Source organism: Microtus oregoni, unplaced genomic scaffold, assembly GCF_018167655.1.
Source record: "Microtus oregoni isolate MIOR12 unplaced genomic scaffold, Mior012 000013F_ref0000133, whole genome shotgun sequence".
Taxonomy (NCBI): Eukaryota; Metazoa; Chordata; class Mammalia; order Rodentia; family Cricetidae; genus Microtus; species Microtus oregoni.
The window spans coordinates 8,632,743-8,754,995 of record NW_024543072.1 but is presented as its reverse complement, the minus strand read 5'-3'; the positions used below and the strand labels follow the sequence as shown (position 1 = coordinate 8,754,995).

The 122,253-nt window shown below is 45.8% G+C and overlaps 2 protein-coding genes across 3 annotated transcripts; one reads left to right on the top strand and one right to left on the bottom strand.

Moving 5' to 3' along the window:
- The first annotated feature begins 14,600 nt into the window (after window positions 1-14,600).
- On the top strand, window positions 14,601-38,274 carry Plac9 (placenta associated 9). The gene is made up of 4 exons (XM_041662608.1): window positions 14,601-14,801; window positions 34,335-34,432; window positions 36,985-37,108; window positions 37,461-38,274. Exons 1-4 carry the CDS (start codon window positions 14,747-14,749, stop codon window positions 37,469-37,471), a joined length of 288 nt encoding a protein of 95 aa, XP_041518542.1. The 5' UTR covers window positions 14,601-14,746; the 3' UTR covers window positions 37,472-38,274.
- An 807-nt stretch (window positions 38,275-39,081) lies between these two features.
- On the bottom strand, window positions 39,082-82,827 carry Anxa11 (annexin A11). 2 transcript variants are annotated; one of them, XM_041662607.1, is made up of 16 exons: window positions 82,677-82,812; window positions 63,939-64,042; window positions 55,360-55,422; window positions 54,245-54,360; window positions 51,671-52,057; window positions 50,514-50,601; window positions 50,230-50,324; window positions 49,636-49,749; window positions 47,898-47,988; window positions 47,413-47,492; window positions 47,210-47,266; window positions 45,512-45,605; window positions 42,382-42,477; window positions 41,423-41,481; window positions 41,172-41,294; window positions 39,082-39,847 (listed from the first exon to the last, which is right to left on the bottom strand). In XM_041662607.1, the coding sequence occupies exons 3-16, from the start codon at window positions 55,412-55,414 to the stop codon at window positions 39,788-39,790; spliced, it is 1,515 nt and encodes a 504-aa protein (XP_041518541.1). In that variant the 5' UTR covers window positions 55,415-55,422; window positions 63,939-64,042; window positions 82,677-82,812; the 3' UTR covers window positions 39,082-39,787. The 2 variants fall into 2 exon arrangements, with proteins under 2 accessions (XP_041518541.1, XP_041518540.1); XM_041662606.1 differs by lacking the exon at window positions 63,939-64,042 and having other exon boundaries at window positions 82,677-82,827.
- Between the last annotated feature and the right edge of the window lie 39,426 nt (window positions 82,828-122,253).

The window sequence follows — 122,253 nt, the reverse complement described above, 5'->3', positions numbered from 1 at the left end:
AACACAACCAAAATCCATTAGGTTCATGTATGAAATTGTCAAATATTTTAAGAATATCTTTACTGATTCTTTGATAATTTCATACAATGTATCTTGAATACTTTCTTTCCCTTCCCCCAATTCTTCCTATAACCACCACCTTCACCCTCCCATTCTTTCCCACTCAACTTTGAATTTTCTAATCCTCTAACCCCCATCAACCCCATTATTTTTGCCCAGCTTGTCTTGGCCTGCCCCAATGTGTGGTTGACCTGCCAGGGGTCACCCAGTAAAGGAAACTGCCTCTCCCTCTCCCTGAAGCTATCAAATGCCAACAGCTTCCTCGGCCACTGGTAGGATTTTGTGCCCACATCCTGTGCTGAGATTCTGCCCAGCTTGAGTTTGTGCAGGTCTCATGCATGCTGTGACAGTCACTGTGCGGTCACGTGTGCAAATGCCCTTCCGTAACCAGGAAAGAGTCTCCTTGCTGCTTCCCACCACCTCTGCCTCTGGCAATCTCGTCCACACCACCCCGCTCTACAAGATCCCTAAGCCTGTGTGGAAGGGCATATGATATGAACATCCAGTTTAAAGCTTAACACTCCATGGTCTCTTATTTGATCTATGGTGACCATTTCAGGGGTCTCGAAGATATTTTTAGATTGTTTTGTTTTTGTTTTTGAGATATGGTTTCCTTGGCTGTTCTGGAAATAACCTCTGAAGACCAGGCTGTAGACTGTCCTTGAACTCGCAGAGATCCACCTGCCTCTGCCTCCTGAGTGCTGGGATTAAAGGCATGCGCCACCACCATCCGGCTGTTTTTTTTGTTTTTTTTGTTTTGTTTTGTTTTATTTTTTGAGACAGGGTTTTTCTGTGTGACCCTGACTGTCATGGAACTTTCTCTAGAGACGAGGTGGGCCTCTAACTACAGAAATCCACCTGCCTCTGCTTCCCAAGTGCTGGGACCAAAAGTGAGTGCCACCACTGCCCTGCTCTAAGAGTATTTTAAAAGAACCATATCTTCAAGAACTTCCTGCTTCAACTCCTGAGAATTCGTTACTGGTTCATTGAGCTGGGATTATTTACCCAGGACAATCATGATTCATTTCCTTTCCCTTTGATGTTACTGGGAATGAAATGAGTCAATCAAGAAGAAGTAGAGCTCCTCAAAAGGGAAGACAAATGCATGAATTTGTTCTTTCCAAGGAAAAAGTGACCACAGTAGCAGTAACCTCTGAGAGTGGGTGGTGAACAGAACACTGCTTTCTTTCCGTTTGCAGGTTAGCATGCAAAGCAATGGCTTTCATACACAGGTGTCTTTATACAGTAAGGTCCTGCTCAGTCTTTTTTAATTTATTTATTTATTTATTTATTTTTGAGATGGAGTTTCTCTGTAGCTTTGGAGCCTGTCTTGGAACCTGGTCTGCAGACCAGGCTGGCTTCGAACTCACAGAGATCCCCCTGCCTCTGCCACACCTCCCGAACGCTGGGATAAAGGTGTGCATGCACCGCCACCGCCAGCACCCTGCTCAGTCTTTGATTGCTGCCCTTGTTTGCTCTTGAGAGCACCAGGCCATGAGCAGGGGTTTGCTCCTTTGAGTGACAGCTCTGTTCAGCTCAGCTCCACTTAACAGCTCTGTCTCCAGAGAGCATGACATCATCTCTTTAAGTCTTCTCTTGCTTGTTTTCCTTTTATCCCCATTCCTCGCTGTCCTCAGTCCCAGGCAACAATTCCTATGCGTTAAATATGCATGTCATATAAACATACATTATTATTGTGTGCATATTTTTAATTTAAATAAAGAGTAATATATTTGTAACAGAAAGGCCCTATTGTGTTGCCACATGTCAGCCGCCATTTAACACTGGCATCTCCAAAAGCACTCTAAGTACCTGTCTGGTTTTCATTTAATACTTGACAGTTTGCCAAGAAGACCTAAGCTGTTCACATTCCGTGCTGCTCCCTTAGAGGGGGAACAATCTATCTTGAAGACAGTATGGAAGAGCCAACTGATAGCCACTTGTGAAGGGCAAGTAAGAAAAAAAAAGCCATAGCTGGGCGTGGTGGCGCACACCTTTAATCCCAACACTTGGAGACAGAGGTAAGTGGAATTCTGAGTTCACGGCCAGCATGGTCTACAAAGTGAGTTCCAGGACAGCTGGAGCTACATAGAGAAACCCTGTCTTGAAGAAGAAAAAAAGAAGGAAGGAAGGAAGAAAGAAAGGCTGAACTGAGCTGGCTAACACAGTTCATTGTAGACACCTCCAAATTCTATTTTGATCAATTTAGCTAGGATGGATTTGAAGTATACAGTACAGGGGTTGGTGAAATGGCTCAGCATGTAAGGTGCTTACCCCCAAGCCTAATGGCCTGAGTTTGATCCCAGCACACACACACACACACACGTGCGCGCGCGCGCCATGGCACATGTACCTCTCAACTTTTCCCCAAGCTGCCTGTCAGGAGTGTGGAATGACCCACCCAAAGTCATGTTCTCAGTGGTGTGCCTCATGCCCCAAATATTTTGCAAAAGTTTTCCAGGAGTATACATAATAAATAAATAAATAAGTTTTCCAGGAATAATACATTCAGAGAGAATGGTCCCTGTCGCTAGCTGCCTTAAATCCCACATCCTGTCCATATTACTGGCGCCTGCCTTTGTGCTGTATCCATAGCAATGCATAAATAATATAAGCCCTCTGCAGACCTGGGGTTTCTTAACCAGCCCAGGGTGATCGCAACAGCATTTAGGAAGCTTTAACGTCTGCACAGCCAGGGTTCCCAGGCTTATGGTCAGAGTATTAGCCTGTTTCCTAGGAAACGGAAATAGAAACATGAAGTTTCAGTGATTGATGTGTTACAACTGTTACCCTGGCACCTTGTCAGTTAGTGAGACATCCCTCCCCAGAGGAGGGTCCTTAGGCAGTATCATCACGTCCTTGGAATCAGCAGGATCCCACAGAATGGCTTCCATGTTAATAAAATGAAATGATCACTCACTGCATGGCAGGTATTGTGCTAATAGCCATGTTTGCCTTTCATGCAATACTCCTTTAACCCCTGCACACCCAGATCCCTGATGTCCTTATATTTTCACCAAGCTACCTCGGTGGATACTTTGCAAATATTAGCCAAGTAATATTGCTGCTAGCCCAATTTTTGCAACTTAGAAAATGCCAGCATCGGCCTGGAGGGATGGCTCAGCCGTTAAAGGCTAGGCTCACAACCAAAAATATAAGAAAATGCCAGCATTTGGGAGTTAGAAACAAGAGGTTCATGAAATCATGTTACACGGTGAGTTCTGATGAGCCGGGTAGTTTGACACCCTTTCTCAAGAAATCAGAAGCAAGGAAGACAGCGGGAGCTGAATGAATAAGTAGCTTCTTTACAATCAGGACTAGCAAATGAGGAAATGAAGGATCACACCTAGACGCCCATGGCTCCAAAGTCTGTAATGTGTTCAGGACTAATTGCCAGGCACAAAACTAAGCGTAGCACAGTCTTTCCCCAATAGCCGAATATTCACAGTGAAAAGCATTTCCTGTGAAATTCATATCTGAAATAGAGTTCCTTTTATGGGAATTATTCCATGTCTTTGAACAAAGGACCACTTGAGATGCCTCTTTGAAGTGACACCCAGTAGGGAAGTACCAATTTGAGTATTGAGTGACCACTGCACGGTGTCCCTGTGACCTTGTAAATGAATGATTCCAATGATGCTCCTGATTTTTTACCTTAGGAAGAAGGCCTAGGTCAGATATGCAGGGTGACTAGGCTGATGAGATTCCTAGGCACTAGTCCAAGTTCACTTTAGTAACTCTGAGGACTCCTGGGGTAAAAGGGAGATAGCCAGGCCTCTCCCCTGCATATCCATGTAATGTTCTGAACCCCCAGTCCTCACTGTGAGGGGAATGACCCCTAGCAATTCAGCTGTAACTAGCCACCAGGTGCCTTCTGCTGTGAAAGTATTCATACTTGAAGGGACAGACCAGTCACTGCACATTGGCCTCTAGGGACTGTCAACCAAAGACTAGCCATCCTCAATCTGGGTCAAAGTGCACATCAGGAGTCCACTTGGCAGGCCAGGGGGAGCTGGCTGGCTGCGGGGAAATGACTCAGCGTGAAGATCATGTATGAGGACCCAAGTGTGGCTACCAGCACTCAAATCAGGTGTCTTGCAACCACCTTAACTCCAGCCCTGGGGAGATTCATTGCCTCAGGCTTCTGTGGGCATTTACTATACATGTTGCTCTCGCATGCGCTCTCTCTCTCTCTCTCTCTCTCTCTGTGTGTGTGTGTGTGTGTGTGTGTGTGTGTGTGAGAGAGAGAGAGACAGAGACAGAGAGAGACAGAGAGAGAGATAAAGAGAGAGAGATGCACATAATTAAAAGTGATAAAAACTTTTTTTTTTTTAGAAAACTCACTGGAACCCAAATGAAACAGTTGTTGGTTGGAGTATAGGCAGTGCACATGGGTCCTTGACTATCTGGCTTCTTCTGTAGCCATGGGGCACAGCAACTATAACATGGACACATGGTTTGTTTTTTTTGTTTTTTTTGTTTTTGGTTTTTTTTTTTTTTTGGTTTTTCAAGACAGGGTTTCTCTGTGGCTTTGGAGCCTGTCCTGGAACTAGCTCTGTAGACCAGGCTGGTCTCGAACTCACAGAGATCCACCTGCCTCTGCCTCCCGAGTGCTGGGATTGGACACATGGTTTTTTTGAGACAGGGTTTCTCTGTGTAACAGCCCTGGCTATACTGGAACTCACTTTGTAGAGCAAATTGGCCTCAAACTCACAGAAATTCACCTGCTTCTGCCTCCTAAGTGCTAGGATTAAAAGTGTGTGCCACCACCTCCTAGCATTTTACAGATCTCTTAAGCACAATAATTTAAACATAAAACATAACTTTAGCCCTCGCATAGTAACCCTAACTAGTACACACTCTAAACACTAAGGACAGGAAAAAATATTTTTGCAGATGACAATAATAGCTATTTACTACATTTGAAAGCAAAATGAAACTTTTGTGTTTGTTTTTGTTTTCAAGAAAGGGTTTCTCTGTGTAACAGCCCTGGCTGTCCTGGAACTTGCTCTGTGGACCAGGCTGCCCTCAAACTCACTGAGCTTCACCTGCCTCTGCCTCCCAAGTGCTAGATTAAAGGCGTGTGCCTCTACCACCTGGTGCAAAATGAAATTTTTAGGTGACTAATGATTTACTTGAAGGTAGCAACAGTCAACGAACTGAAACAAAAGCATCTCTGCAAGATTATGGAATTAATTCTGACCTCAAAGGCTTTGAAATCAGTATAAAAAAAAAGGTCAGTTTGTGCCAGATGGTGGTGGCAGTGGTGGCATAGGCCTTTAATCCCAGCACTTAGGAGGCAGAAGCAGGCAAATATCTAAGTTCTAGGCTGATCTGATCTACAGAACAAGTTCCAGGACAACTAGGAACGCATAGAAAAACCCTGTCTAAAATAAAAAGAACAAATAAAATTTTATTTGCTTTGGTTTATAGTATTTGAGCTTGGACTATTTTAAATATTAAAATTTTAATTTTTACATTGTGCTATTCTTTTCATTTAGGAAGGCTTATGCAGTTTACTTACAATGTAGAATATATAATGCACTTAAACTGCTCAAGCTCCCACTGACATCAGACCGAATATGGATCATCTATTGATATAAGCAACATTGTGCATGAAAAGACAAGCAAAGAAACTTTTGGAAGAAGAGCGTGTTGTTCAATTTCCATGAGATATAAAGTCAAACAAAACTAGTTCATACTATTAAATGGGAATGGTGGGTGGTGAGAAAAATGGTGGCTCCTTGGATACTGTTGTTGGTCTGTCCTTTGGTCTGGGTACTGTTTACATGAGTGTCTTCAGCTCCTAAAATGTATGCACACTGTAGTTCCAAACTTAAAAAAAAAAAAATGACCTCCTGACTCCAAACCTCTTGTCGCTTTCACTCAGTTGTGGCCATCACGCCTTCAGCAGGAGAGACAAGGTCTAGCCTCTAACTAACCCCACCTCTCTCCTCTAGAGCTACACATTGTAAACATTTGAGGCTACCCTTCCAGGTTCGTGACTCTTCACCCAACCCTAGGGAGGAGGAATTATTTTAGTCTCTCACAACTGGGAGGATGTAGAAGAGAGGCTGGCCTACTCTCAAGGCTCCCCTGTCCACTAGGGAAGGTATTACAGAGCTATTGAACGCTAACATCACCTAGTGACCATTCAGATGCTGCCTTACAGGGATTGCCAACCACGTAAGGCAGAGAATTAAATGTTTCTGATTGGAGATCCTCTTGCTAATAATATATTAGCTCTCATCTCATGCATTGGTGAAAGATTTTTATTTTCTTTTTGAGAGTTTAGCCATACAGCCCGGGCTGGCCACAAATTTGTGGTCGTTTGGTTTCTGCTTCTGGGAGCTGGTGAGGCAGGCGAGCATAGGAAACAGTTCAGTACTCTTGGACACCAATTAAGATGATCCTCCAGTGTATACCAAGATCCAGGCTCTTAAAAAAAAGGTGTTTGTGTATAATCATCCTACTTCATAGTTTCAAGTCAGTAGAAAACATGGACTTAAAATTAAGTAAACGCTTTTAAAAAATTCTTAGAAACCTGGAAAAGCCTGGTGTGGTATGGTAACATCTATAGCCCCAGCTATAAGGAAGGCTGAGACAGAGTGTTCTCTTGAGACCATAAGCGTGCATATATGTGTTGTCTTAAATGCTATGTGCAGACAAGAATCACTTTGAACTCTTCCAGTGTGCAGAGATTAGAGGCACATGCCACTGTCCCAGTGAGTCTAGTATTTTAAGGCCAGCTTTGATGGCACAGTAAGTCCTCATCTCAAACAAAATAACAATTTAGATGAGGGAGTTTGCACTGGATATAAATGGCCAACACCTATAGTCCCAGGACTGAGGCGGTGGAGGCATGAGGATCAAGGTTATACTGGTTTCAGAGCAAGTCCAAGGCTAGCCTTGGCTGAAAGAGATCCTACCTCAAAACAAAATCAAACAAAAGCAAAGGTATGGAAGAGAAATGATAAATATTTGCTTAGGTCACCTTGATTTGAACATTCCACAACATCTGTGCACGTACTAATGCCGGTAAATATGGCAGTTATGTGTTGACTTTGTGTGCAGAGTACATAAAACTATGTACTCTTTTTGCCGGAAGAAAAAGAATGAGATTTTGTTGTGACTGTGTCGCCGGCTCAGTTAAACCCTGCCAGGCCTCCACTATTATCAATTTTCCTTGAACGTCCTGAAGATCTGGCATCGCTCACACCTTTCTCCCCCGAGGAAAGTTGGAATCAGCAAGGCCCTGACTGAACAGCTTTAGGCTCAGAAAAACTTGGGAGAGCAATTCAGAGATGGGTAGAGTTGTACTGTGTTGCCCAGGCTGGCCTTGAACTGCCAACCCTCCCATCTCTTCCTCTAAAGGACTGAGAATACAGGCAAGTGCCCACACACTGCTTTACTTGAGATGTTTTTATGACTCCATTTTCTAGTGTGGGCTAAAGATGGGGGTGGGGGTGCTGCCTAAGGCTACAACCAGTAAAGATAACCAGGATTTGAACCAACTCCATAACCAGCAGAAACTAACTCAGATTCTTCAAGTGGTCATCCACACATTGTCTGCAGACAGCTAACATTTTTATGGTGACATAAATGAGATCATCTCTGCAGAGAGTGCTGCAGAGAACATTCCCTCAGGGTTAGGGGTGGGGGATGCCAGCTGCCACCAGTCTCTACAGGAGATCCTAGAACATCTGGGAAAAGCCATGTTTGTGGTGTTAACTGAACTCAGCACTGTGAAGGCACTGTGTGGAGCACCCCATGTGTGAGCACCCCATGTGTGAACATCCCTTGAGAGCACCCCAGAGCTGAGCTGGCAGGTAACACACCACTGTTAGCATTCATCTCATCCCTCACCCCTGCATTTCTGTCTCCCTGCACTAAGGAGATTGCCTCATCTTCCTATACCTCCTCCCTCCTGGGAGTGTTTGGGACAGAGGAACAGCTGGGCTCAATAAGTAGAGTGCTTGCTTAGCATTTACAAAGTCCTGGATTCAGTACCCAACACCTCGTAGACCAGGCGTGGTAGAGCACTTCCGTAATCCCAGAACTGAAGGCAGAGGATCAGAAGTTCAAGGTCATTCTCAGCTACATAGTGAGTTCAATGCTAGCTCGAGCTACGCAAGACCCTGTCTCAAAATAAAATAAATAACTATTTTTAAAACCACTGAATGTCAACATTCTAAGTCTTCTACCTCCTTTTCTTAACCCAATGGAGGCGCCCGTGCCAAACTAGTGACACATTTTCTGACTGTTGATTCTGTGAGCCTTGGACCATCAACTGCCCTCCTTTTGTGCACAGAAAAGCTGGCCTTTTTCAATGCTTCAAGGGGGGCTTTCCTAGTTCAGTCTTCCCTGTGGCTTTGGAAATCTTTGTTTGGTGCCAAAAACAGAGGACAAGAAGGCGTTGTGCATTCCAAACCGCCCCCCCCCCCCAGCCACTGAGGCTCTTCCAGTTGGATAGACCCTCTTGTCCAATCTCTATGCCCAGAAGTCTAGCCAGCCTCTATTTCCTGCTTCCCTTGGCTTCGTGCCTTTGGCCACGAGCAAGAAGAACAAGTCCCTGCCAGATTTCCTGACATGTGTCCCCCAGCAGCCCAGGCTGAGGAATTCCCAAAATAGATTGTAGCATGCATGCACGGCCTGAAGCAACACTGGAGCAAACTGCTTGGGTCCCTAGAATGGCATACCTTGGCCACCTCCTATTCCACTGTATGTGGGTTTCTGTGCAACCTGGCAGGGAAATAGGAACTTTTCGGGATGGGGTAGCTCTTCTGGAAAGAGCACTTCCCTCTGTGGGTGGCCTTGAGACCCAGACTGCACAAGGCTCACCACTGCCAGACACCAAATAACCCCACTTGCTTGTCGCCTCCTACACATCCCTGGCTGCTGACTTTCCTGGGGCCTGAGAGTTCAGAGGACGAGGCAGGCTGCACAGATCTCTGTCTCCAACATGCGATCACTTAATCCCTTTTGTATCTGAAACATAATCGCTGATTGCCTCACTGGTGCTAAGAACAGTGCAGCCTCAGCTGAGCTCCGTGCTCAAAGAAGACAGTGAGAAAATGACAGAATAACAGCGTACAATGGCACTTACTGCCACCACCCAGCCAGCTTGCCCATGTGCTCCACTGCCTGGCAGCGGCCTGGCATATCCCACTAGTTCTATCCGTTGATGCCCACCTCCATTTTCAACGTCAGTGCTCATTTCTAGAGAATGCTGAAGGTGGACCTTGGAGAATAGGTGTGTACTGCCATCCTGTTAGTGTTCCTGCATGTGTTTCGGCTGGCTTCTGTAGGTGAGCACATAAATTTCTTTCCAAACGCTGCAGTTCTGCCAATGTATGGGGTGATTCATGTCCTTCTCGTTCTGGTGGATTTTGTATGGAAACAAGCAAACCTTCTACCACTAGCAATATTTGTCTCTTTCACCTCTTCTTGGGGAGCTGGGGAGGTGGCTCAGTGGTTAAAAGCACTGGCTGCTCTTCTAGAGGTCCTGAGTTCAATTCTTAGCAACCACATGGTGGTCACAACCATCTGTACTGAGATCTGGTGCCCTCTTCTGGTGTGCAGGTATACATGCAGGCAGAACACTATATACATAAGTAAGTAAATCTTTTAAAAAAGAAAAGAAAGGAAGGAAGGAAAGAAGGAAGGAAGGAAGGAAGGAAGGAAGGTAGGAAGGACTTGCTGCTCTTGCGAGGACCTAGGATCAGTTCCTAGCATCCATATCTAGTTCCAGGGCATTCGATACCCTCTTCTGTCCTGCATGGGCATTGCACATACAAATCCCTGCACCACATCAGGCAACTACAATCGTCTGCAACCCCAGCTCCAGCGGATCTGACAGGTCTGCCTCTGGAGGAAACTGCAGTCATGTGCATATACCCACACACAGACACATAGTTAAAAATAACTTCAAAAGTTAAAAAATTTTAGCTGGGCGGTAATGGTGCATGCCTTTAATCCCAGCACTTGGGAGGCAGAGGCAGGCAAGTCTTAGTGAGTTCCAGGTCGGCTTGGGCTATGTAGACAAATCCTGTCTCAAAAAATCAAAAAACAAACAACAACAAAAATCTTTCCTCTCAGACATAGCATACCTATGGAATGTGTTCATAACACACATACACACTGGGGATGGGCTGGGGGTTCGAGGCTTCCCTAGTTCTTTGGCGCCATTGCCACCTCTATCTTGTAAGACTCCAATAGGAGAAGGAAGCAAGAAGGAAAATGTATGGCTGTCAGGCCTCAGACAAAGCCTGCATTTCCAACTACAGAAAAGTACCCCGGAAGCAAATGAATATAAAACAACTGGAAAGAGCGCGCCCTCTAGTGGAGCGTGGAAAAAACCCTCTTCATTGCTAGCTAGCCTGGACCGCTGGTAAATAAACATTAAAATATTGATTGGTAAATTCCCCTTCAGCATCTGGTACTGAAGTTGGATATTGATCAAGTCATTGGCTGGAGAGGTGACTCGGTGGACAAGAGCACCTGCTGCTCTCCCAGAGGGCTTGAGCTCTATTCTCAGCACCCACGTGAGGTAGCTCACAACTGACTAACCCCAGCTTGGTGAGGTGAGGAATCCAATTCCCTCTTCCGACTTCTGCCATCAACCTCACACATGCAGCATACACTCATAACACACACACATTGTGTGTATATATATTATATATATATATTTTTTTCTTTTCACTTTTTTGGGTGGGGGTGTTTAAGTAACAGGGTTTCTCCTGACTCTCCAGGTTGACTTCAAACTCACAGAGATCCACCTGCCTTTGCTTCCCAAGTGCTAGGATTAAAGGCGTGTGCCATCACCGTTTTGGCAATATTTTTAAAACTAGTATTTCATATTGTGGAAAGCCCATGACTACACGTCTATTAGTAAAGGATACCAGATTGTAACAGCGTAAACGAATGCAGACAGATTGTAAAAATATATATATATATATAGCTTTAATGGCGAAATAGACTTACAGAACGGCCGTTCCTGCGGAGACCAGGAAAGCAGAAGCTAAGGCTGGGAGTATGCTCGCCAAATTTATAGGCAAACATTAGCCCGAGGCAAACACGCCCCCCAAGGGGCTGGACCTATCCCTACACCAGAAAAACAGTGGCACCCACTGGGATCACTTGTGATGCTTTCCTTTTCACTTTATTGGTTTATTTTTAATGATTTTAGTTTTATTTTCTGTGTACAGGTGTTTTGCCTGCATGTATGTGTATGCACCTGGTACACACTATCCCTGGAAGCCAGAAGAAGGTATCCCTTAGGACTGGAGTTGCAGACTGTTGTAAGCTGCCATGTGTGCTAGGAATGCAGACCGTCTGAAAGAGCAAACAACACATGTGCCTAATCACTAATCCATATCTCTTTTTGCTGCTCTCAGAAGGAATTAAATGGGTGTTATTTTGTTCATTTCTATGAACTTTCTCAAGTCTTCAATGACCTTCCAAGATCTAATGATATGATGGAGGTAAATATAAATGTAAAAGCAAAATATCCTTTTCATCCCATGTCTAAATATATATTGAATAAGTACAGAATTTGTGGATGAAGAGGAAGAGGCCACCAAGCTGAGGGGACTGGGCAAAGGTAGGAGCAGCTAGTAACAGTGCTTTCAATGTTTTTACATTATATATTTCATTACTTTGGGGTTTTTTGTTTTCATGGTTTTTTTCTTTGTTCATTCTTTTTTTTCTTTTCATTCTTTTTTTTTTTTATTTCGAGACAGGCTTTCTCTGTGTATCTCTGGTCTCTGGCTATCCTGGAACTCACTTTGTAGAACAAGCCGGCCTCAAACTCACAGAGATCCACCTGCCTCTGCCTCCCTAAGTGCTGGGATTAAAGGCGTGCACCACCACTGCCCGGCATTACTTTGCTTCTTTAATTAATTCTTTTGAAACTAGATTTCATTATGTAGCCCTAGCTGTCTTGGAACTTGCTGTGTAGATTAGGCTCACATCAAACTCACAGAAATCCTCCTGCCTCTGCCTTCTGAGTGCCGGCATTAAAAGCTGTGTGTCATCATACTCACCAAATTAATTGATTTTTTTAATTTAATTACTTTTATTCCTCTGTGTGTGAGTGTGTGTGTGAGTGAGTGTGCGTGTGTGAGTGTGTGTGTGTGTGAGTATGTGCATGAGTGAGTGTGTATGTGTACAAACCACACACTGCTTATGAAGGTCAGGGTCTTCCCCAGTGTGGATACAAACCTAGGTGAGCAGGCGTCTTTACCCACTGAGTTGTTACATGGGCCCATACTTTGTAATTTAACAATGAAGTACCTAATTCATGTTATTCATTTATTTAGAGTATGGATCTCACGATGTAATTCAGTTTAACCTTGACCAGCTACCCTCCTGCCTAAGTCATCTAAGTTCTGGATTACAGACATGTGTCCCCATGCCAGGCTTTGTGTTTTCTTATCTTAAATTCAAAAAATTAGGTGGCCCACTGGCTCTAAGATGAAAAAAAAATCCTTATGGGTTTAGGTTTTTTGTATTACAATTTCATGCCCGTCTAAGCTAAACTAAAGCGGAATGCCCTATACAAATATAGACATTCTTGGCATTATTTTTTTTGTTTGTTTTTTGTTTTTTGTTTTTCGAGACAGGGTTTCTCTGTGGTTTTGGAGCCTGTCCTGGAACTAGCTCTTGTAGACCAGGCTGGTCTCGAACTCACAGAGATCCGCCTGCCTCTGCCTCCCGAGTGCTGGGATTAAAGGTGTGTGCCACCACCGCCCAGCCAATTCTTGGCATTATTGAGACAAATCCTTCCCCTTAAACCTGCTCATCTGGGCATTCTAATCCTAGAGGGGGGCAAGTAAGGTAAGAATTAGATCCAAGTCTTGATGACAGACCTGACAACTCCAAGTGTGTCCTGGAGCGGGGAGATGAGCAGGAAGAGCTCCTGATGAACACAGGAACCGTGATATGCAGCAGCTACACGGCCGATTCACACCTGAGGGCGCAGTGACAGAGAGAACACTCACTGCACTTGCAGAGCGCCCAGATTTGTTCTCTAGCACCCACATCAGGGGGCTCACGGCTGCCTGTAACTCTAGCTCTAGGGCATCTAACACCCTCATCGGGCCTCTGTACTCACTGTACACACCCACATGGAGACACAAACACATACTTTGACAGCCATGACCCTCAGACGCTCTCTTGACTCTCAATGGGTGAAGCCATTCTCCTGCAAAGGTGCTACCTGCAGCTAGGAGCTCTGTGCTTGGACTCTGCAGATTTTTTTAGAATCAGTGTTCTCGTTTTATGGTTTTGTTGTCATTTTGGTTTTGCACTTGTTGGATGGGTGTGTTCCACAAGTGAAGCATCAACCATTCACGTTCTAAACTGCAGGAGGTTTGAGATGGTTTCAAGCTCACTGAAAACAAAAACAAAAAACAAAACAAAAAAACCCACCCAGCTCTTGATTGAAGATATGCACCCTCCCTCCTTCCATCCTACCCTTCACCCAGCAGCTTGCTCAGCATAGAAACAGACCTAAGGGTAGCGGTAGTTATCTAAAACATTGGTTGCAGGCAGAGGCAGCAAAGCTAAATTTGAAGCCTGATTCCACATCGCCCAACTGTGTGGCCATCAGCAAGTTTCTTACCCTCTCTGAATATCAGGTTTTTTTTTAATCTTCGGAATGGCTATATGATAACAGGTCCCTAGTGAGGTTACACTGAGGATGAGAGATGGTATGGCCGAAGAGAACACCAGGGTTTAGCTCCAGTTTATACTGTCTCTGACAATAGACAGTCTAGAAGTCTCTGACTCTGGCTGTGCTCGCCCTTTTATCCACAATAAACTTTCTCCTCCACCGTACTAGGAACAGTCATGTCCTTCCTTTTTATTTCTTTTATTTTTTTTTCCTCCATTCACCAAATACTACCTAGTGCACGGTTAACACATTTGCTAACTGCTATGGCTTCAGTTCTATTTCATCTCTGGGACATCCTTTGCTCGAAAACTGCATTGCGAGTTGTAACTTGTAAGTGATAAAGGTGCAACATAACTCTCTAGATTTGTAAATTCCACCTGAGATGAGTTCACCTGCTGCTGGTTCCGTCACTTACTGTGTGATAGGCCAGGCGCCCTCACCGGCACAGACAGGTCGATACCCCGGGTCTGAGTAGTTGTTTGGACACCTTGTAGTATCTCATTCCTTTACTCTTTAGTCCCTTTAGTAAGGAGTTAAATGGTCTTTATCAGTGAGTTTCTGTGGACGGCAGTGCTAGGTCTTCAGTTTCCTCTGTCCAATACCCTGAGCCTTCATTTTCTGGTTCAGAGATAGTGCTTTCAGATCCTGCGCGATCCTGGGAGGGACACAGAGGAAAATCCTCATTTCTGGCCTCAGTCTGGTTGTCTGTGGAATAGGCTTATTCAGAGTAGTGGCCCCAGAAGCTGCCTCCTCCCCCACTTCTCTGTGGGGGTCCAAGGCTGGAGGTGGGGTCAGGGGCTGGAAGGTCTGCCCGGGAGGAGAGGTGGCCTTGGGATGGGATCCCGGGCCGGGCCTTCTCGGTGGGGCTTCTGGAGGGGGCGGGTTCTTTGGAGCCAGAAACCCGGAGCCGCCCAGGAATTTTGGCTGGAACTGCATTTCCTTGGGCCGGGCGGGCGTGATCCCGGGGAGGCGGCTACGGACACACAAGCTGTGCTCGGTTGGCTCCTCATCATGCAACCGCTACTCTGCGCCCTGGCCGGGCTCGCTCTGCTCAGCGTCGAGGCCGGTGAGTGGGATCAGGGACCCAGGGACACCCCAGGACGACGAGGTAGGAATGAGAGAGGAACCGGTGACAGAGATACCGGTAGAAGGGGAGGGAAGGAAAGGTGATGGTGACAGAAGATAGAAACACTGTACAGAAAAGGGAAGAGATCGAGTAAAGAGGTAAGAGAGGGGGGACTGAGAGCCGAAGAGGCTTTGAGAATAACGCGTCTGGACGAGAACTAGAGCAGGGAGTTTGAGAAAAACACAAACAAGAAGGAAAGAAATGGGAATGCAGGAAGAAACGGGGAAAGAAAGATTGGGGCAAATGTAACAACCGGATGCCTAGGAGGGCACGGGCAGCCTGGGCAGAGGTCCGGTTGCAGGGTGTGGCTGCCCTCGGGCCAGAGCATCCAGGGAAGGACCTCAAAGGGCATCGTGAAGGAAGAGGAGTCAAAAGGGTCAGTGATCCAAGTAGGGTCAGCACCACCATTGAGGAGACAAATGGAATAAAGGTACCGTCTCACCTTCCAGGAGGCTGGAGGGGTCTATAGTGAGGTGAGGGGCTATCTTCCAGTTTCCCAGAACGATCCAAGGGCTGTGGCTTATCTAGTCGTCTAGGCAAGGAGTGGGCTCGGGCCTTATAGTGCCAGGGCAGACCCAGCACCAAACCTCAGGCCTCTGGCTCTCTTGGGTTCTTTCTCCAGTCAGGCAGAAATGCCTGGCACTAAGAGTGAAGCTCTGACTGTTTTTTCGACGCCCACACAGAGAAGGGAGACTAACTCCCTTCCATAGGAAGTAATTCCTATGGGGCCAATCGCTTTACATGTCACGGCATGGCTTCCGGGAGTGTAAGAAACACCGTGCCCACCACCAGGGAACAAACACTAATTCTCTCAGATCATCAACCCCTCTAGCCTCGGTTTCCCCATCTGTTAAGGAGTGACTGGCATTCTGTGTAACTCAGAGTCTACTCACAAGGCACAAGCTCCTTTCTCCTCCCCTCTCTTAGACTTCTTCTGTCAGCTCTGCATGGGTGGTAAAGATGGGGAGCAGGACTTAGCTGGTGCCTCCCAGAGAAAGGAGCTGTCCCTGCTATGAATCGCTTTTCTTGCCCCTTTGAGCCAGGACCGTTTTAAACATTGCTTTCCTTTCTGATATGCATGTTCATTCCAACAGATTAAGAAGAAAGGATAGATGTACCAATGGAGTTTCCCAAGAAACTCTCTCAATCTTCAGACACTATCCCAGCACTTAACTTTCTGAAGATATTTCCAATACTTTCCTTGTACATACTGTAGGGTACAGTTTTTCCATGACTTTTGACTATGAAAATGATTTGGATACAAAAAATAGAGTTTAAAATGACATAAAAATGGATTACTAAAATGTAATTATACTATAAGTATTAATTAAGCAACCTCACCTCTGCTGTCATCCTTGGGTTATTTTAAAGGAAAGTCCAAGCACTGTGTTTATTTTTTAAGTTTATGTGTTTGACAATTTCATGCATGTGATGAATTTTGTCGTTCTCACACCCCTCCCCTAATCCGTTCCCTCACTGAAACTTTCTTCTGGGCAAGTCCCTCCACCACTTGCGTACTTTCTTTTTTATGAGCTTAGTTAGTTCCTCTTTTTAAAATGTTTACTTTTTATGTGTGCACGTCTAAGATTATGTACGTGCACCACATCTGTGTGCAAGCCTGTGGAACTCAGAGAGGGCACTGGATCCCCACGAACTCGAGTTACAGATGATTGTGAACCACCACATGGGTGCTGGGGAATGAACTCAGGTACTCTGCAAGAACAGTAAGCACTAGTTAGTTAGCTAGTTAGTTAGTTAGCTAGTTAATTAATTAGTTAGTTAGTTAGATAGCTAGCTAGTTAGTTTTTCTTCAAGACAGGCTTTCTCTGTGAAACAGTCCTGGCTATCCTGGCACTTGTTCTGTAGACCAGACTGGCCTAGAACTCACAGAAATCCACCTACCTCTGCCTCCAAAGGCGTTGCTGGGATTGCATGCACCACCACCACCAGGTCAACAGTAAGTACTCTTTTTTTGCTGTTTTGTTTATGTTTTCTTCCCCTTGTCTGCACGGCCAGCCTTCCCCCTGCACTGAACCACAGCAAGGGTGGAACCTCCTGACAGATTTTTTGTTTTTTTTGTTTTTTTTTTTTTGAGTTATACATTTTTCCCACTCCCCTTTCTTCCTCCTTTCTCCCTCTCCACCCTTTCCCCCACTCCCAATTTACTCAAGAGATCTTGTCTTTTTCTCCTTCCTAGGTGGATTCATTTAAGTCTTTCTTAGGGTCCTCTTTGTTGCTTAGGTTCTCTGGAGTTGTGGACTATAGACTGATTAGCCTTTCCTTTATGTCTAATATCTGCTTTATGAGTGAATACATACTGTATTTTTCTTTCTGGGTCTGGGTTAACTCACTCAGTATGGTTTTTTTTTCTCGTTTTGTCTATTTACCTACAAGTTTCAAGATGTCATTATTTGTTACTACTGAGTAGTACTCCATTGTGCAAATGTACCACATTTTCTTTATCCATTCTTCGGTTGAGGGGCATCGGTTATTTCCAGGTTCTGGCTATTATGAATAATGTTGCTATGAACATAGTTGAGCACATGTCCTTGTAGCACGACTGAGCATCCTTTGGGCATATACCCAAAAGTGATATTGCTGGGTCTTGAGGTAGATTGATTACTAGTTTTCTGAGAACCGGCATACTGATTTCCAAAGTGGCTGTACAAGTTTACACTCCCACCAGCAATGGAGGAGTGTTCACCTTACTCCACATCCTCTCCATCATAGACTGTCATCAGTGTTTTTGATCTTACCTGTTCTGATAGGTATAAGATAGTATCTCAGAGTTGTTTTGATTTGCCTTTCTCTGATGTCTAAAGAAACTGAGCATTTCCTTAAGTGTCTTTCAGTCATTTGAGATTCCTCTGTTGAAAGTTCTCTGTTTAGGTCTGTACCCATTTTTTATTGGATTATTTGTTCTTTTGAAGTCTCGTTTCTTGAGTTCTTTGTATATTTTGGAGACCAGTCCTCTGTCAGATGTGGGATTGGTGAAGATCTTTTCCCATTCTGTAGGCTGTTGTTTTGTTTTATGCTTTACAGAAACTTCTCAGTTTCAGAAGGTCCCATTTATTAATTGTTTCTCTCAGTGTCTGAGAGTTATATTTAGGAAGTAGTCTCCTGTGTCAATGCAATCAAGGCTACTTCCCACTTTCTCTTCTATGAGGTTCAATGTGGCTGGTTTTATGTTGAGGTCGTTGATCCATTTGAACTTGAATTTTCTGCATGGTGATAGATATGGATCTATTTGCATTCTTCTACATGTTGACATCTAGTTATTCCAGCACCATTTATTGAAGATGCTTTTTTTTTCCTTTGTATGAATTCCTCATCAGCTAAGTTCTTTAGGGAAGTACAACCTTCCTGGTGTCTAGTATCACTACCTCTCCAGATTCCCCAATCTATTTGTTCAGGATTCAAAGCCTTATCTGATGTTCAAAGATGAACCTGAAATTCAAGATGCTCTCCCTTCTGATAGAGGGGCTCAGTCACATAGCTTATTCTGTAACTTTTCAACTCTAAGATAAACTAAAAAGCTCCCAAGAAGCAGGCACTAGCTGTGAGCTAAGGGAGACAAGGACCTGTGCATGCATGCATGCATGCGTGCGTGGATGCCTGTGAGCATGGAGTCTAAGGGAGACACAAACAGGGAGATAGAGAGAGAGACTCACTATGCCGCCCTGGCTTGTCTGGAATCCACTATGTACACTAGGCTGGCCTTGAACTCATAGAGATCAGCACGCCTCTGCCTTTTGAATGCTGGAATTGAAGGTGTGTGCTATCATCACTGAATTCTAAATGCTCTGGAAATTAAACATAATTATTTATTTCTTACAAGGGGAGACAGTGGAGAGCCCCAGTGTAGAACTTCCTTTACACAGTCACACCACCAACAGGGACAGAAGTGCCAGGTGGTTGGGTGCCAGTCCCGTCACCACCACCTTTCCGTTATGCAATCTTTCGTATGTCACTTAATCTTTTGATTTTGTAAAGTAATAATAATAATAATTTGGGGTTTTGCTTTGTTTTTAAGACAAATACTTGCTCTGTAGCCCAGGCTGGCCTCACACTTGAAATTCTCTTGCCTCAGACTCTCAGGTTTTGGGATTACAGGAACACCTCAAACTCCATGTAGAAAAACAGAACAAAACAAAAATGGTTTATTTTTTAAGGTGGAGGAGTATATATAATCCAGCACACGGAAGGCTGAGGTGCCAGAGGATTAAGAAACAAAAAAAGAGTGACTATTTAATACCAAATGGTCAGCCCTGACAACATACATAAAAGTAACATTATATAGACTGAACAGGTTACATTTAGGAATATATAGTATATGCACATATGCATATAATAAAATTAATGGGGAAAGGCCATGAATTTGAAATAGAGCAAAGAGGGGTATAAGAGAGGGTTTGGAGGAAGTAAAGGGGAGGGGAAATCTAATTATATTATACCCTGAAAACTAAAAGAGGAAAAAATCTAGAATTAAATGCCATATTCATATATGCATTCAGCAAAAAGCTTGGCATGATAAAGGACCACCAAGCAATAGTAACTTAGAAGACAGAGTATGGTTATGTCCATCTTAAGAAGAGCAAAAGCCAGGATCCAACAAATGGAACTGGTATGCAGCAGATGATCCAGTCGGGTCAGGGATACCCCAGCGTCCTTGTTGGAAAAGCCCCTCTAGAACATGGTACCTTCTGACTTTCTGCATAGATTTAGCCCTAGAGAGATGTCCTTCTATCCTAGAACCTGATCCAAGTGATCTTGACTAAATTCTAGGCTCCACACGAGGCAGAGCAAGGGGCTCCCTGACAAACGTGCTCCATCATCCTGAGCCTATATTTGTTTGTCTGGTCAATGCTTTCTGTTAATGTGATAAACTGTGGCCAAAAGCAGTTTGGAGAGGAGTTTATTTCATCTTACAGTCTGTTAAGGGAAGCCAGGGCAGGAATTCAAGGCAGGAACCTAGAGGCAGGAACTGAAGCAGAGGCTGTGAAGGAACACTTCTTACTGGCTTGTTCTCCGTGACTTGCTCAGCCTGCTTTCTTATAGAACCTGGGACCACCTGCCTAGGGGTAGGACTGCCCATAGAGAGCCAAGCCCTCCTATATCATCATTAATCAAGAAAATGCCCAGTGGTGGTGGCGCATGCCTTTAATCCCAGCACTTGAGAGGCAGAGAGGCAGGCAGATCTTTATGAGTTCAAGGTCAGCCTGGTCTACAGAGCGAGTTCCAGGACAGCCAAGACTGTTTCATAGAGAAACCCTGTCTCAAAAAAAAAAAAAAAAAAAAAAAAAAAAAAAAACAAAGAAAAAGATAATAAATGTCAATCAAACTCTCCCACAGGCTAACCCGAAAGGGTCAGTTCCTCAACTGAGGTTCCTCTCCGTAGGTGACTGTAGTGTGTATCAAGTTGGCAAAGGCTAACCTTACCCTAGCTCGTTTGTGGCATCCTCCCTGTGGTTCACAAGCACCTTTAGGTGTGGCGTCACAGCAACTCAGCAAAGAAGACAGGGCAGAACAGACAGATCTCTTACTTAAGGTGAAGTTGAGTGAGAAGTAAAGAACATCCCGTAGACTGTGCCTCTGAGTTCCGATTGTAGGCTGGTGAGGTTTAACTTGGGTGGGTTTGAGGCCTCAGCCTCCTGGGATTTGGAGAGGGTTAGTTTATTATAATTAGTAGTTTAAAAACATATGGGGTAGCTAGACAGAATCTGGGCTCATGTCTAGCCTTAGGAATAGAGCTGCCTCAGAGCCTGCCTGCCCTTCAGCCAGTCTGGTTTTGAATGGACACAGGAGAGAGAGTCAGGAGGTGGTGATTGATTGACAAGGGGCTCTTCATAGGCTGCAGCTTTACTAGCATCCCAAGGAAAACACTAACTGAGCCCCAAAGAGAAAGCATGGGAAGGACACAGACACGTTTCCCAGTGTCCCAGGAGTCTCAAATTCATTTCCGGAAAAAGACTTCAAACAAAAGAGGGAGATAGAGCATGCCTCTCCCTAAACAAAAAACAAAACAAAAAGTATCTTGAAATCTAGCTCTCTTAAAGGGCTTAGGGATCCTTGGCCTTTTTCAGCCAGAGCAGTTCCATGCAGACTTCTTCATACAATCCTTTTAAAATATCATTCCACTTCTTTTTAAGAATCATAATCCACCGGTGGTTTTGAACACATCACAAATATTTATACAAGTACTGGATGTGGTAAAGTTTATTATCCTATTATACTGAATGTGGTCAAATATCATTAACCCCAAGTGGCCAGTGTTGCTGGTAAAAATAGAATATAGCTTTGATGGTAAGTGTGGATACTTTCTCACTGCATGAGTCCTGGGTGCCTACCGTAGAAGGGCCGTGACTGGGTGGGGCCATATAGAAGACCAAACTGGTGGCCAAGCCTCTTTAGTTAGTTCAGCCAGTCCAGCACCTCTCCTGGTCTCTGGGCTCCCCTCATCACAGGATGCTGCTTCACCCATGGTCACCATCCAGGGTACAAACAAGGCTTTAATCAGAGCCAGGCTAAAGAAAACAACCCTATACCCTTGGAAATCCATTTCCAACTAACAGAGTAGGGAGGGCAGAGGGAGGGAGAAAGGGGGCTCCCAAGGCCCAAGGAGGAAGGGACCTTGGCTCAGGGTCCAGTGAGTTAACAGTGCTCTGGCCTTTCTGTAGACGAACTTCCTGACAGTCAGAGAGAGAGAGAGAGAGAGAGAGAGAGAGAGAGAGAGAGAGAGAGAGAGAGAGAGAGCCCGATTTTTGCCTTGCCTGTAGGGATAAGTCCCGCCCCTTAAGGGGCGTGTTCGCCTCGGGCTAATGTCTGCCTATAAATTTGGCGAGCAAGCTCCGAGCTTCTCGCTTCTGCTTTCCTGGTCTCCGCGGGAACGGTGGTTCTGTAAGTCTATTTCTACATTAAAGCTATATATATATTTTTACACTCTGTCTGCATTCATTTACGCCGTTACATTTTGGCGTCCAACGTCGGGCTATTTTGCCCCCGACTCAAGCGGGTAGCCCGCTAGCTAACACAGCACCCTCCCCGGTGCTGTTTTTCAGTTCGTGACTCCGGCCCCAGTGCCGAGTCCGAGACACACTCGGCGACACAGGCCCATTCTGCCTGCCTTGGCTAAGTTTTGCAGCGGAACCCCACTGCCTGAATTAGCAGAAGCTCAAGTACTTGCGGTTTTGCAACAAAAGCTGCCACAGCGTCAGATTTGGTCTGTTACAAAGTGACTTGGCCGGTTGTGGTGGCCCACGCCGGTAGGATTTGCTGAAGGAGGCAGAGGCAGGAGGATCACAAGTTTGAGGCCGGCCAGGCAGTGGTAGAGCACGCCTTTAATCCCAGCACTTGGGAAGCAGAGGCAGGCAGATCTCTGTGAGTTTGAGGCCTGCCAGGCCTTGGTAGTGCACGCCTTCAATCCCAGCACTTGGGAGGCAGAGACAGGCGGATCTCTGTGAGTTCAAGGCCAGCCTGGTCTACAAGAGCTAGTTCTAGGACAGGCTCCAAAAACACAGAGACCACCACTGGCAGGAACCGATCTTTGCAGGTAAAAAAATTTTCTTTTATAAATAAAATGTCTGAACACATTACTGTTCAAGAATTTAATGATTTTTTTAATTGTACCATGTGGGAGATTTTACAAGAGGTGTCTATCACCCCACATATATGGATCCTTCTGGGATTCGTAGTTTTCATTGGCACCAAATGGTTTGATAATAGAAATATGATAAAGTCTTTACGAGACGAATCCAGGATTCTTAAGGTAGAGATTGAACGCTTAAAAACAATTGAGAATGACAACAATCTTCTCAAGAATCAGTTTGAAGTTCTCCAGGCTGATAACAATCTTCTCAAGAATCAGTTTGAAGTTCTCCAGGCTGATAACAATCTTCTCAAGAATCAGGTTGAAGTTCTCCAGACTGATAACAATCTTTTCGAGAATCAGTTTGAAGTTCTCCAGGCTGATAACAATCTTCTCAAGAATCAGGTTGAAGTTCTTCAGGCTGATGTTAAGGAGAAATTCATTACTATGGAAGAGGGAACAGCTGATCTGGACCATAAGATTCAGTCCCTTTCTGTAGGAAATGAAACATTAACTGAGAGAATCAAAACTGCTGAATGTGACAATCGGATTTTGTCTAAAGCTTATGACAGATTGACGGAAAGATTGTCAATACAAGAAGGCACGGTTTATGCCATAAAAATTATGTCCAAAGATGAGATGTTATCTCTAACGGACAAACTTCATATTTTAGAATCCTCAGTGAAGGCTTTGGAACATAATTCTGGACAGGAGATTCAGACATTGCAGAAAGCAATGGTGAATAGAATTGAAAAGATTGAGGAATTTCTAAATTCTGATGAGGAAGAGCAAAGGGTAGAAAGGAAAATTTTAACTACATCTGTGGGTAAGTCTCTCCGGGACAATTTCCACAAAGCTCTACCTACAGCTCTACCTGCCTTTCCAGTAATAACAACAGAGAAGGTGATTGGTTCCAAAAACCCTAGGGTCATCAAGGAGGATACATGGGAACCTGTGCGTATGAATGATCTCAAGGAAATAAAACAGGCTGTCATGACTTTTGGGATGCAAGCCTCTTTTGTTAAAGAGATGCTAAGATCTTGGGCCACGACAAGCAGAGCAACCCCCTCAGACTGGCTCCAGCTGAGCTCTGCGGTACTGGAGAGTGGACCGCAATTGAAATGGAAATGCTTGTTCAGGCAAGAGGCTAGACTCTTAGAACAGCAGGAAAAAGCGAAGGGAATTGACATTTCCCTAGATCAAATTCTAGGTGAAGGGCTCTTTTCTGATCCTCAGGAACAAGCTAATTTGGATGAAAACACACTCTCCATGTGTACTACAGCAGCCTTAAGGGCTTGGGACAGGGTACAAGACCCAGGACAGAGAATGGAATCATTTGTCAGAGTTAAACAGGGTCAGAGAGAACCCTTTAGTGACTTTTTACAAAGATTAACTAAGGCTGTACAAATAGGAATATCTGACCCAGAAGCAAGACGTATAATGATTGAGTCTTTGGCTTATGAAAATGCAAATGTGGAATGCAAAAGGATTTTGGGTCCTTTAAAGCTCAGATCAGCACCGTTGGAAGAATGGGTCTTGCATACACTCAATGTTGATACATTTGATTATGGCACTGAAGCATGGGTAGAAGAAGCAATTTCCAATGGTAAAAGGAGACACCAGAATACCAAATGTTTTAATTGTGGAAAAATGGGTCATATTAAAAGGAATTGTAAACAACGGATATTCAGAAATAATAATAATAATAATGCATCTTTCAGAAATAATAATAATAATGCATCTTCTAGAAATAACAGAAATAGGAGGACTCAGCCTTCAGGTTTATGTAGAAGATGTGGAAAGGGCAGACATTGGACGAATGAATGCAGGTCTACAAGAGATAGACAAGGCAACCTAATACAGCCGGGAAACGTGAGAAGGGGGGCCTCACAGGCCCCCATGGCAAACATGGTTCAGTCATATCCAGTTTCTGCAGAGAACGTGCCTCATCAGGACAATTAGGAAGCCCCATGCCTACTGTTACAAGCAATAATGATCAGAAAGATAAGTTACGTGTGTTTTGGCAAACTTCTATAAATGATCAAAGACCTAAACTGAGAGTGTGTGTAAATGGCATTTTTATTACTGGCCTGCTGGACACAGGTGCTGATGTAAGTATCATTACCCCAGAATCTTGGCATCCGTATTGGCCTCTTCAGAATGTAAATGTTCAGCTCCTGGGAATTGGAACCCTATCTCGAGTAAGGCAGAGCACGAGATGGGTTGAATGTATAGGGCCAGAGGGACAAATAGGAAAATTAAAGCCATATGTAGCCAATATTGCAATGAATTTATGGGGTCGTGACCTATTACAACAATGGAATACTGAAATTAACATTCCTGCTAAATCTAGAGCCTATATTTCTGAGAATAATATTAAAAGATATTACAAACGGAGAAAACCAGCCATTCGGGCTGTAAAAGAACAAGCAATTGATGTCCCTTCAGAGATACCAACAGCCTTGCCTCTAAAATGGTTGACTGAGAAACCAATATGGACAAAGCAATGGCCTTTAGCTGAGGAAAAGTTGCAGGCTTTAGAACAGCTGGTACAAGAACAATTAGATGCTGGACATATAGAAGAATCTACCAGCCCTTGGAATTCTCCTGTATTTGTGGTTAAGAAAAAATCAGGTAAATGGAGAATGGTGACAGATCTCAGGGCCATCAACAAGGTTATTCAACCTATGGGCCCTCTGCAATCTGGAATTCCTTTGCCCTCTTTATTACCAAAAGGATGGCCTCTCATAGTTATTGATTTAAAGGATTGTTTTTTCACTATACCTTTGCAAAAAGAAGATAGAGAAAAATTTGCCTTCACAGTGCCTACTTATAACAATTCTCAACCTTCGAGGAGGTACCACTGGACCGTTCTCCCCCAGGGTATGTTAAATAGCCCCTCCCTGTGCCAATATTTTGTGAACCAACCATTGCAAATAATACGCAAGAAATTTCCCAAATCTATAGTATACCATTACATGGACGACATCTTGTTATCCGATTCAAACATGGATACCTTGAACAGACTGTTTGAAGAAATAAAGATACTTTTACCTAAATGGGGATTACAATTAGCTCCTGAAAAGATTCAGAAGGGAGATTCTGTTAATTATTTAGGTTATAAAATAGGTTTGCAAAAAATTAAGACACAAAAAGCACAAATTAGGAGAGATCGCCTACGGACTCTTAATGACTTTCAAAGACTGTTAGGAGACATTTCCAGTCTACGACCAGCTATTGGAATAACACCTGATTTAATAATTCATTTGAACAAAACCTTGGATGGTGATAAAGATTTAAATAGTCCCAGAGAATTAACAGCTGAAGCAGAAAAGGAACTGACAATGATTGAGGAAAAATTACAACAGGCACATGTGGACAGGGTGAATCCAGAGCTCGATTGTATTCTCGTCATACTACCATCAAAAATTTCTCCTACAGGAATTTTAATGCAGAGAGATGATATTATTTTGGAATGGATCTTTTTACCACATAAACCAAGTAAGAAACTGAAAACTTATGTGGAAAAAGTCTCTGAGTTAATTATAAAAGGCAAGCTGAGACTTCGTCAACTAGCAGGCATAGACCCAGCAGAAATTATAGTGCCTTTCACTGCTGATGAACTAAAGAAATTATGGGAAGATAATGAACCATGGCAAAGAGCTTGTGCTAATTTTTTGGGAGACATTAATAACAACTATCCAAAAAGCAAGCGGCTTAACTTCATAAAGAGAACTTCTTGGATTCTTCCTCGAATCGTCCGTGATGCTCCAATAACTGGAGCCCGTACATTCTATACTGATGCCAATAAATCAGGGAAGGCAGGTTACAAATCAGAAGACTTGGATAAGGTGGAACAAAGTCCGTATACTTCTGTCCAGAAGGCGGAATTATATGCCATTCTTATGGTGCTAAGGGATTTTAAAGAACCTATTAATATAGTTACAGATTCACAATACGCAGAAAGAGTTATTTTACATATTGAAACTGCTGAATTTATACCTGATGATACTGAACTAACCTCATTGTTCCTCCAGGTTCAAGATTTGATCAGGAACAGGCTTTGCCCTATGTACATAACACACATCCGATCCCATACGGGTCTGCCAGGTCCTCTAGCACAAGGTAATGCAGAAATTGATCAATTATTGATTGGTAGTGTGCTACAAGCCTCTGAATTTCATAAAAAACATCATGTTAATAGCAAAGGTTTGAAGAAAGAGTTTTCAATTACATGGCAACAAGCTAAGGAGATTGTAAAGAAATGCCCTACTTGCTCTTTCTATAACCAAACGCCACTGCCTGCAGGGGCTAATCCAAAGGGCACCCAAAGGAATGAAATCTGGCAGATGGATGTGTTCCACTTTGCAGAATTTGGCAAATTAAAATATGTACACCACACCATAGACACGTATTCAGGTTTTCAATGGGCTACTGCCCTGAGCTCAGAAAAGGCTGATTCAGTAATCACACATTTATTGGAAGTTATGGCCATCATGGGTATACCTGCGCAAATAAAGACAGATAATGGTCCAGCATATGTATCTAAGAAAATGAAACGCTTTTTTGATTATTATAATATAAAACACATTACAGGTATACCAAATAATCCTACAGGTCAGGCAGTTATAGAAAGATCAAATCGTACTATAAAGGATATGCTGAACAAACAGAAAGGGACTGAAAATACCCCCAGAAATAGATTACATAATGCTTTACTAACCTTGAATTTTCTTAACGCTAATGAGAAAGGAACGACAGCAGCAGAAAGACATTGGATAATGGAAAAGTCTGCTGAACTAAATCAACCGATTTATTTCAAAGATGTGCTGACCTCTCAGTGGAAGCCAGGAGATGTGCTACGTTGGGGAAGGGGTTTTGCTCTTGTTTCCACAGGAGAAGAAAAATTGTGGATACCATCAAAATTAATAAAGTTTCAATTTGAAGAGGAGAAACCTCTTGGAAAGGAGAAATGACAACTCATCCACAACGATGATATTCATACAGGTGGTAAGAAAAACATATAGAATGGGGGCAGGGTTCTGTTCTTATCTCCACAGGAAAACACTCATCTTTGAGAAATTCAAGGGACCCTGGATGTTTGGATACTGACAGATGGAAAAATACCTGCCCAATAGGAAATATCAAGACAACTGAATGGGTTGTGTAAGTAATATTAAACCATATTTCTAAATTTATAAAGCTGGTTTTGAAGTTGGACTCTGGCTCAGTCCCTCTCCAATTCCAAGCCTGTTAGTAAGAGAAAAACCCAGAGTTTCTGGAGTTTCTGTCTCATGTCAAGAGCCATGATATGGGACAGAAAGAAATATGAGTTTAGAAAACATCTTTGCTTCTCTTCATATCTATCATACTTTTCATTGAATATATCTTATCTTGTCTTTCATTGAATATATATATATATATGTCTATATGATTAATGTTTAAGTTTTTCATAATGAACAATGAGTTTTTCCTGAAGTGACATTTGAAGTTTCCAGGAAGAAGATGGGGCCCCATAACAACAACTCCACCTGGTTGATATGACGTCGTGATACTGACAGCGCTACTACAAGACCTGCTTTGGGTACCAGCTGCACAAGACAGTTCCAACTTGGTTAGCTGAAATGGTGCACATCTTATGCAACATTTTGGCCAGACCTGCACGAGAATACTCAGAGACTATTTGCAATCTTAAAAGACATTATCTTGAAATTTAACCATCATTTTACTTTCACAGGATCCCCCAGAAAGAACGTCGCCCCTATGACAGCTGGAAGTAATTCTAGAGAACGACGTCCCCTCTCCCAGTAAAGTTTGCCCTTGGGTTTAGGGACATCATTTAGGGGTTGATTATAATTAGTATATGATTGAGGGTTGGGGGAGGAATTTTATAAGCTCGGGGATCATTTTGAAAAAAAAAAAAAGAGGGATGATGGGATAATAGACAAATATATTGGTATAGATTCTTGTATATTGATACAAAGTTAAATTATATTGACTATTGTACACATGCATGTTTCTACCTCTGTTTAAAACATTTTTATATATTGACATATATTGTATTGATATATATATATATTGTATATATTTACCATATTGCAGTGTACATTTCTACCTCTGATTAAGATACTTATATAATATTTGTGTATTGATATATATTTACCTACTGCAATGTATATTTGTACATTGTTTATATTTGGAGGTCATTGTCCTCATTTGTTTCACAGTCGTTTATTGTCTTAGTCTTTAAGTTAGATAGATATTGAGAATTATATAGACTAATTGTCATCTAAGTTTGTCATTTATAATTAGACTAATCAGGTTCTTTAGATATATAGAGATTATACTCAGTATAGATAGATAATCTTCAACCTCTTCAAAGAGCTGTAGAAAATGGCCTTTAATCTAACTCAGAGTTTCGTGATAGTGAGACACAATTGCTCCTGGCAACACCGCTCTATTCCCGAGAGAATGTTGAGCACCAAAAACACTCCATCTGGAGCCTTTCTATTTGGCAGAACTGGCCTTTGGGCAAAGAAATGCCCATACCTCAACCACTGACAGAGATACAGAGCGTGCATCAATGGATAAAACAGGACTGTCATATCCTGCCAAGACAGGGTAAGATAGTTTTGAAAAGTTCCTTGCCTTTAATAATGGTATGTCAGTTATGTTAGGCCTTAGCCAAAATTGGTTGACTCAATGTTGCAAACGAGACTTTGGGTGATTGCCCAGGTAGTCAGTTGTCTCTGTCAATTGTTGCACATTTTGGATATATCTCGTTTGTTGAGTAGTGTTTATTCCCTTCTCAGATCTTTGACTGAGTTGAAGATTATATAATTGTAGTTACTCTTTACATTATTTGGACTTCTTGAGATAGAAAGTTTAGCAAAGCTTTTGTTCTCAATATTGTTTGTTGTATTTATTATTTGTTGTTATTGTATGTAGTTGTATTTGGTTTAGTTCTGTCTTATTTAGACAAAAAGGGGAGATGTAGGGATAAGTCCCGCCCCTTAAGGGGCGTGTTCGCCTCGGGCTAATGTCTGCCTATAAATTTGGCGAGCAAGCTCCGAGCTTCTCGCTTCTGCTTTCCTGGTCTCCGCGGGAACGGTGGTTCTGTAAGTCTATTTCTACATTAAAGCTATATATATATTTTTACACTCTGTCTGCATTCATTTACGCCGTTACACTTGCCTAAGTTTTTTTTCACCAAAGAAGACTCCCCTCCCCCTGCTTACTCAACCTAACTTGGTCCTCTGAGGCCTCAGGCAAATTCTGAAATATTGACAAGCTCCAGCCTATTTCTGGGACACAGAGCCTCAATCCAACCCCAGCCAGCATGGTAGAGGAGACTACAGAAGCCAGAAAGTTAATGGCTGAGGGTGTAGGCTGAGAAGGATCTTCATGGTGTCTCCAAGCAGAGCTATATTGAGGCTCTCTTCAGGGAGGGAGCTCTTTGTGCAGGACAGTTTTTAGGGTTGTGCTCCAAGCTTTCTGTCAGACTAGTCTCCAGGAGGTCTGGATGAGCTCAGATCACAGCTCCATCCAGATGTGAGAGATTAGGGCGGAGGGGAGCGACCTCACCCCAACCTCTTCCCCTGAGGGATTCTGAAGCCAAGTTAGACCTCATCACAGCTCTGGAGAACAGTGCCTGAGGCCAGTAGAGAGAAGCAGATGCTTGCTGCTCAAGACACCCACAAGCACAGCCTTCACTGGGTAAAGGATCTCAGCAAGCTCAAGTAACCTGGCTGGAGGCCCCTAGCAGAGCATACAGAGACGGTGTCTATGCAGACTCCCACCAGAACAGGCTCATCTTCCCAAAACAGCCCACCCTCGAGTAAGAAGAGCCCTCCCTGCCTTTTCTAACTAACTCTCTCCAGGCTGAGCCCCTGGCTTCAGCTGAAGCAAAATGTGGAGTCCCTTCACTAAGGCTAGTCTGGACCTCTTCTCCTGTCTCTCAAAGGCCATCTCAGATCACGGAGCGCAGCCTTCCAGAAGGGAGGTCTGAACTGAGGATCTCTTCCTCATCCCCACCATTGTATATCTGTCCATTCAGCCCATCATGGCTTCTGTTTTTAGCTAACAATCCCACCAGGCAACTGAGTTATAGTATAAAAATCTCAAGGGGCAGGGAACATGGCTCAGCATCTAAGAGTGTGTATCACCCGTCTGGAAGACCTTAATTCAGTCCCCAGCACCCATATTAGGTGGCTGACAACTGCCTGTGACTTCAGCTCCAGAGGATCAAATGCCCGCTTCTGGCTTCTGTGGCTACTTGAACTAACATGCATGTACCCAGCACACAGATGCAGCCACATACATGTAATTTAAGTGTCTGGGTCGGAGGGAGGGTTCAGCAGTTAAAAGCACTTTCTGCTCTTCCAGATGACCTGAGTTCAATTTCTAGCTCCCACAAGGAGGCCCACAACTGTCTTTTCAGAAGCCCCAGGACCAGAGGATCTGATGCCCTGTTCTGACCTTCTCAGACACTGCATGCATATACTGCGCTTACAAACATCACATAAACTAAAAATGAGTTAAATAAACAAATAAAGCTATATATATACACTCCCAGGACCTTTGCTGTGACTGCCCCGTCATGCTTCTTGCTGTCCCACCAGGCCTGGGTGATTTTGAAATAAGTCTAAGGCTAACATTTTAGCAGGGAATATTCTAATATGGGTCTCTCAAAGACCCATTTCTTTTTTTTTTTTTTTTTAAATGTATTTGTTATGTATAATATGCCAGAAGAGGGCACCAAATCTCATTATAGATAGTTGTTAGCCACTGTGTGGGCATTCAGAATTGAACTCCACTCCCCTGGAAGAACAGCCAGTGCTCTTAACTTCTGAACCATCTCTCCAGCCCCCAAAGATCCATTTCTACAAATGTAGCCAGCACACCACTTATCCTAGCTGCTTTCCTGTTTGGTGTAGGAGATCCTTCTGTTTATGTGTTGCTTTTGAAGTCAGCTTGGGTGCCTGCCCTATGGAACGTCACTGAGCACTATTGGCAGACAAAGAGGAAGGCTTGCCGCACGACTCAATTAACTGCGCCATCTTTCCGCGAAGCAGTTCTATGGACTTTATTTTGGTTGTTCAATTATTCCACTTAATACCCTCTGGCACATTTTCGGATCCAGAGCTCAAAGAAAATACTGACAAAATGATTGGACCCTCAAATGTGTTACCGGTCTTTTCAAATTCTTCAGCTGCTCAGTCTGATAGGCTGTTGGGGACCTCAGTTTATCTTCCCCAGTAATGTTTACCTGTAAATACTCTTTTTTCTATGCAGAGGAAGCCTGGCCTGTATTTCCCACTGCCTTGTTTTCTACCTGTTTGTCTTCCAGCTTCCTGTCAGAGGGAACCATTGTTTTAGGACAACTAGTCCGATTCCTGGCTTCTAAGTCACTTTCACCTATATAGGCAGAATGCCCTTATCTCCAGAGAAGGTTGCTCTTGTACCAGCTGTTCTAAAGCCTGCAGCTTTTCTTCTGTTAGAGGCCACTGTTTAACCCATATTGGTTTCTCAGGTAACCATTTTAAAGGCAGGGCCTTTAGTACCTCTGAAGGTTTGTCAATTTTTTTGTGTTTTTGTACAGCCTGAATGGCTGGTGACCTTTGCTATAATATCTTCCCCAGAAACGTAAGTTTTGGGGGCTGCAGGAATGTTAATCTGGGTATTCTATTGCTGCAATAGGTCACGACTCCACAAATTCACTGTAATATTAGCTACATATGGCCTTAGCCTTCCTCTCTGTCCTTTTGGCCCTCTGCATTAGACCCATCTCATGCTTTGTTTTACTTGAGATAGGGCTCCAATATCTAGGAACTGAACATCTACCTCTTGAAGAGGCCAATTTGGCATTGCTTTGTTGCTTGAAGTCCACATTTTGACCATTACCCTAATGAAGAATGAATGTGTTTCATAAGATACAAATTGCATGTTTAATTTCCTTTAGATCAGTCATACATATAGGCTCCCATATATATTCTTTGGCTACTTTAGGGTATTTGGTGTCAGATGCTCTTTCTGATGATATCACTGGAAAAGCAGGTAAAACTCTGGGTAAGCTTCCTGGAGTTTGGTACGTACTGATGAGGCTAAATTTTGTCTTTGTATGTATCTTGTGTCCCTGGTCAAAGAACACTGTATACATAATAAATACATAAATTTTTTTTAAAAAAGAGAAATGATACAGTCTTTACAGACTGATAGTGTCCAACTAAAAGGGACATTCAGGACTCTGGAGAAGGATACAACCAATTTGACAAATAAAACCCAGTCAATGACAGAGAGTACTGAGACATTGTCTAAGAGAATTTGTACTGTTGAGTGTATTAAGCAAACTCTGTTGAAGGGTTATGATAGATTGACTGACAGAATGTCTCTCCAGGAAGGTCATATGCATGCTATAAAAATTATGTCCAAGGATGAGACATTATCTTCACTGGACAGACTTCACACCTTGGAATCCTCATTGAGGGCATTAAAACAGAGCACTGGACAGGAGATCCAAACTCTACAAAAGGCGCCAGTAAAAAGATTTGAAAAGATTGAGGAAATTATTGAATTTAATGACCAGGGACAAAAGGTACATACAAAGACAAAATTTTGCCTCATCAGTACGTACCAAACTCCAGGATAGTTTACCCAGAGTTTTACCCGCTTTTCTGGTGATATCATCAGAAAGAGCATTTGACACCAATTGTAATAATTAGCTCGATTTGGGAAATAACCAGGCTAACTAAAAGATAAACAATTATATTTTTATTTATTATAAGGGGGAAAACTTAAGAAACAGGAACGAGAAGTCCAAGCTCAGCTGTGACGCGAGGGAACCAGAGAGAGCACCTGGGCTGTGCACCCATTTTTCTCTGGGTCCCAGAAAGCCACACCCTAACTTGGTTCCACCTCTTGAAGATAATTGGTTAACAAAGCTTCCCCATCAGAGGTACATAGGCAGAAGTGTGTCAGGATATATGTTTGCCCCCAACTTGATGAAGGCAGAATTGTAGGCTCTGCCTTTATAAGCACTTAACATAATTTGGCACCATACTCAGGGAATACCTGGTAGGGACCTGGTCAGTGTCCATCATCCTGGCCAGTATTTAATAAAGCTTACTTCAAATTTGTCTCAAAAACTGTGGTAGTGGTAGCCAGGTGGGATTAACAGCCCTTACAGTAGGTTAGACATCTGGTCCTCTCTCACTAGCAGTGTGGCTTTGGGCATGACCTCTCACCCTCTGTGCATTAGTTTCCTGGAGTACAAAATGAGGCTCATGTCAGGACATCCTCAGCATGCCACATGGTGTACAGCAGCTCAGACTGACTGGTTCCCAGTGCCGAGGCCGCTCAGTCTCCTCCCTGGATTCTACCTGATACTGATTGACTTATTCCTTCAAACATGGACTCCTGTAGTCACTGCCTTCCTCTAAAGTTGCATCCCTCCACATTCTCTAGATCTGAAATTCAAAGCACTCCCTCCAAATATTCACGGAGGCTCATGGAGGCCTTGGGTCCATGTGCTACCTTTGGTTTTGATCCCAAGACCCTGTGCTGGTTGAATCGCCCACCCACCTGGTTCTTTGCAGGCATTCCAGTTCCCTGGATGGTTTGTCCAAGGAAGATTTACATCTCTCCATGTCTTTGCAAGCAGCCAAACCTTCCCTGTCTTGACTTTACCCAGCCTAAACACTGCCTACTTGATGGCGCCCTCCTGGTTCTGGAGACAGTAGTTAGGGTGGTGGGTCATCTTCGTCCTCCCTCTGCGTGTCCTTGTGTCTGACTTCAGCACCGACGTCACTCAAGCCTGGTGTTGTACAGGACTCTCTAGTGCCACAAGGAAACCAATGGCCCCACAGTGACAAGGCTTGTTTTCTCTACAGCTGCTGAGTCCCCTGGTGCCTCCAGAGAAGATCTAGCCTGGAGCCCAGGCTGTGACAGACATGTGGCTATACAAGGCCGTTTAGACATCATGGAAGAGGTAATGAGGGCATGGGAGGAAGGGATTGTGAACTTCATGGCCATCTGCCAGCCTTTGTGCAGTACGATCATCAGGAAACACAGGCCAGTGCCTGTTTCTCAGCTGCTCTAACTAGGATGTTTGGCTGAGCGATATGTTATATATCCTACCTCTCAGGAAGCATCGCTTACACCCAGCCTGAGATTTTTTCCAAGTTGGAGAAGGTGTAAGTGCCACCATCAAATTTTGTGGAATAGCCATGAACCATAACTTGGGGTTCATAAATTTATGTGGGAGAAAGTTTTATCTTCATTCCTGGAAAATTTTAAATTCTTTCCTGCAGTCGGAGGCATACTCATTTATTTCCCAGCCACTCAGACCAGAAATAAACACACAGAAACTATATTAATTGCAATACTGTTTGGCCAATAGTTTTAGCATATTTATAGCTAGCTCTTATATGCTAAACTAACCCCCATCTCCATTAATCTGTGCGTCACCATGAGGTTGCAGCCTACAGGCAAAGTTTTGGCAGGCTTCAGCAGAAGCATCTGTCTCCTGCAGCAGCTACATGGCTTCTCACTGATTCCACCTCCTTTCTCCTCTATCTCTGCTTGGAATTCCTCCCTTATTCTATTCTGCTAAGCCACTGGCCTAAACAGATTTATTCATTAACTAATAAAAGCAACACATACACAGGACTTCCCATACTACTTTCCTTTTGTCATGTGTGTTCCAGGGATTTAACTTACATGTTAGAGTTTGTGGCAGGTGCCTTGACCTGCTGAATCACATTGCCTGCCTTTTTAAAAAAATTATTAATTTTATTTGGTGACACAGGGTCTTACCATGTAGCCATGGCTGGTTTAGAACTCACTATTAAACCAGTCTGGCCTGAAACTCATGGCAGTCGTCCTGGCTCTGCCCTTGAGCGCTAGGACTACAGGCACAGACCCACACCCCCCGCTTCAGTGTGTCCCTATACACCCTGGTCTTGTCAGGATGGCAGCAATCACTGGGCCTGATGGTAGACTGTTTCTTAGTGAGTTAATAAGTACATATCCTAAGATATTGAAATTTTGCTTTTTGGAGGGGATAACTCAGTCTGTACAGCACCTGCCATGTAAACATGTGAGGACCCAGGTTTCATCGCCAGGACCCACAAAAAAAGTGAGACATAGTGGCATGCCAGCACCGGAGGGAGAGGAAGAGACAGGAGGGTCTCTGGGGCTCGCTAGCCAGTCAACCTAATCTAATCATTGCCATAAGAGCTCCTGCCTCCAGGCCAAGGTAAGGCCTGTGCGGTGGCTGACCAGGTGCTGGTCGTCAAGCCTGATGACCCAAGTCTGAGCCTCAGGCCTCTCTCTCTTCCCCCTTCTTTTTTTTTTTTTTTGTTTTGTTTTTTTTGTTTTTGTTTTTGGAGACAGGGTTTCTCTGTGTAGCTTTGACTGTCCTGGGACTGGCACTGGCTCTTTAGACCAGGCTGGCTTCCAACTCAGAGATCTTCCTGTCACTATTGCCTAGCCTAATCCCCAGAATTTTCAAAATGGAGAGAGAACAGACCTCTACTCACTCCCATAGTGAGTGAGCCTCTACACACACACACACACACACACACACACGCACACACACACACACACGCACACACACACAGCACCGCTAAGACGGACATTTGGCCTTTCTGCTCCCTTACTCACACACACACACACACACACACACACACACACACACCACCACTAAGACGGACATTTGGCCTTTCTGCTCCCTTACTCACATACACACACACACACACACACACACACACACACACACACACTGCACTGCTCCTAAGACTGACATTTGGCCTTTCTGCTCCCTTACTCCCATAATGATAAAACAATTATTAGAGAGACAAACCATACTCTGTACCCCAAGCTGGCCTGGAACTTGTGGTGATCCTCCTGTCTCAGTCTACTGACTTTTGACCTTACAAACATCAACCACCAAAATAACATGTAGTTTTTAACCTTTGAATGCTATTGTAATGTACTTGATATTCTGTTCTGAGGTCGGGCGGTGGTGGTGCAGGACTTCAATCCAGCACTCGGGAGGCAGAGGCAGGTGGATCTCTATGAGTTCGAGGCCAGCCTGGTCTACAGAGCCAAGGCTACACAGAGAAACTGTCTCCGGGGGGAGGGGGAAGAACTTTTATTAGGTTGTCAGCAGGACCTGCAGCAACACACATCCTTTTAAGCAATCTCTAGGAAAACTTTAAAATCCCAAACCTGTCTTGTAATGAAGGTGCCACGAGGGGGCAGTGTGACAAAAGGAATGTGCACTATTGCTGCCAAGTCCCAAACAAAGAAAAAGGTGTTCCCTTTGCATGCCAGGGCAGGGGGTCCTTCAGGGGCTGAAGGGGGCAGCCTGTGATGGTGCTGACTGGGTGAGGGCCAGGATTCCCCAGCACCCAGTTCCCTCTCCACTGCATTACGCTGGGACCTGGGGCACAGTGGAATTTCTTTAGAATATCACTAAGCTAAGCTAAAGGTGGCCCAAACCCCTGTGCTTGATTTTGCCCCATCCTCCCACTGCAGACAGTGGAGAAGACAGTGGAGCACCTGGAGGCAGAAGTGACGGGCCTGCTGGGCCTGCTGGAGGAACTGGCTTCGAATCTACCCCCAGGGCCCTTCAGCCCAGAACCGGACCTGCTAGGAGGTGGTGAGTGGCTCAGATGGCAGAGGGACACCTGCTGGGTCTGTCCTCTAGGGCCACTGGCAGCTCCATCACACTGGTGGAGCCAGAACTCAGGGGATGCTATGCACCCCCAGGGACAGAATGGGTAGCACACTGTCTTCAAGTATTCTGGTCTGTGCTCCTCTGTCTATTGTCACCCTGGGCCCTGGCATCCTATTGATGCTCTGAGCAGCCCCCAGATTCTTTCTTGAGTCCTGTGTTTTGGTACTGTTATCCCAAGGGACTGGGAAGCTGGAGGGAGGAAGTTGTTGGGCACAGCAAGGATACCCCTTCAGCATCCTCTGCTGCTCACTCGGGGCACCCCCTTTTCTTACAGATCACTTCTGACCATCAGGGGTAGTGGAACCTGGCAACTGAAGAACCAAGTCAGGCTTCTTGCCTTTCTGTCCCACCTGTGTGAAATAAATGCTACTATTGGGGCCCATGACTGCTAACAATGACCTCTGTAACCACAGTCCCAACTCCTTCTGTCTTACACCCTGAACCCCACATGTTGTTCTGGCCCACAGACCTGGATAACCTGGCCATCTTTATAGGGACAGACCGCAGAAACTGATTCACACCAAGTGAGACACCTGAGGCCCAGGATGGTAACAGGACACAGAAGGCCCTTTATGTAGCATTGCTATTCAAACTGTGGCCACAAAACATCAGTAGTGCCACCCAGAAATACACGATCATCTGGGTCCCATCCAGCCATCCCCCACATCAGAATCTGTTTTCATGTGATCCCCCACTCTGCCCTCCTGGTGGTGACAGGTTGTGTGCCCATTAAGAATCCTGTTCCCTGACTGGGAATCCAAACATACTTCCAGCCTTTTTTTTTTTTTTAAGAAAAAATCTATTTCAGTAAACAAAGTTCACATTACATAGAATTCACCTTTTGCAGTGGGAAAGGGGGATGCACCATGCAAACTAAGCTGGGACCACGGGTGTACACCCAGCAAAACTTGCTCTTGTCACCGGCACCAATTCTGTGCTTCCTAGTGCTCACTGGGTGACAAAGTCATCACCAGTAATTCCAGGTCATTTTCAGCACCCCAGAACTCACTTCCCCTTCCACCTCTCCCCACTCCCAGCACACTAGAAACCTTTTACCTTCCTGGACTTGCCTCCTGTGGGCAGCTTCTGCGAGTAAAATCAGATTTTCACTGGACATTGCAGAATGTGTCAGTCCTTCGCATGGCTAAATAATACTCCATTGTATCACCCGTCTGTTCATGGGTCTTTGGGGTGTGTGCACATTTGGGCGATTAATGCAATTCACAACCCTGGTGCTTAGCTCAGACACTTTGCCATTCTTCCTCCCACTGTGGGGGAGAAGCGAGGATTGGTGCCCCAGCAGCTGCCACTCAGCTGAGGCTTCTCTGGGGTTCTAGCCAGGGCCCAGGAGTCCAGAGACACTTGTCTTTCCAGAGTGTCATTATCCCAAGCTTTCTAACATAAGGGAAGTGAGGGGAGACCTCCAGTCAGCAAGCGGAAAACTCTATGCTCCTGGATATGACAAAGAATCCAAGAAATTATCTCTGCTAGTTCCCTTCTCTGAACACCAACGAGCAGAGAACCTGCAGGGTTGGAGCCAAGTGCCCTTCTGACTGGCGTTTCCAAGGGAACACGAGGCTGGGGCACCTCCCTGGGTTGCTCCTGTTCTCATCACTAGTCTCCCTGAGACCACCCTCAGGACCTAGGTGACCAGCCATTCTTTCCACCTCACTCAGGGAACTAACTCTACCACCTCCATCTGGCTTGGGCATCTGTGCCTTGTGTGGATCTAGAGAACATCTTTTGCAAGTCCTTCAAATACAATCCCTGCCAGTAGCTTATGCTTGGGATTTCCACAGTGTATGTTTCTAGTTCAACACATCCATTTGCACTAGCTAACAGGGCCGGAATCTCTGAGTCATAAAGCGGAAGAAAACAAGCTGGCACCAGAAGAGTTATTTCCAGAATGTTCCAGAGCTAGCTGACTTTAATTTGGAAACAGCTTTTGGCTACAGACGTTCAGGTTTAAGGCACAGTACAAACTACAAGGGTCCCAGTCACTCGCAGGGGACTGGCTTTATTGTGCACGGTTTTGCATGGAAGATGGAACAAATGATTTCTTGGCCTTTTTCTAAAAAAAAAAAAAAAAAAACAAAGAGTGAATTTGGCAAAAAACAAAACTCATGACACATTCTTACCAAACACAGTAGTACCTTGACAAGACCTCCCTTTCTCCAGCAAGGACGGGATGTCCACCCGCTGACCACGCCTCAGAAACATGTATATAGTAAACACACTCGTATGCATCTGCCTGGCAAAGATGGTTTAAAAAAAGCTTACCAATAAAAATAAAAAATCACATGTCTACAACAAAGCCACAGCGATGAGGAATGACTGCAGGAGCCAGGAGAGCAAAAACATCTATTCTGAACAGCAAAAAGCTGTGAGGGCCAGGGAGATGGCTGCCTGAGAACTCTGGCCCAGCTGGGCCCTTTCGGCACAGTATGTGGATGAGGAGGGACCAGCAGGAAAGGGCTGGGATTCTAGGGAAGAAATGGTGTGTCTGGGGGATACTGGATAGAATATGAAAAACTGAAGGACACTCTGTGGGTCTTTCCCTGCCAATGCCAGCAGGAGGCAGAGGAGAGCCACTGTCACTGCTCAGTCGTTGCCACCGCAGATCTTCAGCAGAATCTTCCTATAGTCCCCAGAAGTGTCTCCCTGGTGGCAGAAACAAGAGTGAAAGTTAAGGGAGGCAAAGCCACCAGAAGGCCCAAGTGTCCTCGTGGAGAGGCAGGCCTGTCCTCACTTGCTCGAACAAGTTATATCCAGTGATCCCCACATTCTATGTAAAATGAAAGCCAAACGCCAGGCATGATGGCATATGTTTCTAATCCCTGCACTGGGTAGGTGCAGACAGGCAGATCCCTCAGGTCCCAGTGAGACCCTCAAAACAAACAAACAAACCCCCAGCATTTATGTAGCTCCCGAGAAATGATGCTCAGTGCTGACTCCGCCTCCACATGTATGTGTGTGTGCGCACACATGCATATCCACAGTATCACTCACCTATTACTCAAGTCAAATAAACACCCAGAGCATTTTAATCGGCCTAAGGACCAACACCCAGGCTCTCAGCACGCTCTTTCCCTAGAGCAGCCACATTGGGGCTCTACTGTAAAGCAATGCTGTGTCCTTGGGGACATCATCTTTGTGAACACCCATGGTGACACCACTATTGTCACACCCAATCTCTGCCCAATACCACTGTGCCTTCTCCACCAGTGTTGTTGCTCAGGCTTAGCTAATTTCAGACCATTTTCTGCCACCCTAAGCTCTCTGAAGGCAAGGTTTGTGGCTTCTTTAGCTGTCAGAGCCTACTAGTACCCTGGCCACAATCTGACAGTAATGACAAGTTCTCCCCTACCCACAGCCTCAATCCCACAGCACAGGGATGGAGATCAGCAAGCCCAACGATATCAAATGCCAAGTCTGAAATCAGGCACACAGTGTTTCCTCCAGCATTTGTGGAGACTGCCATCACCACCTGTGGAGGAACTATTATCCTTAAAGATGCTGGTTCATCGCTTGGGTGGTGTGCAGACAATGTTCAGGTTCATGAGGTTAACCAAGTAAGAACAGCCAGGATCAGACCCCTAGGCTGACCCAAGGGCTGAGCTACCTATGTGGTCTCCACTGTAAAGTGAATGGGGAAAAAGCTACATGCAGCAAACAAGAGCTGAGCTTCACAGATATGAGCTCTCCTTGGTGGACCAAACCTTCACAGAGTGGTAGGGATTCTGAAGGTTAGGGACAGGAAGAAGTAAGGCCTGAAATTTCTCTATGCCATTGGCAGACAAGCCTGTCCAGTTATTAAGAACTGGGGTCCTAGAGGGTGGAAACATGGGGTCACAGGGTTGTGACCTGCCCTTTCCTCAGGATCTTGTGATCTGTTTGGAGGTGACTGGATGAAGAAGCCCAGTAGGCCAAACATAGGGAGAGGGGAAGGAGACAGGGAGGGCCTTGTTGGCCCCCTAGCCCGTACCGTGATATCGTGGTACAGTGACTTGCCATACATCCGCTTATACTCGGCTCGGATATCCAGGAGGTCAATCTCGCTTCGAGACACCATGATGCGAATCAGAGTCCGGTCTTTTGTTCCTGCTCCCTGAAGAGTCACAGAGATAAGAGTATGTAATGGGGCTTCCCACCCTCCCACTTTCCGAGGCCCCAGTCCCTCCCACGAATCTTCTACACCCAGCCCCTGTGAACCCCTTAGACCCAAGCACTACATACCCGCATAGCCTTGTTGAGTCTTTCAGCAAAGAAGGCAGGGGTGTTCTTCAGGCATTTCACTACAAAAGGAACACAGTATGAGGTCTGCAGGACCAAGGAGGGCACTTCTCTTTCCTGCTGGCTCTGATCCCGTGAATACGGCTCCACACAGACTAGGACCATCAACCTAACCCCTTTCTTGGCATCACTGGGCAAAAACCACCGGGACTGGGCAGAGTGGGGGCTTAATGATGAAAAGAGGCATCAACTTCATGGGTGCCTAGGCATGAGGGGGTCAAACAAAAAGACCCTCATGGAAAAAAAGGAAGGCTAAGGGGATGTGGTGTTTTTCTCAGACCATGCAGGGAAATGAGGATCTATTGCCTGTTCTAGTCAGAAAGAGCCAAGAAAAACATACTAAAAGAAATGGGCAAACTGATGTCTCCTGGCGAGTATAAAGAGAGGTGGCGAGGGCTGATGGGCAAGAACCCAACTCCACATTAGGGGGAGGTTCCCAGAGCCTCCAAGATCTGCTGTAGAGGGCACAGCGCTGTGAGAGGCACTCCCCATGCTGGAAGCTCGGCCAGCATTCCCTAGAACGGGCCCTGTTTTGCTGTTGCAAGTAAAAAAAAAAAAAAAAAAAAAATCTTTCCATGTGTTTATATCACAGACAGCTGACAATTGCCTGCACGGACGTATTTTTGGAGGAAACTTGGCAGGATATGAGTCACCTTCCTCCAGGAGAGCAGTTGGACAGGCCCCCACTAATGCCCACACTGTAGCTCCGTTCTGCAGAGCAGCGCTGCAAACACAGACTCCTCTGTCCCAGAGGCCGGGGACTCATGGATTCCCACCAGACAGATGGTTCGGATTAGCGAGCTCAGATTCTGTGGTTCTCTCACTACACCACCACCTTCGACCACAGGACACTGAGCACCCAGTGGGCGGGCAGGCAGGCAAACGAAGCTCCAGACACCTACCCACAGCCAGCATTCCCTGCTCCAGGTCCCCAGACATCTCCCGGCAGATGCTCTTCTCAATGTCTCGGCCCGTCATCCTCTGATACTCATTGAAAACTAGGAGGAAAGTAGAAGGAACATGTCATGTTCTGAATCATGTTCTCTCGAATTTCCATGTTGCAGTTCTGACCCTCAGCACCCCAGGATAAACGCCACGATGGCAGGACCTGAGCCTAGCTAATCAGTGGCATCCACAAACAGGAGGTCAGGTATGTATGTGGACCAACAAATCTCGGTCTGAGACGGCTTGACTTAGGGCCTCTGCCTTTTACTTTTCACACACAACCACAGCTCTCTCCAAGTCCCACTAAGTACTACGGACTTTGTAACCAACAAGGATCTGTGGTAGAGGACTCCACGCTCCTGTATGTCAATGTGTTTTGAGTCTATTTAAGTCACACAGGCCGATCTACGACTTTCACCACACTGGCATAATAAATGCATTTCTGGTTTTTGTGTGTGATGGAGTCACATCATATAAACCCTCTGGCTTTAAGGGGCCCCTGTCTCAGCCTCTCAGGTAGCTAGGACTACACATGTCACTACCTAGTATATTTTTTTGACAATGATATTTACACAGGAGCATGTCATCACAAACTATGAACATCTATGTAGGAGTAGACCATGTGGGGACACAGGAACAAGAGACTCACCCAGAGAGAGAAGCCTCAGAAGAAAACAATCCTGACAAGCTTACTGGCATCCAAAACTCTAAGAAAACACATTCTCGTCGCTTAGGCCCAGCCCAGTACTGTCGCACAAGAAGTCCTGCCTCCTTCACCTCTGCCCTGGGTCTGCTCTAGTGCAGCTCACAGGAAGCCACACCCTCTGCCTTAAGTTTTGTGCTATCGGGGCAGTCGGTCTGCTTACCCATCTTGACACCCTCTGTTCTCTTCCGCAACTAATCTCCACATTCCCAGCCTGCTCTACCCCACTGTGAGCCATAACCCACTCAGACACAACAACCCACTTGTTCTGTCATGCTGAAAACCCTTCCTTATAAACCCACGAGCTGTTGAGTGCACGGAACAAGCTGCTGGCTCCTTCAAGAAGAAGCAAGACTAGAGCCCACTGACGGATGCCGGAGTCAGGGTTAAGAATGTGGCCTCTGAGAAGCTGCCCGTGCTCCAGTAGAGGGCACTACATCAGTGGACAGAACAATGTACTGGTGACGCTAAGTGGGATAGATGAGAGAGAGAGAGAGAGAGAGAGAGAGAGAGAGAGAGAGAGAGAGAGAATAACATAGCTGGGTGTGGTGGCACATGCCTTTAATTCCAGCTCTCAGAAAGCAGAGCAAGCAGATCAGAGTTTGAGGCCAGCCTGGTCTGCACAACCAGTTTGAGGCCAGCCTGGTCTACATAGCCAGTTTGAGGCCAGCCAGGGTTACCTAGAGACACTGCTTCAAAAACCAAAACAAAAGAGAGCACATAAACTTGGGAAGAAAAAGTGGAGCATGGATAGGGGAGGGGATAGGGGTCAACTTGATTAAAACATATTACATGAGAATATGAAATCCTCAAACAATAAAAAAGACAACAAATACATGTTGATTGAGTACATCTCTGTTCATCCACACTCCATTACAGCATGCCCTGAGCCGGGCAACACCTTTAATTCCAGCACTCGGGAGGCAGAGGCTGGCAGATGGATCTCTATAGGTGTGAGGACAGTCTGGTCTACAGAGTGAGTTCCAGGATAGGCTCCAAAGCTATACAGAGAAACCCTGTCTTAAAAAAAAAAAAAAAAAAAAATGCCCTGGGACAGGGCTCAAGCCCAAACTTAACAAACTCACTCATTGGCCTCGTGCCAACCCTGAGACTGAGGGAACACCTCTCCCGTCCTGTGTGTCTAGGTAGGAGGCCCTGGGACACAAGCTGCAGTGCTATGATCCTTACCTCACCCCTCCCCTGCAGCTCCTACAACCTTATCTGTCCTATACTCTGCTGATCCTTCACCTGTCTGCTGGCAGGGCCTCTCTCTAGTCTTCCTCCCAAGAAGACCTTCTCATAATCCCAAGGCCTCAGATACTTGAGCCCCCACAGCCCCCAACCTTCCAAGCCCAAGACCTCTCCTGACATCCGGGCTCATCAGCTCATCAGCATTACCTTTCTGATGTCCTCTGCTCTATTCCGCCCACAGCTCCTAATCTCAGCTGAGGGCCACTGCCTTCCCACTTGCTCAGCTGATGGAATCCTAGGCCGCCTGACTCCAACACACCATGTCCAGTTTACCCACAAGCAGGCTGGACTCTAGTCCCTTCTACCCCAACTCTCTATCCAGGCTACCACTGTCTCCTGCTCAACTGTGAATCCTTCACCCTCTTTTCTTCACACCTGATGCCCAAGGTCACCTAGGGAATCTGGCAGCATGTTGTCGTCTGCAAGCTGAGGGCCCCCCTGTGACTCCTGGCCTTCTCAGGATGAACCCCTAACTCCCTGAACTGTCAGCAGAGCTGTCCACCACCTGATCCTGCCTCCTGCTACCATCATTCTATCTGCTCCAGATACGCGAAGCCCCTTGGCTGTTACTGGGCCATGCTGGAAAATCTTTGCACTTATCTTGCTCAGGACTTTGAATCTTACAGTCTTATACCAGAGAGGACTGAGCCAACCATCCCTGAACTCTATCCCTTCACCTTCTACCTGGTTCCAGTCCGTTCTTTTTCTGTTCCAGGCTGTACTGAATACTTGTCTCCTGACATGAAGCTGAACCCATGAAAACAGACTACACCTGATAGAAACCTACTTTTACATATTCAATAAGTAAATGTTGCCCAGCGGTGCGGGAATGTTTTTTTCTTTTTGTTTTGTGTTTATTTGTTGCTACTGAGGGGAAAGGCACATGCCCTGTGTGTGAAGGTCAGAGGAGAACTGTGCTTCTGCCTGCTGGACCACTGCTTTCCCCACGCTGACATCCCTCATTTCAGTGCACGGCAACCCACTTCCTCGTCTTTTCCTTTGTCCTACAAGCAACGTTTGCAGGAAATGTTCTCAGTGTCTTTTAGTGAAAATCCATGCAGAGACACCAGCCGAATATTCCGTAGGCTTTTTCTCCTCTCTGCCCTCCCCTGGCTGACCCAGGGCTGTCTTACCTGCCACCAGGTGCACCCGGCTCCTCGCGCACAGAATTGCATTGAACTTGGACTCATCTGTTCCTAGGCGGTTCTCCCCAGCTGCATACAACTCCTGGATAGGGAGGAAGATGCATGTATACAGCAAGTAGGTCCCAGGCTCAGATCACCTAGGCAGCATTTAGCTCTGCAGAGCCCATGGAAGGGCAGGGCCCTAGAGTGGGAGCACAGGTCTTCTGAACCCTGCAAGCTGCGCTTGTTGGAGACCCAGACTCGGCTATCCACACCCTCTCATCTGCCCATGTGGAGCACAGAGGATTCTGAGACCAGAGCCTAGCGCCACAAAGGAGGGAAGAGAAGCCTGGACTCAAGTCCTAGCTCGGAAGCAGCTTGCTAGACGCGGCTCTGGCTCCTGGGCCTCGATCTTCTTATACAGAAAATATAAGGATTAGATCTGACTTGAGATCATGACTCTGAAGCCCAAGGGGTCTTATGGAGAAAAAGATGAGCGGGAAAACTAGAAGGGACCCTAGCCAGCTCCTCAGAGCAGCACTTCTTAGCAACAGGAAGGAGTGCAGGTCCTTGGCTGACAGGCCGACGTCTCAGGAGAAGCCAGTTGCCAGATTTCTATGTGACATTCATTTCCCAATCACGAAAAGCAGCTTCCCCCTCTTTAAGAAATACTAGGGATGATGATAACTATCACACTTAAAAACCAATTACGAGCCAAGCGGTGGTGGCACACGCCTTTATTACCAGCACTCGAGAGGCAGAGGCAGGCGGATCTCTGTGAGCTCGAGGCCAGCCTGGTCTACAGAGTGAGTTCTAGGATAGCCAGAGCTACACAGAGAACCCATCTCAGAAAAAAACAAAACCAAAACAAACAAAAAACTAAACAAAACCAGTCCCCGGAATGGAGATAGCTCAGCAGTGAACCCAACACCTTCTTCTGACCCCACACCACAGGCACCAGGCATACATATAATTCACAGACATGCATGTAGGCAAGACATTCATCAACATAAAAACAAATCTTTAAAAAAAAAACAGATGTGGGGCTTCCCCCAGCCCTTTCTCCATGGTTTATTACATGTATCATGTTTGTTGAATTGGGCATCAGAGCTTTTTAAGACCTATGAAGGTTTGAACCACAACTATTTGCCAATCAGCAAGCAACCTTGCCCCAGTCATGAAGTTAAGGGCACTGATGCTCTAGGACACTGTCAGGTTGAGATCTGAGCAGGTCAAGAAGGGAGAAGAGAGGGCAGAAGCCAGCCTTTCCCAGAAGGCTGGGGGAGGTCCGGCCACCTGCTAAGAAGGCAGGACAGACTGAACTGCCCAGCAGGTAGGAATTCAGATATGCCTCTTCCGCCTTCAACTCATAAAGCAATAATGATGAAGTTTAAGGATTTAGGGCTAAGGTGACAGCTCATTTCTAAGTCCGCAAACTCAGGAGCTGGATAGACAGGCACCTTCACACACCTAACAGTACCTATATGGGAAAGTACCCTATTGCGGTAAGTTCCACACCCCTGTGATCTGCTGTAGCATTTATTACCCTGGGAAACCCAGAGGGCTGGGGGCCTGTTCAAGTATCTGAGCCCCTCAGAAACACGGAACCGACCAGTGTCTACCGCTCTTCCCACCACTGAAAGCAGGAAGTGTGGCCCAACTCTGGTTTAGAACCCACAGTGGCACCTTGTTGGCCACCATACGCACCTGGACATCTCTCTGCACAAGGGACATGTCCACGTTTGTGCTCTCATCACGGTTTCCCTGAAAGGAAGGAGGCTGTAAGGTCAAGCCACTTTTCGGAAGATCACACCCTTCCCTCCTCACTCATCTGCCAGTGCTTTGATGCACCCCCCTCTCCTCTCCCGCCTTCCAGTTTCCTCTCCAACATCCCATTGTGAGGAAGGTACCTGAGAGAGAGAGATGAGGAGCCGCTGGAAGTGTCCTGATGTGTCACTTCGAATGGCCTCCTCCAGAGTCTTTTTAAATTCTGAAAGACACACACCAGGCCTGCTATCTCTAAAGATATAGTTAGCAGGGGGAGGGGGGATTGGCATGACAAGGGTCCATGGGTCTCACTCAGACTGGAGGCGACAGGTGCCTCATCGAACCTTCTAGGATCATATAAGTTTATGACTCCAGGCTGATCTGACCTCTGGTCAGGCCTGGCCCAAAGCCCACAAGATTTTCCCCGCCCTTCCCAACCACAGGCACCTGCCCTGTATGTAAACAGCGTGCAGGGCTAGGCTTTGGATCAAAGCCCAGAGAGTTGGGCATGAAAGGAAATAGGGGACAAAGAGGCCAGTGACAGGAAATAGGGGACAAAGAGGCCAAGGACATTGAGGCTTCGGAAGCAAAACCATCTGTAAAGAGCAGAGGCCAAGGAGCTTCCAACCTGTTTTGTAGGCTCTGTTTAGTTCCTGGATGTGTTCATTACTTCGGGAAGCAAGGATTTCGATCAGGCAGGCCTCATCAGTACCAGCTCCCTATGGTAGCAGAGAATGTAACAGACCTCTTGCTGGTGACTGGGCCCTCACTAGCATCCAGAAGGGCATCAGCAACAGAGGCCCCCCAAGACAGACACACATACCCCACTCATGCCTGAGAAGCCAGCTTCCCTCCCAGCCCTAGAAAATGAGATAAGGACACAGTAAGCGCCACATGTGGGGTCATCCCCATGCACCAGGAAACTGAATGAGAAAAGGGGAAGTGTACAGTGACTATCCCATGCCACACCCAGCTGAGTCAGGCTGAGGTGCACATCAAAGTGTTTCTGCCAAGTTCTGGCCCTGAGTGAGATAGTGAACGGCTGCAGAAAAAGTCCAAAAGTACGATTGTAACGGATACGAAAAAGCTAGAGTCCCGAGTGAACTGTCTGGAGACATCTAGGAAAAGAAGCCAGAAGGGACAAAAGGAATGGCTGTGCCCCTGACTGCAGGAAGGTAGAAAACAGGATGGAGGCCTGGCTTTTGTATCAGCCTGAATCTTAGCTCTGCAGCTCACTGTGTAACTTCGAGCAAGTTTCTTGTCTATAAAGGGAGTGTATGTGTGCCAACCTCCCAAGGAGTCCTTAGTGGGACTGAATGGGCTAATTTGTGAAGAACATCTAGCTGACGTAGTGTTTCATGATACCACGGCTGGCATGCTACTGACTTACAAAGGATGGGCACGTTTGCACCTTACCCAAATCTCCCTGTATGTCCTGAAAGAATATCCACGGTCTCCTCTCACGGTGCTCAGGGACACAACAGCTATTCAGCACACCTGTGATGTTCTAGCATTTCGCCAACTTCTCCTAAAACTGGAGGTGGGTTCTGAACACTCCCAGGCCAAGGCCATTGTCACCCTGTCTGTCCTTAGCACCCTCTAGTCTACAACAGGCACTGAATTTCAGTGGTCTTCTCTCCCTTCCAGACCACATACAAAGCTCTCAACCTCTAGCGGAGGTGGAATCTGTTGTGCCCAGCATGCCTCTGAGCGAGTAGCTCTACCAGGGTGCCATGTAGGGACCCACCTCTACTCACAGGACACACAGCCAAGTGGCTGTAGAGCTCACACAGACCTAGGAAGACAGACAGTCAAGTTAAGTCGCAGGAAAAGGCCCCATGAGGAATTTGGGTTCTTCTAGAGTTGGATGTCTGGGAGGGGGCAGATGTGGGGACAGACATCTCTGATACTGCACAGGACAGACCCAGCAGCCAGGAGAGTGAGGCGGTGCTCAGAAAGCAGTGGAGACAAAGGCAGAAGTCTCTGTCTGTGTTCCAGCCCTACCTCTCCCACCCCTAACTGGGAGGTGTTCTTCTCTGCTGCTCTGGCTCCTCAGACACGCTGTTATTTGCCAGCAAGGGTTCTACTGAGTGAGAATAATCAACAACAGCCTTAAACCCCTTCTGTCATCTGTATCCTCCATAACCCCAGCCTGGTCCTCTCCTGCAATGGAGACAGATAGTCCCTGTGAGGAATAACACGTTACCTGCCTCTCTAAAAAACTACTATGCGCTCTTTCTAAATCTCATGGGCTGTAGCCAGGAATGCCCAGAAGTCAGGGTAGGCAGCACCTAGTGAGTAGGTAACACATCACTCAGTCCTATGCACACACGTGACGGCAGGCACCCACAAGCACAAGGACACACCTTGATGGCTTCCTTTATCTCACAGACATCAAACAGGACCGGGGTCTTCATCAGGGCCAGGATAGTCTTCTCAAAGTTTCCTGACAACTCTGATTTTAGGTCTTTGATCAAATCCTGATTGGACACACAAACAAAATACACAGATGCAGAACACTGCAGACGAAGGGGCTGACAGTATCAGGCCAGCCATGGGAAGAAGCCTGAGCAAGAGCACTAACATATTCCGTATTAATGTACTTTACCTAAGACTCAAAACCCAGGGAGCACAAAACGCAAGCCCCTTAAGCCTTTTCCACCAAAGCTCTTCCATTAACTAAACCTCCTGGGTCCCCTGCAAGCAGAGGAGGGGAAATGGAGGCTGGGTAGGGGGAAAAAAATGACCTATCTACAGACTTGATTAGGCAAAGCCAAAGCTAGACCCTAAAACAACCCTAACTAAGCCTGCTGTCCATCCTGCAGATCTAGTCCTATGAGGGCCCAGTTCCCGGAAAAGCAGAGTGAGTGGGCCTGTAGCTATGCTGGTTGTAGGCCCTGGAGCTGGGCTTAGGAGAACCAGGCCTCAGTGGTTTTCCTGCATTCCCCTCTGCCCCTCACCTTGCCATAGGCTGTCTTGAAGGACAGAAGGATCTGCTGCCGCTGCTTGTTAGAACGGCTCCCTAGGCAATCGATGATGGCTTGTTCATCCGTTCCTAAGACAGAGGAAGGAGCAGGCATGCTGCGGGTTAAGAGGATGCTCTACGGTGTGGCCATGGGCTCTCCAGTCATTCTCCTGAACATCTAAGACAGCTCTTTTATCTCCGTGGCCAGGCTGACCTACCCCTCCCACACAGTGAACTGCCCAGGGATCTGCCTGCCTCTGCCTCAGGCTAGTCTCTTACCAAAGCCCTTCATGGCCTTCCGAAGGACCTCAGCATCTCGCAAGGGGTCAAATCCAGAAGCATCTGTGATGGTGCCTCGGTTTCCATACTACTCAAACAAATAGCCACAGGTAAGATGACCCACCCATGCCACCCTAAGGTGCAAGACTCTTCCACCTCCTCCTACGCCCCAGATAATGCCCCCTTCTCTAAGAGCTGAGGTATCTAAAGGAAACTCGAAGTCAAAAGTACTAGACATAAATACCCCAAGGCTCATGTGTCGATGGTTCTGTTTAGAAACCAGTTACTGTTAGAAGTGGTTACTGGGAAGACAGTAGGTCACTAGGAGTGGAACAGGTCCTTGAAGGGGATATTGGGGCCCATGCCCCTTTCATTCTTTGCTCCCATCTGCTAGGAGGCATAGACAGCTTTGATTCACCAACAGCTCCTTACAATGATATTCTGCCCCACACAGGCCCACAGTGACAAGGCCCAAGCAGCCAAAGTCAACCTTCCTCCTTTTAAGGTGTGTTTCCTTCAGGTATTTATACACAGGCTTACTGTTGCCTAGTGAGTGATCTTTTTAGTGGCTAGTATGTGCTGGTCATCAAGGCAGTAAGGACATGCTCAGAGAAGAGATAAGGGAGTGGGTACCAGTGCAGAGGAGGAGAGAGTGGGCAGTAGTACAAGGGGAGGAATGGAAGGAAGGAGAGGTAATGGACCCTGTCTAAAAGTAGTGAGCCAGCACACACCACTAGCCCCGTGTTTGGCTGGTTTGGTCATGTAACCATGACAATGAATTCTAGGCATCGCAAACATGCACTGCTCTCCAGAATGAGCCCAGATAAACCCTGGCAGAACTGCTAATCTTCTCTACTCAGAGAGGATTCTGAGAATCCTTTACATTTGTCTAGGGGGCCACATAATGGGCCTGTTGGGCATGAGGCCATGAGACTGACACCTTAGGAGTCATTTCACACGACGAACAACTAGGGCAGTGCTTCCTGACCTTAAGGAGTATGCCCTGGGGTGGGGAGCACAAGAGAAATCAGCATGGCTTTGCTAAAACAGTCTGCTGTAACTAGAGGCCTGAGCTTCTCCTTTGTGCCTTCAATCCTCCAAGGCCTTGCTGGCTGGACCAGAGTCCATCCTTTGAACTCAATTTGGACAGCACTCACCTGGGCTGGAGGAACAGCAGGAGTAACAGTACCGGATCCTGAGTATCCTGGATAACTTGGCACTGGCTGCTGCCCAGGGGATGGCATCGGTGACTGTCCAGGATAGGTCATTGGAGGCTGTCCAGGATAGGCCCCTGGGGTTTGCTGCCCAGGGGGTGGCATGGGTTGGCCTGGCACAGGGGCCCCTGGGTATGATGGATATGAGGGCATCCCAGAAGGTGGGTTTCCCCCTGGGGGTGGGTACATTCCATAAGGAGGGACAGGCTGCTGGGCAGGAGGGGGCTGCCCAAAGCCACCAGGGGGGACTGGAGGATAGCCACTCCCAGGAGCTCCAGGATACAGGTTTGGCATGTTGGCGCCTCCAAATGTCCCAGACATGTTGCTTGCCTGCCAAGTACACAAAGTAGAGCTTGAGACTCATAGGCCCAGAAAGGCCAGTACCCTGCCTCTCTACCCTTATGGAGTTTAGCAATGGCTCTAGGTAAGGAGCCCCCTACCAGAACCGCCCCTCCCACAGCACTATGTACACCTAGCAATGAATGCAGGCACCATTCCGCTTGCTCAGTCCTATCACCACCCCACTGGGACAAGAAAGGCAGTCCCACCATGGATGATGGGTACACTTGCTCAGTGAGCAGAGCAACTGGACTCTGACATGGATCGCTCTATATGTAAACCAGACTCTCCAACCCTTCTGGATATGGAAACATGGAAGATGAGGCTGCTTCTTTCAACTAAGACTAATTGGGCAGAGCCAACCACTCAAGGACCCAGAAAGTAGAGGGGCCCCTTCTGTAGGCATGGGGTGGCCCCATCACACGAGTTTGCTAATAGTCAATTGAGGTAGGTGGGGCTTGGGTAGGCTTGCATGTGCCCAGAACAAAAGACTGAATCTTCACCTCAGCCTCTGATGCCCAATGCAGAATGGGTCCCACCATCTTCATCCCTCACTTCGCTTCGTCAACCACAAAGACCTATTCTTCACTGTCCCCAAGCTCATCAGGCCCATGGCCATCTCAAGGACTGGCTGTTCCTCGACATTGACATAGCACATTTCTCTACCATGTCGGATCTTGGTTCAAAGTCCCTTTTCATCTCCCACTTTAAGGTCTTCAGCCAACACTGCCCCACCAGCACCTCTGACCCTTTACCATATTCTATCCCCTCCTCCCTGTACTAGGGATTGAAACCATGGCTTCATGCATTATAGGCAAATGCTCTATCACTAACCATTATATCCCTATCTCTTTTTACTTCTTACTTTGAGACAATGACTCACTATGTTGCCCAGGCTGGCCTTGAACTCACCCTGTAGCCCAAATGGACCATGAACTTGAGATCCTCCTACTTTAGCCTTCCAAGAAGCTAAGATCATAGGCCCATGCCATCAGGGCCATGTTTCTATTTCCTATCTTCCTTACTCTTTTCTCCCCTTCTCTTACCCACCCTCTCTGTTCTTCCTTTTGATTCTTCTCTTTTGAGACAGGGTTTTTCTATGTTGCCCAGGCTGGGCTGGAACTTTTAGTCCTCATGAATTTACTTACAATGCTCAGAAACACCTGTCACTTTCCAATATCGCCATCTGGTAACACAAGTTATTTCCTGTCTCCTTTCCAGAGATGCTAAGCATGTGTGCAGATACACATGGAGGTCAAGGTTATATGCTGTTTACCTTGTTAGAGACAAAATCTATCACTGGCCCTGGGATCACCATGTAGGCTAGTCTGGCTAGTCAGAAAGCCCAGTGGATCTGCCTGTCTTCACCTCCCTAGCACTAGGATTACAAGGACCACCACACCTGGCTTTTTTCAGGAATTGAACTCTGGGCCTAAGGCTGATAAAATAAGCACTTGACTGCCTGGGCTATCTCCCAGCCCAGAGATTTTGTTTGCTGTATTTGGGTGTCTTCTAGTTGCACTGTTCCCATTAAGGGCACATTTGTTTTCTGATTATAAGATGCACTCTTCTAGGGCTCAGAGATTAAGAGTGCTGGCTGCTCTCCCAGAAGTCCTGAGTTCAATTCCCAGCAACTACATGGAGGCTCATAACCATCTATAACAAGAATCGGTACCCTCTTTTGGCATGCAAACATACAGGCAGACAGAATATTGTGTACACAATAAATAAATCTTAAAAAAAATACGTTCTTCTAAAAGCAAAACAACAAATAAAAACAAGTACAGCCTAACCTACCTGCGACATGGCCGCCAAGTCCCAACCGAAACAGAATCTGTAAGTCTAACACCCCCATACCTCTCCACAACCACCCTCTCTTCCCTCCAGGATTCGTGCTCAGCTCATGAGACATTCTCAAGAAAATTCACGCAGGTACCAGCCTTACCTAATCTCCCAGAACCAGAGACCTGAGAAGACCATCAGCTCAAAGAATCTCTACCCCACGTAAAGATGGAAAATTGATGCCTCGAGAGGGGCGGTAAGCAGATGACCCTCATATTCTAAGTTTCTGCACAGCACTCTATGCTCACATAGACAGGCATGAGGTATCTCTGGAGCCTTGATATCTATAGCCCTGCAGCCACTAGCCCAGGGTACCTTGACAGGGGCCTGACTCACCATGCCTGAGAGGTAGTCCTGGTTGAACTGCCCTGCATAGTTGGCCACGTTATCCAGTCCGATGGGGGGCATGCTGGGAGGAGGAGGATAGGCAGCACCTCCCCAGGGACCGCCACCTGAAAGCAACACCAAACTCATCAGCTCACATGCCTGGCCCAAACAAAGGGCAGAAAGGGCTGCAGAGGAACATGCTGCGGTAGTCAAGCAGGGATTCACGCCAATGTTATAAATACCCAGAAAGACTGGAGCAAGAGGGTCAGGGGAAGGAGAGGAACTTTCCCTTATTCCAGGGAAAAAGGCAGTTTCAGCCCTCTGTGGGGATCCAAGTAAGCTTTGTCCTCTCAAAACCAGCACCATGGGGCGAGAGAACAGATACAGCTTTGGGCTCTGTGCTGAGCATGTGACAGCAGGGAGCTCCACGAATGCTACGGATTCCCAGATGGAGGGAAATGGGGCCATGTCAGAGGGCACAGACCCCATAAAAGACAGTAGCAAGGAGCTGGCTGGCTGTGCGTCCTGGGCAAGGCGCTCAGCCACTCTCATTCGTATTCGCAGACAACTGGAGACGATGACAAGCGTGATGTCAGGCTGCTGAGGTAAGGGCTGAGCCAGAAATGTGCTCTCACCCAGGGCTGTCTAATCCCGGGAGCGTGCTGTCACAACAGCAGAATTTCTGCTGGAGAAGGGACGGTTTCAGAAGGAAGAGAAGCCCTGCGGCCTCCCTATGTGAGGTGGTCTCACCTTATCACCACGGCTCTCGGTAGCTACAGGGAGGGACAGACAGGAAGGGACAGTGAAGCAACCCTTGGTATTGGCCTCAGCAGAAGAGAATCCAAAACCATACTCCTTGAAACAGGGTAGGTGACTAAAAGCAGTACTTTGATGGGCGCTCCTACAGGCTGTCAGTACAGCTAGGGGAGGAAAAGAACCTTGAAACTACCTTGCAAAGGAGAAAGAGTCTCAGAGTGTGGCAGGCCTTTTTTAGCTAATAAGGCCCTCCCAGAACCAGCCAAATCCAGACCTCTCTAGCCCCTGTCCCAATGGGTGAGCCCTCTGGGGCCTAAGAGAACCAGACTCCATCTTTTTGCACAAAGGATCCACCCAGGTCCTCTTACCTGGAGCAGCTGGAGGGTAACCACCTGCAGGTGGGGGGTAGCCTGGGTAGCTCATGGTTAAACCTGGAAAAGAAGGGAAAGTATATTCAGATTACAATGAGCATGCTCCTCACCAGGCCTGCTGGGATCTGCTTCTTGGAACACAATCTCCTGCCAGGCCCCTACAGGAGGGATTAACTCCCCCACGCACCAGTGCAATCCAGTTCACACTTCTCTGCTGGAGCTCCAGTTAGGTCAGGCCCACCCCAAGGATACAGGAGGGTACAACCCCACAAGCCAGCGAAGTTCCTTGACAGCTGCTCCCCCAGGCCTGGTCTGCTCTGATAATCATATTCTAGATAGAGCACTGCCTCAGGCTCCATGTCTTCCCGTCTCATCTTTCTTGTCCTTATCACTATCCTTCCCACAGCAGGGGAGAACCCCATTTTTCTGCACCCCATCTACAACTCTCAAGCTTGCCACAGCAAACACCCCCACTCCCCAGCCGCAGGATCAGACCCAAACCGCAAGTACAGAGCAGCTGCTGCACAGTCTGTAAATGGCTGATCAATGCCTCTCCTGGGCATTTCATTCTCAAACAAAAACAACACGGTTGCATAGGAGTCATCATTCAGAACCAAGAGATATGCTCAGGAAGGCCTGTCTGCTACAGAGCACTGAATCAGAGCAAGTATCGAAGCCCAAAGAGAGTTACATGGAGATGAGGCAGTAAGAAGCAGATGGGACACCTGCTCCCACAGTCCTCTGTACACAGATCTTCAGCAACGCCCCATGGCAATTAAAAGGCCCAGGAGGAACAGAGATCAGCACAGCCCCACAACCTGCCTGCTCTTGCCACACAACAGCTGCTGCTGCAATAAGCTCAAAGATTCAGGGCAAGGTCACGTGAGGAAATTCACGGCCTCGACAGTCATGTCCACAGATTCTAGGAGAGCCACTCTGTTCTCATACATTGGCATCTGAATTATGCCAAGGGATTGTAAAATATCATGGGTTCCACCATTAATTTCTATTCTGAGTAAGTTCCCAGGTGATGGTATTGGATCTGGGATCCCTACCTTAATAACTGTCTATAGAGACTGTTCACTTAAAATAGTCTAGTTAATGGGCTGGAGAGATGGCTCAGAGGTTAAGAGCATTGCCTGCTCTTCCAAAGGTCCTGAGTTCAATTCCCAGCAACCACATGGTGACTCACAACCATCTGTAATGAGGTCTGGTGCCCTCTTCTGACCTGCAGGCATACACACAGACAGAATATTGTATACATAATAAATAAATAAATATTAAAAAAAAAATAGTCTAGTTACCCAGCATGTCTACCTTGAAGAACTGAGTATGTTGTCCCAAGGACATTACAGAATTTCTCTAGGGTACCACTAGCCCCCACAAAGTGGACCTGGCTTTCAGCCCACTTACGTTGGTCACTGGGTCCAGAGGGGACAGTAGACAATACAATAGGAAATGAGGTGATACCTTCATGGCCATGGATGAAACTAGAACTGGTAGCCTGTCCTTTACACAGCTAGTCTACTCAGGCCCTCTACAAGAGCAGCTAGTGATCTTAACCATGGAGCCATCTCTCCAGCATACAATCTTTTTCATTTTTAAAGTAGAAACACGCAAACCAAGAGGTGTGGATACACATGCACAGACCACCCTTGGCACTGTACACAAGGCACCGAGGAATGCTAGTTGCCTCTGAAAGAAAAACAGGCTGGAGGTGAAGCTCACTTTCCATGGGCAGACCCTACACATTCATGGTTGCCTAATAAAAGCAACTTGAAGAAGAGGTTCAATTCAGACAGGCATTTATTTCTAACCACACACGAAGCTGCCCCTTAATGGCTCTTTCAAAATAAAAATAATGCACACAGGGTTCATTCAGCTCAGACATCCAGGACATGGGAGGATAGCCCTCCCCCTCCTGGAAGAGCTGTCGGGGAGTTTCCTGGCAGGAGTAGCATCTGTTGCCTGGAAAGAAGCCTACCCTCAAGGCCCATTCTATCTATGATTAATTCCACTGCAGAACTCAGTCCTGCCATGACCCTGGCCCCTTCCCTCCCACAAAACTCTGCAGTCTTTCCTTCTCCAAAGATTCATTTTTCACCTGGAATTGTTTGAGCATGCTCCTTCTTCTCTTTCCCTCTGAGGCTTGTCAGGACTTAAAACCACAGACTAGTCCAGAGATCACAGGACAGGATTGCTGCCTGCAATTGGAGTTTCCTGCTCACTGGATGGGAACACATGGGTTTTCTGGGTGATCAAGACAGCAGGGATTCCTACGAAATTTCTCTTGTGGGTCTGCCCGTTTTCCCATCCTTCCTCAATCTCTGGCTGTGGTGACTCACAGTGACCATATTAATTCTCTCTCTCAGCTGTTTCATAACCACTGATCTGGTGTACATGGCATTATGTTCCTCTAAGTAAGTGATAAAAATGTGCCAACAGCAGAGACAATCTTGAACTATCATACTGAATTTTCTGCTAATATCTGTTGCTACCACTAAGCCCACATCCCCACCATGTTCAAACTATTATGCTGTTATGGCTTGAATCTGAAATGTCCCCTCCAGGCTCAGAATTTGAATACCTGTTCTCAAGATAGCGTGATATTTCTGAAGGCTGTAGAAACCAGGAGGTAGAGCTGCTGAAGGAAGTAGGTCAATAGGGACAGTCTTTGGGTTAGCTAGCTCCATGCAATTTCCTGTCCTGCTTTCTTGACTTCCTAGTCTACAGTGATGTGAGGAAACCCTGCACCCCACGTCAATATCGCCATGCCTTCTCCCCCATGACAGCCTAAACATTCCCTCTCTCAAATTTTCTCTCAGATATTGTACTCACTCCAGTGAGTAATTAACACACGTGTGTAACACCCTGCAGCTCACCCACCTACTAATTCCCAGGCAGGAGTCACCTGCTCAGAGGCGAGACCCTCGGGCTCTAGTGAGTTCCCAAGGGAACTCAGCATCTAGGGACCATACCACCCTTCTCAGCTCTAGCTCTCCATGACAAACAGGAACGTGGTGAGCTACCTGCTACCTTCCAACTGACCGAGGTCTTTCTTCTACTGTATCCTTCAACAGAGAAGACTGCATGGGTGGGAGATACTTCCCATAGTTGAAGTGATTTGGACAGCCAGTCATGTCCTGTCCCATACGCCTGCTTCTGAACATAGCATATAATAACCCTGTCTACAGAGAACGTGTAGCCTCTGATTCTGACTCTCTCAGGGATGTTACAGCAAAAACATCACCCTTCCTTCCTCACTGGAACTATGTAAATCCAGCTGCAGCCCTCTCCAGCTTAAATACATGTGTCTTAGCTAGAGTTTTTACTGCTGTGATAAACACCATGACGAGTAACTCAGGAGGAAAGGGTTTATTTTGGCTATTCGTCATCAAAGGAAATCAGGATAGGAACACATATGGGACAGGAACCTAGAGGCAAGGGTTGATGCAGAGGCCATGGAGGGGTGCTGCTTACTGGCTTGCTACCCATGGCTTGCTCAGCCTGCTTTCTTGTAGAACCCAGGACCACCAGCGCAGGGATGGCCCCACCCACAATGGGCTAGGCCCTCACCCATCAGTCACTAATCAAGAAAATGCCCCGCAGGCTTGCCTACAGCCCAACCTTATTGAGGCATTTTCTCAATTGAGGCTCCTCTCTGGAGACTCCAGCTTGTGTCAAGTAGACATAAAACTAACCAGCACAATGTGTTTCCAAAACAGACCTTTGTGGAACACGTTAAAACTTAAGACTGCTGGGCCCCCGCTGAGTGCAGGACTGCTCCTTCACACATGAGCACCCCAGGGGGAACCTGGATCCTGGGAACCAGCAACCCTTAGAACCAAGCCAATAAAGAAACTGGGGGGAGGGCTTCTTTGGGACTGTGAAAGGGCTTATTCCCTAAAGTCATGAATACTCACCCCAGTGGACCCTTAAATTTCAAGGGTCCCCACCACATAGGCAGAAATCTGGAGAGAGGACAAAAGGGAAAGTGTTCCAGAAAAGAGTTCCTCTCCCCAGACTCAGTCTCCGCCCCACCACAATGCAGAGCCTTGTGCTTTCCACACTAAAAGGAAGAGGTGGATACAGGCCTCCAGCCTGCAGTGAAGCTATTCACACCCTCCAGTGGCCAGCCTGGTTTCTAGGGACAGTGAAAAGGAGTGGTAGTGGTATCAGGCCTAAAGCACCGGTCCAGAAGTAGCCTCTCCTCATGTAGAACAGAAACCACCCCTGGCTGATGCTCACAGGCAGAGTTTGGAGAAGTATTTCAGGGCCTAACAGCCCTTGGCACTCAGAAGCAGACAAGTCAGGCCTGATGTTCCCAGACGAGGGTCTGCCACTGTACTTTCTCAGGCTGTTGGTTAATGGGTCTCTTGCTCTCACACAACACAAATACACAGTTTAAACCACACAGCTCTGACCATCTTTGCTGACTTTTTTTCCTAAGTAAAAGGAAGAAAGCCAGACATGGTGATATACCCTGTAATCTCAACTGCTCAGGAGGTTGAGGCAGGAGGATGAATCCCTTATGGACAAGGATTTAAGGCCAGTCTGGGCAAACAAACCAACAAGAGCCTGTTTCAGATAAAGAAGGAAAAAAAAAAAAAACCCTACAGAATGACTGAATGTATTCCTAAAAGATACATCCGATCAAGGGACTTATAAAAATATAGCAAAAGACCTCAGAAGGCAGCTCACCAAAGGGTATGCAGAGATGGCAGCACATGGAAAGGCCCTCAGTTTACCACTGCATATGGAAACAACAAACTGCACAGCTATTAGAATGGCCAGGTCCAGAACAGTGACCCACCAAACATGGGGGTATGGACAACAGCTTCCACACTGCTGTGGGGAATGCTAAATAGTACAACAACTTTGAAAGAGATCTTAGCAGTTTCTTACAAAACTAAACCTATTTTATGAAACCAACAACCGCCACGATCTTGGTATTGGTCCACGTGAGATGAAAAATTACAGGATGGTTGTGTGAGCCAGTCTTTTGTCACTGTAACAAAAATCTGAGTTAAACAACTTAGAAGGAAGAAAGGTTCATTTGACATGCTGTTTCAGGAGATCCAGTGAGAAAGAGTGATGGGGACAGGAGAAAAAGAGGAAGGGTTAGATTTCCAATACACCTTTCAAGGGTGCCACACCAATGTATATCCCACCTACCTCCTGTACACTGGGGGAGGTTGTGTCTCAGAGCTAAATGCAGCAGCGTTACTCCCGACTACCCACCCTCACAGGAACCAAAATGTGGTTCAGCAGATGAATGGATAAACCCCAGTCTCACATCAAGAGAACTGAGTATTACTGACATCAAAACAGCAATGAGCCGGGCTGGGACTGCAGCTCAGCTGGCAGAGTGCTTGCTTCTGTGACAGTAGCACTGTATAAACTGGGTGTGCTGGTGCCTGCTTGCAACCCTACCGCTTGGGAGAAGCGGGGATGCTGCAGGAGGATGATCATGAGTTTATGGCCAGCCTAGGCGAAAGAGGAAGAAACGGTTTCAAAAAAAAAAAACCAAAATTGCATAAATTTTATTTCAATACACTGGTGGTGGTGGCGCACACCTTTAATCCCAGCACCCAGGAGGCAGAGGCAGGAGTATCTCTGTGGGTTCAAGGCAAGCCCACTCTACAACAACCAGTTCCAGGACAGACTCCAAAGCTATAGAGAAACCCTGTCTCAAAAAAAAAAAAAAAAAAAGAATACAAGCAGGTTGAAGAAAAAATTCAGAACAAATAGAAGGCCGCTATCCCCTCCCCTAACAGTAACCACCAAGCATTCTAACATACAACCTAAGACATACACAATACATGTGTACATATATTTACAAAGCATCTACATACATAGATGAAAATATATACACACATGTATTTGATTCACATATACAAATGTTTGAAAATAAGTAAACATTCAGGTGGTATAGTGGCACGTGTCCTAAATCCCAGCACACAGGAAGCAGAGGCAGGGGATCTCAGAGTTAGAGGCCACCCTGGTCTACAGAGTGAGTTCCAGGACAGCCAGAGCTACAGAGACAAACCCCGTCTTGAAAAAAAAAAACCACACACATACCAAAAGAAAACAGGTAAAATATTTTCTTTCTTTCATATTCTCTCTCTCTCTCTTTCACACACACACACACACACACACACACGATCTTGTTATGTAGCCCAGACTGACCTCATACACTTTTTTCCCTTTCTAAGATTTTATTTACATATTTAATTTTTATTATTTATTCATGCATATGTGTGTGCACACGCCCTGGCACTTATCTGTTCCAGGTTACTAGACAGAAGTGGATACTTTTCTAGCTCCTACTGCCCTGGGTTTTGTCACTAGAGCACATCACTAGGGAGCCAGGATATGGCCCCAGGTGGCCTTGTCATTGATAACCTGCTTTAAGAGCTTTCTTCCAACAGGCAGAAGAGACAGCACATGGAACAGGTTTTGAACTGGAGTCAGAGGTTCCCGGATCTTTTAATGTCTCAGAACTTCCTTCCCTCTACTGAACCCAGTTTTCAGGTCAAGGCTGTTGGCTGTGAGGGAAGAGGGAAGCCCCACATGACTAATCCCTACCATCACGCACTCAGAGTCAGCAGAGCCCGTGGCCTAGCACACCATGTAAACAACCCAAATCCAAGGAATGACTCATAAGATGGAGGCACTGATGATCAATGATTGACAGGGAGAGTTTATATAAGCAGAATATGGCTGTAAACCTTCAACTCTCAGCTTCAAGGTCAATCTTAATTCATCTGGACCAGGGATTCTTAGCCTGTGGGTCACAACCCCTTTGGATCAATTTGTAACAATGAAAATACATCCTGCATATCAGATATTAATATTACGATTCGTAATAGCAACAAAATCACAGTTATGAAGTAGCAAAGAAAATGATTTTATGGTTTGAGGTCACCACACATGAGGAATCTGTATTAAAGGGTCACAGCATAAGGAAGGTTGAGAACCGCTGATATAGACCCTATTCACTCCGTTTGTTTCTTTAAGAAAACTCCAGACATTATAAACTATTTCCTGTCTAATTTTTAAGTGCTATCAACTTTAAATGTATGATATATCTCTCTCTCCACTCACTCACTATAAAACTACATGTTAACCCTGGGTTCCTATGCCAAACACAGAGCTTGGGTGCTGGATCATCTTATGGAAAGTAGGAGCACGTGACACTTGAAGGCACCTGTCTAGGAAGGGGACTAGGGACCCAGATCAAGCAGCCCAAGGTAAAACTTAAGAAACAGATACACAGGGCTGGAAGGACGGCTCAAGTAGTGAAGAACACTGGGACAGAATTCAGATTCCAGCATCACAACTATCTAGAACTCCAGTGGGTAGATCCAACACCTGCCTTACCCAAACACATACCCTTAGGGACTCTGGGCACTTGAACATACATGCGTATACACACACACACATGGTGGGGAGTCATACATATTCTCCCGCACCACAGTGGAGTTGTGTTTGTGAGTACAGTGTACAGGCCTTTGCTTCTGTGCCACCACCTCCCATCAACAGTTACACCCCGGGTCTGAAACAGGTTTGTGAAAAAGGTGTTTGGTGGGAAGCATCACCTCAGCTCCCTAACACCCCTTTATTCAAAAAGTCTAGATTATTTGCTTGAGGGGCTTCACCCCAGCTCCTGGCATAAGCTCCCTCCCCTGGGAGTTGCCTCAGTCCAAACTCCACTTCCGAGAAAGCCTGCCAAACGCTGACCCCTCCCCAGGGAAGGTCAAGACCACTCCCACAGGCTATTTAAACTGCCCCCCCCTCCCAGAGAATGAACACGTGGCCTCCGGGTTTCATGTGGTCTCCCCTTCTCTCTCTCTTCCCCTGTCCATGTTTTCCCAGGGCCACCCGGGAGCACTCCATTAAACATGGGCATCTTTTAATTTGGTCTGATTCGGTCTGACTGGGATTATTTGTGTCGGCGGAGAGGCTTGTCTAAGAGAAAATCCCTAACTAAAGGGACTAGCTGGTCATCATGGACCGATGACAATATTTGAGCCCCCCAAAGTCACTCTAGCCCGGGAAAAGCCCCTTGAGCTTGAGATGCTTCTGCACACCAAACCCTGCAGTGCGCAGTTACTGCCTCTGTGCCATGCAATCCTTCTAACAACTTAGGAGGGACGGGACCATGGGAATCTCTGCTTGACCCCACATTCAGCAGGAGCTAAACTGAGCAGACTGAGATCAGCTCCCTTAGTACTGGTGTGATCACAGAAGACAGGCTATGACAGGCAGGCAAGGGTTAAAGGATCAAAACTCTTAAACTCACCAAACTTCTATATGCACCTATATATCAGCTGACCCTTACAGTGATGGGAGGACTGATCAGCCTTCAGGGTCACAGGCCCTTAGGACACCACTGCTCAACCAAAGGAGTACAAAAAACAGCATTCCAAAGCCTGAGACAAGGCCATCATCATCCTCCAAAAATGTCCCAGATACAGTACCCAGCCCCAATGTCTCAGAACTGCCTATGGCAAGAGCTGGTCCAATATGACTGAGATTACCAGCCAGATGAATGCAGTACTCTGATGGATTACCTGGGTGAGATCAATCCAACTGCAGGCACCTGAAATTTGACGCTCTTTCCCTTCTACGACAGAGTAAAAACAGGAAGACAACACCAAGCAGACAACTGTTCCACCTGTAGAGGAATGGGCCACAAAGAACATGGACAGCCACCAGGGCCAGAGACAACAAGCAAACAGATCACCCCCAGTTAAGGCACAACTCTGTGTACACCTTGAGTGTCCCTCCATGACAGCTATAATACTAGACTAAGCCTCCCGTTCACTCCTGCTTCACCCAGAAAGCCCCATTCCTCTCTGTCCAAACAGCCAAAAAGCCCAGTTCCGCATTCTTGGCAGCCATGGCAGCTCCTCGCCCGAGGCTGCCAGCAGCCCAAGAGCCCACCTAAAGTGGTCAGCTTTTGATCATACTTGGCCACAAACCCAGCTTGTGGCAGACACATCACCACCACCTTGCCTACAGGCTATACAACCTCCCCGTTTCAGTTCAGGCATATGACTTCTCCAGCCCGATCTCTGGGACTGGAGGGCTCTCCCAGGAGTGGCTTTGCTCAGATAAACCTGTTCTTTTATTTTTTTTTCAATTCTGTCTGATCTGGCTTACTGCATCAGTGGAGAAACCTATTATCATGTTATAGAAAACCTATTAGCTCCTAAAAAGGAAAGAAAAGAAAACCCAAAAAATCTAAACAGAGAACTACCATAGGAGCCAGAAAACAAAAGCAAGACCCTGCACAGCTATTTTAGGACGCACTCTCATCTAGCAGCGTTATCCACAAGTCTAGGTGCAAAGGTGGGGACCACTCAAGTGTCACAGATGAGCAGATAAAGAAAATGTGCCACTCACTCTGAAAGGACATCCTGGCGCATGCTACAACACGGATAAACTTAAACCCAGCACGTTAAGTGAAGTAAGTCAGCCACAGAAAGATAAATATTGCCTGATTCCACTCAAAAGAAGGATATTGCTGTCCACAGGTGCTGGGGCAAGAGGGAAATGGGATGCTCCGTTAAATGGGGAGTTATCTTGGGCGATGAGAAATTTGGGTAGTGGTTTCACACAAAGTGAATATTTCATGCTACTGAACTACACAGCTAATCTTAGTAAAAACAGTCAATTTCATGTCGGGTATAGTACCACAAATGCACGCTGAAGTCTGTGGTGATCTGCAAGAGCAAGAATAGCATAATCTATCCAGTAGCCACCTCTCCCTTCCCCTAGACCCCCTTCCTGTCTGAGGTCTACGACCAGCCCATACAGCCTGACCAGCGTCTTTGACAGGAGAAGCATCAACCCCCTAAGACCACAACAAATCATTACAACAACAAAACCACCAGGTGCTTACTGTTCCCTCCTGTCTAGAAGAAGGAGCCCAGATAAGGCTTGCTCACTTGTATTATAGGTCAACACAGTCACCATAGCCACAGTGAGTCACCATAATAAGAGCTGGGGTAGGTTCTCTGGGGCCAGGCAACACACCCAGTCAGCAAAGCAAACTTTGGGGGAGGGGAATGCTAAGGACCTGATTTATGCATGTAGGTAACAGAGCATGCGGTCCAGCTGGTAAGCCATTATGGCCCTAAGAGGTGACTCAGTTTACTCCTACCCACCACACCTCTTCTTTCCAGTTACAGATGGAGAAACTGACAACCAAGGAGGGGAAGTGGCATGCCACCATGACACAGCAAGGGACCCAGCCCAGAACCTCTTGCTTCCATGACAAGTGCTATGATGCAAAGGGTGAGGCATCAGCACAGGTTCAGGGCTCCCTGAGGGACTCTCTTCACCTGGATGCTTCCTTTTACCAAAGGCTCTGAAGGAGTAAGAGTTCTAGCTGGGCTCCATGCCTGAGGCAAGGGTAGATGAGGTGGAGAAGACAGACCAGCACCACAAAAGATGATTTCACACAAGGGCAAAGAGGTGGTCTAACAGAACCCAAGGACTGAGCACTGCTTACGTAAGTAGACAACAAAAGATTACAGGACGTCTGAACAAGATCTCCAATAAGAGCAGGAGAGACCAAAACAAGAGACGGCTCAGAGGGGAGCGAGCTATGGAGAAGTAAAGGGAGAGAGTACTATTAGTATGCTAAGAGACACAGAGAGGCATCTACCCATAACACAAAACCAAAAGAAAATTCTGTACACACGGAACAGTAAGAAAGCAATAAGGTGTGTTCAGAAACTGAAAACAGAAGAGATTAAAGTCTCAAAATTCAATAGATCAGTAGCAAATACATGTGTGTATAAAGGGAATGAAAAACAAACCACGACAGAAAGGTTAGAAAAGCAAGTCTGGAGAAATTCAGAGATAAAGAGCAACAAAAAGCTGGCTGTACTGAGCCATGCTTGTAATCCCAGCTCTCAGAAGCAGAGGCAGGGGGTTCTGGAGGCCAAGGGCCTAGGTACATAATGACTCTGAGGTGCCATCTTATCCTGAAAATAAGCAAGCAAGCAAACAACAGGAGCCAGGGAGGGGTTTTAGCCAATAAAGAGCTTTCTGCAAAAGCATTAAGACCAGGACTTAATGCCCAGAGCTAACATTAACTGGCTAGGCACAGTGGCATATGCTTAGAATTCTAATGTTGGGGAGGTGGAGGCAAGTGGCTCCCTGGGGATCACTAGTCAGCCAGCCAGCCAGTTGATAGGGAACACCAGATTTCACCGAGAGATCCTGAGCGACACCTGAGGCTGACTTCTGGTCTCCGCATACATGTCAGCCAGCCGGCCGAGCCTAGATAGGGAACACCAGATTTCACCGAGATCCTGAGCAACACCTGAGGCTGACTTCTGGTCTCCACATACATGTGCATGTACTCACACACACACGAAAAACATTAACAACCACAAACAAGTATAAAAAGATGTGGGTATATCAGGATCTAAACAGTGTTTCTCAATTTGGGGGCCATGACCCCTGGGTTCAACAACTTTTTTATGGGGTCACATATTAGACATCCCGCATGTCAGATATTTACATTACGACTCATAACAACAGCAAAAGTAGAGTTACAGAATAGCAACTGTTAGGATTCAGGCACTATGCTGGTCTGGCCTGTCATCGGGCAGGATGCACCCAGGCAGAACCCAGGGGCCTAGTCTGTCCACAGGTACAAAAGGTCCTTTTCAGAGACAAGTCCTGTCTACTCCTGCTCTCTTCCTTTCTGCCATTTCTTTGAGGAGGCAGTGTTCTGCTGTCTTCTTTCTCTTCTCCTTTCTCTCTGTCTCTCTCCTGTTGTCTTCTTCCTCCCCCATTCCCTTTATCGCAACTCCACACTTAAGCTCACCCACCAAGGCCCCAACTTGCATCATATTCATAAAATCAACAAAAATAATTTTGTGGTTGGGGGTCATCACAACAAAGGAACTATATTAAAGAGTCGCAACATTGGAAATGTTGAAAAACAGTGATCTAAAATGATCCCAAGGGGGAGGGCAGGAAAAGCTGAAGCAAGAAAATTATCAGTTATAGCATAAGAACTCTGTGAGGGTTGGGGATGGCTCAGTGGGTAAGGATGCTGGCTGTACAAGCATGGACACACAAGTTCAAATCCCCAACCTCCATGTAGAAAGCTGGCCATGGTACGTATATGCCTGTAAGCCCAGTGCTGGGAGGCAGGGTGGAGACAAGGGAATCCCTGGAACCCAGTGGCTACCAGTCTAGCTCCAAATTCAGTCAGTGATGGAATAGAACACTCTAGAGTTCTATTCTGGCTTTTGTGTGCGCACACACAGGCAAACACGTTTATATACCACACACACACACACACCAGCACACACACAAATAAAAATAACATCTATGATGATGATGATCTAAGAACACTGACTAGCACCCGAAGAGCTACTTTAAGTCGAAAGGACCACCTAGTGGCAATCCAATGTCTAAAAAAAAACCATGAACAAAGCTTATCAACCTGACATAAGAACTCAGAGGCAGAGAAAAAATACTACAAACTTTCAGAAAAACAAAGGAGCCGAGGTTCTTCAGGGGGAAATGGAATAATACTGAGCTTCTCAACCACTACTTGGAACTATAAGGCAATAGCTTGATGTGGGGTGTCCTTCTATATATGTGTTGCTTTTATTGGTTAATGAATAAAGCTGCTTTGGCCTTTGGCAGGGCAGAATATGGCCAGGTTGGAAGAGATATAAAGAGAATAGGTGGAGTCAAAGAGACGCCATGTAGCTGCCAAAGACGACAGATGTCAGAACCTAACCGGTAGGCCGCAGCCTTGTGGTGATACATAGATTAATAGAAATGGGTTCATTTAAGCTAGGAATACACCTAAGCTATTAACCAAACAGTGTTGTAATTAATATAGTTTCTGTGTGACTATTCAGGTCTGGGCAGCTGGAAAACAAACAAGCAGCTTCTGATTGCAAAATGGTGCCCAACGTGGGGCATGGATCCACATAAGACCTAAAAAAGCTTAAGAAAAAAGGGAGAGCAGCCTCTGATTACAGTAGCCCCTCTTCAACCTCCCAATGGATAATAAACTGCTTTCAGCTTTCTGTTTCTACAGCTAGCTAACTTGCCCACTACCAACAGGATGCTGGTTGTTTCCAAAGGACTCAAAAATGAAAAGTACCCACCTCCCACTTACTTTTACTAGGAATTTCTAAATTCTGACAAAATGAGAAAGTAAATAAAGAAATTAAAAAAAAGTGCAAGGGGAATATAACACAGAAAACTTAAAAAAGAAGACCCAAGATGATAGCTGAGTGACAGATGTGGGGTCAACTTGTCCTGCTCAGAACAACTGGTGTGCAAAAACTCAAGCCCAAGGGGAGGGGTGACTCACTGCAGGAACAGAAAGCTTGGTAGCCCTGCACGCGTAACCACACAAGTTGCTAGGACAGCAGTGAGCAATACATTCTATAGTCATAATAATGCATAATAATGCAATTAACACTGATATACGTATTGATTCCTTATCTATCCAAGCAGCACGTCAGCAAGATAAATTAACGAACAGAACTATAAGCCCATCATTTAAATAAAGACATTTGTTAGAAAAAAGTTACCTACACAGAAGTAGACAAAGGGGAGGGTGTGTTGGGAGACAGCGGGTTTCATTTTAAGCCCTTCAGATCAAGATAGCTGACTTTTCTCATTCTGTAAACCGCATGTTTTAGAATGCGGCAGTAAGTGCTACATATGAAGGGGACCCTGACACCTAACTCAAAAATGGACTATTCCAGCACAATTGCAGTACCGTATTCAACAATTCTCTGAAAAACAAAAACTTTTTAGCTAAAAGCTGATACACCATTTGTCCTCAGTGTTGTACCCTTGCACCTGTCCCTGGTTTTTGGTTTTGTTTCTCACCATCTGGAGGCACAGGTAGAAGTCTGGTGGCACACAAGACTTACAGGATTTTAAGAGCCCTCTTAAGGAAAGGATACCAAACACCTTCCTTTATGCCAATGCTATCATGCGGTATGGCTTCTACAGCCCTCCCAGAGCCCAGTAGAGTAGAGATGGAAGGGAGGATGGGAGGAATTGGTGATAATCTGATTCTGCCCCCTGCACTGGAAGAGGGCCCACTAGACTCCTCACGACAGGGGGCTGAACACACAGGCAATCCTGCCTTCTCCCATGGGGGGCGGGGAGAGCCTGAGAGGATGGGAGGTAGTCCTAGGGCTACACAAGGACGTGAGGAGACCCACTTCTCTCTAGTGGATGCAAGCAGATCCAGACTCTCTAGGGTTCCTGGAGCCCACCTATCCAGTCAACTGGTGCTTCATGAAGGTTTTGTAGCCCCACCTTCAGGAAGGTTCTATAGCTCAAAGTTGCTTCCTTGGGGAAACAGAAGGGATGCGAAGAGGATCTGTGACTTAAATATTTTTAGAAATGGAACAAGAAGGCTGGGCCCTCTGCTAATCCATGTTTAACCTCTCAGAGGCTCTCTCTCCTCTGAAAGGCACCTCCATACTTGCTTGCAGCAGCGAGGGACAGAGGCTGAAATCAAGGCCTACAGGGGCCCTGATCCAATACCACTGTCACATACTCATTGTCCATTATCCGCTCAGGAGCTTTAGTGCCTTCACACCCAGAAGACAGCGTGTTCGACTTTTCTGTAGTGCAGCGGCCAGCCATGCTGTCAGAAATGGAAAGGAAGTCCCTGGAGAACATACAGATCAATCGGGTGTAAGATTCTCTGTCAGGCTGTACTAGGAGTTACACTGGGCCACTAATAAACAGCAAAAAGGCAGGCAGTCCAAAGAACACCCAAGGTACATATGTGATACAAGAAGTCAGGAAACATGTCTCTCACTCAACCAAGCTTAGCAATTTCCATCTTAGACAACTGCTCAGTTGTTCCTATGGTTGGCCATCCTGCTGTCTCCTAGGCTTCCCTGGGGCCACAGGGGGTCCTCACCTCTTTCAGGAAGCTATCTTGACCTTCCCACTCACAATGATGGCTCTTTCTGGAACTCAGTCTAACATGTTCTAGTCACCCCCTTTCTTCTAGTTCCTAGGATGAGCATGTGCATTTCCTCACTAAACAGCTCACTAACCTCAGCAATCTCATGGGTGTGTACCATACTGCCACCCCCATTTAACACACCAGGGAACAGGGCTCTGAGGTCAAGGGCCAGTGTTAGATCACTTCTCCTGGCCTCCCGGGGAGATGATGGCTCCTGTAGGCTGTTGGCCTCCTTGCTGCTTCCCACCACTGCCCGGTAGAGTTGGCACTGGGATCCTTCAACATAGCTGCATCCCGCCAGGACCACAAGTACCTGACTCATCTCTCCTCACTCTGGCTGGCACCCGTCCTGACAGTCTGTCAGTAGGCAGGACTCTGGAAATCTGAGGGGCAACCAGTACCCTTCTAGAAGAATCCCTTCTCTGTTCCATCCCAAACAGGATGTGAGAAGATACAGGAACACCCTAGCTCTTCCACGACTATAGAGTCCCACACCCTGGGATCATAGGGCACTAACCTCACCTATGTGGGTCATGGGTGCCATTAAGTGACTGATACAAGCCAGAGAGCCTGCGGCAGCATTCACCAACCCTGACTGCATTTTCTCAGGCACTACACAAAAAGCCCACAGAAGGTGGAGGCAGGCATTCAGCTCCCCACCCACACAGGAGGAATTAAAAATAGCAGAGCTGACATCAATCATTCTCTGGGCTGTGTAGCAGACGCTGCCATCCAAGACTGTCTCCTGGGCTTCATTCTGGGAAAAGCTGGCAGAACAGTAGTCATAGCAATCACTAGAGCCTCGCCACGGGGTTGAGCCTGAGCAAGCAAATCTGAAAGAACCTTCTTAGAAACAAAAAGCCAGTCCTTGGTGGCATTTGGATTGCTCCAGGATTCTGAACCACTGGCATTATTTCAGTCAATGGCTTAAAGGCCCAGGGAGTATGAGAAACCTGTCTGAGTTCTCAGGGCTGGCTGGGGACAACAGGACAAAGCCTACAACTCTATCTCTTGCCGTCTTGTCCAAAGCATTTCATCCCAAGATGCCAGTTGTACACTCCAGGCTCTCAATCCCACTCTCCCAGACTGGAGGTCAAGTTGGGAGACATGAAGGTTAACCTGAGAAAAGCAAAGTGAGAAAGTGATGGTGATCTCCTAACAACTGGCACATTAACTGAGTCAGACACAAGGTACCATTTGTTCCAGTGATCTGAGTGGCGACAGAGAAACTGGGGCGGGCTGCCACAAACCTCATCTCTCATGAATGCGAGGAGCCCCAGCAAAATATCAGCCTTAGTTCAGCCAGGGCTTACAGGGCTGTTACCACGACAAGAGTATAGATCCCAGCGTGTTAACAGGCCTGACCTCTGTGAGGAGACTGAAGACTCTCAAGCATCAACAAGGAAGCAAAGGCCTGCCAGCATGTTCCCCGACCCAAGGGACAGAACTGCCCTGCTGTTTGCCCTGCTGAATGCCCTGCTGGCTTCTGGCTGCTACGATATACAGCGAGGTTCCCATTCCCTAACTTGTGCAGTGCCAGCTCAGTCAATGGCAGGAGGATAAATGTATTAGTTTCAAATTAAGGAGAGAAGTGGGTGGTGTTCCCGAACCTTCTGACTGTCATCTGTCAACCATCTGCCCTGTCTTGCTTTAGGAACAAAAGACTCACTATAACCTGGCACACAGAAACTCCAAGAACCATGTTCCCAGCTCAGCAGTACCTGTCAGAGAGTATTAGAGTAGGCTGACCTGGTCAATGCAGGTAAAGAAAGCACAGAGACGTCAGTTCCCAAGCGTGACCCTGGGGCTAGACACACCAGCACATCCTGGGCACCTGCCAGAATTACAACACTCAGGTGTGTATGCATACACACAGACACAGTACATGCCCCGGTCAGACCTGGAATCTAGAACTGTGTTTTATAAGTCTTACACATGCACAAGCTTGAAAACCACAGCCCTAGAAGAGGCTTGAAGCAACATAATGTTGGGAGGCTGGTACCTGGACCACCACTTAGGAAAGTTTCTGATGTCAGAAGAGAGGGAGAGAGGCAAGCCCTCTGTGATAAATGAATAAGCCAGAATCCTAACAGCAGGGATGGAGAAGGAGAAATCAACCAAAGTAGCAAGAAATAAGAAGAAAATAACCTCCAAGTGTAATAAAGCAACAAAGATAACACAGAATAAAATGACAGACAGCCACAACAGCAAGAATGTGAATTCCTCTATCAAAGATAGAAGCCTCCAAGCTGCCATGGCCTCCTGCCACCCCCTTGCTCTCCAAGACCAGACATGTGCTGATTATAAGAAAAACAAATTCTTAAACATAAATGATTTGAAATTCAGAGCAAGACAAAGACATAAAAACTAAGCAAAAATGAGACAGGGAATATTAATATTAAAAATATGCTGATGGTTGATACGTTTCAACAGATAAAGTACTTTGCTATGCAAACATGAGGGCCTAAGTTCAAATCCTTAGAACCCACATAAGATGCCAAGTGTGGTGGCACGTGCATCTAGAAATGGAGAAAACGGGCTTGCTGAGTGCTCAAGTTCCAGAGGCAGCGTGAGACCCTATCTCAAAACATAAGGTACAGAGGACAATACCTGACACCAACATTTAAATCCCCATGTGTGCACAGCACAGATGCACACACAAGCATATGTCACACACATTAAACATACCTGCACACAAGCATGCACACATGCTCAAGATATCTTAAGGACTTTTTCATAATCCTAGACCACAAACCAAGGACTTTTCCAGCTGTCTTTGTAGTTGTATGTCTTGTCTGAAAACACTGGCCTTAGAAAATTTCTAAGATCAGTTTAAGGGCAAGTAAACCAGGACACTCTAGTCCAGTCCACTGAGACAGAAAAAAGCAGAGTGACTACAGCACAGAATCTTCTGCCATTTGGTCCTCTATACCTTTGTGTATTACTACATTGTCATTTCCCTTGGAGGACACGGAAAGTTCAATCTTGTTGCCTCACGTGAGGAAGGAAATGTGGTCGGTCAAGTTGAACCGGCCATACAACCCTGGACATAGGAAGGGGGCCCAACTGCAAGGGGGGTAGGGCAAGAGGTCCTGCCCCCATGATGGTATAGTCGGTTCTGCTATGGTTCTGCACAGTTTGTCCGCTAAAGGCCCACCTGGTGGAAGCCTGACCCTCTGTGGAATGGTACCGAGCTGAAAAGTGACAAAACCTTTAAGAGGTGAGCTGGGTGGGATGTGGAAACCGGCTATTGTAGCACCGGTGGCCTCATCCTTCTTACTTCTCCTTCCTACTCTGTCATTCTATGATGCAGCACACACTGCAAGAACACTGGGCTTCATTTGCCATTGGTTTATCAATTCTCTGTTATTTGTTATCCACCTTCAGATCTTCTACTGTAGCATCAGAACACAGACTAAGACTTCCAGGTCCCTTCCCTAAAGTTTACAGGTGAGTCTCGTTTTATCCACGCTTCCTAAAGGCCTGGCTGTGTTGAGGACAGGGTCCGCTGGGCCACTGACAGGAGAGGGCACTTGTAGTATCGGCAGGTTGAGAATCAAGACACAGCTACCAACTAGACAGAAAGCACAAGAGTATAGCTGGAAGTCTGCCAGGGACATTGCCTCTAAATGCCTGAGTCTAGCTGTTTTGTAAAGTGTGTTTTATTGTCGGGTGGTGGTGGTGGCACACACCTTTAATGCCAGCACTCAGGAGGCAGAAGCAGGCAGATCTCTGTGAACTTCGAGGCCAGCCTGGTCTACAGTGCAAGTTCTAGGACAGGCTCCAAAGTTACACAGAGAAACCCTGTCTCGGAAAGAAAAGAATGTGTTTTTATTAATTTTAGGGCTGTAAGGAAAGAGATTACCCCTACCTCTTGGTTATTTCTTCTCCTAAAATATAAATAATATAACCCCGAACATCAAAGACCACACAGTACGATCCATGAAGCAGGCCTGAAACACCTGTCAACTCCAAACATGATAAATTACAGTGAAAATTATTTTGGTCTGTTTTTTGTTTTGTTTTGTTTTGAAGATAAAGACTCACTATTAATCTAGGCTAACCTTAAATATATGGTCCAGGTCGGTCTTGAACTCATCAACCTCCTGCCTCAATCTCTCAAATACTGGGATTACTGGCCCATGCCACCACAATCAGTTGTACAATGAGAATCTCTAATATACCTCTTAGTGATAAGAAAAAGTCAAGTTGAATTTGTAGGTACACTTTAACATAAGGTAGTCAACCACAGAGGATTTAATGCAGTCTGAGATATTTGCTTGCTCACTAATCATAGCCCACTAAAACCAGGACCAATCAATCACACAGCCCACTAAAACCAGGACCCAGTCACAGCCCACTAAACCCAGGACCCAAATATGAAGCAGTCAGTCTCTCCATGACACTACATTGTAAACGGAGAAGGAGCTTTTCTGTCCTGATCACCTGGTCTCAAATAAACACACAAAAGCTTATATTAATCACAAAATACTTGACTTATAGCTCAGGCTTATTACTAACTAGCTCTTACAATTTAAACTAACCCATTTCTATTCATCTGTATTTTGTCACATGGCTTGTGGCTTTACCTGTCCCCTAGCATTTTGTTTCTCTGGCAGCTGGCTCACGTCTGTCTCTCTCCCTGACTCCACCCTTCGTCCTCCCTTTATTTTCAGTTTGGCTTTCCGGCCTACACTTATTCTGCCTTACTAAAGGCAAAATCAGATTTATTATTAACCAATGAGAGCAATACATATTCATAGCATACTGAAGGATTACCCCACAGCACTACATGACCAACTTGATTCAGGACAGTTTTTCTAAATAATTCCCAGATTATAGCCGATTTACAGAGACCAACAGACACCAAAGGACAATGAAAGGTGGGCACTTTGTATGTGTGGTGGTTTAAATGAAAATGATACCCATAGGGAGTGGCATTATTAGGAGGTGTGGCCTTGATGGAGGAAGTGTGTCACTGGGGGTGAACTTTTAGATTTCAGATGTTCAAGTCAGGCCCAGCGTCTCTCTCTCTCTTCCTGCTGTCTGCTGTCCAGATATAGAATTCTCAGCTACCCTTCTTAGCACCACAGCTTCCCAAGCACTATCACCATGATGATAACGAACTAAGCCTATGAACTGTAAGTCAGCCCCAATTAAATGTTTTCCTTTATAAAAGTTGGGAGGATAAAAAAGAAAAACCAAACAAGCAAACAACATTAACAAAAAGAGTTGTGGTTGCGGTGTCTTCACAGCAATAGAAGCCCTAATTAAGAAAGTACGGAAATCCATCTGCTAGCATTATACCCAAAGGGCAGTGTTGGGCATGATGGGCTTCTCAATGACAAGAGAACAAAATAAACTAAAGAAGGAACGGATAAAAGTTGAGATGGCTCTTGAACAGAAAAAAATAATAAACGTATAATTAAAATTCTATTGAAAGTAGCTAAAAATCCCATTTCTTGATTGAGAGAACTTAAATATATTCTGGAGCATTCAAAGTAGACAGTTTCTTTGCCCCAACTCTACCTCAAGTCAATAAAAACAGGAAAAGAATTCATTGTGCCCTAATGAGGAAAAAAACTGAATAAATTATGGCAATTCTGTACTGAGAACATTCCACAGCTGCTGACCTACAGCAACAGTATCCCAGACACTGTCACAATAACCAAGTCATACACAGAAGCTGCGGGATGGGTTACAGGGACTGAGGCCATCCACAGTCCACTCTCCTCAGGTGAAAAAGGACCAACACGGGTGAGCTGAGGAAACAGGACCCCGCACTCTCCCGTCCTTTCACACAGTGGCTCTCATGAGGCTCTGCACACATCTGCTCCAGCTGTTCCTTCCCGTCACTGCCCATTGCAGCAACGCCGCCGGTAACCCCTCAAGTCTACCAAAGCAAGACAACCCTGGTTCCTGTGACTAGCTCATTTTCCTTTACTCAGTTATTCCAGGGAGTTCTTGAACATCACCATGCCCTTGGCTTCAAATATAAATATAACCTAGACAAAATTGCCCAGGTTACATCGTCTCTAGCCTAGACACTTCCCCCAACTCCTAGACTCTCAAAACAACTGAAATGCAACTTGCCTGAAAGAACTAGAAGTTAATGACCTTCCCATGACCTTCCCAAACTGGTTCTCACCTGGGATATCCAGGGGGCAAATCTAGTGCTGCAGTAGGCTTGGAGGCCCCTGAAGATGGCTATCAGGGCTCTGTGGAAGCCCATTAAAGGAAAGCATTCTTCCAGATAAAAGATGGATTCTACCTCTGGCCCTGGGCAAACAGATGACATTTTAATCTGCTCCAAAGATTAGATCACTAAATGCTATAGTGGGCCCGTCAATCACCTGGCCAAGAGACCATTGCCTCAGGAATGCTAATTCACCCTAAATCGTGATTAGGAGGTGGGAGGAATTCCCTTAGTGGAGGGTACTAATCCCCTGTGCAGTCACCCACAGAGCTTCCCTCAGGTAGCCCTGTGACCTTCCACCTTTCTGCATCACTCAGAAAAGCACAACTTTCCCCCTTGTTTCCTCTCCTTTTCTCTCAGATATTGGCCAAAGCCTGGGCACGCTCTTCCAGATTCTCGAGCTTTCTCACCCTTTTTCTCTAAAGCCTCCCTCCCCTCCTGCCATGCGGCTGCTTGTCTGCCATGAGGCAATTTGCTGACCCGTTACTGAACCTGTTTTCTTTTTTTTTTTTTTTTTTTTTTTTTTTTTTTTTTTTAATTTATTTATTTATTAAAGATTTCTGTCTCTTCCCAGCCACCGCCTCCCATTTCCCTCCCCCTCCCCTAATTAAGTCCCCCCCCCCTCAGCCCGAAAAGCAATCAGGGTTCCCTGTCCTGTGGGAAGTCCAAGGAACCCCCCACCTCCATCCAGGTCTTCCTCATCTCCATCCCTTCCTCCTAGCAACTACTGAGATTCAGTTTTCCTGATCTGTTGTTTTTCTTTCCAACTCTAATAAGGATGTCCTTGAGCACCCTACCAAGTCCCTTCCTAAATTCTTTTATTAAGGACTGGCTGGACAAGCAGTGGGCACTCAGTAAAGATTTCAACAGAAACATGCCTTGTCACCTAATTCCTGAAAATAACTGTGTCCTTTGTGGTGGACACAGCAAGCTCTCGTCCCTTAATGCTAGCCCTGCCCCCCTTACACATCCCTTTCCCCCCAAAATGCTTCCCACACCAGGCTTCATGTGCCTGCTTGCCTGTGAAGAGTTTCAGTTTCTTCTCTACGCCCACCCTGAATTCTCATCCCTCTGTCTTGCAAGCCAGCCTCCGCCGGTGGGCTCAGGTCCCTGAGCCCCTCAAATGTCTTCTTTGCTGCCAAGACAGTGGGACCTTCAAGAGCACAATCTCAAAACAACTACCACTAATGATCGAAGAGCCAGCCTTGACTGCGGCACACTTCACTTTCAGCTTCCTGGTTCCTCGGTGACATGGCGACGAGCCCACAATTATCAACAAGATCATCACAGCTCTCGCTGATCTCCAAACCCTTCCACAAACATCTTGTCATATGACTCTCTGTTGGAGGCAACCATTCGCCAGCCAGAAAACTGGGACCATGTGGCTACATGGCTCATTCCCGGTTAGCCGGCAGATAAGACCTGCCCTCTAATCCTCCAATTCTTTTCTATTACCTTACACGCGTGGGTGCTATGCCTGCATCTATGTATGTTCACACTAACATGACTGGTGCCCGCCAAAGTGGGAAGAGGACATCAGATTCCCTAGATGTCATAGATGGCTGGAAGTGGCCATGTGGGTGCTGGAAATCAAACCTGGGACCTGGTTTGAATAGAGAACTGTCCCCATAGGCTCACATTTGAATAGCTGGCTTCCAGTGGGTGGTTGTTTAGAAGGATTAGGCGTGGCCCTGCTGGAGGAAATATGTCACAAGGGGCAGGCTCTGAGGGTTCAACATCATTCTCTCCGCCTCCTACTTGTAGGTCAGAAGACTGAGATGTGAGCAGTAAGCTGATTCCGCTGCTGTTTGACTTTGCTGTACCATCATAACTCTAACGCTCAGAAAACATAAACGCTTTTTTATAAATCACCTTCATTGTGGTTTTTCTTCCCAGAAATAAAAAAATAACTAATATCTGGGGTGGTTTTTTTTTTAGTGATTTACCTATTTTTATCTTATGTACACTCGTGTCTGTATGAGGGTGTCAAATCCCCATGAGCTGGACTACAGACAGTGGTGAGCTGCCATGTGGATCCTCTGGAAGAGCAGTCAGTGCTCTTAACTGCTGAGCCATCTCTCCACCCCCCTAATACCTACTCTTAACCACTGAACCAACTCTCCAGCCCCTGTCCCCTGATTGTTCAGCTGTCCTCACCCTATCCTTTCTCACATCAGTGTAGGCAGGATTATCAGAAGCTGACCACTCCACTGTACCAATCTTCTTCCCATGACCCTGGGACCTTTATTTCATGAGTGACATCAACATGCCTGATGTGGGCTAATTGGTTTTAGAGGTTAACGGAAGGTTTCATTCCAAAGCTCAACAACTCTTCTTACAAAGGCCAACTCCCGCCAGGGAAACCTAGATCTCCTGGATCTTCAGAGCTGTCCTATCTGAGCACTACTCAAATTCCCGATGGTCTGGAGGGACAGTGGGTTCGTGAAGAAAGAATCATGGAAACTGGAATATGTTCCCTCGACTGTGTCTTCAAAGCACAACCACACCCAGACTCTCCCATGCTCATGGGACCAAATGCCAGGAACTGCTTTGGACTCAAGAGGGAGAAAAACAGCTAGGAAGGGAAGAAGAGAAAGCCTCAGGCCTTCTGGAAACAAGCACGCAATCCCACTCAGCCTGAGTTTCTCTTCTGTCTTCAGGGAGAGTTCCCTCTCCCTGTCATCCCAAACTACTTTCCTGGGTCACAAGACCCAAGCAATCACTGATCAATCAAAACCTTTGAAGCAACTGAACTGAGATGGCCCTTCCTCTTTTCCCTGTCATGGCTACAAAAAGGGCTCAAACAGCCGACTTGCTTGTTTTTGTTTTAAACAAATGTTTCAATTCTATCCGTTTGTGTGCCTGTGTGTGCACAGGCATAGGTAAGCCACAACTTAGGAGTCAATTCCCTCTTTCTACTATGAGAAAACACAAGATCAAACTCAAATTGGAAGGCTCAGTGGCAGGTGCCTTAGCCACGGTCTCATGTAGCCCAGACTGCGCTCAAATTCACTATGCATCCCCAGGAGGATGCTCAGTGGTAATTACATTTCCTAATTTTGTGTGCATGTGTGCACTGGGGTAGGGGAGTGCACACCAGCTTTCCACTTATGGAATCATCTCTCTAGCCCCAAATTCATTCTGTATCTGAAACTGGCTCTGAACTCCTGATCTTCCTGCCTCGATCTCCTGAGTTCTGGGATTACAGGTGTGAAACTCCACACCCAGGTCTTTCAGCCTCTCTCCGTCCCCCAGTCTGGATGCATTTCTCCTTCACTTCCCCCCATTCTCTGCCCATCCTACAGTTCCAATACTCAGGCCACAAAGACATGACTTTCTTGCCTGCCTCTCACCCAGCTGAAATTTCCTGAACATTTCAAAGGGAAGGCTCATCATAGGCACTTTGAAAGACCAAGAGATAATCCAGAAATAGTCTCTGTGCTCCAAAGACTGAGAACAGCACAGGGACAAGACACCTGGTCACAAATCCCTTGAATCCAATGACAGAGTGAAGGAAAGAACGCATGTCTTGTCCTTCCTACTGGGAAGCAGAAGCCATTGGAATGGCACGTGAATAAGAAATGGGCAAAAGAGAGGAAAGATGGCGAAGCAGTGTGGGCCAAGGCAGGGCAGTTCAGGCTGGCTGCACGAGAGGAAAGATGGCGAAGCAGTGTGGGCCAAGGCAGGGCAGTTCAGGCTGGCTGCACGAGAGGAAAGATGGCGAAGCAGTGTGGGCCAAGGCAGGGCAGTTCAAGCTGGCTGCACGAGAGGAAAGATGGCGAAGCAGTGTGGGCCAAGGCAGGGCAGTTCAGGCTGGCTGCACGAGAGGAAAGATGGCGAAGCAGTGTGGGCCAAGGCAGGGCAGTTCAGGCTGGCTGCACGAGAGGAAAGATGGCGAAGCAGTGTGGGCCAAGGCAGGGCAGTTCAGGCTGGCTGCACGAGAGGAAAGATGGCGAAGCAGTGTGGGCCAAGGCAGGGCAGTTCAAGCTGGCTGCACGAGAGGAAAGATGGCGAAGCAGTGTGGGCCAAGGCAGGGCAGTTCAGGCTGGCTGCACGAGAGGAAAGATGGCGAAGCAGTGTGGGCCAAGGCAGGGCAGTTCAAGCTGGCTGCACTTCTGCTCTTGCTGTCACTGGCTGCATCTGATCACTAACATGCCAGACCTTGCCTAGTGTGTGATATGCCTAACCTGAGCACCATCCAACTGGGATGCACCAGTTGCGACCTGTTCTAATGGTCAGTACCTGAGCACTGTAGAACTGTTAAAAAAAAAACAAAACATTAACGTGCTGGGCATGGTGGCACAAGCCTTTAATCCCAGCACTCAAGAGGCAGAGGCAGGTGGATCTCTGAGTTCCAGGTCAACCTGGCTACAGAGCAAGTTCAGGACAGTCAGAACTACACAGAGAGAACCTATCCTTAAAAAAAAAAAAAAAAAAAGTAAGAAACAAACAAAACAAAAATCAAACAAACCTCAAGGGGCTAGAATGACGGCTCCGCAGTTAAGAGCAATTGTTGTATCCAAGTGGCAGTTCAGAACAGTCTGAACTCCAGTTCAAGGATATCCAAGGCCCTCTTCTGACCTCCAAGGGTACCAAGGCACTAGACATCCACATGGTTCAGACATACATGCAGGGGAAAAAAAACCATACACATAAAACAAAATAAAATATTTGCTAAAAAAAAAATGTAAACCGGACAGAGGTGCTACATGCCTTTAATCCCGGCATGTGGGAAACAGAGACAGGTGGATCTCTGTGAGTTCAAGGTCAGCCTGGTCTACAGAGCAAGTTCCAGGACAGGCTTCAAAGCTCCACAGAGAAACCCTGTCTCAAAAGACCAAAACAAATAATAAATAAACAATAGTAATATAAATAAAAATTTTTAAAACATTAACTTGCTGAGCAAGGTAGCACACGCACTTAAGCTCAGCACTCAAGAGGCAGAGGCAAGATCTGAGTTTGAAACCAGCCAAGGCTACATCGGGAGACCTTATTTCAAAAAGCAAAAAAAAAAAAATCAACAACAAAAAATTAACTGGCTGAATCCTCACAATAAGTCAATGACATATGAATTATAATTATCCTTATTTTATGGATGAGGAAATCAAGGTGCAGAGATTAATGACGGATGGGGAGGGATGGAAGAATCCAAAGTGGGCACCCCTGTGTTAGAGCCACAGACTGCCCTCTGCTCACCTGGCCTGGTTAGAGAATACTAAGCACAGGCAAGCACGGAAGGAAAGGCCCTGGAATTCTCAACAACTGAAGCAAGGAAATAACGCACAATGGGAGCAAGCTGAGCCTGTCCAACCTTTTGACAACGACACACTGTCATCTTGTAAGTTTACACCTGAGAAAAGCTCAATCCAGTTTTTTTTTTTTAAAAAAAAATTGATTTTGGTTAGGGCTTTTTTCCTAATTTTCTTCCCTCACTAATGTAGCCCCAGGGCACGCCTGCTCCGAAAGTTCCTACTGAGCCAGCGGGCAGGGCAAGGCAGCAGGGAGCAGTTAGTGGAGGCCTATAAAGGAAGTAGACGATTTAGGCTGACAAAACCGAGGTTCGGTCCGAGAAACACAACCTCCACAGACGCCCGCTGACTATCGGGCAGGGATTGAAATCCCAAGAAAGAATGTGCCTAGCTTGAATTTAGCTATCCCTCCCCCACATCTGTTTGCTACCTAGTTACGCCTGAGCCCACGGGAAGTGGAGAACCAACCCCAAGAGTTCCTCGGGACTCTGGAACGGGGGCGCAAGCGGGGGCGCAGGGATTCTAGCTGGATAAACGATAAGGAAGGCAGGCAACACAACACTTAGCACGACCCCTCGTTCTCCAGACCGCTTGAAAACCTGCCTTATATAAACCCCGGGTGGCAGGTCCAGGAACCCGCGCTCTGCAGTTCCGGAGCAAAGTTCCCAAAGACAGCCTTCTCGGCCGGCTAAAGCTTCTCCCGGAAGAGCACCGAACTGAGGAGACCGCAACCACCCTCAAGCCCGCTGAGGTCCCCAGGTTCACCTGCCCTGACTCTGCCCAACTCCGGGCCCTGGCCTCGGGCGACCCTCGCACTCCGCACTGAGCGCGAACACTCAGCACGCGCAGGCAGCCAGCTGGGACCCTCACTCACCTGTCACCGGGGACCTGGGCGCTGAGTTCTACTTGGAGCTCCTTCCCACAGTCGCTTTTCCTTTTCCGGATACCGACCCGCGACCGACTACGTACCACTGGAGGAGCCCGCGGGGCGGAAAACTCTACGGGCGCGGTCGCCTTAGCGCGCCGGGGCGGAGCCACTTGGGAGAGGAGGGGCCTCTCTGAAGGGGCGGGGTACGCGGGACCACGCCCACAGGTGAGGTCTGCGGTCTGCGCTCCTGCGGGGCTCAATAGGAAGCCCAGCGCCTGCTCGCTGTACAGAGGCTCTCTAGATCCCTAGAGAGTGGGACATTCATCCGGCTGTATGCTTTTAGACATCTGACAGTGAAGAAAACTTTAAAAGGTCACACCACGTGTACTGTAGGAGAAACTTCATAATGGAAAACATTACCAACTGCCTCAGCTGGGAGATCAGGGCCAACATCAACAGTGATTTTCTGTCGCATGGTGTCTCCCTCTCAATGACACATGATTCAGTGTAATCGTGCAAAAACGTCAGACAAGCTCCACTTGAGGAATTCACGACTGTCCAAAACTGTCAAGGTCATCAAAAACAAAAGCCTGAGAAGCTGTTCCATCAAGATATGAAAACTAAACAGTGTGACATCTTGAATGGGATCCTGGGGGGGGGGGGCATTTTAGGTTAAAAAAAAAGACATTTGAACATTTTAATAACAATACATCAGTATTGGTTCATTCATTATAGCAAAAACACTAGTATGTTAACGACAGGAGAAAACCCTATTTATGGTAACTCCATGTCTTATCTTCCTAATCTTCTCTATAAATCTAAAAGCATTCTAAAAGTAGTGTTTGGGGTTATTTTTGTTTTTTGTTTGTTTGTTTGTTATTAGAGAAAGGTCGTGTAGTAAAAACATGATTGTGTAACATATTTAAATGATAAAAATTGAGAGTCCTCTTTTTTATTTATCCCCATCTCACATTTAGGCACCTCCTTCCAACACTGTTTATGTGTGCATTGCTTAGTATGCTTAAGTAAACGGGTTGTTTATAAAACTGGCTTGCAATATTTTTTTCCTCTCTGTATCTTGTGGAGTCTTCAATGGGCGCCTCTGGATGAGTCAGGTTCTTCCTAAGGACTACACAGTATTCTCTCCACCTGGTGTGTGCTTCTTTCAGTGCCGACTTTTGACTTGCAAATACGTCATTAGTCATTTGTATTTCTGGAGCCCAATGAACAGTAGGAGCAGGAAGGAACCCTAGTAGTAGGCAGGTGCTTGGCTGCAAAGAGGGGTGGGACCTCCTGGCTACTGCCACACAGACCAGTCAGTCAGCTCTCTGGGGCTGTCATCACCGTGTATGGCCATGCTATCTCTACTCTCTCTCTCTCTCTCTCTCTCTCTCTCTCTCTCATCACCGTGTATGGCCATGCTATCTCTTCTCTCTCTCTCTCTCTCACACACACACACACACACACACACACCCCTGCAGGCACAGCTCCTTCCAGATTGGATAGCTTACTACCGACAGGAATGGGTGGGCAAGTGGGAAACTCAGGCCAAAGGCTCCATAGAAAGCACCTCCTGAACAAAAGAGGAGAAGAGGGGCAACAAGACCAGGAACTGCTCTATTATATTTATGGGGACCTTGGACTCACGTGAAGTTCATCACCAAACCAACTCAGTACTGTGGAGAGATTAGAATTCTGCAGATTCAAAGGCAAATTACTTTACCATTGGTTAGTTTTTGCATTCCAGAACCCCCATTCTTTATGTGAACTAGCATCTCATGATAATAAACAAAAACCTCTTAAAAGCTATTAATTTAGAATTAACATCTTGTGGCAATAAATAAAAACCTTAGAAACTATTAGCTTCCACAGATCCAAGAACTAAGAATGTCATCAGATAGCATTTGGGACTATGACTTGTTAATTCCAAAGATTTGAGGAGAAAGACCACCAACCAAAATCATCATGGCCAAATTAATTAAAACCAGCTTTTAAAAAAAAAAATTGTGTACAGGGGTGTTAGGAATAATCATAAGATGAGCCTCTCCAAAGCAAATAATTCCAATCAGACCAAATTAGACCAAATAAAAGATGCCCATGCTTACTGCAGCGCTCCCTGGTGGCCGGGAGAGCATGAGGGGAGAACCATGCAAAACCGGAAGACCACAAGTTCCTTTTTTGGGCAGCAGCCTAAAGAACCTGTGGGAGTGATCCTGACCCTCCCTGGGGAGGGGTCAGTGCTTGGCCGAACTTTCCCAGAGGTAGAGTTTGAAGCAAGGCAACTCCCAGGGGGAGGGAGCTTCCAAAGATGGTTGCTGGGTATTACAAAGGGGCTTTGACCCCCAAGGCAGGGTTCAAGAGGTCAGCCTTGGACTTAGAAAAGATAAGGACTTTTATAGCATAGGGGTAGAAGGTTTTCAAATGAGGGGTTTGTCAGGCAAATAGGTGGGGTTACAGGAGCAGAACTAAGTATAAGAAGTTGGTCACAACTTCCTGAAACAAAAACATGATTGTAAGGTGGTCATAACGTAATCATAACTGTTATGCCCAAATCCACGAAGTCTCCGCAAAAGCCAACAAGGAGACTGAGTCCTGTAAGTAAAAGCAAAGAGCCTTTATTTTAATCAAGTTTGCAAACTCGGTCTCTCCACATGTCTAACATATTGGAATAAAAGGAGAGCCCTGAGCTCAGTTAGAATTGGGTTTTTATAGTAGTAAAGGTGGGGGTGAGAGAGAGCCAGGGCTGTTACACAGAGAAGCCCTGTCAAAAAAAGAAAAAAAGGGAGAGAGAGATGAGTAGTATAGTTTGTCTTTACTATAAGGTGGCTTTCAAGTCTAAAATGGAGGCAGGCTGACTTATCACTGCCTCTCTGGAATACCCACCAAAAGTATTTTAAATTTGCCTGGTTTGACTTTCCTGGTTCTGTAAAGCCATAAAAACTTCATGAAACTGCTTTCCTGTATTTCCAGCCTCACCTTTTTACTTTTCAACAAATCTGCTGGAGCCCTGGCTCAGAGTCAGTGAGGTGCTAGGGGTTAACAGGCACTACTGAGGGTTTACAGAGTCCCAGCCCAAAGGGCAGTGGCAAGAGTCACCCAGAGAACACTGGATGGGTGAAAAGGTGTGAAGCTTGTGCTTTAATCTCAATATGACATTTACTAGTGATGCTGTCTTAATCAGTGTTCCATTGCTGTAAAAAGACACCATGACCACAGCAACTCTTACGAAGGAAAACATTGAATGGGGGCTGATTTACTGTTTCTAAGGTTTAGCTCATTATCATCCTGGCAGGAAGCATAGCAGTACACAGGCAGACGTGGTGCTGGAGAAGGAGCTTGAGAGGTCTACATCTGCATCCATGGGCAGTAGGAAGAGAGAAAACACCTCTGGGCCTGGATTGGGCATTTGAAACCCCAAATCCCACCCTCAGTAACACACTTCCTCAACAAAGACCACACCTCCTAACTCTACTCCCTAAGCATTCAAATATAAGACTGTGGGGTCTATTCTTATTCAGGACACCCCAGATACATGCTGCCAGTTTGGTTTTCTTGCCTATAGTCTTCCAAAGGGTGACCCAACTTCACTGTGCTCAGGAATGACACAGACACAAGAGACAGTAAAATGCCTTATAAAGAAAGTCCCTCTATAGAGCTCTGGAATAGCATGGTATTGTCCATGCTTTCTTATATCAAGCTATTCAATACATAATGGTTAAGTGCAACTGAGGTGACTATCCCAGGGCTTGGGGGTTCAGGGCACAGGTATCATTGAAAGATCCTGCAAGAATGCTGGAGGGGGGGGGGGTAGAGTCGCTTGGATTTGATACCCAGAGGACAACTTATTTAAACAAAACAAAAAAAGAATTTGTGCCAGAGAGATAGTTCAGTAGTTAACTCTAGCTAGACATGGTAACTCAAGCCTTTAATCCCAGCACTAGAAAGGCAGAACTAAATGGATTTTTGTGAGTCCAAGGTCAGCCTGGTATGCATAGTTAGTTTTAAGTCAGCCAGATCCATATAGTGAGACCCTGTTAATTCATGTAACTCCAACTCCAGGGTAATTCAATGCCTCTGACCTCTGTAGGCATCTGTACACACGTGTGTGGGTGAGTGCACACACAACACACATTAAAAGTAAAAATAATTCTTTTATATTTTTTATTATTTAAAATGACTTATAAATTTAAAAATACTTGGTTCATATTCTTTCCCTCCTCCAAGTCTTCCCAGATTCTCTCTTCCTTCCTACCAACCCAACTCTTCTCAAAAACAACCCAAAAATCCAATACAACAACTAAATCCCCAAAAACTAGAAAACAAAAAACAACACCCCCAAAAAAACCCTGTAACCAAATAAAAGCATACACACACACACACACACACACACACACACACACACACACACACGTTCCTATAAGAAAAATAAGGCACAGCTGATGCACCCTTTAATCCAAGCACTTGGGAGGCAGAAACAGATTGATCTTTGTGAGTCTGAAGCAGCCTGGTCTACATAGTGAGTTCCAGGGCAGCCAGGGCTGCTACACAAGAAACCTTATCTCGACAAAACAAAAAAAGAGGCTGGAGATTTGGCTCAGGAGTTAAGATTACTTGCTGCTCTTGCAAAGGACCTGGGTTCAATTCCCAGTATCCACATGATGGTTAACAACCATCTGTATCACCAATCATGGGGGATCGAATGCCCTCTTCTAGCCTCCAAGGGTACTGCATGTATGTGGTTCATAGACATACACGCAGGTAAAACAGCCATATACATAAAATAAAAAAAATTTAAAAGAAAAGAAAAACAAGAGGTGGGAGGGAGGCAAAGAAGCAGAAAGACTGGATCTCAACGGGCTGAGACTGCTTTATTGGGATAGTGAAGGGCTTCAATCTTTCTGTGAGATGAAGTTTGAACATGTGTAGAAGGGCTAGGGGACATGTACACACACACACACACACACACACACACACACACACGGAGGTAGCAAACAGGAAATTATAGCTATTCTTTTGTGGTCTGACTAGAAGCAGGGTGGGTTGTTTTTGATACCTGGGCATACATATTGCCTCTGCCAGTGGAATGAAATGGTCAGGTTGGGGCTAAGTCATTCTTCATGGCTAGGGGCTGTTGCCCACTACATCCTGACTCAGTTCTCATGACCTGAGGCTGTCACCCAACAGTTCCTGTGGCTGTGTCTGTTGGCTCATGGCCGCTACTCCAGCACTCTGGAAGTTGAAGCAAACAAACGGCTGATGCAACTTGGAGGCCGTCTAGACTACACAGCAATTTTCAGCGGAGGGGAGGGGAATTCTTGCATTCTTAGCACAGCTAAGTCTCGTGGAGAAACAAGCACATCATCAGTGCCGCTTGTGATAAAGATCTGCAAGGAGAAGCCCCTGCACCAGCACCCGCAAAAAAGCTAAACACAGACTCACAGCTGTTTTCACAGCCCAGCTGGGAGCTGACAGAGACACTACTGAGGCTGGGGGGGGGGGGGGGCAGCCTGACCAATCAGTGAGCTCCAGGCTCACTGAGAGCCGTTGTCTCTAATAATAAGGTAAGGGAGTGACAGAGGAAGACTCCTGATGCTGACCTCTTGACTCCACACAAATCACATGTATATATTGCAGTGCATTAATTTTTAGTTATTTTTATCATGTTAATTTTTTTGAAATGGCTTTTTGCTCTAATTTCTGCTTTTATCTTGATGGTTGCTTCTCTTAGTTTACGCTGGTGTTCTGGTTTCTAGAGATCAACATCAGGATGAAGTGTTTTCAAAGTCTTCAGCAGTTTTCTAGTAAATGTGTCTAATTATACCCCCCCACACACACACACAATCTGGCTTTAGCTGCATCCCAAGTTTAAACACTCAGTACTTTTGTCACCTCTCAGGTTTAAATAAATTCTTTGGGAGGGCGTTGTTGGGATTTTATCCTTAATACTTGCTTTAGAAACACATTTTCAATTTTTATTTACAAATTTATGAGTTTTTTTTTTAAGAAATCAAACTTTTTGTTGATTTTTCCCTTTAGTGTTTGGAGATAAGAAAATCCACTCCTTTTAGAAGGACACCTTTCTTGGTGTCCTCATTTTTGGCCGTCCCAGTTTTTGTGAGTGTGGCTTCACAGTACATGTAAAGGTCCACTTGTAAATCTTCCTGTGAATTTTTCAGGCAGGCTATTTCGGCATTTAATCGAATTTTTCCTTTTGTCTCCTGTCCAATCTACTGATATCCAAGAAGGTAGATTCGTATTTCCCACTTTTACTGCTATCCAACAGCAGTGTTCATGTGGTTTACATCCTTTCTTCTCTCAGTATTGCTATTTCAGGTTGTTTCTTGGAAATAACATCAATTTTCACAAGGTTTCAAAAATTCATCTGAATATCAACCTTTAGGTAATGCATTTTATCAGTTCATATTGATAATGATGCACAAAAATATTTGGATTCGTTTTTGCCTTCTATGCAAGAGATACCATATGTTCACCTAGAACTCATTGTAGTCTTGTGAATTAATGCATGCTGGAATTCTTCCATCCTGACTGAGAGACAGCTGTTGCCCTAAAACCTTCAAAGTTTTCTGTTTCCTCCATTCCCCTCAGAGGCTTCCCCTGGCAGAGGAAGACCCCTCCAGGACCCTTTGCAAGACCATGTGGTTTCCAGAGCATCAAACTCAAGTAATAAGGCTTAGTAGTAAGCAACTTTATTCTCTGAGCCATCTCATTGGCCCTAAAAATATAATTTTGTTTTGTTTTTGTTTTTTGGGACAGGGTTTCTCTTTGTAACCTTGGCTGTCCTGAAACTCACTGTGTAGATCAGGCTGGTCTCAAACTCACAGAAATCCACCTGCCTCTATTTACCGAGTGCTGGGATTAAAGTTATGTGCCACCCAGTACAATTATTAACATTAGAATCCCCATATTTGAAAGAAGAGTCAATTATCAATGTCTTTATGAAGAAGGTTAAAACAATTATGTGAGGTGTAGAAACAGGGTTGCGTTTGTCTAGTGTGAATAGATGCTGAAGATATCAGTATCTGAAAGTTCATTAATATTTTACTTTAATTAGTGTTTTGTTAAATAGCGACTGCTATTTAACACGCTGTGCTATCTAAGACTTCCCTAATTATCTATATTGAACTTATCGTTACATTTATCTTTATGTGGCGAGTGAATTAGCATGTGGGTGCATTCATGTGGAGGTCAGAAAGCTACTAGTTTTCTCCTTCTACCATTTGAGTCCCAGGGATCAAATTCAGGTCATCAGGTTTGGTAGCAAGTACCCTTCCCTACTGAGCCATCTCACTGGCCCAACTGTCTGTGCTTTCAAAGTTTATGTTAAGTGTTCATTTATTGTAAGAGTATAAACTGATGACATGACCACTCCGTGGTATGGTTAGGGGAAGGTTTTCAGTGTAGTTATAAGAGCAGGGCAAAACAGGTGTCTGACCCAACAAAGGACCATTAATCAAAAACACCCTTATTCGTGGACAAAGGAGAGAGCATGTGCAAGGCCTGAGTCAGCCCCACAAATGTCTCAAGGACAAATTCTGCAACCTTCCCCCTTCTGAGTTATGTCTGGACTTGCCCAAACTTGCTCAAGTATGTCTAAAAATATTAATTCTGAACCTCAGCCAATTCAAAGTATCCTAGTGTCACTGCTACTTGCTTGACCAACTATACCTGAGAAGACCTAATTGTTCCTGAAATTGCCCTAGCTGTGCTTAAAAGAAGCCTGCATGTGCTCCTCCATTTTGTACAGGTGTTCGACCCCTGGTAATAAACACTCTTTGTTCTCACATACTATTTGAGTCTGGGATCTTCCTTCAGCATTTTCTTGGACCCTTACAAGACACTGAACAGGAAAACATCAATGTCCCTTGATATTATAGCTGATTCATAAAACTGTATAGAAATAATCTCAACATTAACAGCTATCATTCAAATTTTCATGTTAAAAGCCACAATGATGCCCTATGCTTATAGCCCCAACAACTAAGAGGGTGAGGATCAAGAGTTTGAGGCCACCATGAGCTATGTAGAGATCCTTTTTAAAACATAAAAAAAAAATAGGTGCATTTTCAGTTAAAATAGCTAACGTTTGCAGGATGTGGTAGCGCAGTCTGTAATCCCAGCTGTGGAGAAGATGGAGAGTTTGAAGTTAACCTGTGCTACATAGCAAGTTCCAGGCTAACCTGGACTATATAATGAGACCCTGTCTCAAAAACAAAAAGGTGGGGGGAAGAAAGGATCTGGGGATAAAGTTCAGTAAGCGAACACTGGCTTAGCATGTAAAGGCTCTGGGTTTGATCTTCAGTACTGGAAGAAAGGAAGGAAGGAGGAAGTGAGGAAAGGAAACAAACCATGGACCATCCACAGAAAACTGAAGCATCTTTCTGTTAGAAGGTGGAGCTATGAGGCCTCTATGACCCATTCATCATATGTTGAAGGACTCTCAAAGTTCCTCCGGCAGAAAAGCTCAGCTCTGCCTGTGAGAGCACCCTTGACCTTGCAGTTACGTGCTCTTCCTGATGCTTGGGTTTTCGTAAGAGTGTGTCTGAGTGCAGCCCCAACTCAGCTTATTTTTAAAGTATGACTCATCCCTTAATTGGCAGTGGAAAGTACCACTCTGAGCAGAGTCTCAGTCTCCAGCCACACTGCACCTTTGAAAGGCTGAGCACGAAAACGTTCTCTGTGGACGCGTGCCTTCGGAGCACTCCCCGTGTCCAGGCTTGTGTTCTCAAACACATGATGGGTTTAGTAGAACAACCTAACTGCGTACCTGCCTGCCTCCCATCGAGTCCTCGAGGAATTACTTCAACAGTTTTGCGCTTTGATTGGCAGCCCTCAACCCACATGAAGGAGCACTAAACAGAAATGTGGTTTTTGAACTTGAGTCCCCTCTCTATTTAAGGGGTGGTACTGAGAATGGGGACTCTCTACAAGACTCCAGAAGAAGATGCTCTTTGGTCTCAGCAGATGGAGCAGGCAGCCTTTAAATACTCAGCACCCTGCAATGGATCCTATTTCTCTCTCCCCATCAGCTGCTGGAAATGATGGGAGACCATAGACACAGGACTAATGACAGTTAAGGGGTACAGGACAGGGGTGTGTGTCATTGGCAAGATATTCTAGAGCTGTGGTTCTCAACCTTCCTAATGCTGTGGCCCTTTAATACTGCGGCCCTTTAATACAGCTCTCCATGTTATGGTGACCCCCCAACCATAAAATTATTTTCATTGCTTCTTCATAACTGTAATTTTGCTACTGTTATGAATTGTGATGTAAATTTCTGATATGCAGGATGTATGACATGCAATCCCTAAAGGAGGTTGACCCACAAGTCAAGAACCACGCTTTTGTCTTCTTCCCTTGGCCCCCTCTCTTTTGCCCTTCTCTCTTGGTTTTCTTTGTCTACTCTCTCTTTGTCTTCTTCTCTCACCTCCTACCTCCTCTCATGACCTGGTCCAGTCTGTTGCCCGTGTTCTATCTTCTACTTTCTCTCCCTGCTCTGGATTCATCCAGATACCTCTGGTTGTACTTTCCCTCATATCTACAATAAAACTTTTTCCTCAACCATACATTGGAGGGATCATGTCCTCAGCATAGACAGAGATAAGAACACCAAAGTCCCTGGCCTTGAGTGGCTTTCATGCCTATTGAGTGTCTGGGACCCTAGTCTCTCAAGCTAATACAGCCGGAATGGAAAAAGACCCCGTGTCTCTTAAAGACACCCTGATACTCCTGAATCATGGCTATCCCACGAGAGAAGGCAACTAGAGCTCTGGTAACAAGCAGAACCATAGCTGGGGTGAGCCCCTGTGTCTCCCTCTCCAGCCTGCAGCAGCCGTGTTCTGCTCACAACTACTGTTCACTGCGCCACGAGACAAGGAGTCAAGTTCCTTTCCATTGCGTCACATTCACATTGTACCTGGGACTAGGCAAGGTGGTTCTTAATATTTGTGATCTACAGGTTTGGTTTTGTCTTTTTCCCAGTCTGGATCCAATAAAGACAAGCAATATCACAGAAAGTCTTACTTACATCTATGCATTTTGTGTGATTATGTATGTAGGCAAGCGTAGTTTGTGTGTGGAGGTCAGGCTACAACTTTCAGGCGTGGCGTCTTCTAGTGTGTGAAGCTCAGAATTGAACTCAGATCGTCAGGGTTGGCACTAGGTGCCTTTACCTGCTGAGCCATTTCGGTGGCACCAGGAATGGTTAAATTCTGACAAAAGCCTAAACACATTCTGTAAAAAGAACCTTATAAAACTGCCCTCCTACACCTGAAAAGGATAGTCCCAGTAACGAGAGTTTTAAGATGGAAGGAAGCTCCTTCCTAGGCCAGAAGGCCAGACTGTTGATGCTGTGATTGCTGAAGCACCCACATGCCAGGGAAATGTGCTGGAATGCCTGGGCTAGCACTGGTTTGCAGTCACTGGCCAAGATGGAAATAAGCATTCAGGGCACACTTGAGCCATGATCACAGGGCAGGGGCATGGTCACGTGGAAAGAGTCAGGGCTCTGGTAAGGACAAGAGGCATGGCGCACACAGTGGCTAGATGCTGGCAGTAGTCAGAGACACCTGAAGAAACTGGCGATTCCCTCAAGTGTTCATTGATTGAATGGATGATTTAAGGAGAGGGGAACTCAGCCTCCATTTTATATAAGCCACAGGAGAGGGCCCAGAAGTTGGGTGTTTAATTAAGCTGTCCCCTCCCTAGCTACATCACTTTGAAGGAGAGAAAAGACCTCTCAAGTGCCACTTCTGGCAAGACTCTCCCTTCTATCTCAACACTCCATCTTCTAGGTTTTTTCTTTTTAACTATTTATTTGATTTGTGTATTTAGTGTGTGTGTGTGTGTGTGTGTGTGTGTGTGAGAGAGAGAGAGAGAGAGAGAGAGAGAGAGAGACAGACAGATAGACTGTGGAGATGTACAGATGTACACATTGAGTCAGGGGTGCTCCTGGAGTCCAACAGAGGGTCTCATATCCCTTGGGGCTGAAGTTACAGGAGGTTGGGAGCCATCCATTGTGCCTGCTGGGAACCGAACTTGGGGTCTTCTGCAAGAGCAGCAAGTGCTCCAAACTGCCCAGTCGTTTCTCCAGCCTACTTCATCATCATCATTAGGACCTTCATCCCTGTTTGTATCTGCCACTCAAGCAAGTCTCCACTTTTAGCTTCTATTTTTCTTCATAGCCCCTAAACTCAAGCGAGGTACAATAGAGCCATCCTGCTTGTTAGTCTCCCATGTCAGAGGTAGAAGTTGTCAGGTCCAACAGAAGCTCCACTTCCCCCAAATCCCATAAGGCAGAAAGAACAAATGGCAAACCAGAGCACAGGGCCTCTAGGCTCCTCTGTACCCGTTTCACATTTCAAAGACATGGCTAGCTAGATCCCTAGTTCTTCTCACCTCCTTCCCTACCCTAAACTCCCTCCAGTTCGGGAACTCCCTCAACCCAAGCTACTCCTCATTATAACCTTGTTATTTCAGCTGTGCTCCCCCCTTGCCTCCTCTTCCTCTTCTTTGTCTTCATACTCTGTCTTCCTTCTTCCCTCTCTCTTTCTGACTCTTTGACCCTCTTCTCTCACCCTGTCATTCTCCAGTACTCTTCCTCTATGCCTCCCCTCCCCCTTCTCTTCTAGCTAGGTCCAATTTACTGTCCGTATTTAGTCTACTTCTTTCTCTGCTCTGGACTCTTCCAGATGCCTCTGGCTGTTATCTCCCTCATTATCTACAATAATAATTTAAAAACCCTTCCCATTAACCATACCATAGAGTGCCCATGTCATCAGTTTATACATCTGGTGCCAAAACCAGGAGAGGCATCAAGAGACTCCTTTCCAAGGGACTGGGCCTCTCCTGAACAAACCAAGCTGCCGATTGACTCTCCTGGGGTTTGGATCATTTGTATCTGCTGGCTTCTGCCACCCACTATATTCAGTTCCAGATTCAGAGTCTGCCTCTTCAATCGTTTCTTCCTTCTACCTGCTATGTATGCTTCTTCATTGTGACTCAGGTCATCTCTCAGTCTCTCTGGCTCCTGGAGTCTGCTACACTCCATGGACGTCCATCCTGTGGTTCTGTTTCTCTCCTGGTACTTGGCCAAGGGTCACCTTGAAGCCACCTGCTCTGGCTCCTGGAGTCTACTATTGCTACAAAAGGTGCACAGGTACACCAGGCGGATTTTCTCTCGTCTTCCTGAGAACCTGTCACATGAAAAGACATATCCCTCCTTTGTGATTTAGGACATTTCTCTCACAAGTCTCTCAGCTGGCTTGGGGATGCCCTGGATTGAAATTTTTGCCACAAGGACACTTAGTCTTCTCTCTCCCATTCTTGCTCTCCCTCCCCATTTACTCTCAGCTTCCTGGAGTTTTTTGGAAACCTTGTTCTCATGGAATTCCTGTTTGCAACTCTTTCCCCTAAGCTCCCTAGGAGCCACCTGCTCTGACATCAATACTTGCTTCCAATATCTTAGTGATTGAGGGGCCGCTAAGATAGTGGAATAATCCCTCTGCCAGAGTTCCTGTCGGTGACACTTTTTCCTTAACCTGTCCTGCTGCATCTTCTCTCTTGGGTACCCTGTCTCTCAGATGGCTACTGTCTCTACAGCTGTGGGCTTTTCCCATTCAGAGTACCCCTCATCTGCCTTTGCTAATCTCTTCCTCTTCAGACTCAAAGACTGAGACTGCTATGTCTTCCAGCAAATGGCTTTGGTCTCAGTACAGTTCAATTGGTGACTTAATTTCCAGATTCTCCCAGTGCTGGAACTATCTTGGGTAAACTGTCTCTATCCACGTAGGCCAGTCATAAATCCATTGGTGGTGTAGACTAGCCATAAATTCCTATGCAGTGTGTCACTGACCTCAGGTCATGAGATCTGCCTGACCACTTAACTACCATCTTTCTGCTTCTGCAAACAACACTTGCTTGGTACAACTATCCACAGCTCTTCCATTTCTTTCGTTTTTTTTTTTTTTTTTTTTTTTTAAGACAGGGTTTCTCTGTGCAGTGTTGGATGAACGGGAACTAGTTCCATAAATCAGGTTGGCCCTGACTTCAAAGAGATCTGCCTGCTTCTGCCTCCTGAGTGCTGGGATTAAAGGTGGGCTCTATCACCACCTGCCCTGCTTTTCTGTATGATACAATTGTGGGTTTTTTTCCCCCTTTAAAATTTAAACAAATTGGAGGTTGGGGTTCCTCCGCGCTAATCTGCCCAGGACAACTCCACCTGGAGTGAATAAAGGCTCTATTTAATTTGACTTATTCAGGCCTCTTGGGTGTTTTTTTTTCCTTCTCCCCACAACAGAAAGGTTTGTCTTTTGTTGTTCACTATTCTGCTGTCAACAAGGTGGCGTGTGGTAAAGAAACAAACAACAAACAGAAGATCTTTAGTGACCTCTACTCTTGTCCCCAGACTTCCCTGCAGATTGACCTTACTATTATCTCCAGGTCTCACTGCCTTCTCTCAAAATGACTTATCCAACTGTCTTAGTTAGGGTTTCTGTTGCTACTACGAAACACCACGACCAAAGAGCAAGTTGGAGAGGAAAGGGTTTATTTGGCTTACACTTCCACATCACTGTTCATCATCGAAGGAAGTCAGAAGAGGAACCTGGAGGCAGGAGCTGATACAGAGACCGTGAAGGGGTGCCACTTACTGGGGTGCTTCCCCTGGTTTGCTCAGTTTGCTTTCTTAGAGAACCCAAGACCACCAGTCCGGGATGGTAAAACCCACCATGGCCTGGGCTCTCCCACATCCATCACTAATTAAGAAAATGCCTTACAACTGGATCTCATGGAGGCATTTCCTCCCCTGGGAACTTACTTACTTAGTGGGTTCAATGAAAGACACAGAAAGCATTCCACACAGCTCTGGGCACAAAGTATGTGACTATGCCGCCCCTTACATCCCTACCTCGGAAATGTGCAGTCTGCTCCTTTGGAGCCTTGTTACCCTTTGCTAGGCTCTTCTTGATTATCCTCAGCATGGCAGTTTGTATCTTCTTTAGCTTTTAGGTTACTTGCTACACATATGTGATGATTGGAATGAGAATGACTCCCATAAGGTCGCATACTTGAATATTTGGTTCATTGACTGCTCTTCTAGTGGACCCAGGTTCAATTCCAAGTGCCCAAAACTGTCTGTAATTCCAAGATCTGACACTCTCATACAAACATTTAATGCAGGCAAAACACCAATGCACATAAAATAAAAATAATAAATTGGATGCTTGGTTCCTACTTGGTGGACTATTTAGGAAGGACTAGGAGGTGTGGCCTTGTTGCGGAATGGGGTGGGACCATTGGGGTGGGCTTTGAGGTTTCAAAAGCCCATGCCAGGCCCAATTACTCTTTTTGGTCATGGTGTCTCTTCACAGTAATAGAACAGTAGCTAAGAGAATATAGGAACTGAAAATTCCTTCAAGGCAAAGCCAAAAGTGCACTACATATCTTCCTTTGTTGTTGCTGTTTATTTGTTTATTTTCCAAGACAAGGTTTCTCTGTGTATCCCTGACTGTCCTGGAACTCACAGAGTTCCGCCTGCCCTGCCTCCAGAAAGGCATGTGCCACCGTGCTCGGATTAGAAAGTACACTACAGTTCAATCAGAAAACCTGACCTTGCTCTGTGAACTTGAGCGTGTCTTTGCCTTCCTGTTGTTGAGCCTCAGGCTCATAAACTGCAGTGAAACTCAAGGTGCAGTTTCTGCTCCCTGCATCACAGAGCTGCTGTGAGACTCCACGTTCACTGATGTAACTGGCTTGCCAGGAATGAAGATGCTCTGAAGAGACCCTTGTAACTCTTAGTCTAGCAACCAGACCACTGACACAGGGGACCCCAAACAAATGGAAGGAATCTCATACTTATCTCAGAAAGGGTTTACAGTTTCTCAGTTCACGTGACGGAATGACATTGGACCCTGACCGACGATTCATCAAAGGTGGCCTGGACCACACCTTGGTCTGACTGCCGCTTCCTGCCTGGAAGGTGGCCTGAGGCAGGGTTGCTGTTGGATTGCTTGGCCCCTCTTCTTTTGATGAGATGTTAGTCTTTTTCTGCTTTCCTCTATTAAGTTGGTTCTTTTAAAAAAAACTTTATTATTTTGTGTAACACACACACACACACACACACACACACACACTGCTGTCCAAGACAGTGGATCTTCTTGGGACTGGAGATACAGGAGGTTATGAAATGTCTGATATGGGTACTGGGATCAAACTCCATTCCTCTGAAAGAGAAGTGCACTTTAAAAAAAAACCAAAAAAACAACAACAAAAAAAAAAACAGCTCAGGCATCTTGCCACCCCCTAACTGGGCTCTTTTTATTGGTTTATTAAGGACAAGCGGCAAAACTGGCTTGGGGCACAGGCTGACCCCCAATTTCTGTAACACTAAGGCCTGCCGTCTAAAACTGGGGCTCCTTCCAATGCTTACTCAGTGTTTTCAGCAGAGGTGGAGTGTAGGCTCCAGAAGCTGCAGTGTTCCTTGCCACCTACTTCTCTCCTGCCAAAGCCTGCAATGGGGGAGGAGTTGGGAGCCAGGAAAGCTAGATGCTGCCCTCTGCTGATCGCTTTCCGTGTAGCGGCCATCTACATAACTCAACTCCTTGTTTTGTTTTTTGTTTTTTGTTTTTTTTTTTTTTTTTTTTTTTGGTTTTTCGAGACAGAGTTTCTCTGTGGCTTTGGAGCCTGTCCTGGAACTAGCTCTGTAGACCAGGCTGGTCTCAAACTCACAGAGATCCGCCTGCCTTTGCCTCCCGAGTGCCGGGATTAAATGAGTGCAGCACCACGGGGTTTTGTTTTGTTTTTAAACATATTACCAACATGTTTTCGTTTATTTGTTCATTTGTTAGTATTCATTGTAAAAAGAAGTGGTTATTTTTAGTCTGTTTATTGGTTTATTGGCCTATCATTTTGTCTTTCCTATTAATGCTGTTTCATTTTGTCATCTACTCAGGATTCTAAACAACATGCTTTCCCTGCTCTGAACTACAAGGATTAAGAATCCCTCTACCCCACCCATCCACAAGTTAGAGAATATCAATATATTCTCCCATTGTATTGGTCCCCAATACTTTTCCAGATCTACATTTTGTGGGAACTCTCCTAATGTCACTCACTGCTAAATCAAAAGTTTACAATAATTATTTCTCTCATTATACATGCCTGAGACACTTCCTAAGAGTACTTTTTATTCTTTTTTTTTTAAAGATTTATTTATTTATTTATTATGTATTCAATATTCTGTCTGTTGTATGCCTGCAGGCCAGAAGAGGGCACCAGACCCCATTACAGATGGTTGTGAGCCACCATGTGGTTGCTGGGAATTGAACTCAGGACCTTTGGAAGAGCAGGCAATGCTCTTAACCTCTGAGCCATCTCTCCAGCCCATACTTTTTATTCTTTTAGTTTGTTTGTTTTTTGTTTTTTAAGACAGGGTTTCTTTGTGTAGCTGTCCTGGCTGTCCTGGAACTAACTCTTGTAGACCAGGCCCTCTAACTCACAGAGATCTGCCTGCCTCTGCCTCTCAAGTGCTGGGATTAAAGGTGTGTGCCACCACTCCTGGCCATTTATTGTAATTTTTTTACATACTTAGCAACTTAAAGAAAATACTTATTTTTATTTTTGTGTATGGGTGTTTTGCCTACTTGTATGTCTGTGCAATACATGTATGCAGGGCCTAAGGAGGCCAGAAAAGGCAGGAGATTCTTGGGATTGGAGTTGGGCAGTTGTGAGCTGCCTGTGAGTGCTGGGAACCAAATCTGGTCCTCAGTGAGAGCAGCCAGTGCTTTTCAGTCCTGAGTCATCTCTCCAGTCCCATATTTAGTGGGTTTATCTCCAAATAGGGTTTTATACCTCCAAATCAGGAACACACTGATTTTCCTCCCAGGGGCAACTTCTTGATTGTCTTGGAACTTGCTGTGTAGACCCGACTGCCTCTGCCTCTGGAAGTGCTGAGACGAAACGCATGTGCTAGGGTGCCTGGCCTCAGCATACCCCTAGCTGCTCCAGTCCCTGGGACAGCTATTGACAGGTGCTGCTCTTGTCTTAAACCTTCACTTGTCAGTGAACAAGGCGAGTTCTTCTTCCCTTAGACATTTGTACTGAGTTCTCCGAGTAGGAGGGCAGAGTTGTGTTCCAGGACAGCTGGAGTGCAGCTGAGTTATTTTAGCCTTGAGTTTTTCCAGGCCAGGACCCTTCTCATCTCACAGCCCTTCTTCCCCATCTGCCTCACTGACAGCAGACTCCATGCAAGAATGGCATTGGTACATGCAGTGTGTATGCATTCACATATGTGTGTGGGGGGGTATTTTTTACTTATTTCCATCAACTATACTTCTTCTTAGCACAAAACTGGGTTCTTAGAAGTTCCTCTGCCCCTGTATTTGTATATTCTTTTTCATGACTGTACCCTAACAGTCAACAATACAAAACTGAACTTCAAAAACAATCCCAGGGCTGGGAGATGGCTCAGGGGGCACAAAAACACTTGTAGCACAAACATGAGGACCAGAGTTTATGGCCCCATCACCTACATTAAAGTCAGGCATAGGGAGCTCCTGGGGGATCAGTAGTTAGCCAGATTAGCCAAACTGGCTACTGCAGGCTCAGTGTCTCGATCCTGTTCCAAGACAATAAGGTGGAGGGACTGGAACGGTGACCCAGAAGTTAAGGGCTCTGATTGTTCATCTAGAGGACTAGGGATTGATTCCCAGCACCCACATGGTGGCTCACAACTATCTATAAGATTAGTTCCAGGGTATCTGATGCCTTCTTCTGGCCTCATTGGGCATCTGCACTCTCTCACACAAGACATAGACACATAATAAATAAATAAATAAATAAATCTAACCTTTAACTCAAGCACGTAAGAGAAAGAAGCAGGTGGAACTCTGAGTTCAAGGTCGTCCTGGCCTAAGTAGAAAGTTACAGAACAGCCAGGATTTCATAGATACTCTGTCTCAGAGGGAAAAAAGGAAAGGGCTGGAAAGAAAGGACAGAAGAGATGTCTCAGTGGCTAGAATCGTTGGCCGCTCTCTGAGGGGACCCCGGTTTGATTCTCAGCACCCACATGGTACCTCGTAACCATCTGTAATTCTAGTCTAGCCTTTGTGGGCACTACACACATGCAAGTTCACAGATATACATGCAGGCAGACACTCATACACATAACTATTTTTTTTTCGAGACAGGATTTCTCTGTGGTTTTGGAGCCTGTCCTGGAACTAGCTCTTGTAGACCAGGCTGGTCTCGAACTCACAGAGATCCACCTGCCTCTGCCTCCCGAGTGCTGGGATTAAAGGCGTGCACCACCACCGCCCGGCTCATAACTATTTTTTAAAAAGAAAATAAGGTGGAGAGTGATGGAGATAAATGTTAGAGCATCAATTTCTGGCCTACACAGGCACAGACATGGCTGCACACACACACACACACACACACACACACACACACACACACACCTCTAGCTGCTGGGGAAGTAGCTCAGAAGGTAAAGTACACGAGGATCTGAGTTCAGTCTCCAGAACCCAGGCATAGTGGTGCACACTTGTAATTCCAGTGCTTCAGAGACAGACACAGGAGGATTCCTAGGGCTTGCTGGCCAGCCAGACTAACCTACTTGGCTTGTTTCAGACAAGGGAGAGACATGGTCTCAAACAAATAACAAAAAATTCAAGGTGGTCAATGCTTAAGGGATAACACTTGAGGTTGTTCTCTGTTCTACATACACACACATAAACATCAACACATACACACATACATACACACACATTGGATATGAGGAAAAGCTAGTAAATCACACAATATACAAAAGACATTATGATAATCAACACTGACCATCAACCTTACAAGATCTAAAATTACCTAGGACACAACACTCTGGGTGTATCTGTAGGGAAACTTCTAGATTGGGTTCATTGAGGTGTGAAGATCCACTCTGAGCACGGATGAGACCGTTTCATGAATTGGAGTCCTGCATTGGATGAAAAGGCAAGGAGGTCAAATCCAGACAAGTAATAGCATCCATCCTTTCCTGTTTCCTAACTGTGCGTACAGTGTGGCTATCATTTTAGAGAGCATGGAGCTGGCAGAACACTACAAATCAAAGCTGGGCTCAAGGTTTTGTGGCTAAGTTGCAAGCAGCATAGAGGCCCACAGCCCAAAAGTCCCATGGAACCCCAGGTAATTGAGACCCCAGGTTTCACAACAACTTGGGTTGAGTGACTGTAGCTTCTGGATTCTTCCCCAGACCCCTGCCTGGGCCGGTACTGCTGCCTCTGATGGTATTGTTGGGGCAGGGACAGAGGAAAGTCGGGCATGGGCTGGGAGGGGAAGTCAACAGCTGTTCCTGGGCTGAGGGCCTGGGAAATTTGAGCCCAGCCACAGACTGCCTCAGGCAAGACAAAGCCAACTGCTAGCCCAGTCTCCCCAGCAGCAGTCCCAGTTAGCTCAGCAGCCTTCCCCCGAGCCCTGGACGTCTGCAGGCTGCAGGCTGCTTCCCTATCTTCCAGATCCCTGGGGTGAAAGTGGCAGCGACAGCTGTGTCCCAGAGCCTACCCCCAGACAAGAATGGCGTTGGAGCGGTCTGGCCTCCTTCCAGAAAGGCCTTCCCTTTCCTCTTGCTTCTGTGCCTGAGGGAGTTGGGATTGGAAGAAAGGAAGAGGAAGGACACTTGTGTAGCCCACCAGGTACAAGAGCACCTCAGGCATTTTACCTCCTTCTAAAAACTCTCTCAAGGTCTTTGTTATTTATTGCCTTAATTTAGGAGACAGGATCAGAGAAGTTAAGGAACTTTCTCAGAGTAACCCAGTGGAAGTGTAGAGATCAAAATCCAGGTTAAAACCAGTCTACGCCTGCATCTTGACTCCCATCTGGAATACAAAGAACCAGAAGGAGGTAGCAGGTTGTCCCTTAGCTGACTGAGAGCTTCTGGAAACCCTGACTGCATCAGCCTGCCTGATCTCCTCTGTCCTTACCACCAGGATGGGCTCTCCAGCACGGCCATGGCTAGTTTACCCTTTGGGGCGATGAGCAAGGGCTGGGTCAGTTCTGCTCTCTTGTCGGTAGGGTTGGCTCTCCTTCATCTAAACCTGCAGGGCCTGCTCTACCATGTTGCCTAGGCATGGCATGGGGGGGGGGGGGCTCATTCTCCAAAGTGCCGCAGCTGTGGGCAGGGATAACTCTCCCACTCTTATGATCTCAAGGCCAGCTCTCCCACCTGCCTCAGGTGTATGTGGGGGAAGCCTTGTTCTTCCTTTTTATTTTAAGACTTATTTATTATGTATACAGTGTTCTACTTGCATGCAGAAGAGGGCACCAGATCGTGAACCCCCCAATGTTTGCTGGGACTTGAACTCAGGACCTCTGGAAGAGCAGTCAGTGCTCTTAACCACTGAGCCATCTCTCAGCCCCATCTTTTTTTTTTTTTTTTTTTTTTGATTTTTCGAGACAGGGTTTCTCCGTAGCTTTTGGTTCCTGTCCTGGAACTAGCTCTTGTAGACCAGGCTGGCCTCGAACTCCCAGAGATCCGCCTGCCTCTGCCTCCCGATTGCTGGGATTAAAGGCGTGCGCCACCACCGCCCGGCTCTCAGCCCCATCTTGTTCTTTCTTAATAGCAGTTGTTATGTGCAGGTTATTTACCAGCTCTCGGCTCTTATCTCTTTTCCATAATGTAGAAGTGAGACTCCAATAGATTGCTGTGGGGATTAAGTGAGATGCTATGCACTTGCCTATACTGTGCCTGACGCCTGGCAAGCTCTCTCCAGAGAGCTTTGTTCTTGTTCTCATTTCTACCTCAGATCCTGTGACCTGCCCCTCCCAGAATCCTTGGCAGCATCCCATTCCTCAGCCTCTCACATCCCTAAGACATTAGTCAGCAGCCAGACATCTGCGTGCTGGCCAGGGACACTAATTTTTCTGCACTATTGCCCCACGCACTGATAAGACTGGGCCCTTCTCAATGCAACAGCCTTTCATCGCTTATCCACCCCAGCCCCATGTGTTCCTCTCCTCCCTGTTCCAGACAGCTGCAAAGCAGCTACCTTGGCTAGCTTGCCTTCCATTCTTCCCTGACAGTGATTGACCCAATTCATACTCCCGTGTTTTGGGCATTTAAATGGAGCCCTTCTGTAAGAACCTGTCTGCAGTCAACTGCTATATTTGTGGCAGATTCTGATGGAAAGTCTCCCCTCCCAATCCTAGCCACCATGTCACTACTATTTGCTTCTTGTCACTCAGCAGACTTTTCTGCTTGCAAATGTGGACGGTATCCCTGGGCTCTTCGCTTTCTGACCTGTAGACTTGAATAAGACCATTTTGGAGACATCAAGGGCTGTGGCGTGGTGGACCAAAATGGGGGCCACGGAAGCACAGAGGAAGGGCAGGACCTAAAGCTTTTGGAGAAGGCAGGTTGAGCCAAACTTGCTTGCTTACCTCCCGGCCAGCAGAGGATTTCCCCAGTCACTGCAGATTGGAGAGCTTAGTCTGCAGTACCGGCTTTGAACAGTAGGGGAGGACCAGTGACTATTCTTGGGCTATTCAGATGGGCAGACCCAGGGTTCAATCCCCTCTTAGGTCCATTTGAGCTGCTGGGGACATCAGGGTTCTGGGCTCTCAACTCAGTTCTCCCCACCTTCTAGGAGGCTCCTGTCCAAAAAGGCTGAAGAACCGCTGCTTCCACTTCTTCTCCCCGGAACTGTCTCATCTGTCCGCCTTATCTCCCAGGGCACAGCTTCTCGGGCTCTTGCGAAGAAATCTGCATATGTATCACTCAGAGCTGTGTGTCTTCTGACAGGATAGCCTGACAACCTCAGAATCAAGGCTGTCCATGTTCTCAGCTCTTGCCACCACTACACCCCCTCTCTTATATATATGGCAGAAAAATAGGTGATGTCTAGCAATCTCTGGCTTACATCAGGGTTAAAGGCCCTGTAGTAAAGAATCGGACAGTTCTGACACTCGCCAAATTATTTGACAAGCAAGGCTATTTCCTCTTGTTAACACCTTACACCTCGCTCAACAGAGACACTGGTGACTCCCTTCAGCTCATGTCCCCCATCATTAGCTCCGGCACTGCTCAGCTCCCTCAGGAAGACATCCCAGATCTCAGCAGTACACCCATCGTGTGTCTTCTTGGGCCTTCAGCTCCAGACAGCCCTCCCCTACACTTCACTTTTGGTGGCTTTGGGAGGCTTTTGATGTTCCAGGTCCAGCCATCTCAGTTAAGGGGCCAGCGCTCTCTTCTCCCTTTGCTCTTGTGTGCAGTAAAAGCACCAATCCCCCCAAAGAGACCCTCCAGGGAATAAAAGGACTTGGCTCATTCTCCCTCCCAAGAGTTTAGTCCACTGGCTCCATCCCCAGTAGGTGCGCCTTCTCTCCCACTCCCCACCTCCAGTTCATCTTATTCATCAGTTCTGTCTACGGCAGAACACAGGCTGGCTTGTCAGCCACTGTCCTGGGCCATCTCCAGAGCAGCAGAGTGACCGCTAGGGGCTCAAAGGGAACTGAAAACCGCTGCCCCTCAAGTCAGGGTCACCAGAACTTCCATCAGCTAGCACAGTGGTTCCAACAGCTGGGTGTGTCCTTTGAAAGATCATGTGTCAGAAATTCAACCCTCGGTCACATGGTCATGGTCAGTGTCTGGAGACGGGACATTTAGCAAGTAATTAGGATTAGATGAGATCACGAGGGTGAGGTCTCAGGATGGCATTCAAGTTTATATCAAGAAGAAGAAGGCTGAAGCCAGCATGGGGGCTGCCTCACCACGATGCACTCTGCCGTGTTGGAGCTCATCACAAAGCCCCCTCCAGATTCCAGTACTGTGCTCGGGACTCCCTAGCCTCCAAAACTGCTAGCCAAATAAATACTTAGACTTTATAAATTAACTGTTCAGCGTTCCATTATAGTAACAGAAAACAGACCAAATCAGCCTGCAAACTCATTGTACACGTGGCCCGTATGAAGTACACACTAAGGCTCTTAACTTTTTATTTTAAATTTTTAAAAAATTTCACTTTTATCATTATTATTACTATTATTGTATGTGTGTATACAATGTGTATGCATGTGTATGATGTATGTGGATGAGTGTGTGATATGTGTGTATATTAGTGTCTGCTGCGTGTGTGAGTGAGTGTGAGCATGCTTGTGGAAGCCAGAGAAGGACTTCCAGGTGCTGGTTCTCTCCTTCCACTGTGGGATCTAGGGATCCAGTTCAGGGGCTGTCAGGTCTAGCAAGCACCTTTGTCCAGTGCCTCTTTTCTCTGGCCCACTCACTACCACCCGCTTGTTAGAAAAGCCACTTGCCTTTCTCCCACCACCTCCCTCTTTTTTATTGGAGGAAAGGAATCCCGAGATTGAGATCTTGAAGAGGTTTGTAACAAATGATGTTCTTCTCTTTGCCTGTTCAAAGAAGCAACCAAGATGCCAGTCTGCATTACTTACCTAGTGCTCTGATAGCCAGTACTATTTGACCATCTTACTGCATTGCTAAGATTACTCTTCCTCTCCATTTTCAGCCCAGGGCATAAGAAAGCCACCAACAAATTCTGGTGGGAGAACAAGGCCAACGCTCAGAGGAAAGAGAAGTTTCTGATCTCCCCCCCAGGATTATGCTTGGTAAGTCACCTGGTATAAGAGATAAAGCAGCAAAATGAACACTCCAGGTGTTTGCCAGGCACAAAAACTGCTTCACAGTGGAAAGTTACAAAGGAGTATCTGTATCCAAACTGAGGGTGGATTCTTGAGAGCACAAAGCCAGCCTGGCCTATAGAATGAGACTCTATCTCTAAACAAGAACAAATTTGGGAAGTTTAGAGTCAACTCTGTGCACATTCATAGTTCCAAGACCCAGCTGAATCAGGAGGGTCTCAAATTCCAGGACAGTCCAAGCTGTGTGTCTCAACACACCCAAAATAAGGAAATGTATTGGGAAGTTCGGCAGGGATTTCATTGTTGTCTACTGTTTTCACAGCACTTTTTGTTAGTATGCCCCCCCCCCCCCGCCAGGTTCTGTACTGAATGTGCACACACAGAAGATGTGGTGCCTGGGTATGGTGCTTTAGGCCTGTGGTCCCTGCTGTTTGGAGGACTGAGACAAGAGGATGACTGCCTCGGAGGCTAGACGAGGACATCTGGTCTTCTGGAACCGTACCCACAGATGGTTGTAAACGGCTATGTGCTTCTTTAAACCTGGGTCTCTGAAGAGCAGCCAGTGCTTTTAACCTCTGAGCCATCTCTCCAGCCTCCTGCATAGGAGTGTTGGGTAGTGAATGAAGATACATAGAAGCTTATTGAGGGTAATGATGAGTTCTTTCTCTCTCTCTCTCTCTCTCTCTCTCTCTCTCTCTTTCTTTTTTCTTTCCTTTTTCTTTTAGGAGACAGGTTTTCTTTATGCAGTCCTGGAGCTCACTATGTAGATCAGACTGGCCTTGAACTCACAGAGATCTGCCAAGTGCTGGGACTAAAGGCATGTGTTGCCACATTTGACTTACTCTTCTAAGAAAAAAAAAGGAAGCTGTAAAAGAGCAGATTATAGGTGCACATCTATAATCTCCACCAAGAAGGTTAAGACAAGAGGATTGCCTAGCCTTGCTTGTTTGGAGACAGGATCTCACTATATAATCCATGCTGTCCTCAAATTTGAGATCTTCTTGCCTCGACTTTCTCAGTGGTAGTATTGTTAAAACTTACTTTCATGTGTAGGAGTGTCTGGCCTGTATTGTATGTATGTATGCTATGAACATGCAGTGTCTGCAGAGGTCAGAAGATGATGTTAGATGCCCTAGAACTGGAGTCACACAGTGGTGAGCCACCACATTGGTGTTAAAAACCAAATCCAGGCCTCTGCAAGAGCATCAAGTCCTCCTCACCTCCAAGCCATCTCTCCAGTCCTTATTTTTAATAATGTTGAGGGAGGGGAGGGAGGACATTGAATTCAGGTGCCCTTGGAGGCCAGAGGAGATGGTTTCCTGGAGCTGTGGTTATAGTCAGTTGTGAGCAACCCCACGTGTATGTGCTGGAAACTGAACTTGGGTTGTACGCAAGAATGGCATATACTCTGAACTTCCCGGCCCATCTCTCTCTCTCTCTCTCTCTCTCTCTCTCTCTCTCTCTCTCTCTCTTTTTTTTTTAAAGAGTCATTTAAAAAAAAAAGGCTGTGCAATGGTGGCACACACCATTATGCCCAGCACTGAGGAGGCAGAGGCAGGCAGATCTAAAAGTCTGAGGCTAGCCTGGTCTACAGAGTGAATTCCAGGACAGCCAAGGCTACACATAGAAAGCCTGTCTCAAAAAAATTATTATTTTGTGTTTGTATATACGTGTGTGTGTGTCTATGTCTGTTGGGTCTGCTGCACAGGGAGGCCAGAAGTATCAAATCCCCCTAAGTCTGGAGTTACAGGTGGTTGCCAGTTGCCTAACATGGATGCTGAGAACTAAGTAGTGTTGCCTTAAAGTTTGCTGTCTCTAGCTTTGAGTATTGTACCTCATGGTTTCCTTATCTCATATCTTATTTTCACCATAGGATACACCTGGCATTGGTAACATGCACTCAGGTAAGTTTCTGAGCAATGTTTCTATGTCTGCAAGATAATTTTGGGTGTTTTGTTTTGATTTTTGATTGTTACCGGGTCTCAGTTTGTAGCCATGACTGGGGATGGCCTGGAACTCAAGATATCCGTCTGTCTCTGCCTCCTTAGTGCTGGGGTTGAAGGCGTGTATCACCATGCCCAGCTATTGTGAAACAGGTTAATCCTGGAGCTCCTGACACAGTTTTTTTCTTTAAAGATTTAATGATATATACAGTGTTCTGCCTGCACAGGTGCAGGCTAGAAGAGGGCACCAGATCTCATCATAGATGGTTGTGAGCCACATTGTGGTTGCTGGAAATTGAACTCAAGTCCTCTGGAAGAACAATAGGTGCCCAGTGCTCTTAACCTCTGAGCCACCTCTCCAGCCCACAGTATGTGGGTTTAACCTCTGAGCTATCATCTCCCTGGCCTCAAGACCTGATATTTTAAATGAAAGGCAGTGCTGTTGGTGTTACCCTGGACCCTGGATCCTTGTGCTAGTTTGAGGACTGAGGGGTTATAAGAACCCCAGGCTACACACATACACATCCTGCTCTGGGTTGGACGGCCTGAAACCTTTGAACAGCTGTAGGCGTCAAGCGGTGTCATCAGGATGGCTGAGGACAGCGACCTCCACGGTGGGAAGAGTGAGGAACATCCATCCTCCGTGCAGAGGAGTCTGAGTGCCGCCACAGCGTCTTCAGGTTTGGAAGTAGCAGGGAGCTACTTGCTTTCCTGAGACTTTGAAAAGGGCCAGTGGGGAGAAGGCACAGAGAGGAAGAAAATTTTAGGGTTCTGAGATGTTTAAATAAAGGAAACCAGTGAGTGTCTAAGTACGGGACAGAGGCTGGAAAGTCATTAGTATGGAAAGACTTACCTTGTTTAAATAAAAATGAAAATCATATTTTTTCATCTTTTTAAATTCATTTTTACATACAAATCACAGTTTCCCCTCCCTCCTCTCCTACTTCCCCTCCCCACTGGAAATAAAAGTTTTTATTTAAAATATTTTTGTTCCTTTTTTATTTTGATTTTTTTTTTTTAAAGAAAGAGAGATAGAACATGAAGTTGGAGGTGAGTGGGAAGGAGAGGGAGAAGTTGGGAGGAGCTGGGAGGAATGGGAAAAAGCAGCAAAAATATAGTAATATGAAGAACATTTTTAAATAAAAAAGAAAATAATAACTTTAAGTGTAATGTGCTTGATGTTTAATCACTTGTTTTTGATATAACTGAGTTTCTTTTTTTTTTTTTTTGGTTTTTCGAGACAGGGTTTCTCTGTGGCTTTGGAGCCTGTCCTGGAACTAGCTCTGTAGACCAGGCTGGTCTCGAACTCACAGAGATCCGCCTGCCTCTGCCTCCCGAGTGCTGGGATTAAAGGCGTGCACCACCATCGCCCGGCAACTGAGTTTCAAAACAGTTTTGGGAAATAAAGAATTATTCTGATGGCAAATTTAAGCATTGAGCAGATACAGCTATGATGAAAACAGACAGAAATGTCCCCATGAAAATGTAGTTTTGAAATGTAGAGACTTCAGAGACTTATATCATCCTTAAAAAACAAGATGAGCTTAGGAATAAAGTGGAATAAGACAACATGGGAGAAATTATAAACTACAAGAAAAATGATAAAGGAAATCTAATTATAGCATTTGTATTAATTACATAATAAATTATATCTACATAATCATAAGAATGCAATATTGCTATTAATTTTTGTGTGTGACAAAGTCTTGCTGACCTTGAACTTGAGACCCTCCTGCTTTAGCTTCCCAAGTACTGTGATTGCAAGTGTGCACCACCATGCCCAACTGTTTTCTGTTTTTAGAAGCAACATATAGACAAGCGTAGACGCTTAGTTTTCTTAGCAATGATTAAAGAAGCAAATGTAAATGCTAAGGATTTTAATAATATAACAGTTAAGTGTATAACTAATGTAACATTTATGTATAAAAGCATGGTTATAATGATATATAACTTTTAACTACAACTACAATAAAATATATAATTATATAAATAAATATTATATAACTGTAATAGACTTATTAGACAAAAATAATTAAATACAAAAAATATAAGAAAAGTTTGGGGTGGAGAAATGGCTCAGTGGTTAAGAGCACTTGTTGTGTGATTATGAGGACTTGAGGACTGGGGTTGGGCTCAGCACCTATGTCAGAAATTAGGCTTCCTGTGCATACCTGCAATCCCAGCCCCAGAAAAACCAGAGGATTGCTGGAGCTTGTTGGTCTCTTGCCTAACTAGAACCCAAGCCCCAGGTTCAGAAGAGATCCTGCCTCAAATTAATAGGCTAAGAGTGATAAAGGAAGACAGTCATGTTTTCTTCTGGCATTTTTACTTGCATGCATGGGCATGCACACACTTACACATATACACACACGCACATGCACAAACAGTATCAATAAATAAGTCTTTTTGCTTGTTTTGTTTTTCAAGACAGGGTTTCTCTGTGCAGCCCTGGCTGTCCTGGAACTCACTCTGTAGACCAGGCTGGCCTCGAACTCACAGAGATCCATTTGCCTCTGCCTCTGGAGTACTGGTATTAAAGACATGTGCCTCCAACGCCTGGCTAAATAAATAAATAAATCTTAAAAATTAAAAAAAAGGCAAAAGAATTAATAGCCTAATTCTCATTAGGTGTTTTTGAGATACTGACAAGAGATAAAAATTTTAAAAAAGAAAATAGAAATAAAAGTATATTGTCAAGATGTCCAAATACAGCTGAGAGGGGGGCTATAGCTACATCAGTGACGGGGCATGTGTTGGTGCCTGTGATTGAGCAAGTGATGGAGCAAGTGATGTATAGCTACATCAGTGATGGGGCATGTGTTGGTGCCTGTGATTGAGCAAGTGATGGAGCAAGTGATGTATAGCTACATCAGTGATGGGGCATGTGTTGGTGCCTGTGATTGAGCAAGTGATGGAGCAGAGAGGAGAAGGGAAGGCATTTATACGAGCTAAATTCTCACTTTTGTTTCTTGAAACTGGTAAACCAAGGACTGGGTCCAGATGGGTTGACAACTTGGTGGTAAAGTGCTTGCAGGCATGAGGACTGGAGCAACATGGAAACCAGTCATTGTGATATGTGTCTGTGAGCCCAGCCCGGGATCAGGAGACGGGTTGATCTCAGAAGCTCATTAGCCAGCCAGTATGTCTGAAAGGGCCAACTCCATGATCAGTGAGAGACCCTGCCTCAAAAAATCAGGTGTAGAAACAATTGAGGAAGATGCCCAGATGTCAACCTTTGTCCTCCACATGCTCACACACAGATAAGTAGACCTGAACTCCACCCCCTGTTGAACCAAATTCACAAATATCTTATTTAGATTTATAGAGGCTAACTGCCCAAATAAGCAAAAACACAAACGATCAAGATAATTTACACAGGAGAAGTGAAATCAAGGGGAGTGAGGTTTACTCAAGAAACAAGTTCATCAGCATGAAAATGTATAACATTCCTTGGTTTAAGAAAATACAGTGAGAGAGGGGGACTGGAGAGATGGCTCAGCAATTCAGAGTTTCCTGCTCTTCCAGAGGACCTGAATTTGATTCTCTACACCTATAACTCCATCTCCAGGGGATCTAACACCCTCTTCTGGCCTCCTTGAGCACCTTCATCCATGTGTGCGCACACACACACACAAACACAAACACCCCTAAGTAAGTAAATAAATATAAATAATTGAGGAAAATCCAATGTAGGGACTGGGGGAGATGATCACACAGTAAGTGGAGTACTTGCTGGGCAAACAGTCACAAGGACTAGAATCAGGGTCCCCAGTGCCCACTTAAATGCCAGGCAGATGTGGCAGCCTGCCTTTAATCCCAGTGCTCAGGAAGCAGAGGAGGCATTTCCAGAACAAGCTGTCTAGCTTGACTAGCTGAATTTGCTTGCTCTGATGAGACAAGTCAGACATCCTGACTCAACGTATAAAGGTGGAAATTGACTCCGGAAGAGACTAATGTGTCAAACTTTGGCCTCTGCACACCTTAAACACATACATACACAAAAAAGAAAACACAAAGTAAAGCACTGTTTTCATGGAGTTTGTTTGTTTGTTGTTTTTAGATTTAATAATGGTTATCAATCCATTCCTATCAAATCGATGAAGAGACTGAGGTTAAGAGACTGAGGTCACAAAACTTGGGGTGGAAAGGGCAACCCTAAGAATCCTTCTCCCCTCCTGTGACTTACCATCACTCAGGCCTCTCTGCCTGCTATCTGCTATTTGCTCTGCCCAGTGGGTCCTTCACAACTCCTTTCCCTGGCCCGTGCCACCAATTTTTTATGAAGAAGTCTGGAGTCAAGTCCTCCATGACTATGTCCCTTCCACAGCATCATTGACATTTGGTTGTCCATCTGTTTATCCATCTGTCTTTCCATCTTACTGTCCCATTTGTCAGACTGAACTCCTTAACGAGAAGTCTTCACGTGGCCACCCGAGCATGGCCAGCAGGGATTTGGCAGTACATTAAGGGTGAATGGGTAGAGTGTGCACACTTCAGAGGATGCTAAACTGCTGGTTGGTGGCCTGAGGACCAAATCCTGGCCACAGGCCTGACAGCTGAGGAAGAGGATGCTTCACCAGATCCAAATTCATCCCTAAGGGACTCTCCCACCCTCAGTTTTCTTCCTCATCCCAAAACTTATCTATCTACACATCTCAGCACTCCCCAAGTCAAACTCAAGAGCCAAGCGAAGTCTCCCATCTGGGTTGAATTAAATCACTGAAAGACTTATGTCCTGGAGTCAGCAGGACCGGAGGAAGACTTTCAGAAAGAAACCTGACCTTCCTCCTCAGAGAACTAACTCAAAAGAAAAACAATGAGCTAGTCAACGCCATCCAAAGGGGTAGGGAATGTGGGCAGTGAATGACGGAAGAGGTCTTTGCTGACTGCGAAGGTTCTGAGTCCTGGGGCCTCTTTTCTTACCTGGGTAGTATGGATGGAGAATGGTTCAGTTTTATGGTGGAGACTGAGTGAGGCAAATGAGAGGCAGCCAGTGTGTGCAGAATTGAATAGACAATTATTTTACTACAACAAACCCAGCTACTTACTCTGTGCCCTGCCCCCAACCCTGCAGGAGGCAACCATTCTCAATCCCTTTTAAAACAATTATTTTGGATTTTTTTCTCCATATCTCCATTGCAATGACTTGTTTGCATTAATGTTTCTGAAGTTTCCATTTTAAGCCTTCCCAATTGACTTTTTTTTTTTTTTTTTTTTTTTTTACCGTGTGAAATGAAGGGGCTGGGGTCTCATATACGTCCTCCATCCTTATCCTCTATCTGTCTCTCTGTCTCTTACACACACACACACACACACACACACACACACACGCTTCCTGTGCTTGCCCCCATTACGACTGTGTTCTAATGCAGCAGAGTTGCTTTTAGGATTTACATCTATTATAATAACATAAACAGTATCCGTTGCTTAGACATAAGCTTCACCACCGTCACCTTTTTCTCCCCCAGGCCTCTTTCTGCTGGAATTAGTAATTATGATTTTGTTCAGTTGGGTTTTGCATTGTTTAGTGAGGTTTGTTGTCCTCCCCCCATACACACAAATTGTGTAATCCGTCCTCTTTCGGTGGCGTCTGGGAAGCCAGCCCTCTGCTCTGTGGTCTCTCCCCTCCTCCTAGCTGGCAGCTGTCCTGATCTCTGCACAGTCAGCCTCATGGATCCTCTTTCGTTTTCATCCCCCTTCTCTCTTGTGTTTGAGCTCCTGCTGTCTAGACCCCAACTCTTTCTTTTTCCCAGTTTATGGCCTCATTTTTAGTGGGACATATCCCTTACTAATTTTTTTTTTTAAAAACAGTCAATGAAGTAAATATCTAAAGATTATTATTTTTCCACCCTCAAACTTGATTGATGGCTTGGCTGAGCACGGAGTAAAATTCTACACAACTAGAATGCTTGGGAGTGATTTCCTTTAAAACCCTGCATCCAGCACTTTCTCTAGTGCTGGTGCTATGCTGCTGACTGCTTCTGCTTCTAGCCAGGGCCATGTTTTCAAAATCTTTAGCACTTCTTTTTCGATGACCCGGGAACACACAACATTTGGGTATAGGAGATGCTCTTGAGTTATTTTAGGGTGATTTTTCTGTCTATTGTTCTCTCTGATCTCTGGTTTCTGGTGCTATGATTGTCCAAATGTTGGACCCTGGGTGGACATCCATCTGCCTCAGCCTTTTCATCCTGATTTCCATATCCGCGTTTTTGATTTGACTTCATCTCTCCTACTTTTCCTTCCTTCCTTCCTTCCTTCCTTCCTTCCTTCCTTTCTCTCTCTCTCTCTCTCTCTCTCTCTCTCTCTCTTTCTTTTTCTTTCTTTAAAGCTATGCATGGTGGCTCAAGCTTGTCCAGTCCTCAGGAGACTTAAGCTTTTGTGTTAGCCAGGGCAACATTGAAACACTCCTAACAGGGACTAATACAACGGTCTGTAAGTATTTAGGATTCCTTCATGCTTCTACGTAGTTTAATAGCCCAGCTCTTTTAATTTATGGCAAAAACATTTCACTGTCTGGATGCACCACAGTTTATCTAGTCACCTGTCAAAGGACATCTCAGCTCCCTCCAGCAGGGAGCAGTCATGAATAAAGTAGCTACACATACTTGTGTGTAGGTTTTTGTATTGTCATGATTTTCAACTTTAATTTAGTGAGAAATGGTGGGCTTATCTTCCCAAGTGTCACCGTACTCTGTTGCCAGCAGGGAGTGAGGGCTCCTGTCCCCACCCATGCTCAGCAGCATTTGGTGCAGTGGTGTTTGGGGTTTTTGCCATTCTAGGAGAGTCATGGTAGTGAGTCATTGTGAGCACCTCTCTATTTGCTTGTTTCCTGTTTGTTTTCTAATAGTTTGGTCTCCCGGATCTGTGGAAATATGTCCCAGCAGATACCTCAGATGTTCAAAATCTCAGATAGCACCAAAATGCCTGGCTCCCATCACACTCACTGACCTGGGGGAAAGTTGAATTTCTATCCAATCAGTATGAGAAGAACAAGGATTCACAGCCAGCCCACAAGTTTTAACGGTACACTATAATGTAAGTTATTCCAAATTTTTGAACCATTTATTTATGTTTGGAGGGTGGCTGACCAAAGATAACAAACTTTGGAAAACAAGATGAAGGATCAAGGGGAAGTTCTGTCTGTCTTTCTTTTGGACATCTTTCATCAGAGCAGTAGAAAGCCTAACAAAGACAAATGAGGACCAGGCCGTGGGGTATTGCTATGACAGAATTGACCACGTGTTTGGGGGAAAATCATGGAAGAACTTTGAAACTTTGTCTTAGAAAAGCCACTGAGGGCTCAAAGCTTGGTAAACTATCGAGGAAACCTGGAGGGTGAGGTTGAGAGCAATGCAGAAGATGGAAACCAGGCTTATCCCAGGGCTTCCTTCCATGTGTTGGGATTACAGGCATGTAGTAGGAGGCCGCTTGTTCCCAGCTGCCCAGACCCAAAATAACCACACAGAAAGTGTATTAATTAAACCACTGCTTGGTCCATTAGCTCTAGCTCCTTTTTGGTTAACTTATCTTAATTTAACCCATTTCTAGTAATCTGCATATTGCCACGGCAAAGTTTCGGCGCCTGTCTCTGTGGCTCCATGGCTTCTCACTGACTCTGCCTCCTTTCTCCCAGCACTCAGTTTAGTTTTTCCCACCTAGCTATGTTCTACCCTATCAGGCCAAGTAAGTTTCTTTATTAACCAATGGTATTCACAGCATACAGAGGGGAATCCCACATCACAGGCATATGCTACAATTCCTGGTTATATGCTGGCTTTATGTGGTTCTGGGGACCAAACCGAGGGCTTCATGCATGATAGGCTATCACTTCACCCTTAGCTTCTTTTGTGTTTTTTTTTTTTTTTGAGGCAGGGTTTCTCTAAGTTGCCCTGGCTGTCCTAGGACTCCCTATGTAGACGAAGTTGGCCTTAAATTCAGAGATCTGCCTGCCTCTGCCTCCCAAGTGTACCATCACCTCCAGCACCAACTCTTAATAAACCTCTTATAATAAAAATATGTAGACGTTATTTTTGTTACCTTAAAATAAGATTCTATTTTTAAAAAAAGACCTTCAAAGTCTGGTATGTTAGCTTGCAGCTTCTAATCCTAGCACTTAGGAAGCTGAGGCAGGAGGATCATGAATTCTAGGCCAACCTGGGCTATATAGCAAGACTCTGTCTTAAAAAAAAATACAAAAACCCCTGCACTTCTTGGTCATTAAAGATCCAGCCTTTTAACTTGAAGCCTATTCAAACAATGGATAGTTTGAAGGAATTTTACTATCAGAAGCTATTTCGGTAGCTTTTGTCTTGTTTTCTGAGATGTGTCTCTCTATGTAGTACTGGCTATCCTGGAGCTTGTTATGTAAACCAGGATGGTTTTAAACTCACAGAGATCCTCCTACTTCTGCCTCCCAAATGCTGGCATTAAAGGCATGCACCAGCAAGCCCATCTAGTAGCTTTTGATTAAATTATCCAGGAAAGTCCAGACTGAAGATAGCATTCTTGATTATTTATTTTCATGTATATGCATGTTTTGTTAGCACACATATATGTACACCACATGTGTGCTTAGTGCCTGTGGAAGCCAAAAGAGGGCATCAGATCCTCTAGAACTGGAGTTACGGATGGCTGTAAATTGCCATGAGAGTGTTGGGAACCAAACCCAGGTCCTTGGCAAGACTGGCATTCTATTTGTTTTCTGTTGCTGTGGTAAAACGCTGACAGAGATCAACTTGAGGGAAGAAGGGTTTGTTTGACTTGGAGGTTTCTGTTCATTATTGAGGGAACTCTGGGATTGAACTCAACTTGTCAGACTTGGTGGCAAACTGCTAAGTCATCTTACCAGGCTGTTATTTTTGTTTGAGTGTTTGTGTGCATTGTGACGTGTGTGTGTGTGTGTGTGTGTGTGTGTGTGTGTGTGTGTACATGCCACCGTGGTTGCTTCTCTTCTTCTACCATGAGATTCCCAGGGATTGAACTCAGGTCATCAGGCTTAGTGACAAGCCTCTTTACCTACTGAGCCATCTCACCAGACCTGTTTTGTTTTGAGACGGAGTCTCAATATGTATCTCTGGCTGGTCTGGAAGTTTCCAGTACTTAAAATAGATTATCTATCTTCATTGTATCCTGAAATCTGCTAATATCCTAAATGATTAAAAAATTGTATGCATTTAGGCTCATTTTTTTTGTTCTGTAATGTCCTGTGGATTTTAACAAACGCATCATAAAATTACCATGCAAAATAGTTTCACAGCCCTTGATGTCCCTATGTTTGCCCATCTTTCCCTACCCACTTGCAATAGCTGAGTTTGCTTCTTTCTCTGTAGTTTTGCCTTTGTCAGAATGTCATATGTCAGGGATCATTCAGTTCCCAGCCTTTTCAAACATGGCTCATTATAACAGGATGCATTGAGGATTTGTGTACATCTTTTCAGACTTGGTAGGTCTGTTCCGCCAGATGGAGGAATAGCGGTTCTCTTTCCCTTCACATACTGCAGGGCACATTGCTTGGTTTCAGTCGTGGACAATTATGAACAATTTGTGGACCAGATTTTATGTAAGTACAAGTTTTCAATATTTGGGAAACAGTTGACCAATCACTTGTCTTTCTGGTTCCACCTCCGTGTTTATCCCTAACAGGAAGAGAGCCTCCTGATGAGTCCACACTGTAAATCAGCTTGCTTCTCGCCAGCCACATCACACCCCCTTCTCATTATTCCAGTGAGTTTCCTATGTTTCCATACCTCTTACTGTCACTTTAAGTGGAATGGAGTGGTGGAGTGGAAGCGTCCAATTTACTAACTAGTTAGTGATGGCTCCCTTTCCATTCCCTAAGGCTCAACTTTGAGTTCCCCAGGCATAAGGAAGCCTCTTGGACTCCTCCCCTACCCCACCACCGTGGCTATGATAAAATGCCTAAGGATGAATATGTTACAAAGAAAAGAGGCTTACTGCGATGAAACCCATTACTTTGTATGGTAAACCTAAAATTTTGATATAATAATAGAGGAAAGAAAAGAAATTTACTTAGCTTAGTGCTTTGAAGGTTGAAAGTTCAAGATTGGGTAGCCCTATCTGTTCAGCCTATGGGAAGAGCCACTTTGACTGAGTAGCCCTATCTGTTCAGCCTATGGGAAGAGCCACTTTGACTGGGTTGCAGCTTGGCTGAAAATAGAGAGGGGACACTTCTATGCAGAAGAGGCCAGTTGCATAGTGTGTCTTAACACTAAACCAATGCCAAGGAGCCAACACTAATCCCTTCCCAGAAAGTACCCCATAATATGACCATGCCGCATGACTTAAAGGTTCCACACTCCCTCAGTGCCACCACACTGGAGGCCAAGCTTCAAGCATGTGAATCCTTTAGAGGGGCTGGTCATGGCATCCTAACCCTAGCTGACAGTCAGGATATTAGTGAAGTCATGTCTTCTTTGACCCCAGGTATATAAGAATACTCTGTGTCTACAAGTCCCCAACCCCTTGTCCCTGTCAGGTTCAAGGTCCAAACTTTTGCCCAACTTAGGATTTTGTTGGCCGAGACCTATGGAGCGAGCAAGGCTCAGCATTCTGAGCTGGAGGTCTCAGTGCATGGTATTATCTGGCTATGGTTCAGCCTAGGGAATGGATGCAAATGGGGAAGTAGGAAGGGTGATAGACGTAGCAGGAGTACCATGAATGGATTTGTGAGTGTTTCTCAGTGAGAGCACACACACACACACACACACACACACACACACACACACACACACCCTACACACAAACAAAACAAAAACTAAACCAACAAAAAGAGAATACGTGAATGATCATGACACTCAACCTTCTGCTAGTCTCTGCTTGGCACACCACACGCATTTCCTAACAGTACCTTGTGGCCAGTCTTCTGGGGAAGTAACAGAGATTTTTTTGGTGTGGGATAGAGTCAAGTAGGTAATGATGAATCAGTCATTGATCAGAGCCACCTCCCTCACAACCCTTTCCAGCCTCTGCTCTTTTCTCTTGCATTTTTCTCGCCACCATGACACTTTCCCCTGGAGGATGCCAGTCACATAGTATCCTTACCTACAGCCTCATCCTTAAGACTGTCCTAGTGACATCCCCAGCTATAGTTCTCTTCCTGAGAACGTGCTGGTGGAGACAGTGTACCTCAGTAGTCCCAGCATATGTATCTCCTGCCAGCCCCTCTTCCATTCATAGCTATCTGTTTGGGGTTTCTTGATGGTCCCTTGTCACATTTAGCTCAGTTACACATCTTCTCTAGTTTCTTAGAACAGTTACGGATTTATTTGATAGCATCAAAATATCTTTGTTAGAATATTTTAGCAAAATTTGCATGAAGGAAAGACAGGTGTATGATTCAGGCTTAGAAGAACAAGGCACCTCTCCTTTCCAGGGCTACTGTCCTTTTTTCTCATCATCTTCCTCCTCCTCTTCTTTTGCTTTCTTCTCCATTTTCTTCTCCTCCTCTTCTTTCTTCTCCAGCTCCCCTTTCTCTTACTATTCTTCCTCCTCCCCCACCTACCTCTTTTTAAAGATAAGATCTGTAGCCTAGGCTGACTTTGAAATCAGGACAATCTTTCTGCCTCTGGTTTTCATGTACTGGGATTACTGTTCTGAGCCACCATGTCTTGTTCCTGGATTTAGACTTGAAGAGCCCTGTGACCTGCCTTCAGCCAGAACCTTTTGTGGTTTCTTTGCTTATTGTTGTTTTTAAGATACAGTTTCATTATGCAGGCCAGACTTTCCTTCTCCTGAATGCTGGCACTAAAACCAAGTGCCACCATCCTCAGCTTGGTGTTTTGTTTTAAAACAGCAACTCAGTATGTATCCCTTACTGGTTTAGAACTGGCTCTGCAGACCAGACTGGCCTTAGACTTGAAATAATCCTCCTGCCTGAGCCTCTTGAATGCTGAGATTTCCAACGGAAACACCGTTTGAACAAGCACAAGATTATCTTCTGTGGGGGGAAAATGATTGCCAACTGCTCTTCAGAGCCAGTTGGGGCCTTTCAGCTGTGGATGCTTTTCTTGGGGATTGTTTAACCAGCTCTCCTCCTGCACTACCAAGCCATTTTCTGTTGGGGTCAAGAACCTCCCAGTTGTCCTTTTTCCTCTCTGAAAAACATCCTAGGGGTTTTGTTCCCCAGGGAAGGACGGGCTGAAAATCCGGTTCTTAGGATGAGTCCGTAGCTATTTAACCAATTACTTGGGTTTAGGCAATGTTCCCACTGTCCTCAAGCCCGTGCCAGTAAACTCCCAGCTCACAACGCACACGCCTCCTCCTGGGATCACAGCTACCCACCACTTGCACATTAATCTTTTCTCTGGCTGCAAGGAGTCCATGGGAATGAATAAGTTTAGGAGTGTGGATTGTAGCCTGGGTCATAGCCCAGAGTCCACCACGCAGTTGCTGTGAGATGTCACACAAGCAACTTCACCCTGTTACATCTTGTGAAGTGGGAAGTGGCAGTCATAGTGCCTGCTTCATGGAGTTTTGGGGATGATCAATGAGAAGGGTTCAGAGTAGTCTGTGCTCTGCTTAGGTTAGTTCTAGCCTTCCTGCCTCACTTCCCGGAACAGGCTTCCTCTGGGGTCCCCCACCCTGGCTCTGGAGCTGCTGTTGGCCACTCTACAAGGATCTAGAGGGCTAATGGGTGAGCGCCATCCTGTGAAGCACTGGCCAGTTTCCACGCAGAACCGATGGCCTCCATCACAGGGAGGAGCGCCAGTTCCCACATGGCTGTGCTGATTTGGAGGGTGTGACCTCTAAGCTACCTCCTACACTGGCTCCCACAGGATCTCCAGTGCCTGGGGAGTCCATGTGTTCTGTGACATCCCTTGCTGAATCTAAGATGCCCCAATCTGGCCACAGGCACACAAACCCCACACCCAACCCTGGCCCTGACCCACCCCCCCCCCCATACATACTTCATGGGAAATGGGTAAAGGAAGATAGTACACAGAGAGAGAGAGAGAGAGAGGGATCAAAGGTCGGGAGCATCCTCAAGTAAGTCTCATTCTACTGGGACAAGTTACTTTGACTCTCAGGGCCTCATCTCCCCTCTGGGAAAAACTGGGACAGAAAGTCAGCTGTGGGGTGCATTGGAAACCCAACGCAGTCCTAGAGGGCTGCAGAGCTTCGCAGGGAAGGTGGCCCTTGGTGTTCCTCTGAAGCTGGAATCCATTGATTTTTCTAATCCTGAAACAAATATCACACGTATAACTCCCCCATCATCTCACCCTCCCTCCAGGCCCTCTCCTCTCCTTTTTCTTTTTAATTTTTTTTTTTTTTTGAGAATTTCGTACACAAGTACACAGCCCTTCCCTACCCCCTTTCAGAGGTCCGGGTGGTTTGGGTGGATGCTTGACCAAGGGGAACGATTTCAGAAGCCTAACTGGTCAAGGGTCTCCTAGCATTGGAATTATGTTGAGGCCAGATGTCTGGTGATACCCAACTTGTAGGAAAGCAGAGAAGAGTTTTCAGGCTGGAATGAGAGCACGACATAGTTGAAGACCCGCAGCAGCCACACTGCGGGAAATCTGAATAGAGTCAGCTGGGAGAAGGGCGCTGTGCCTCCAAGTGGCTCCCCCTCAGCATCCTCTCCCTCATATGCCCTGCACCCATGGGCACCATAGAAGCTCTTCTCTTTTGTTCAAGCTGTTGTGACAGGGCTCTAGTTCTACCCCCCTGGGTATTTGCATCCTTAAACAGCCCGAGATGAAAAAAGCCCATATCCACCCCATAGAGGGTGCTGAAGAGACACTTCCTGTTGTGGCTCCCCCCCCCCACCCCTTTTTTGAGACAGGGTTTCACTGTGTAGCTCTGGCTGTTCTGGAATGCTCTTTGTAGACCAGGCTGGCCTTGATCTCACAGAGATCCACCTGCCTCTGCCTCTGCCTCCCCGGTGCTGTGATTAAAGGCGTGTACCACCACAGTCCAGATCTCAGCCTTCTTTGTACTTTGATATAGGATTCACA

Excerpts from the sequence above, each read along its gene's own strand:
- Plac9 (XM_041662608.1), top strand. The coding sequence starts at position 14,747 with ATGCAACCGCTACTCTGCGCCCTGGCCGGGCTCGCTCTGCTCAGCGTC. Across the intron at positions 14,802-34,334 it reads TCTGCTCAGCGTCGAGGCCG|CTGCTGAGTCCCCTGGTGCC; the intron begins GTGAGTGGGATC and ends TTTTCTCTACAG. Across the intron at positions 34,433-36,984 it reads GTTTAGACATCATGGAAGAG|ACAGTGGAGAAGACAGTGGA; the intron begins GTAATGAGGGCA and ends CTCCCACTGCAG.
- Anxa11 (XM_041662606.1), bottom strand. The coding sequence starts at position 55,414 with ATGAGCTACCCAGGCTACCCCCCACCTGCAGGTGGTTACCCTCCAGCT. Across the intron at positions 52,058-54,244 it reads AGGACTACCTCTCAGGCATG|GCAAGCAACATGTCTGGGAC; the intron begins GTGAGTCAGGCC and ends TGTACTTGGCAG. Across the intron at positions 39,848-41,171 it reads CACTGTACCACGATATCACG|GGAGACACTTCTGGGGACTA; the intron begins GTACGGGCTAGG and ends TTCTGCCACCAG.